General features: G+C 63.9%; 1 protein-coding gene and 1 long non-coding RNA gene across 4 annotated transcripts in view; both read right to left on the bottom strand.

The window, feature by feature from the left end:
• The window catches only part of LOC135362726 (uncharacterized), an 11,127-nt gene extending 2,040 nt beyond the window's left edge, over positions 1-9,087 (bottom strand). The window contains exons 1-2 of the long non-coding RNA XR_010407779.1: positions 7,297-9,087; positions 1-4,356 (exon numbers count right to left, since the gene is read on the bottom strand). The exon at positions 1-4,356 is cut by the window's left edge and continues 1,139 nt beyond it. This is a non-coding gene — a long non-coding RNA (uncharacterized LOC135362726). The remainder of the gene's footprint in view (positions 4,357-7,296) is intronic.
• A 10,611-nt stretch (positions 9,088-19,698) lies between these two features.
• On the bottom strand, positions 19,699-118,923 carry RXRA (retinoid X receptor alpha). 3 transcript variants are annotated; one of them, XM_064579606.1, is made up of 10 exons: positions 118,768-118,923; positions 47,995-48,260; positions 42,579-42,729; positions 42,192-42,371; positions 33,234-33,403; positions 30,352-30,481; positions 28,496-28,628; positions 26,673-26,764; positions 24,867-24,972; positions 19,699-23,274 (listed from the first exon to the last, which is right to left on the bottom strand). In XM_064579606.1, the coding sequence occupies exons 1-10, from the start codon at positions 118,793-118,795 to the stop codon at positions 23,127-23,129; spliced, it is 1,404 nt and encodes a 467-aa protein (XP_064435676.1). In that variant the 5' UTR covers positions 118,796-118,923; the 3' UTR covers positions 19,699-23,126. The 3 variants fall into 3 exon arrangements, with proteins under 3 accessions (XP_064435676.1, XP_064435674.1, XP_064435675.1); XM_064579604.1 differs by lacking the exon at positions 118,768-118,923 and adding an exon at positions 76,192-76,404; XM_064579605.1 differs by lacking the exons at positions 19,699-23,274; positions 118,768-118,923 and adding exons at positions 23,560-23,641; positions 76,192-76,404.
• Between the last annotated feature and the right edge of the window lie 20,532 nt (positions 118,924-139,455).

Raw genomic sequence — 139,455 nt, 5'->3', positions numbered from 1 at the left:
CCCCAGGATGCCTCGGGCCCCGCCGGCCCACCAGCTGTGGTGTCCTCTCGCCTCCTCCCGAGGGGCACAGAGGGGCATAGAGGGTCACCAGCTAGCCTCAGCTTCACCCCACGTCCCCCCGCCTCCCCCGGAGGACGCAAACTTCCAACTCGGGTTGGGCGCTCTGCCGACGGGACTCTCCAGGGGCTGAGGCCGCCAGCCCAGAGCTCACGGGCCACGTAGGCCCCACGTGGGCCAGGCCAAGACCACGGGGAGAGGCCATCCGCTCATCAGCGTAGACTCTGGGTGGGCCTGGATCGCGGAAGTCAGCCCCGACTTATTTCCCCTCACACGTCTGAGCTGAGGGACCCCCAAAACCCACCTGAGCTGCGGACACGGCCAGGGCTCAGACGACCCATGCACACCTACACCAGTCAAGCCTGGGGACCAAGGCTAGAAGTGGACATTGTCATGGTGGCTCTGAGGGGGGGCAGGGCATTGGGGGTGCAAAGGGGGGTGTGGAGGCTCGGGGCACCTGCCCCTTCCAAAGTGGAAGTCAGGTGACAAACAGGCTTTGAGCACAAACCTTCTGCTCTCCTTTCGAAACTTCTTTTACTATTTTGTCATGAACAGAGGCGTCGAGTAACCAGGAGTGAAAGTTATAACTATGGAAACGTGTGGGAGAGACTCTCACCAGGGACCTGCACAAATATGGAACCTTCTGGAGCGCGGGGTGGGGCTGGGGCCCCACGCCCCTGGACGGCCGCCAGACGGCCCAGGACAGGACCAGCGAGGCCACCCTGTCTCAGCCGCCAGCATCCCCCTTCATTTCAGCGACTCCACAAACCTGCCGCCAGGCTGGGCATTCTGCTGGCAGGGACTTTTATCGTTGAGTTGTTTTAAAGGTTTGTTTTTTTCCCCTTGCTGCACAAAACTGATGCCCTCGCTCATCAGACTGCCGTCTGTCTTCAGGCAGAAGAATGCAACAGGGGAGCCCCAGGGCTGTCTGGTTTGTCTCCGGGAGGGGGGAGCGCCAGCCCGGCTGCCATAAAGAGGCAGAAAATGCACCAGCCACGAGCTCCGTGTGCTCACAGACCATCCGCCCCCGGAGTGCGGAGCTGGCCGGGGTTCCAGGCGTGGCTGATGCCCTGGCCCTGCCCCATTGCAGAGGTGCCAGCCTCGCTCTCTCCCTCCCCCCTCGCTGGGCGCCGACCTGCCACCCGAGCGCCCCTGCAGTGGGCCTGTGTCCCGACTTTCCCCGGCCATGGCCACTGACCGTGGCCAGTAGCTGGGAAGTGAGCGCCCTTCTCTGCCTCCGTCCTCCTGCCGGGGTCCCTCCAGGTCGTGCTACTGCGGCGAGGCCCCGCGCAGCCCGCCGGCCCCTGGCTGGGGGCAAGCTGCAGCTCTAGCAATGCCCATGTGGGGGCTCCAGGCCAGGGGCTGCGCCGGGCCTCTGCATGCCTTCTCAGTGGCCGGAGGAGGGGGTTCCATTAGGATCCCCATTTTACAGACGAAGCAACCGAGGCCCAGGGGAGCTCAGTCACGTGCCTGAAGCCACACGGCCACGGTCGGAAAGCGTGTCCCTCTTGACGGACACCACATTGCAACTCCCGTCCCGAGCCCAAAGATGGCCCCCCAGGCCCTCCAGGATCCAGCTAGCCCTGACACTGACCGAACCCACCCGGCCTGTCAGAAACCGGCGTCCCGTGGCAGAGAGGAGCCGGCGTGTGAGAAAACAGGCCACGGGAAGGTGCCACGAGAGCCCTCAGGAGAATGGCCACAGCCGGCACCTGGCTGAGCCGGAATGGGCCAGCGCAGCACAAGAGATCGTGTGCAAGTCGCGGTGTGTGGGGTGACTCACGGGGCGACTCACGGGGCACCGCCGCTCCACCCCGGCCGGCCGCTGGGGGGAGGCCGCCGAGCAGCCAGGGGGCCCGCGTGGAGGGAGCCAGCAGGGGCCTGGAGGCGGCTCTCCCTGCCCCGGTGTGATGCTCTGACCACACGGTGACATCGGACTGAGGCCTCGTGAGAACCAAGTCCTGGCGCATGGGGGCTGTGACAGCCGACCGCTGGTCACGTCGCCTCCGGCCACCAGGTTGCGGGTGGGTCCTTACGCAGGCCCCTCTTTCCTCCCTAGAGAAAGAAGGTGGAAGGTCCTCCCCCGGGGCCCCACCCCTCGGCGAGCTGCAAGGCACCTGCCACGAGGCTTTTCCTCCCATTCGGCCCCCAGTGGGCACCCGGCGGGTCCCCGCCCTCCCTGAGTGGGGTCAGGGAGGCAACAGGCACCTCCTCTGGCAGAGCATGATGAGGACGCGTGGAGAAGGGGAGCTGGCTCCCTGGAGGAGGCCACACCCGCGCGGGTCGTGCTCCCACCTCACTCGGGGGAAGGACTCATTTCTTTAGGCCACGGGTTCTTAACAGGGGGCGGGTCTGTCCCCCAGGGGACACTTGGCAACGGCTGGAGACGGTTGTGGTTGTCGCTACCAGGGTGGGGAACGCCTGCTGGCGTCTGGCGGTAGAGGCCAGATGCTCGGGACGCCCCCCGGCGCGCCGGACGGCGAGGGGCGAGGGTACCTCCCAGGCCAGCAAGACACTGCCCGCACGTGAGGAAGTGGCCGGGGCCCCGGGCAGCCCGAAGGCAGATGTTTGTTTAGGGGAGGCGGTCGCCCTGACTCCTGGGGCCCAGTGCTGGCCTGCCACCCACGCAGAGGGGCTTCTCACTTTGGACTCAGGAAGCCAAGGGGGGGGCCACAGCTAACTCCGGCACTACCTGAATCTCGTGAAGTGAGTTCTCAAAAATGGAACGTTTGCTGTTTGTGGAAGTCCTGCCTTTGGTGACCCAGGTGTCTCCTCTGGACCCACTGTGTGCGTCCTGCACCCTGCTCTGTGCCCCAGGGGCCCGGCTGCCCTCCCGCAGGGTCACCCAGCCCTTCCGTGCCCCCCTGCCGGGCCCCACCCTGCCCTTGGCTCCGGCTGGTGACAGCGCCCCACTGCTCCCGGCCCGGGCCTGCACTAGGCCTTGAGACGTCCCTACACCAACACGGTGACCTCATTAAACTTGCTTCCAATCACCCCAGCGTCGTGGAGGGTCCCTTTCCTGCAGGGACTCTATCATCTCCAGGTCCCCAAGGCCCCTACTCAGAAGGTGACAAGCCAGCCACCGTGAGGAGGATGGATTCGCCGGCTGCAACTTCTGTAGGCCTCGGTTTCCCCAGGCTGCAGAGTGAGAGCTTATTCTGGGGGATTCTTTTTTGTTTGTTTTTAAAGATTTTATTTATTTATTTGAGAGAGAGCGAGTACACAAGCAGGGGGAGCAGCAGAGGGAGAGGGAGAAGCAGACTCCCCGCTGAGCAGGGAGCCCGACACGGGGCTCGATCCCACGACCCCAGGATCATGATCTGAGCTGAAGGCAGACACTTAACAACTGAGCCAGCCAGGCTCCCCTATTCGGGGGGATCCTGAAGGACTCTCCCCGCAAGCCCTCGTGGCCTTGGGGAAAGAGTAAAAGGGAGGTGGCCACAGTCAGAAGTCCTCACAGCCCAGAGAAGCAGGGCAGGTGGACGGGCAAGAGCACCCCGGCCGCCGCCGGCCGCCCCTTCCCGGGCATCTCATGGCCTGGCCCTGAGCTCGTTCACAGACAGCAGGACTCCTCACCAGAACCCTCTGAGGTGGGCACTGGCCCCAGGGCACAGACGGGAAAACCGAGGCTCAGGAAGGGTCCGTCATTGCCCAAGGTCAGAGAGCTGAGGATGGCACGGCTGGGTTCTTCCGGTCCAGGCCCAGAACCCTTGTCCGCCTGTCCTGCTGCCTTGTGACAAACAGGGCCGCTGCCCCTGGGAGCTACCCAGGAACTCCGCAGGAGGACAAAACAGACCCAGCCCGAAGCCCACCGTTAGCTATCGATGTGTGCAGGAGCCCCCTGGATGCTAACATTGGGCAAAAGCTCAAGAACAAACAGGATACTTGCGTTCCCAGGACACGGGTGAAGGGCGGAGGGCTGCATGGTGACGGAGGGCCTTCTGGGGGAAGCTGGGACCTGGACAGTCTGCGGGGCCAGGAGATCCATCACCGTTAAGTCCTTCCAGTGACCCAGTGAGGCCAGTGCCGCTATGATCCCATCTCACAGAAGGGGAAACTGAGGCTTGGAGCAATGGGCAACTTGCTCAAGTCTGTACAGGCTGTGCGTGGCATCTGCGTGCAAGGCCCAGCACCCTCTACAGGCCCACACGCCTGGTACCTGCTCGCCCCTCAGTCAGCACAACCGGGGCTCATGGGGAGCCCTGCAGGAGCCGAGATCTCCAGGCAGACAAGACTTCTGTTCACAGAACCCGAGAACACATGAAGGTCAGACGGGCAGACATGGTTCAGGAGGGCTTCCTGGAGGAAGGAGCAGGTCAGGGATCATCACAGAGCTTCCCCTAATGGAGCCCTGGGGCCACGTTGTCAAGACCCCTTGGGATAACCCACTTTGGGTCTTCCTGAGGCTGCATCCACGTCCAGCCAGGAGGCCCCCCGCCCCCCCTAAGCTGGAGACCTGCAGCCTGTCCCCCTGTCCTCCCGCCCGTGCTACGGAGAAGACGGAGAAGGTGAGGCTCCCAAGCTCAGCCACAAACCACTGCTCTTAGGTGACACCGAGCCACGGATCATCACTGCTGACCCACTGCCCCCTAGCTTGAGCCCCTCTGGCACGGAAAGTTCTGGGGCTCCTGGGGATGCCTGCATTTCCCGTGGTGGGAGGAGGCCCTCGAGGGGCTTGAGGAGGGATTTCTGACTCACAGGTTTATGGCCAAGGCCCCCAGTGGAGAAGTAGCCGGGGGCATCACACAAAGCAGGTAGGTGTCTCTCCACCAGGGCCGCGGCGGGCAGGTTTCGGGGTGGCCGCCCTTAAATTCAGCCACCGTCTTCATGCCCCCAACCCTCTGTCTTGGGACAGTCCACCTCCTGCCGCTCCCTGCCCCAACCTGTCGCCCCTTGACGCGCCAACCAAAGAGTCAGGTCTGTCCCCTCCCAGCCAGACCCCTGATATTCATTGACCCACCTCGCCCCAAAGCGAGATGCAAACAGAAAGCAAACCAAAGGCTCAGAGGGCAGGCGCCAGCTGGGGGCTGACCCAGGTCCAGAACCTGCCCGTCTGACCCCTGCCTGGCGCTCCCACCCCACCCCGGGCCCGTGGAAAGTCCAACAAAGAGGATCAGTGTGAGGACAGCCATAGCCCATGGCCAAGGCTCCCACAGGCGGGGGGAGGGGGACCGAGAGCTCCCTGCTTAGCACAGAGCCAGCGGCTACTTTCCATGGAAAAAATGTCTTCAGGCCCCCCCAGAGGCCAGGAGGCCCCAGCCCATGACTCAAGACTCTGCTGCAGGCACCGCTGAATCGTGACCCAGACAGACGGCGCCCCCTGCGCCCCACGCCCCGTGTCCCGAGCCAGGCTCTGCCCCCCGCCCGGCCGGGCCCCCTCCAGGCCGAGCCCCACAGCCCCACGCGGGCCCGGAGCCCTCTGCCCACACCCCACCGGCGACCCTCTGCCGCGCACCCCGTGTCCTCCAAGGCCTCGGCCTCCCACCTGTCGAGTGGAAAGAGAGGTGGGGGCAGTTTCCAGTTGGGCCTGAAGAGCCTGCGGGGCTTGGCTCAGGGGGCGCCCTGCTGGGTGGGCTCCCAGGGCAGGGCCTTGCTTCCAGGCCTGACGAGGGTCAGCTGGTCCCCTTGAACCTGAGTCGCCTCAGGCAGACACCCGCCTGTCCTTGCTACATCACTGGGCTTCTCTGTGGGGTTTTACTTCAAGGAACCTTCCTGACAAGACATGGAGACGGCACTAAGCTGGCCCCCCACTCCCCCGGGCGTGAGGTCTTCAGGGATCACAGGCCTGTCTGGGAGGGGTCTGCAGGTGGAGCTGTGGTCACCTTGGTCAGAGGCCTGGGCCTCCATCGGGGGGGGCTGGGCGGAGGCATCTACAGAGAAGCCCTAGAATCTCAAGGATGGGCAGTTGGCACCCTCTCCGTGCAGCTCCCGTCATGTTCCCGGACCCCTGGCTCTGGGCCCTGGCCCTCCCGAGACCCGTCGAGTGGTGCTGGGACAGGCACGTCCTGACCCAGGGGCTGGAACTGCCCCAGGGCAGGAGGTACAGAGGCTGGCTGCCACCCTGCCTCCAGCTCCAAGGCAGAGGTGCCAGGACCTGGGCACCATGTGAGGGTCAGCAACCCTTGGCCCCCACCCTAGGACATGCTCGGAAAGCACTGGAGCAGGGGGTACACTGAACCGGGGAGCCCTGAGCCCCGCAGTCCCAGGGCACCCTGCCGGGCCCGGGAGCCCTCGACACCAAAGGCGTGGCGGGGAGAACAGAGCCGGCTCAGCCATGCTGGGTTCTGGGGCCGGGGGGCTCGCGGTGGGCCTGACGGAAACTGAACTTCGGCGGGGAGCCCGGTGGAGTGCTCCTCCTCTGTCCTCCCTCCCGCAGTGGGGCAGCCCGGCCCAGCAGGGCCTGGCCGCGAGTTTGAGACCAGACACCCCCGTAAGCCCAGGGTGAGGGCCCCTGTTCTGCTTCTCTCACTTCTGGAAAAGACCCCGCGTTTCATCAACTGTCCTGATTCGAAAGCCAGGAGCCGGCCTGGGACCCATTCTGTGTGGTGTGTGTCACAAAAGCATCTCGAGCTTCATAGTTTCCCCCTGACGTCAGCGGCATGGTTTGAATCCGAGGTGGCTGTGAGGCCCTCCGAGCATAATTGCAGTTGTCTTTGCAAAGTGAAATCAGATGGTTTTTCCAAACCTCCCCCAACCCCTGCCTCCTCCGCTCTCTCTCTCTCTCTCTCTTTTTTTCATTATGTTCCTTGGACCATGTCCAGATGTTTCCTGCAACAACAACCCTCCAAAAATTCACAAAAAGAGAGCAAGAGCGCGCGGCTTCCTGCCGGCCGGGTGGAAGTGCGGACGTGGCGGGGCGGGGGCGGCCGGCCACGTCTGCAGGCCGGGGAGGCGGCGGGCCCCGGTCCGGTCCGAGTCCTCCACCGCCTCCACGCCCCGGGGCTGGACCCTGGGAGGACACGGGCCTGGGGCCACGAGGCCTTAAGGACGGCCCCTCTCCCCGGATGCCAGGGTCCTGGCCACATGGGGGGGGGGGGGGGACCAGGGGAGGCCGTGGCCCGGGAAAGAGCAGGGCAGAGCTTCAGGACCAGGCTTGGGGCTCAGACTGGCCTGCTGGGACTCCCAGCCCCGCGGCTGAGGCGTGCAGCCACGGGAAGCCACGTCTCCACGCAGAGCCTCATTAAGGGCGGCCTCTGTCCCGTGCTGGCACCAGGGAGCACCTCATCGAGACCGACTCACCTGGAGGCAGGTGTGGAGCTGAACAGGGAGGGCAGGTTCCAGAGGGCTCAGGGGAGAAGGGGCATCTGTGCCCTGGAGGGAGCCCAGGTTTTCCGCAGGCAGAGATGGGGGAGAGTGGTCGAGGCAGGGGAACCACTTTGAGCAACGGCCCCAAGGCCGGACAGACCCACCGTTGGGGCCTGAGACCCCTCTGGGAGGGCCGGCACAGGAGGGCCTCTGGGGGCGCTGCATGACGGGGCCGGGCCATCCCAGCTCTGCTGGCACTCCCAAAGCCTCAGCGAGGCCAAGCTGGAAGCCTCACCGGAGCCCGAGGAGAAAGATCCAGACGCCGCCTTCGGGAGCCCCCACCAGCCCCCAGCATCCCAGCTTCTGAGAAGACACAAGTCTTCGTGTCCAAAGTTCTGCCACGCAGTGTCCCCTCCACCCTGTCTGCTTCCCCGTGGCCAGGATGGCAGATCTGGGACGGGGCAGGAGGGCGAGCACAGGCCTCCCCAGCCCACGGAGGTTCCCCACACCTGGAGCCCTGTGGTTCTTCCCGGGGACTCGGGGATCCAGGGCGGGGGGTCTGCGGGGCCAGAGCTGGGAATGCGGGCAGCTGGAGAGAGGTGGGTCAAAGGCCCGGGAAGCCTCAGCAAAATGTGCAGGGGTCTGTACTTGGGGGGGTCCTGGGACAGGACTGCTCTCTGTGGCCTGTGATAGAAATGGGCCGGCACCTTCCCCACTCAGCTGCCTGCAGGGCCCACCAGCAGAGATGCAGTTCCGGGGCCCCCCAGACCAACCTTGGGTTCAGGGAGCTCAGCCAAGCAGCAGCATGGTGGCCTCCTGCGTGTGGACGGTGGTCAGCTGTCCCGAAACCCTATGTGACAACACGCGGGGCCAACCAGGGAAGCCATCTGAGTTCGCTGGGTGCCGGTCACACACACGCAGCTGACCTGAGTCTTCTGTCCCTCCAGAGGTCGAGCTGATACTGTGCGACCCAAGGGCCCCCATAGATGCCATCATCAGCAGAGACTCTCTGGTGTGGGCCAAGGCCCCAGGGAAACCAAGGCAGGACGTCCGAAGGGCTCAGAGGTTGCCTCCCAGGAGCTGGGCCCGGGCCAGATCTTTCTTTGGAAAATGTGGGCTATGGGCACATGGGGTGTGCCGAGTTAACCCTTTCCTGCACAGTGATGCACTCACCATGTGCCGGGGGGGGGGGCGGGGGGGCACCAGTCCGAAGGAGCCCAGGCACGGGAGAGTGGGCAAGAGAAGCGTCTGGCAGATGTCCAGCCCGCCTGACACAGGGCCGACCCACGGGGGCCAGGACACCTGCCACCACCTCCACCCTACAGGTGATGCGTGGAGGCCAGACGGGGTCACGGAGCCCGAATGCACGCCCAACCTCACACCGCACACCCACTTGGCCTCCCGAGGGAGGTGGGCCCTCACCGTGAGCGGCTCTGAAACCCTGCGGGGCGGGGCTGTGTGGGTGCGGCCTCCCCCAGTCACCACCCGGCTACTTCCCTCGCCTTCACGTGGAGTTTGGACTTGACAGGAGCGCCCTTCACGGTGGCCGCCCTGCTCGGCCCTGCTCCAACCCGCCCAGGCCCCCAGAGAAGAGCGCGCGGGACCCCTTCCACTGTGGAAGGTGCAGCAAGTGTCTGCAGGGGCCGGGGGGCACTTCATCCCCTGGATGAAACCCCAGTGTGCACACAGCAGAGGAGGGAGGTTTGGGGGAGGGAGAGGCCACCCCGCCACCCGGAACCACAAACCTCAAACCTCAATTCCAGAACAATCCCCTCCCCTTACAGCAGGGAACGTGGACCCCTCCAGAGAGCGGAAGGGACGTGCCTCTGGTCACAAAGAGCTGTCACAGCCCTCAGCCACCCCCACACTGGTCACCTATCCAGAGATGTCCCCGATGCAGGCTGAATCTTTTGATTCTTCGTAGAAACATTTGGAAGATCCGTATCTGATGGTTTTAGATAGGTGGGCCGAATCTGAGCAACCCTGCCAAGCAGTCCGGCGGGGGCCCCAGCAGCAGCAGGAGAGATTTCAGTCAGGCCTCAGGAAGACTAAACAGGCAGTGACTGGAGAATCCTGCCTGGTTACGGACGAGCTTCGGGACTCCCCACCTGTAACACATAAACAGGGGTTCCGGAACGTTCTCAAGCACAGGCACAATGGCCTTGTAAACAGCAATGGGACCAGGCCATACTGTCCAGTGGGCTGGCCAATAGAGCTCGAGATCTACGGGCCACCTGCCAGTAGCTGAGCTCCTGGACCGCGGTGTTTGTGACCGGAAGATGGGAAAACATCAACAGTGGTTCAGGGGCAGAAATCAGAGGATTTAAACCCAGGGTTCCTCCAGGAGCACCTGGTGGGGAGGTCATCGGAGGTCCTTGATTTCTTCACACTCTCCTCGATCTTCATGAGCCCTACCCGGGGTACCAGGGATGAAATTGGAAGATTTTGTGCCCAAAGAACTCCTATTTATCCTTCAGTGCCCACTCAGAGGGGAAGCCTTCCAGCCCCTCCAACGGTTGCTCTCTCCTCTGCGTTCCCACAGCACTCTGAACGTGCCCTCCTCCCGACACAGATCGGCCCACACGTGCTGTCCGCATGCAGCCCCGTGAGAATGTTCTGGACTGTCACTGTCCGATAGGCCAGCTACTCGCCACATGCGATTTCGGAGAGCTGGGAACGTGGCTCGCACAAACGGAGAGGTGCCGCAAGTGTAAATAGATACCAAATCTCAAGGACTCTGTGCCAAAAACCAAATGAAAAATAGCTCATTAGTAACTTTTATATTGCTTGCATATTGAAGTCATAATCATTCACCATACTGGGTTAAATAAAATATATATTATTCAAATTCACGTGGCTCTTGATGTGACCACTAGAACGTTTTTAATCCCATATGTGGCCCACACTGTGTTTCTGCCAGAGAGACTCTGCCAACTGCCGAGCCCGCTCAGGTTCCTGGGCAGTGTTTGCTGAATGAATGAATGAATGAATGGGCGGACGAATGAATGGGTGTGTGGGTGCTCAGGCCTAGCGCCCCGGAGTCCGACTTACCCAGCACAATGGTCCTGTCGTCATGCAGACGATCGGTACCGTTACCGAAGCGCAGCCCCCTCCTCTGGGGTCTACAGCCAACCCGCACATCATGTGCTCAGCCCCACGGGGCGCTGAGCCCTGTGCTGGGGTCTCAGGGCACCCCCAAGAGGAGCCGGGGGCCTGCAACGAGGGAGGAGCCTCACAGGCTGCTTAGCATGCCCCTGACCAAGCCTAGGGGCTCCGAGCGGGCAGAAGCAGGGGGGCATGGGGGGGCCCAGTGCCGGCCTTTCCCCCGGAGCCTGCGAGGCCGAGGAGAAGGGAAGCAGGAGGGGAGACAGGTGGCAGTGGAAGGGACAGAGTGGGCCGAGCCTCCGGGGCAGGAGGGTCATGGAAGGCTGGGAAGCGGCAGAGCCGTTTGGAAGGGGACTGAGAGGAGGCCAGTGGGGCTGTGAGGTGTCAGGCTGATGCCACCCAGCCCCGTACCTGACCTGCCCCGGGACCCCACGCATCGGCTGCTCCTCTCCCCTGCTCTCACCTCTGAGCTGCTCTTGAATGCCCGGCCCACTCCTGCCTCTGAGCCCTCACCCCTGCTGTTCCCCTGCTGGGATGTCTTCCCCTGGATCTCTGCGGGGTTGGCTCCTCAGGAGGCCTGCACCATGGACGGCTTCCCACCTGCCGCACACCTTGACTCCTCAGGGTGCTTGGCTGGGACGCATGGCCCGGCCCCCAGTGCAGCCTCGAGATGCCCAGTGCAGGCTCCCGGCATGCCCCACCTTTCCTGGAAGGGTGCACTCCTGGGGGCTTTCTGCAGGCTCTGGGGACAGGCTGGGGTGTCCCACTGGGGTCCAAGGTGGTCCACATTCATAGTCACTTCACACCTGCCGAGGCCTGGCCACGGAGGCGGCCCCCCCTGGGCCTCCCCTAGGGCTGGCGCAGGCCCCAGATCCCCTGCGACCTGCATCCCTCTCCCCCAGCCGCAGGTGCACCCGCCCCACCCACTCCCCACCCTCCAGCTGGGAGAAGACCAGCTGGGAGGGGCACGCAGGGGCTCTGCGGGACGAGGCAGGTCCCAGCGTTTCCTCCGCCTTCCCGCCCGGCTCGGAAAGCTCCCTCCCTGTTTTCCGCCCTGTGCTTTCAGGGTAGGACGTGGGAAGGACACGCGTTTGAGGAAAGGAGGACCCCTCAGACGAGATGGAACCGGAGATGCTGGCATGGGGCCCCTCGGCGCTTCCACGCGTGGGGACACGGTGCGGACCTCCGGCGCGCCCGACCGGCTGGCAGCGCGGGGCGCGTGGGTGCGGGCAGGGGGCAGGCCGGAGACGCCAATGAGCAGGGACCCCGCGGGGCGACGGGGAGCGCTCAGCGGGGCGACGCTGCCCTCTGGTGGCGGCGGCGGTGCTGACAGCCCGGGCGGTCGCGTCCCCCCCGGGCGGGGACACCTGGGGAGGCCCGCCTCATTCCGCGTGCACCACAGCGGTCCGGGCGGGCGGGGGCTTCTCCAGTTGTGGCGAGTTTGCCCACCACCCTGTACTCCAGGGACGTTACATTTTGCCGAGTCGGCCTCACCTGCCGCCCCACGCGGCGAGGAAAGCGGTTTGCAGGGAATAAGAAGAGCTCAAGAAACGTCCCTTTCCTTGACTCTGCCTCAGTCCGCGTTGTAATCCGCAGAGCTCCGTGTGCAGTGACAGGCTTTATTGAACCCGCTCGTTCCTGAGCCTATTTTGGTTTTATAAACCCTAAAGTTGCGAAATTGAGGGACTCTCAGCTTGGAAGCATTAGATAGCGCCACCCGCTGTCCACCCGGAGACTTGCAACCCAGCTTTACAAGCGGCTGCAACTCTCCCCGCACGGGAGCCTCCACCGGGGGGTAGGGCAGGGCGTCCAGGGCCCCGGGGAATTTCCAGAGCCCTGGGAGGAGCTGATCACAGTCACGGGGGTGACAGCTCCAGGCCTCTAAGCAGGCGGCCCACTCCCGCCCTCACCCCCCGCCAGCCCCCCGGGAGCGCAGGGCTGCGGCCGCTCTGTCCCGCTGTCCAGCGCACCGGCCCCCGACTCCCGGAGCCCCCCAGACCCAGCCAAGCTGGCCTCTGTCTCCTGCACCGGGCGAGACCTCAGAACCCTTCTCAACGCAGCGCCCCAGGCAGCCCCGCTGTCCGGTGGGACGGGAGAGGCCGGCCCCTCCTCCACCCACATTGCATTTCCCCTAGCTCATTCTTTTTTTTTGGAAGTTGCTTTTTTTCCTAAGTAAAGTTATCACTTGTCACATCCAACATTCATTGACTCCAACCTGTCCCCGCCACGGCCCTCTGAGACCCCATGGCCCTCCCGCAACCCCGTTGTCCTGGTCCTCGGCGCCCTGGGCAGTCTCCGCTTTGCCCGCCCAGGGACCCTGCGGCCCAGGTGAGCCCCGCTTCCACTCCCGCGTCGGGCGGGGACACTGCCCCGCCACCGGGAAAGCCCGACACGGGTCTGGGTGTCCCCCACGGGCGCACGTCACAGCACGGTGGTTCTAGACGGACACACGCGTCGAGGATTCCTGGACGCCCCCCTGTCCTTGGTCAGGCACCGCTGCCCTCGCCATCCGCTCCTCTGGAGCCGGACGGAGCTAAGGCCTGCAAGCACCGAGCTCAGCCTGGCTCAGCACCATGAGGAGGTGCAAGGACTGGCCCGTTGCACGGATGCAGAAACTAAGGCTCGCCTGGAGAGCTGAGTGGGGGAGTTCACCCGTGTGACTCCGGACCCCTGGGGCAGCGGGAGAGGTCCTGGGCCTCCCAGTCCCCCAGCCACTACTTGAGGCCCAGCCACGAAGCTCTGCAGAGCCCACGTCTTCTGCTCCACGTGGATGCCCTGCTCTCCCCTCCCACACCCACAGCCACCAACCCCGGACAAAGGAGAAACCTCGCCTCTCTAGTGGGATGCTCCCTTCGGACCCCTGGCTCTGGGGCCTCTCCCCCCAGGTCTGGTGTTTTATGGGAGAGCTACAGTCTGAGGCACAGAGGGGTGGCAGGGTATGGCCCGGGCACCAAGCCAGGGTCCCTGCCCCCTGAGGTCCCTGGTGTGTCCACGAGCCTGGGCCTGGGAGCCAGGCCACGGCCGCCAGGTGGGCCCCGAGTGAGAGGGCGGCTTCCCCCTGCAGCCCGGCCAGCGGTCCCCAAAGCACCCAGGCTGCTCCTGGGCTGGCTGACCTCGGGGCTTTTCCGATTGCAGCGTCAGAGCTGCTCAGGGCGGTTGTGCTGTGATTAGGCTCGTACCTGTTCCCGCAGAGGTTCGCTCCTGGAGAAACTGGGGCTCGGGCCCAAGCTGTGATGTCACTGTAGTGACCTAGTTAGTGACCCTAACCTTAGGGGGTAGGAGGGAGCGAAAGAGGGCAGAGGGAGAGGGGGGAGGAAGAGCCCATCAGCCTGGCAGCTGACTTCAAACCCTTCTATCACCAGCCCCCCATGTTCCCCCACCTCCCTCCCTCCTGCTACCACTCTTCCCTCCCCTGCCTCTCCCCCTCCCTCCCCTTTCTCCCCTCCCCCACCTCTGTCCCTCCCTCCCTCCCTCCCTCCCTCCCTCCCTCCCTCCTTCCTCCCTCTTACCCTTCTCCCCTCCCCTCCCCTGCCTCTCTCCCCTTTCTCCCCTCCCCCACCTCCGTCCCTCTCTGCTCTCCTCCCTCCCTCCCTGCTCTCCTCCCTCCCTCCCTCCCTCCCTGCTCTCCTCCCTCCCTCCTTTCTCTCCTCCCTCCCTCCTTTCTCTCCTCCCTCCCTCCTGCTTCTTTCCCTCCACCTCTCCCTCTCTCCCCCCACCTCCCTCTCTCTTCCCTAACTATGAGATATTATTAATAAAGGCTTGATGTGGAATCTTCTCGGAAAAGCCAAGGCCTTATTTACAACAGCTGAAGTATCTCACAAGTGAACATGTGGGTTTCCATGAGTAAGCACTCAGGTAACAGCTTGTGACGTTTTGTATGCATACCCGCTGCTTTAATTTCTAAATAAACTTTTTTATTTTAGAAAGGCATCACACTTACCGAAGGGCACAGAGGTAGCCCTGTGCTCCTGCCCCCACACCCAGCATTCCCTCGCCAGCCTCTGGTGCCCGCGGGCACGTCTGTCCTGGCGAAGGAGCCGAACCGGGGTGTCATGCCCACGCTTCACGTGGGCTGTCTTTGTGTCTTTGTTGTCCCCCTAATGCCCCTTCCCTGGCCCAGGGGCCCATCCAAGACCCCACAGGACCTTGAGCCACCACATCTCCTTGGGCCCCTCTGGACGGATTTCCCTTCTGATGACCCTGACGGTTTCGAGGGGGACTGGCTTCCGGGGAATGTCCCTGAGCGGGCATCTGCCTGTGCGCCCGGTGCTTGGGCGGGTGGTGGGGCTGGGAGGGAGACCGCAAGGTGGGGGGGCCGTCCTCATCACGTGGCTGTCACCTGCCATGGTGGCCCCAGTCACTGGCTGAGGTCGTGCTGCCAGGGTCCTCCACCGCGGACTCACTCTTGTTCTCCCCTTCGACACTGTCCCCTTGATCAGGACGTCCCCCTGCACAGCCCGCACTCCAGAGTGGGCTCAGCCACCACCTCTCAGGGGTGCGGCGTCTACGCAAATATCGGGTGCCCGGACCGACTCCGCATCACTTGCTCGCGTGCGGATCCGTGTCAGGCGGGCAGCGGTCCTCCAGCGCGACCTCATCCTGGCCAGCCTGGGCCCCGGGGAGCTGTCCTGTGTCCTGGCGTGCCCCAGGCCTGCGCTCTCGCCACTCTCGCTGACTCGCTCCCTTTCCCTCTCCGGCATCACCAGAGGCTCCGGCCCCTGGATTCGGCCATGGGCCCCAGAAGCATGAGTCAGAGACTGGGGTCTGGGAGTGCAGGGGGGCTTCTGGTCTCGCTCCGCTGGCAGAGCAGGGCGGCCCTGTGGGCGCACTCCCCCGTGCCGTGTGCGCAGGTCCCTCGCGTGGCCACACGTGGCCACCTGTAGGAAGCGGGCGGGGGTGCGCACGGAGGTCTCCGGCTCCGCCCCCGCCAGCCCGGCACCCCACTCCTCTGACAGGGCCAGGCCCTCGGCCTGCCGGGGAGCAGCTTTGTGGGCCGAGTACTGCCTCTCCCACGCACGCTCCCTCGGCCTTGGCGTCCACAAACCCCGCTCCTCTCCCTCCACCCCTTCAGGGTGGTCCAGCCGAGCTACACACGGGCGACTGGCACCTCCCCGGGCATCTACCCTGGCCTTCTCCAGACCCGCCCGGAGCTACTCAGTTTGCTCACAACCAGGCTCCGTGTCGCCCCCGTCTAGGGCTCCCGTCACTCAGCGACACGCATTTATGACATGCCCGTGTCTCTCTGCCACTCCACCGTTTACCCCCTTGTGCGGCTGAGCTCCAGGTCTGCTCACCCGTCACCTCCTGGGGGCCTTGCGGGGGCTCCGCCTTCAGGGGCGAGGTGCAAGCCTGCTACCCGCGCTCGTGCGCAGGTTTGGGGTGGACGTGCTGCCAAGGCAGTCGCGTGAACACCTAGCAGAGTGACCGCTGGACGGCCTGTGCCCGTCAGAGCCGTGTGTCGTCCCCACCCCGCCCCCCGCGGGGATCTAGAGGCTTCAGCAGCCGGGCTGGGCAGCAGATGGGCCGGGGAGGTGGGCGGGCGTCGGGCCCGCCCTTCTCCTGGGGGCTGCCTGCAGGCTGAGGCCCGGGTTCCACTGAGTCCTGACCCGGAGCTGTCACCTGCCCTCCCGGCCTCAATTTCTGACCTGAGCAGTGGCGAGATGACTCTCTGAGCCTTCACGGGGCACGCTCTCGACCATGTCCACTCAGCCCAGGAGACTGAGGCCTGGGAAGAAGTGTTGTGCCCAACAGATCCCCAGCTGGGGTGGGACCCAGGGCCTCATGTCTCCCCGGATGGCCCAGGCCAGGCCGGGCGGCTACCGGCACCAAACAGGAGGAAGTGGGCCCCGCTCCCTTGGCTGCCCAGAGACTGGAGCAGACCTTTACAAGCTGCACCCCAGCCCTGCTGCATCGGGACACCCTTGAGGGACAGGGCGGCCAAGAAAGGCGCCATCAGACTGGTCCATTCCAACCCCCGCCCCACAGCCCTCTCTGGGCAGGGGCCGGACTGGCCCGGAAGCTCCCAACCGACTTCTGCCCATATAAACACTGGAGCCAACCCCATCTGTCCGTCCGCCTGTCCGTCCGTGGACGCAGGCTTTCCCAGCCCCAGTGTGTGCAGAGTGCCAGCTTCATGGGCTCTGGTCATAGATTGCACAGCCCTGCCAGGTCAGGATAGGGCCTGAGGTTCAGGGTCAGGGACAGCCGTGCCCAGGCCACCCTGCGGAGGCCGGGGCTGTGGGGTGCTATCCCGTGATGAATGAATGAAGTCCTCACCCTCCAGACTTCCCCAGGCAGCTCCAACCTGCCCTTGGGTTTGCACCTTCAAGGGCACAATGATGCCCCACCTTCTGGGCCCACAGCCCTGGCCTCCTCGGGAAGGGGACCCCCTGGCTGCCCTCTAAGGGCTCCAGCCCCCACCCCTGTCCGGGTCCTCGCCCTGTGTTAGAGCTTCTTCGGAGCAAAATAAAACAGGAAGTGGTGGCTCGGGAGCAGTTTTCTGGATCCAGGCCCAGGCGGCACACACAGGGGCTTTGCCACCCACCCCCCCCCCCCCCCCGATACCTCCACAAGACGGGCAGACGCCAGCCCCACCCCAGGCCTCCTAAGCTAATGGGCTGGGGGATGGCTCCAGGCTCCCAGTGACTCTAAGGCACAGAGAACTAGGACAGGGAGGGACCAACGGAGCAGGGTGGGCTGTGCCCCAGCGCCTCCAGCAGAGGGCAGCGCTGCTCCACGCCTCGCCGCCCCGGCGCTCGGGGACCCTCCACACGGGGGAGCCGGGCTGAGCTGGTCCCCACTGGGGACTCCCCAGGGGCTCTGCGTGCGGCGGGGAGGCTGACCTGGGCCCTCCGGGTTCTGCGGCTGGAAACGCTCGCTGGAATGGCCGACACTCTGACACTCGGAGAACACAAGGCCACCAGCAGCCCCCGAGTTTAGGGGCTGGGGACTGAGCTCTTTACATGGCCCCGTTCCCTGACACCCCCCGCTCCAGCCCTTCTCCCCACGACTCCCCGACCCCCTCCAGGGGTTCCTGTCACTCGGGGTGTTGCTGCCCTCAAGCCCAGCAGTGGCACTAGCTCTGCAGTCCTGTGTGTCCGAGGCAGGGTGCCAGGGCCTCTCCCCAGGAGCCCCCCGCCCCCCGTCTCCCGAGCGCGCCCATGCTCCCAGCACACTGCCCGCTTGCTTGCTGACGGCGGGACCTCCCTGTCGCTGGGCTCCCGGCAGCCGGGACAGGACCTGCTGCGTAGTTGGTGCTCGGCACGGTCCCGTCCCAAATCCCCCTGCTCCCACCCTCGCCTCTGGGGTTACAAACCCCAGCCCTGCTGGGCGGGCCTGTCACCACCTGATCGTGCTGGCGACAAAGCTCTCGAGCCCAGCATCTCTGGTCCAGGGGCACCACCCTGGGCAGGGGTCGCCATAGCAACTGGAGGCAGCAGGGAGGCCCAAGGCCAGATTACCATGCAGTGTTGTGTGCGCCCATGTGCCACCTGGGTCCCCTTCCTGGGGGGTCACCAGGGGCTCCACTCACGGCAGGAAGTTGGGGTTGGAGTCCCGCCCAGCTGGACGCCCTTGCCTCTTGCACACGGGCCCCTCTGCCCCCCTCGCCGAGGTTAGCACACCGCCCCAGCTGTGCTCCCTGGGGCCTGCATCCTGGAGCACGTTTGGAGGACCCTGGGTTTGGGCAGGCGTGGCCCCCATGGAGGTCATCTCAGTCACTGGCCTGTTCCAGTCAGGGCCGCCCCTGACTGACTGAGACCGACAGGGTCAAGAGGCTCAGCACCGCCCAGGGCCCCCCACATGGCTCATTAGGAAAACGGGGATCAGCCCTCCCAGGCCCAAGGGCAGGGCCACATCCTGAAAACCTGTGAGGAACACTCCTTTCCTGGTCTCCCCTCCTGGCTTGGCAGCTGTCCGAGCCTGCTCTCTGAAGGGGACGCGGACACCTTGCGCCCTCCCAGCCCCCCGGGACCGCCTGGCACGTCCTGAAGGCCCCGCCCAGAGCTGGGGCTGGTGCCTGCGCAGGGAAGCGGGCCACCGGGCAACTGGCGGCCCCACACAGCGCGCTCAGCGGTGGCTTTGGTCATGTGGAAGGCAGGACAAGGAGCCCTCCACAGGGAGGCCACCCTCCCAATTCCCCAGGCCCCCCACGCCTGATCCTCTTTGCAGACCCGGGAAGGAGCCCCCGCGGCTGGTAGTGCGTGCTTCCGACCGGGAAGCAGAGCAGGCCAGTCGTAGCCAGGCCCAGCGGCAGGTGGGGGGCTTGCTGGGGGGAGAGGTGGGGCTCCCTGTGCCCACCCCCTTCCAGGGAGTCCAGGCTGAGCTCCCACGGGCAAGGACAAGGCCTTGACCCGGGCGGGGGGCGCACAGCCCACAAGCACCAGCAGCAGCAGGCTGGTCCGGCCACGGCCGGGGCCCCCGGAGCCACGCAAGGCCTCAGGCCCGCCAAGGGGGAGGCCGTGGGGGGGCGCCGACTCCCCCGGGGGAGGCCGCCTCTGTCCTGCCTCTCACTTCCCGAGGCCCCAGGAGGTCCTTGCGCGCCGGAGTGCAGAGCGGGACCTGTGCACGTGTGCTGTGTGCAGTGTGAACACGGAGTGAGGGCCGTGTGCGCACGTGTGTTGCGTGGACGTGGACGTTGTGGGCAATCGCCACCTATGAGCAGGCCTGTCGTGCGCTGTGCATAAGTGCTGTGTGCGTGCGGCCTGTGCGTGCACATGCGTGGCCACACGTCGTGGGAGCACATTCTGGGGAGGAGAGCGCGAGGGGAGCCACGGGCCTACGACCGTGGGGTTCAGCCACTCTGCTGGGAGCGGCCCTGGGGCCACAGGGCAGGACCGCAGCTCCAGGGCGCCCGCCGGACCAAGAGCACCAGAGGATAGACACCATCGCCCAACTGCGGCCGTGCCTGGCCCAGCCCCCGGAGGGCGTGGCGACGAAGAGCGTCCATCACACGGGACGGAGCAGATGCGGTGTCATTATCTCGTTAGCAACGGGGCAGCCGGATGACATCACTCACTCTGTGGCCCAGTGTGTGAGCCGCTCGCCCACTCGGGCTCGGGCAGCCTGGGGCAGGGCGGGTGGCCGGTGCCCTAGGACGCGGAGGGTCCTGCACGGGCCGCGGAGCAGAGCAGGCCAGGGAAGGAGCACGGCCGCGCGGGGGGCGGGGGGCGATGACCCGAGTCTGGGGCCTCACTGCCCTGGACCGGCCCCCGCCGGTCGGGCAGCAGCCCGGACGCCCGCCAGCCCCAGACAGGAAAGCCCCCGGCAGAACAAACGAGAACAGCGTGGTGATCTATTTTTAAACGCTCGTATTTTGTTTCTCCTCTCACGTTTTTCTGTGTTTTCCTTTCCACGTTCTAACACCGCTGTTGGTCCGTGGCCTGCACCCACGGCGGTGTTCAGAGAACACGCAGGGAAGTGAGTTCACAGTCAAACAGGGTCTCGGGAAGGCCGGCTGGCAATGGGGGCAGAACAGAGCAAGGCTTCAAGAGTCACTCAGAAGGGGAAGAAACCCCTGACCGTCTGGGCCCCACCCCTGCCCGAAGGGAAACGTCCACGCAGCGGTTCGTACAAAGCCCATGCGCTCGTCCGCGTCCGAACGCTCCACTGAGAAAGCTCTCCTCCATCTCTAGAAGCAGAAACAAAACAAGTCCCACCCCCCCATCATCCAAGTATACATGAGGGATAAAATTACATTTGTACAAAAATAGATTTTTTTTTTTTTTACCTTTCCCGATGCTTTAGACATTTTCTCTCTACTCTCTGTATGTACTTGTCACCCTCTGAAGTGTCCGCGGCGCGTCCCGGCTAAGGCATTGCTGAGGATGGGGCCCGATAAGGCTGCTTGCTCCAAAGCATCTTAAAATAGATGCGCTCCTTGCCTTGGGATACTCACTCGAACCCGGATTTCACCAAAGGAGGGGTCCTTATGTACTTGCTTACGTGAAGCAAATTTATAGGAAAACGGGGGGAAAGTCTTGATTAAAAATAAAGACAGAACGTTGGTAACTGCCCCGCGGCTGCTGTCGGCGGCCTCGGCCCCCCGCGGTCTCTGTACAGCAGACGTGTCACATAGCACACCTGCGTGGACGGGGAGCGGGCCACGCGCCCCAATTCCGTGATGGGGACAACATCAGCTGATTACCCACTGGCCGTGCGTCCGCCCGGGCCCTGCTGGCGGCCCCCGCAGGTGAGGGGCCTCCGGCATGGTGTCCGCGCTTGTCACCGGCCCGAGTCCTCTAGAAGCCAGGGGCGCGGGGCCGTCTCTGCCTGGAGACCGCGTGCTTCCAGGTGCCGAGTGCAGGCCCGCTTCCAACGAGAGGCCCCCTGCAGACGCGGGCGTGGTCATCTTCGCTCCCCTGCGGCGGGAGCCCCGTCCCCGGTGTCCCCGCGGGGAAGTGAGTCCACGGCGCCGGAGGCACCCCGGGCTGGGCCGAGGCGGGGATGGGCAGAGGTGGCTAATGAGCTGATGTTAGTGCTATCTTTAGAAAATTAAAGATTGTCCCACCAAAATAATAATAATAATAAAAATAATTACAAAAATCACCGTAATTGAACCAGATTAATAACACTACTAACGGTCTGGTTAAATAAAACTCCTACCTCTCTACTGAGCCATGTGCATCTCCCCACTTAACCCCCTCCCCCAACAGCACTGAATGCATGACAAGGACAGCAGATGGATGAAGAGAGGACGGCCCCGCGTGCCCTCGGTGCTGGGCTGCGGGCTGGAGGGGCTGGGGGCTTCTGGCTTTCTATGCTGTAGCCTGGGGGCCTCGGCTTTCCGGCGAGCAGCCGGCGGGGGACGTTCTTAGGAAGAAGCTGACGCTCCAACAGACGCAGTCCTGGGCTTTCTCCGCTCGAGGCCCCCACATTCCCAAGGACCCCCAGGGAAGTGGGAGAGGGCAGGGCGTGGATGACGGGGTGCGTCTGGCTGCAGAAGGCACCGGGGGTGTCGGGTGTGGGGCAGTCTACCGTTCCCACAGCTGGGGGGACCCCGAGAGGGAGCCCCCAAGGGTGCCACATCACTGCCACAACGGAGCCTCCAAAGGCTGCCGAGTCTGGGAGCTGGGCGGGCCCTACACGCCCCGCCCCTACCGCCCACGTGGCAGGGGACACCTCCCCACGTCACAAGCGGGCGGGTGACAGAGGAAGGCGGCTTTTCTGCGGTCTTCTGGAGCCTCTGCCTGGTGCCTCGCCTTCAGCTTGGCTGGGGACCCTGGAAGGCAAAGCAGGGACACCTCCTTCCCCACGGGGCCTGGAGACCCCTCCCTGCCTTGCCCCAGCTGGGGAACCAGACTCTGGGGAAGGCATCCCCCTCCACCCCGGGCTGCTCATGGGGGCCACAGGAGGGAAGCCAGGCTACAGAGCAACCCCTCAGGAGCTGCCTGCATCACCCCCACCAGTGATGAACGCTGGGTTCCTGGAGTAGGAGGCGTAGGACTGGAAAGTACTCAGACCAAAGGGAGGGCATTACAGTGCAAAAGAAGCGGATTCAACCTGAGAGAGCCCCTGCACGCCCAGAGCCCAGAGCGCCCCAGCCCAGGAGGCTGCGCCCCTGCCCAGCTCGGTGGAGACGCTACAGAAGCAGGCACGGCCTGGCCTGGGGAGCCGTCAGCCAGGGCACGTGTTTGAAGGGGCCCCACATCCGGCTGTCCCCGAGGGGCAACCAGCTGCAGGCCCAAGGACGCTGGCACGCCACAGTCCCCGATTCCAAGAGGCTCCCACACAGGACAGGCCGCCAGCAGAGAGGGCCTCTCTGCCAATAGCTCTAGGAAGCAACGCCACCTGCCCCTTCCCGCTGGGCTTACGTGCCCCCAAGTCCCTCCCCTCTGCACACCCGCCGTGGGTCCCCGGCTCCCTCCAAGTGTGCACAGCTGCTGAACACCCCCTGGGGAACGCACCCTCCTTCCTCCCATCCCTGTGGGTCTCCCAGGCCCAACCTCTGCCCATGACAGATCAGCACGGCCCAGGACTTCAGGGAAGGCCAGGAAGCGGGCTACCCTGCAGAGACCGGGGGCGGGGCGCTGCCCCTCCGCACAGATAGCAGACAGAACCGAGGGCGGGCCGTACACGGGGTCTGCCTACCCCGGCTTGTGTGAGGCTGTGCGGGGGGAGAAGTGGAAGCCAGGGTGACGCGAAGAGAAAAGCAAGGTGGGGAGGTGGGTGACCCCAGTCCCTGCAGCCTTGAGGGGGGCCCAGAACCCTGCACGGAGGTCGGCTCATGTCCTGCTTGGCTCGGGGGCGACACTGCAAGTCATCTTTGGAAAAGGGGCTTCTCGCCCTTCACTGTGAGGGAAGGGAAGCCTACTCGCCCCAGAGCCCCCCTCGTCCTCCCGGGGGGCAGGGCGGGTCTTCTGCACTCTGCTCCTGAGCCTGGGTAGGGCGCCTGACAAGAGGCGACGGGGGTCACTCCAAACACAGGAGGGGAGCACAGGATGTTCCCAACGCCGAGGGTGGCTCGGGGGCAGGGCCTGCAACCCGGAGAGCCGCCCCCACTGCCCAGGGAAGCGTGCGGGCCTGGCCGGGCTCACAGCAGTTCCGGCCCCAGGAAAGCCACGGCCCGGCTTTGCGGGCGAGGAGCACTGAAAACAGTGAGGTGGCCACGCTCGGAGACTTAGCAGGCTGCGCCCCCACATCCGCAGAGGCCAGGCAGAGAAGGGGCGGGGACGGGGCTCAGCTGAGAAGAGCGGCCAGGCGGGGCGGCCGGGCCGGCGGGCCTAAGTCATTTGGTGGGGGGCTTCTAGCATTTCCATGAGGAAGGTGTCGATGGGCGTGTCCCCGATGAGCTTGAAGAAGAAGAGATGTTCCAGGCACTTGAGGCCGATGGAGCGCAGAGCCGGCAGGCGGAGCAGCAGCTTGGCGAACCTGTGGGAGGGCCGGGTGAGGGCAAGCTGGGCCGTCCTCCCACCCTCCACCCAGCGCCTGGCGACCTCCTGGGGACAGAGCTGGTCCCGAAGCCACAGCAGCAGGGCCCGGCCTGCGCGGAGCCTGGGGGGGGCCAGCCCCTCAGGCAGCAGAGAGAGCAGGCCAGGGCCTGGGAGCAGGAGTGTGCTGGGTGGACACGAAGACCCCGAAGAAGGCCTATGGAGTAGAGACCTGGGGTGAAGAACCAGAGGCAAGACGGTGGCTGAGCTGGTGCAGGCTCAGTAGGGCTTCATGGGAAAGTTAAAATACGTGGGTCTTCTCCAAGGGCAACAGGGAGCCACGGCAGGATTTTAAGCAGGGGAGAGAGCTACAAAAACGGATCTGAGTATCAGCAATGCCTCTGGCTGCAGTGGGGAGACCAAGGTGGAGTGGCTCCTGGGCCAGGGGAGCAGGTCTGTGCTCAAGCAAGCCTCCGCTCATAAAGCATCGGCATCCCGTGTGTCCCAGGCCAGCGCCCACCCCTTCCCCAGAAATGGCTCTGCTGGAGCTGAGCCAGAGGCCCGATCCCAGGCCCTGCCCGGCCCGGTCGGGGGGGGGGGGGAGGGAGGGGGGCGGAGAGACCGAATTGGGGAGGGCAGCGGGAGGTGCTGGGGCTCTGGGAGGAGGGACGCCAGGCTCAGCTTCTCGGCTGCCAAGGACAGTGCCCTGTCCCCTCCAGGGATGTCCACAACCGTCCCCCACAACGGCATGGACCCTCATTAATTATTCACAACGTCTGTATTTCAGGGGAGAAAGCCCTGTGGTTGGCGGCCACACAACCCACGTTTTAAAGGCAAAAACGCAGTGTAGAGGCTGGACCGGGGCCAGGGAAAGCTGTTTTCTGCTGAGCTGGCGAGATGGGCTGTGGCGGGGAGCCAGGAAAAACAAGCAGGCCGGCCCTCCGTCCTCCCCGGCAAGTCTCCCTTTAAACCAAACCAGATGGGGGCTGCGAGGGGCCGGGCACAGTCACCCGTGTGTACGGCTGAGTGGGCGCCAGGCCGGGGCGGGGGGGGGGGAGCGCGGGGGCGGGGCAGAGGGAGGCCTGGCGCCCAAGGGTGGGGGGCACGCGCCCTCCGAGGGACACCTTATTGGAGGGAGGGGCACGAATCAGGACAAGACTTGCGAGAGCACCAAGCCATAAACAGTTCACCGTCCCCGCAACCGTGCGCCCGGCACTGCAGGCCCGGGAATGAGACCCCAGCCCTTCCGGCGCCCACACAGCCCTGCACACGTGTACAAAGCACCCACTGTGTGCCAGTGTCCATCCCGGCTGGGGGTAAGCACGCCAAGGCCCTGCCTCCAGGGATTCCCTTGAGGGGCAGAAGTGCCCCGGCTTCAACCTCGTGCTCTGCAAGGACAGGCCCTTGCTGCACGCGGACCGGTGTTCTGGGTGGGCGGCAGGAGCGCGAGAGCATGCACTCACTCGGGGGCGCGGGGGCACACCGCCTTCTAATTCACACAAGGTGCCAGAAGGGCTGGGGGCTGTCTTGCTGGGGCAGGGGGTCATGAGACCCTGAGGCCCCCCAAAAGCAGGGGCCGGGCGGGGGGCTCACCTTCCCGGCTGCTCGGGGTACTTGTGTTTGCAGTAGGCCTCCAGGGACGCGTAGACCTTCTCCCGCAGCGCCTCCACCTCCGCTGGGTTCGAGAGCCCCTTGGAGTCTGCAGGGGGAGGGGCCGCAGGTCAGAGGCCTCGGCCCAGAAGGCTGCGCGGGGCACCGGGGCACTCAGGCCCGCTCCCTCACGTCCCTGCTCGGCTGGGGCCAGCAGCGGCGGGGCAGGCTCTGCCCCTGAGGAGGCCGCCCCGGGCTTGAGTCCCGGCTTGCCACTCGCTGGCCACATGTGGCCCATCCCTGGACTTCCCTGCACTCAGCTTGCCCATCGGGGGTCAAGTGCAACCAGCTGCCCTCACCTTCTCCTGGTTACCACGGCAACCAGGCTGAAGCCGGACCCTGGCTGCCTTCAGGACTCAGTTCCTTTGAGAGGGAGGAAAGCTCAGAACTGTCACCCCCAACAGCCAGCCCCACACAGGGCAGTGGGGGGAGAGGCCGACAGCCAGCCTGAGCCCTGGGACCCTGGAGGCAGGAGCCCAGTCTGGAAGGCGCTCTGCCCGTGGACAGAGATGCCTGGGACCTCAGCCACCAAAGCCTCCAGGGCCCAGGGGTGGGATCTAAGGAGGATGGGACAGACGTTCCAGGGCTTAAGCGGGTGAGCCGTCACGGGCCTTCCTGACCCAGTCAGAGCCCACCCATACCAGGCACTCCTCTCAGCTTCCCTGTCTCCTGGGGTTTCCCACGACCCGACAAGCCAATGGAGATGAACCCCTCTCTCTCCATAGCGGCCACCACGTGGTGTCATGCTAGGGCTCACAGGCCCTGGGTCTGGCCCCAGCCAAGTGTGGCCCATCCTGATGGCAGAGGGGACAGAGGCTGGAGACCACAACTGCCCGCCTGGAGCCATCTGAAGCCGCTGGCCCCAAGTGGCTCCGCGGTGGGACAGACCTGCTGTCAGGTCGCCTGAGCCACAGACTGGGGGGCTCATGCCAGCACGGCCCCTGGCAGCCTGACACCCCAGCAGGCGCACCGGGGTCCAGCGTGAAAGCCGCAGGTAGTCTGGGGCCCTGGGCACCTTGGGAATGTGCCAGGCTTCTCCGTAGCTCAGCACCCCAAGGCCCTGGGGGGGGCCCTCAGCGCCAGCCATGTCCTTCCAACAGCCTTACACCCTGGGGGACAGGGAAGCCGTGCCAGCAGCCAAGCCACACACAACTGGATGGAACGGGGACTCCACCCGGCAGGGCTAAGATGCGCGGCCCCGCCTCCCATGCTGGCAGGACCACAGGCTCGGAGCATAAACCCGGGGACAAAATACCCCCGGAAACGGGCTCTCCCCACGAGAAGACACTCCTCTCCCACAGCCAGACCCCTCCGTGCTGGAGCTCATGGAAGGCAGGAGGTCAGGGCCCACCACCCCTGGCGCCATCCCGGCTTCCCCGCTGGCTGGCCAGCGCCCCCAGCTCTCCCCAGAAGCCCGCAGCAGCCCCGAGGGACACCGCCCCTCCACGCCCCCACCCACCGTCCGGGCTCCCGGACTTGGCCACGAGAAGCTCATGAAGAGGCTGCCTCCTCTGGAGCCCAGGATTCCGGGCAAAGTGGGGCCACACTTTGGATGCAGCGCCCAAACCACGAAGGGTGAGCACAGCTCCCCGAGCCACGCCGCATGGAGCGTTCACAGGAGCCACGAGAAGGTGGCATGGCCAGTCCACCCTCGCGAGGAGACGGGCGACCGGCCCCACAGCACAGCACCAGCGAGCGCTCGGGGCCCGAGGCCGGACAGCAGGCCGCGCACCAGGGAGGAGGCCGTACCGGGGTTGAAGAGGACAATGGCACGCAGGCAGCCCAGCTCCGTCTTGTCCATCTGCATGTCCCGCATCTTGGACACGAGCTCCGTCAACACCCTGCAGAGGAAGCAGGCCAACACCGCCGCCCCGGTCAGACTGTGCCCCCGCCTGGACCACCCCTGCCCCAAGAAAGACCCCATGGACTGGCTCGGGATGCTGGGCGTGGACCTGGAGAGCCGATGGAAGGGCGAGGCCACACGGGGATGCTGCCGGCTCCCACGCCCGGCCTGTCCCCTCCCACCCGGAGAGGCGCTTGCTCTCCTGCCCTCAGGACGGTCTGCATGTGGGATCTACCAGGAAGGGGCCCCGCGACCACTGCACGGAGGGGAGCCAGGGACCCAGACACGTAGGGCTAGTCCACTGCCGCGGCTCCCCACAGCCTGAGGCCGCTCCCTGGGGTCCACAGGAAAGCTGTTCTCCCCAGGATGTGGCCCTCCTTTATCCTCCCTAGCTGCCAGTGGGGGTTCTGCTTCTTGTCACCAGGCATTCACGGCCAAAGGCAGAGAGCAGAACTCTGAGCCACCCTCGGCTGGCCCAGCCCCTACAGGCAGTGGTGTCCTGCCTCCGTGGCCTGAGCTCCCCGACCTCCTCCACCTACTCACTGGCCCCCAAAACTCGACGGCCGTGCCCAGGGAGTGCTAAGTGCTCAGTGAGGCTGGACCACAGGGGAACAAAGGATGGTGGCCTGGGGAGGGCCTGGATGGTCACCCCGAGGAGTCGGGGAGTCCCCGAGGGTCTGCAGGCTGCAGAGGAACAGATCCCCAGGAGCCTGGAGGACAGACGGGGAGGGGACGGGCGCTCCAGAGGGTGCCCCGAAGCCGGGGTCCCCCGCTCTATTCACTCGGGAGGGCAAAGGGGAGCTGGTTCTCTCTGATGTTGCTCGCTGGGGTCTAACCCCGCACCTCCGTCACCATCACCTCTCTAGCAGCTGGACGCAGAACCGGCAGCTCGGAGTGTGGCAGGGGCTGCATTTCTAAACCAAAGCAGACCTCAGGAGGCTGTACTCTCTAAAACGGCTTCTGTGGACAATAAAACGCTGCACTCGCTAACCGCCTTTGGTGGCACCCCATACATTAGCTTGTTCAAGGCCCTGAAAAGTCCTGCAGCGAAGACACATCTATCCACTGTTCAGACCAGCACTTGCCAGGAGACGTGGCCACAACCCCCGTCTGCGCTCGGCACGTCCCAGGAAGCTCACGGCCTACTTCTCGGTTCTACCAACGGCCCCGCGGGGCAGCACGCTTCCTGAGTTTACGTTCCCGGGGTGACGGCGGGGGCTCTGCTCGCCTCTCACTGCGGAGCTCCCCCACTCGGGGGCTCCCTGGGAGCTGGCCACCACCTCCCCTCCCCTTGGCTGAGGCGCACGCCACCCAGGGCCCCGGAGCCGGAGCAAGGCGGACTGCGTGTCTGGAGAGCGACCAGAATGGAGAGGCGGGGCCGCCGCCCAGCCCAGCCCTGCCCGGCCCCTCCACGGGGGTGCCGGGGAGCGCAGGGGTGCGGGGAGGGGCAGGCGTGGCAGCACACACAGGGCTGGGGGCTCGCGGGCTCCCGTGCTGCGGTCATGGCTCGGGACACGGCAGCCGCTGCGTGACGGTAACTACGCTGGAATCGCCTCCTGTCGGAAGGTGTAGGTTCCTTCCCGGGCGGGATGTCAAAGAAAAGAGCCCGAGAAACCAATCCGCACGTTCCGCCCGTTCCCAGCGCACGGGCTTGCAGAGACGCGAACCTCCACCCTCGCACTACTTCCACATGGAACAGAACGCGTGCGGAGCGGGCCGCGGACCCCACCTGTCGAAGATGGCGCCCACCCCTGCGCTGTGGGCGCTGTTCCGGTGGACGTGCAGCCCGGTGGCCAGGAGGATCCCGTCCTTCACGGCGATGGACCGGTGGGAGAAGGAGGCGATGAGCAGCTCATTCCAGCCTGAGGGGAGGAGGGTGCACGGTCACACGGCTCTGTCCCCCCCCCGATGGGGCTGCTGCTGAGCCCCACAGGCCGCGGGCTGTCGCACAACATCCCACAGCGGGCTCTGTGGGCCCCACCCCCATGAGTGTGCCACAGAAATGAGGGTCCCGAGCACCGATGTTCGGGCAAGGCCTCTTTCTTCCATGGTGCAAGCTCGGGCAATAAAGGTCCTGAGAAGTCCCGCACAGAGCATCTTCTTGGGCTCTGTGTCACCCAGCTGCTCCCAAACCCATGTGCCCAGGGAGGTCTCTTCCCACAAAAGCAGGATGCTCGTGCCACGGAGGATGTGGGGGATTCTCTGTGGGGCGGCCAGAGAGCAGCTGCCCACCCGGTCCCAAGCAGCAAACTCTCCAGTTACCACGTGCTGCACGAGGCACCAGGAGACAGTAAATCCTTCAACTGAAATAAGGCGTGTCAGAGCCTCAGGCAAACGACACTCTCTCTACGTAAGCTCCTGGCTCAGACAAACTGGTGTAGGCGTCAGTTAAGAAAAAGCCTGGAAGCAAAACTTGAGATAGAAATGATTTCTGCGCTGGGTTCTCAATGACTCCTGTGGACGGAAGCCCCAAGCCAATTCCACAGAGCCTGCCCTGTCCACAGCCACGCTGCCCACGCCTAGAAGGCTCTGGGCTCCGTGGCACACAACGTCGCACGGGCTAGCCCACTTCGCACTGACTACAATCCTACAGAACAAGGGACAGCCCCGTCTTCCAGAAGGGGAAACTGAAGCCCGGGGCAGGGTAGGGCTTACCCCATCACACAGTGAGTCCGGCCCCCCGGCCCCCGTCGCCTTCCCCTGGTGGCTCTGGGTGTTGGTGTTATGCCCCAGCTGGAGTGAAAGCTCTTCCAGAAGGTGCTCCCGGCCCCCTCCCAGGCCCACAACGCCGGGGATGAGAGTTCTGTTGGGGGCAGAGCCGGCCCCAAGTGCATCTGTTCCCCCCATGGTCCCCCCCAGGGCAGGATCACTCTGCAGTCACTCTGCCTCTCTCTGTCATTGCCCCCCACCCTACGGCCTGCCCAGCCTCCCCCTACCTCTGGGCTGGCTGCCACCTCTCCCGCTGCCCCAAGCACACCCAGAGCCTGGCAGGCACGGGGCCAGGCTGCCCTCTGACGTTCCCGCAGCGCCCAGCACGTGCAGATGGCCCGGCAGGACAGGGGGTGCTCCCTACCGGCCCCCCCGAAAGGCCCAGCCCCAGCAGAGCTGGTGCACCCGTCCCTCTGGCAGGAACCTGCACCAAAGACCCTAGTCTCCGCGGAAACTCGGTCTCCACTTGGCATGCCGGGCACACGTTGGGAACCGGGCCTGACCCGAACCCCAAAGCCTGTGCTCCCACCCCACTTGCCAGCACTGCAACCCCACGCAGAGGAGAAGCGGAGGCCTCAGTGCGGCGAGAGGGCAGAGCCCAAACCCTCCAGGGCAGCCCGTATTGGGCACACCACCCCTGCCCTCCCCAGAGGTCCCCAGACAGCCCTCGACCCCTCCGAAGGCCACTTAGAGACCCGAAACCAATGACCTCCTTATGGGTGGGGGCAGCAAGGCCAGAGGGGGGCAGGGCCCAGGTGGGAGCCCCACACCGCGGAAGAAAGGGGTGTCCCAGGGTCCCACCCTTCCATGGGTGTCCGGGGACCCTGCCCTCTCCCTCCTGTATCTTCCCCGGCCCGGGCCAGCCAAGCCACTTACCTGCTCTCAGCAGGATGACCTGGTCGTCCAGCGGTAGCTCAGAGAAGTGCGGGATCCGCTTGGCCCACTCGACCAGCGTGAAGAGCTGTTTGTCTGCTGCCTGGCAGATGTTGGTGACGGGGTCGTTGGGCTGGGCAGGGGGAGAGGCACGCAGTGAGCGCCCGGCTGGGAACATGGCCCAGACCGGACCCCCCACCCCACGTGCTGTACCTGCCCTGGGCTGAAGAAGGGCCCCAGGGACCGTGTCCTAATCCCCTGAGCCTGCGGGTGGTGAGCCTGTGGCTGGTGCCACTCCATGCTTCCCTTTGCAGGCATGATCGAGGAAGGGGTTTTGAGGTGGGAGGGCCTCCGGATGACGGGTGGGCCCAGTGTCAGCACAGGGTCCCCGTAGAGGGAGGCAGGGGTCAGAGACGGGAACCCGTGAGCAGGAGAGAAGCCGCTGGCTTGATGCTGGAGGAGGGCCTGGGCCGAGGATGCGGAGCCTCCAGCACCGGGAAAGGCAAGGGGACGTCCTCCCCAGAAGGAACCAGCCCTGGGGACACCGCGACTCTCGTCCTGTGCCGCTGACAGTGGACTTCGGACCTCCAGGACCGTAAGAGACTAAAATTGGTGCTGTTGGAAGCCCTCAGTGTGGGGGCCGAGTGACCCCAGGGCACAGTCGCGGAAACCTAGGTGCAGCCGTGAGTGCCGAGCTGGGGTGGGACTCTGAGGGGAGTAGACAGTGCCAGCCCCTCCGGGCCACTTCTTCCTACTGGGTGTGGAGACTGCACACAGATGGGGGCATCAGAGGCCTTTCCAGAAAGTTCTGGCCAGAAGGGAACTCTCCCCTCATTGTCACAGATGAGGAAACCAGGCAGGCCTCAGTGGGGCCCCTCCCTGGCTCCTGGCTGGTGGACCCTCTGGGCCCTGAGCGAGGGGGAGGACAACAACCACACACGACGGCCGGGGGGTCCTCTGAAGAGCTCCCACCAACAGAAACCATCTGCCCTAAAGAGAGGTGCGGTCTGAACTCCCGGGGCCCGCGGGAAGGGCCCACCGAGGGCGCGCGTGGGACGCCTGGTGACAAACTGGCAGAGGCCACCGGGTCAGAAGGGGCTGGCGTGTGCCGATGGGGACATGGAGCTGCAGGGACAGGCATCAGCCACGGCTTCTGGGGCACACGGGATCCCCAGCCCAGGGTGCCAGCACCCAGAAGCCCCCCACACTGGCCCTCACCCCAAGTCCCTCCTCTGTCCCCTCAGCAGATTCTGTGCAATGGGGCCACGTGCCCCAGCCCAGCACCCCCAGGGGCACTCCTCACCCTGTGATTCACGCGGGCACAGAGGCTGGCCTGCGCGGGGTCCCCAGCTCACGCGGCGACACGCCCAACAGCTAGCACACCAGAGGCCAGGGTCAGGTTCTAGCAGGCGCCACCCTGGCCAGGCTCTGCTCTTACGAGGCTCGGGGCGGCCCCGTGAGGGGAGAGCCCAGGCCCAGGCAGGTGGAGAGGGGCCCAGGGAAGCCACGCCGGGGGGAGGCGGGGGGATGCGGGGGACACCTGGGAGGAGCCTAGAGCTCTGCCACAGGCTGAAGCCCAGGGAACCAGCCTCCCTGGCCACTGGCTGTTGGCCCCCAGGAGCCCTCGAGGGGCCCAGAGCTGTCCCCAAGCCACTCCCGGGCAGGCTAGTGCCCTGACAGACGATGGCGGGACCCCCCAGCAGAGGCCCGAGGCTCCCCCAGGGCTCGAGAGCCGGCAGGTACCCTCCCGATGCGCTGCACTGCTAACAAGATGTCCCCGAAGGGGAACCCAGGCCAACCCAGAGGAAGCCGCGGCAAGGTCAGACGCAGGAAGGCAGGCACGTGCTGCCCCCGAGATGACAGGTACTCCCGCCCAGCCAGCCCCTCTGTGCGGCCCAAACCACGGGACGCCACGGCTTTTCCTAATAACGTCCTTACGTGACAAAACAAAAAGCTGACAGCCCTTTGTCCCTCGCCCAATGTTTTCTGGAGTTTCTGTTCAGTCGTGCAAGCCTCGGAGCTGGCCACCCCTCCCCTCACTGGGACGGGGAGGGGTCGAGCCCTGTGTGCACCTTCTCCCTGACGGGGCCCAGGGCAGAGTTCTGAGCAGGGCGCTGGTGTGCAGGAAGTGCAGGGAAGCAGGGACGGCCCACCACCCGGCCACAGTGGCCTCTCAGAGCACGTGGACCCTCCCGGCCTGGGATGAGGGTTGCGTGAGAGCACCCACGGGACGAGCGGGCAGGGCACCGGCCGGAGCTGGGCCGTGAACAGCTGCTCATACGCCACCCCCAGCCACATGGCGGGGAGGGACAGTTACCACACCACACACCCCACTACTCACTGCCGTGCGCTAGGGGACGGAAAGGAACCTCTGTGCCATGTCACAGGGCCAGGCCTATCTTCGCAGGGCCATGAAGGCAGGCCAGGGGGAAAGGGGCCCCCGGGAAAAGCGACACCTCAGGCCAGACAGAGCCTGAGGAGGAACAGAGGGAGCCACACGTGCAAAGGCCCTGGAGTTGCAGGAGCACAAGCGGGGTATGTCCAGCACGGCAGGGGCCACTCTGGGCCAGGCGGAGGACAGAGGAAGAGAGGCCGGTGTGACTTTAGGGCCGGCCACAGGGCTCTGATCCCAGCCCCGACCCCACATGAAGGCACAGTGAAACCTCCCCACGTCCTGCACACCTGGGGCAGGTGCAGGACGCCCAAAACCCAGCTGAGCAGTGGCCCCAGGCCACACGGAGCAGGAGAGTAGGTGCTGGCCCTCAGCATGGCCCGTGACAGCTGGAGCCTCCCATCCAGCAACACCCACCAGGGGCCAACAGTCCCCGAGCAATGCTGGCCCTTGCCGCCCCGGGGGAGGCCGTGTGGGCAGGGGAGGCGCTCACCGAGTTGGGGTTCAGCCCCATGTTCGCGTCCACATATGTCTCGGTCTTGGGCTCGACAGCCAGCTCTGCCTCCAGAATCTTCTCCACTGGCATGTCCTCATTGGCGCTGCTCGTGGACTCCACCTCGTTCTCGTTCCTGTCCTTGCCCCGCTGCCGTTCCTCCTGTACGGCTGTAGGGGGGAGGGGGACGGTCAGCCTGCAGCTCCCTCGGCAGTCCCCCTGCCATCGGGGTCCGAGCAGCCCAGCCCCGCCGAGCCAGTGTGCCCGCCAGGGCCGCCGAGGGAGGCGCTGCTCAGAGCTGGCCGAACCCCCGCCCCGTCCCTGCCCCAGGTCTGGCCTCCAGCAGCCACGCACACCCAGAACACAGAGCACATCCACCCCTCGTTAACTCACACCCAACTAATGCCCACACCAGCACCCGCCCGGGGCCCGGTGTCCATCGGCCAGAGCACACAAGGCCCGGGTCTCACGCAGCTGACCGACAGCCCAGCAGAGGTCCCGAGGTGCAGTAAGGGCTTCAGTGGACTACGGAGTCAGACAAAGCCAGGAAGGCTTCCCAGAGGCGGCACGAGAAGACAAGGGGGATCGCTCAGGCAGAGAAGGCAGCGTACGCAGAGCCAGAGCAGGGCCGCTCCTGCCGGCTGGGGAGCCACCGCAAAGGGCACCAGCCGGGGCGAGGGCCGAGTTCCCGGACAGGGTCTGGCGTGCCACAGCAGAGAGACAGGATGGCACACACGTCTCCCGCCGCAGAAAGACGAGGGGGGCCCGGGGAGACCAGAAGCTGGAGCCAATCCCGAGCGTGAGCCAGGATGGCCTGGGCTGGCCCAGGGGGGGTGGGGGCAGCACTGGGGCTAGAGGGCTGAGCACAGGGGTGGTCAGAAGCCGATGGAAGGAGGCAGAGGGAGGCATTCACTGCCGCACGGAGACCCACGTGGACAGAAGGGAGGAGGCCAGGGCACCCCTGCGGCTGCGTGTTTGCAGAGCTCAGACTGCAGAGCCCATGCAGCTCAAGCTGCCTCTCCCAAGAGGGACCAGGCTGTGCACCCCACCCAGAGCCCCACGAGCACCTGACATGGCTCCTGAGGCTGCTGCAGCCTCCCAGGCTGACCCCCACCTCCAGCCCCTCTGCTCTGCTAGGAGCACCGAGGGCCCTGGACCGGGGAAAATGAGTCAGCAGCGGGGAGAAGTCACAGCCTGCGGCATGCTGAGGGGCTGGGAAGGGCTGTCTACGCGGCCCTGATACAGCCTGAGCCCACTAGGTATGCCGGGTGCACCTAGAGGCCATCACAGCTGCACCAGGGGGGGGCCTCCGCCGAGCCCACCCAAGCCCACCTTCTGTGGTCCTGCCCTCCTGAGCCAGACATGTTCAGACATCCCCCTCCACCAGAGCCCTGGGGTGGCCATGGCCTCCGCAAGGCCGGCTCCTCAGTCCCTACCCCAGTCAAGGCCCTCAGATTCTTGGGGCCCCTGGAGATCCGACCACGGAGTGGGAGCTTGGTGAGGTGACTTCAGAGTGTAGCCTTGAGACCTCTGTCCACATGGCCATCCAAACCGAGAGGAAGGGCCTGGAAATGGCCCCGTGCTGCAGAGCCCAGGGGCCAGAGACCCCTGGGGAGTACCCGGGCACTGACGGGGCTGGGCCCACACCGGGTCCAGAAGGCTCCTCGTAAGAGGTGGAAGATTATCCACATGGCAGGCCTGGGTCCCTCATAACATGCCGAGTGGCACAGGCCGCTCACTCCCTTACCAGGAACCCCAGGGCTTTGAGAGCTGGGCAGGTTCTGGCAGCAGCTGGTCCTCAGGAGACAGCCCCAGGCAGCCCCCTACCCCAAAGACCCAGCAGGCCATTCTGCTGAGCCAAGCACCCCACAGACCTCATGGGCCCCGCAGAACCTTTACCTGGACAGACGCCCAGACCACCCGGACCCTCACCACCCCACTCCCTGGTTGCACCCTGAGCTGCGCCTTGGAGAGGGCCTGGAACACAGCCCGCTGCTGGGGGACCCAAGAGCAGAGCAAGAAGATCACGTACAGTGACGTCTGTGGGAAGCAGAACCTGCCCAGGGCACGCTCCCGCACAGGAGCCAGCTCAGGTCAGCTGACTCCGAGAGCTGCAGGACCTCTGGCCCACGGCCCAGCTTCTGGCCGGCCTGGAGGTGCGGGCTCAGCCAAGGGGCCTGGAGGCCCTCCCAAGGCTGCCGGCCAGATGCTGGTACCTCTCTCCCTCCACCAGGCCTTCCTTAAGCCATCTCCCACTCCTTGCTTCTGACCCATCCCAGACGGACATCCCCAAAGCCAGATCGGAGCCCCAGGCCCTCCAGAGCCTCAGCCTGGCACCCTATCCTCACCCCCTCACACTTTCCTGGGACTCCGCGCTCAGCACCCTCTTTCCTGGTCCAATGTCTTGGGGCAGTGCCTTCTGGAGTGTGGATGGTGTGGCCCCTCCCGGGGCTTCCTGAGCACTGTGGCCCCTGGGCCTCAGATGGGGCTCAGCCTCCTCTCTAGGGAGTGACACACAGTTCCCGGTTCTCGCAGATACCCACTGTCACGGAACCCCCGCCTTGAACTCCCAGGCCCACCCCCCTGCTCTGGCTTGGAGGGCCCGAACTCAGGCTGCCTGACCAGTCCCTCTCCCTTGTGGCTCCCTGCTGGGTTTGGCAAACGCTGAGGGACCGGCAGGAGGGAGGAGGGCGGGAGGATCTCAGCTGCCACCTCCTCCTAAGCCCACAGCTCCTGAGGAGCAGCCTTCTCCTGGGGTCCGCAAGCCCTCACTCCCCTCACTCCTCCAGCCCGGGGCTGGGAGGGCTGCCCGATGGTGCTGGCCCCAGGGGTCCCCCAGGCCTGCCTGGTTCCCACAACACGGCCCACGGCTCCCTCACAGTTCACAGGAACACCTCTCGACCACCCGGGGGGCCCCAAGGGCAGGCCCCAGTCCCCCGTGCACTGACGAGTGGCCGTTTAGAGACAACCCCGTACCACAGGCTACACTCTCCGAGACCCAGAGCACTGACTCAAGCGGGGGACCTGCCGTCCACGTAGCAAGTCCAAGGACGGGCCAGCTAACACCTTCCCACCACACCGGCTGGGCCAAGGAGCCCGGCAGGAGGCCCTCAGAGTTCTTGCAAGCCTGGCTCTTCCAGAAACTCTGACAGCAGGGGGGGTCTGCAGAGGGCACTCGACCTGGCAGGCAGGTGGCAGGGCTGCAGCCGGCACGCTGATCTCCGGCCCCTCTCCAGCCAGGCTTCCAGACCCCAACATGGGCGGGGCCCGGGCGGGGGCTGGGCACCTCCTCTGTCACCCCCAAGGCCACAGTGCATGGGATGACAGGCCAGGAGAGCCACCCCAGCAATGTGGCCAGCAGCCAGGTGACGGACCCCGCATCCAGGCAGGCCCATGTCCCTGAGGCCCTGAGGATGGGGCGGTCCCCAGGGTCTGTGCTCTGGGCAGAATCCTAAGCTGTCAGAGCCAGGACACGGCTGAGAGGCGCCTCGCCTTACCAGCTGGGGAAACGGGCCCAGAGCAGCAGAGGGGCACGGCTGAGCTCACAGGACAGTGGGCGGCTCAGACAGCCGTGTGGCCCCGCTTCCTCAGGCCTGGAGGGGGGAACCACAGCGCTGGCCCCAGGCCGGACCCGTGACACACTCACGCCTCTATGCCTCCCGCCCCCACACTCTTCACGCGGAGCCAGGGGGATCTGCTCCCACGGCACAGACGGGACTGACCGGGTGGCCCTGAGTGTGGGGGCAGCGCCCAGAGCAGCGGTGGGTGGGGGTCCCCAGCACCTGCCTCCTCCGTGGGGGCGGCGCGAATTAATTAGCCAATGCTCCGTGAAGCACTTTGAAGCCGTGGAGGGCCGGCAGCTCTGAGCAGCATCATTATAAATATTATGGTTTTATTTATAGACGGCGGAGTGGGCAGGAGGGAGCCCGGGGATTTATGTTTTGCCAGCTCAATCACCTTTTAGATGTAGTCATGTTTGACTTACGTTCTGCTGGCGCCGGGAAGCCTCAGGCAAGAGGCGTCTGCGAACACAGGGCCTCATTATCCCCCCAGGCCTGAGCGCTGTGGGACCCCGGGAAGACTGGAGAGGCACAGGCTGGGGGGGGTCTACACCCAACGAGACCAGGGCCCCTGGCATCAGGGGAGATGCTGCTCCTCTCGGCCAGAGCAGGCCACCCCCGACCTGCCGTGCCCGCTGTCACCCCTCTAGGCTGCTGGGCAGGCAGGAAGCCAGGAGATGGGAAGGGGGCATCTCCAGGAGGAAGCGCCCCAGCCTGCTGCTTCCTCTGCTTTGGGCACTGCCAGCCGGCTGGGCCCTTCCTCTGTCCTTTGTGCAGCTCCCGGGGAAGGCAGGGCTGACGGTCACCAAAAGACCCTGGCCCAGCTCCCCTTCTTCAGACCCAGAGAAGGGATGCCCTGCAGACCGGGCTCTCTAGCTCAGAGAACAGATCCCTCCTGCCCTCAGGGCACTCAATCCAGGACAAGGAGTCGGTACGTGAGAGTGACCACACGCCCACTCACACACACACGCTCTCCACTCTCCCACCCCACACCACCAGGCACAGGGCGGCCACTGCCCCGTTCGTCCCAACGAGCCCGCGGGGAGCCGGCTGCCTCCCCCACTGTCACATGCGGAAGCAGAGGCTCAGAGAGGCAGTCACTTGCTCGATGTTGACAGGGCAGCGCCGGAACCCAGCTGGGCTCTTTCTCCACAGTAGAAATGTGTGGGGCGATCGTGCACGCACACGCACACACACGCGGTCAGGCGACAGAGCTCAGAAAGCAAAGCCAGGCAGGAAGGAAGCAGGGAGAGGCCTTCCTGGAGGAGAAAGAAGGAAGCAGAGAGGCGGGCAGCCGGGCGACCCTCAGCCTGGGTCAGCGTCACCCCACGTGAGGGTCAGGTCCCCCCATCAGACAGGGGCACCAGCAGCCTCCCCCCAAGCCCTGCCACCCTGCGCTGCACCAGACAGGCCCGGGCTCAGCCTGGCGGACGGCTGGCATTTCCCACATGGGCCTCGGCCCCCACCTCCCCGGGGAATGCTGCAGAGCGAGTCCCGGGTAGTGCTTGTGTGCACAGGCCCCTGCATTGCCCAACAGAGATGCTATCTGCCCACAGCATCCCTCATTAGCCGGCACCGAGGAGGGGTCCCCATCAGCTCTGAGCCAGAGCGAGCCCCGCCCCCAAGCTCTCCCTGCGGTCAGCCGGTCCAGGTGCCAACCCCGAGCTGCTCCCTCCCGCACTGCACCGGGTGACGCCGTCTGGGTGCGAGCCTGCTTCCTCGCGTGTACCAGGGGTGTGACCACAAGCCTCCCTGAGGGGCCATGCAGCCCAGGCCAGCCCACGGAAGCCAACACCTCACATCCTACATGCTCTAGGCCAAGACCGCTGGGCACGCCCAGCCCCAGCCCCCGGGCTGCCATGCTGTCTTGTTGCTGCCAGGGGCCCCACCTCGGCTCCAAGACAACAGAAGGAAAGGAGCGGTTTCAGGACCGGCTCCGGGGGCCACGGCGGCTAGTTCCCAGCACCCTGCCACAGGCCTCCAGGCCTGGGAGACCCGTGGAGCTCCCTGCGGGGCCGGCACCAAAGTCCCACCGGGGCCGCTGGTCGCTCCGGCCAAGACAGGCTGTGCGCTGGGCCCCGCGCACCGGGAAACACGCCGCAGAGCCACACGCCAGGCAAGCACGGGTAAGAGGCCCGGCTTTATGCTGTCGTCTTTGAGGCACGAGAGAGCTGCACGTTCGTGACTTATAAATCCCGGACGAGGCAAAGGGGGGGTGGGTCCTGACGGGATCAGGTATTTATCTAACGGCCCATAAATCAGGCCTCGAGGGCCGTGTGCTGCCTTGGGAATGTGCCCAAAGCACCTGAGTTATCCATCTGACAAGAGAGCAAGGCCAGAGAAACACACAGGCTGGCGTGATTCTGGACCAAGCTGACGAGGGCAGCCCGGGCCTCCGGCCCCCAAGTGCCCACCTCTGCAGCCCATCTGTCTGTCTGGGAATGTAGGGCAGCAATCCCACAGCACGGGCGAGGGAACCAGAGGGAGTGCGGCAATGGGGCGGGGTGCCCAGTGAGGCCCCACACACGGCAGGTGCTTCCAACAGCCGCTCCCGACAAGACCCTGTCACTGTGGGCGCTGGGGCAGGGGCCGGACCAGGCCTCCCAGCCCTGGGCCTCTGTGGCTCCACTGGGACAGAACAGGACCATCACCCACTCTCTCCCAGGCCTGGCAGGGAGGGGGTCAGGCAGCTAGAGTCTGATGATGCCTAAGCTCCAAGCGGCCAGGCCGAGGGGGCCTGAGGAAGAGATCGGCATTTACTGGACCGTCCAGGGACCCACGGGGGGGGGGGGGGTCACTGTCTGAGGCTGGGAACAGCATCCAGGCCCCGCAGTGTGCTGTATCTGCTGATGTTCTCGGGCTTTGCGCACACCATGCCCTCCGGCTGGGCTCATACTCTCCCTGATATCCTTCCATTCTTAAGGCATCAGGCCGGACATCTGCCCGCAGCTGGGTTCCCCAATTGACACTGACTGCACCTGGGGGCCCTGCCTGGTAATGTGACAATCACTTTCAGTGGACACATGCCCACAGCTCACTGCCGCATGCCCAACACCCAGCATGGCGCCTGGCACCAGGAGCGCTGAGCTTGGCAAGCGAGTGGTCTCAGGCACTAACCCAAGCTCGCCCTGTGCTAGGGTGTCCTCGAGGGAGCCTGAGCCTCCCCCAGCATGCTGGCACCCGGCCTTCTGCCCAGGCCCCATGCCTGGGCACACACCAGTCCGCTGCCCACCACGCGCTCACCCTGCCTGAGTTCCCATCCCAGCAACAACACTGCACAGACCACCCTCAGCAAGCCCTCCCTGATTATGGGGGCATCCAGAGGAACCAGGACCAGGTTCACCCCTCCTCTGGCTGGGCACGTGCTTACTCTGCCCCGTGATGGCCTAAAGGAATGGGAACAGACACCGGGAGCCAGAGGCCTAAGTCCCACCTGGCATGTGATCTCAGACAAGCCCTGGACGCTCTGGGCTTCAGTTTCTCGGCCTGTACAAGGACAAGTGGGTGGACCAAGCACTACAGGAAACAGGCCCCCTGATCAGAAAGACCTGGGGGCTCACACTCCGCATAGCCCGGGCCAGCCCCTGCAGCTCAGCGCCGGAGCCCCTGAGGCTCCCCTTGCCAGGAGTGGTGCCAACTGCAGGACGTCCCATGTCCTGCTTGCCCTTGTAGCCTCGAGCAAGAAATCCTGCAGGACTGTGTGGCCCAGCTGGGGTCTCAGTTTCTCCACAAGAATAACCGGGGCTAAAACAGGAAATGAGATGAGAACTGCAGGCACCGCAGGTGACAGTCCTTGGTGGACTGGAGGCACCAGCCCGGGGACCCCGTCAGGAGCAGTGGTGGACAGATGGGGACAGACACACAGCCCCTGATCCCAGACAGCACCTCCCCAGGCCCACGGGGCCCCAGGCACGAAACCCAGCGAGATGAGCAGGGGCAGACTGTAACCCAGCGAATCCACCCAGGATGCAGGAGTCACCAAGCCGATAGATGGGGAAACTGAGGCCCACAGACAGCGAGGGGCTGGGCGGAGATCACACGGCCAAGTTGGGGCCAAGGGCTCAGACCCAGGTCTGGCTGAATCACCTGACAAGTTCAACGACCTCAGGGGAGTGTCCCTCCACGGTGTCCCTAACAAACGCTGTCGGTAAAACGGGCACCCAATCCAAGCCCGAGTCCGGCTACGCTGAGGACCTGGGTGCTGCTCGGCACCTCCTCCAGGTGGGCAGGAGGAGGCAAGGCTCAGGGTGACCCCGGGGCCACCCGCATGGCCTTGGGAGCTCCCTGCTCCACTCCGCGCCCTCTCCAGTGCTGCCCTGCCCTGGCCTCCTCGACCAGCCCCCCTCCAGACAGCCGGAACACGGCCCCTGGGCGCCTCCTGCCCGTCCCTCACCTCCAGCCTCTGCCCTCACTGTGCTTCCGCCCTCGCCCGGGCCCCGGGGGCCATGCTCTGGGCCGCCAGGACCTTGAGGCGGGGGCTGTGAGCAATGCGGGCCCGCCCTTTCCAAAGGGCTGGGAGGACGCTCGCAGGCCCCTCTGTGATCCCGGGGCCTGGCAGCAGGGGCTCTGCAGGGAGCGGGCGCCGGGGCAGGCGGGACACGGGGGGCCGGCCCCCGCGCCCCGCGCCCCCCGCGGGCACCCACCTTCCCGCTTCATGCCCATGGCCAGGCACTTCTGGCAGGCCCCTCTGTGATCCCGGGGCCTGGCAGCAGGGGCTCTGCAGGGAGCGGGCGCCGGGGCAGGCGGGACACGGGGGGCCGGCCCCCGCGCCCCGCGCCCCCCGCGGGCACCCACCTTCCCGCTTCATGCCCATGGCCAGGCACTTCTGGCAGGCCCCTCTGTGATCCCGGGGCCTGGCAGCAGGGGCTCTGCAGGGAGCGGGCGCCGGGGCAGGCGGGACACGGGGGGCCGGCCCCCGCGCCCCGCGCCCCCCGCGGGCACCCACCTTCCCGCTTCATGCCCATGGCCAGGCACTTCTGGCAGGCCCCTCTGTGATCCCGGGGCCTGGCAGCAGGGGCTCTGCAGGGAGCGGGCGCCGGGGCAGGCGGGACACGGGGGGCCGGCCCCCGCGCCCCGCGCCCCCCGCGGGCACCCACCTTCCCGCTTCATGCCCATGGCCAGGCACTTCTGGCAGGCCCCTCTGTGATCCCGGGGCCTGGCAGCAGGGGCTCTGCAGGGAGCGGGCGCCGGGGCAGGCGGGACACGGGGGGCCGGCCCCCGCGCCCCGCGCCCCCCGCGGGCACCCACCTTCCCGCTTCATGCCCATGGCCAGGCACTTCTGGCAGGCCCCTCTGTGATCCCGGGGCCTGGCAGCAGGGGCTCTGCAGGGAGCGGGCGCCGGGGCAGGCGGGACACGGGGGGCCGGCCCCCGCGCCCCGCGCCCCCCGCGGGCACCCACCTTCCCGCTTCATGCCCATGGCCAGGCACTTCTGGTAGCGGCAGTACTGGCAGCGATTGCGCTGGCGTTTGTCGATCAGGCAGTCCTTGTTGTCCCGGCAGGTGTAGGTCAGGTCCTTGCGCACCGTGCGCTTGAAGAAGCCCTTGCAGCCCTCGCAGCTGTACACCCCGTAGTGCTTGCCTGCGGGGAGGGGGCCGGTGGGCGCGCCGCCCCGCCCCCGCCCCGCCCCCGCCCCCCGCCCCGCCCCCCGCCCCGCCCCCCCGCAGCCCTGCTCCCTGCCTGCGGGGTTCCCTGCCTGCGGGGTTCCCTGCCTGCGGGGTTCCCTGCCTGCGGGGTTCCCTGCCTGCGGGGTTCCCTGCCTGCGGGGCCCCGGGCCCGGCGGCCTACCTGACGAGCGGTCCCCGCAGATGGCACAGATGTGCTTGGTGAAGGACGCCATGTTCCCGGAGGGGTGGGCCGGGACTTTGAGGACACCATTGAGGCCCAGCGGGGGCTTGATGTCCTCGCTGCTGCTGACGGGGTTCATGGGTGAGCTGAGCTGAGGAGGGAACGCCGGGGGTGTCCAGGGGGCACGCGCCACCGTCCCCCCCGCGCCGGCCCCATGGTGAGGAAGGTGCCGACGTACCCCCACCGTCCAGAGCGGGAAACCGAGGCCCACGGAGGGGCCCTGCCCGCCACAGGCCACACAGCTCAGGAGGGGCAGGGCCCAGCTGCTGGAGGCTGCTCTGCCTCCCATGGCCGAGCCCCGGCCTCAGGGGAGTCAGGGGAGGCCCCCCAGGCCCTGCTCGCACCCCCTGCCCTCGCTGGGCTAAGTAAGAACGGCCGCCCATGACTGAGCATGCCCCGGACAGGACCGCGTGAGCCGGCGCCCCCCCGGGAGGCAGGCACTTTGGGGATCCCCACGCCACAGACGGGCACGGAGGCCCGGCCGCAGCAAGGAAAGGGAGTGGGGGCCACGCCGCCCCCCGCCGGGGCCTCGGGGGCGGGGCGGGGCCCTCGGGTCACGTGGGCCCGGCGCGCAGGGCATGGCCCGCAGCCCCTCCGCTCGCCGCGCCGCCCCGCCCCGCCCGCAGCCCGGCCGCTGCCCGGGAGCAGGCGTGGGAAACTCACCAGTCGCCCTGGCAACAGCTGCGCGCCGCGGTGACACAGCAGTTTTGGTTCTGCTGCGTCCAGCCCCGCGCTCCTGTCAGCGCCGGGGCCCAGAGGTGCTTCCCGCGGCAACCCGCAGGCCGCCCCGAGTGCACGGGCGCCGGGACCCGGCCGCGCGGCCCCCCGCACCCCCACTTCTGCAAACCCCTGAGAGAGGCGGAAACCGGGTGGTGCGGACGTCCCCGGGGAAGGCCGGCAGGCGCCACGCTGCCCCCTGGTAGCCCCGGGCCCCTCCTGCCAGCGGGAACCTCGCCTCCTTCCTTCCCCACGGCCCCCACCCCCCGCCGGTTTTCTCACGGGGCAGGAAGAACTCGGTGCTCAAAGCACACGAAGCAGAAACCACCCAAAGCCTCCTCGCAGGCTGGCCTCTGGGCGCCCCGGCCCGTCCTCGGTCCCTCCTCCACCCAGGTGGGCCGTGTGGCTGTGAGGACACTTCACCCCCGTGCGCCCGCTGCACCCCGTCCCCGAGGCACCAGCAGCACCCCCGGGGGGACACAGGGAACGGAGAAGGGGCACGGGCGGCTAAGTGCTCCCGCGCCCGGGCTTGGCTCCGTGTGCGCGCCCCTCCCCGTTTCCCAGGTACAGATGCGGAGGCTCAGGAGGGTCAGGGGACTGGCGGAGCAGCATGTTAAGCTCGGGGCTCTGAGTAGCAGGCGGTGAGCTCCGAGGGGCTCCATGCACGCTGCAGAAGGGGAAATCGAGGCCCCAAGAGGCCAGCTTGCCCAGAGCCACTCGGTGACCCCATCCATCAGACACGGTTCACTGGGTGCCCAGCCGGGTGCTCAGAGACAGTGCTGCAGAGCTTGTGGGCCGGGTGGGGACGACAGCAGGGCAGTGGCAGGGCCTCCGGATCACACCTCGTCCATTCACTGTGTGACTTCGGGGAAATTACTCAGTCACTCTGCGCTGGAGGTCCCCGGGGCCGTGTGCAGGACCGAGGGCTGCCATCAGGACAATGGGGCGGAGGCGCTGCGCCAGGGCTAGGCCTCCAGGAGGAGGCGCCCCCAGTTGGTCCCAGGCAGAGGGGCCGCCGAGCCGCCCTGTGCACGTGGGGAAGCCGAAGGACTGTTGGAAAAGGGCACCAGAGGGGTGCAGCTGGGGGCGGGGGCGGGTCCCCACAGGCTCAACTGCGGGGAGCCACCCAAGACACGGGAGCAGGAGGCCTGTCCCCATACTGTGGGAGTCTGGCCACGACTCCACGTGGCTGGATCCACTTGGAAGCACCAGGGAGAGGAACCTGGGTATTTCCTCTTTCATGCTTGCCCACATCATGCTGGGCAGCTAGCGGGCCACCTGCCCTCCCGCCTCCCGTATGTGTGCAGGCCCTTGGGACTGCTGCCTGCTCTAGGTAAACTGAGGCAGGGCCACAGCAGTGAGGAGGGCTGGCCGGGGCCCCACAGGGGAAGGAGCCACAGGCAGGATGGACGGTCAGTGCTGCTCTCCCGGGCCCAGGCTTCCCATGAGCAGAGTAGTCACGCTGGGGAGCCCTAGGACACCCTGCACGTGCGGGGAGACAAAGACTGGGCTGGGAACCCCACTCACTGCAGGCCTGGGGCCACCCACCAGGGCAAGGCTGCTAGGGTCAGGGGTCGCTCTTCCCCCTCCCCAGTTCTGAGCTGATGGGCCTTGGGCTGGGTCCACAGCTCCCAGAACAGAGCATGGAGCGACTCCTGGGGCCTCGTTCTGCCTTGCACATACCCTTCCCCAGCAGGCTCTGCAGCCCCCCACCTGTGGGGGACTGCTCTCCTCCTGTACCCCACCCCACTCCACTCTGGGGAGACCCCCAGCACCAGCAGCCCCTCGCTGGAGCCTGACGGCCACGCGGTGGGGCCAGGGTGGAGGCCTGGTCCCGTTTCCCCTTTCATATCCTTGGCATTCATCTCAGTTCCCGCTGGAGCCTACGGCACTTACTAAAATAGCCACCTGCCTCTTCGATGCCCCGCCAGGGCCTCCTGCCGCCTCACGAGGCCCCTCTCTTCCGCACCCACCACGCCCTTCCTCCTGAGCCCACAGCAGGCCCCCTCCATCACCCACGGCCAGAACTGGCGTTGAAGACTCAGGCTGGCCACACGCAAGAGCAGGTCCTCAGCCTCGCCAGCCTCACACTGCCATCGAGGCAGGGGCAAACCCTGTGACGTGCACTCGCTTCACCTGGATGCCCTGTCCCCGAGGCCTCATAGCCGCAGGACCCCCAAAAAAGAGTAGGCAGCGCCGGCCACCCCACTGGCCTGAGCGCATCCCGCACCAGGGAAGCTTTGCTGGGCTGGGGAGGCCTGGATGCTGTGCTACTCACGGCAGGCCAGGTGTGGCGAGCAGGCTCTGGGACAAGCTGGGGATGCCCCTGGGCCCAGTGCAGACGGAGCCCCCAGATCAGGAAAAGACATGGGGCCGTTTGCGCACTTGGCCCAGCCCAGACCCCCAGGCAACCACTTCTGGGCAGGGTCAAGTGGGGTGGACTCAGGTGTTGACAGCGCTCCCTGGCTGTGTGGGGGGTTCGAGCAGGCAGCGCTCGGCAGAGCACCAGGCCTTCCCCAACAACAGTAGAAGTCGGAGAACCTCACTTGTTCCGGCAACCATGACTTCGCGGTTGTGGTTTTGGGGCAGGGGGTGGGGCATGCCCCCCTTTGAACTCCACCCACACTCCCGTGAATATGGGGAACCCCAGGTTTCCAAGACAAGCTGCTGAAGCTCAGAAGCTGCACTCACTCCAGGAAGGAGCTATGGGGGCGTAGGGGTGGTGGCAGCATTCAGGGGAGACTGAGGCCTACCCGGGAAGGGCAGCCAGAGGAGAGGCCGAGCACGGGGCAGAGGGGCGGAAGGAGGTGGGCTCAAACTGTGGCAAAACTCACTGTGGCCCAACTGACTGATGGACACATAGACGGGCGGCCGACCACAGGACAGTAATGACCATCTGGGACACACCGGGTTTGCTCCCCGCCAGGCCCAACTTTTGCCCTGACCTCCTCACCAGCTTCAAGGGGCCTGGGGCCCCTTTTCACACACAACCTGGGTTCAACCAGCACCCACTAAGTGCCAGGAACCAGGCTGTGTGCAGAAAATGACAGAAAACAGGACAGACATGGTCCCGAAAACCCCTCACTCCCCAGTACCGCCCCGCCCCTGCCCCCAGATGGGTGACCGGTACCAAGGGGCAGGCGCCCCCGAGGTTTAAGGAGTGTCACTGCCACGCCCAGGCTCCTGCTATGCACGAGCCCTCAGGGTGTCAGGGACAGGTGGCAGGCCCAAGACCAGTACGGAGCCTAGTGGGCCTGAGGGTCGACAGGTGCCTGCCTCTGTCACAGTCCCCAGGAGGCAGGTGCGGGCTCAGTCTTCAGGTGCCCTCTCGCGCCCTGCATGGCACAGTGCTGCCAGCAAGAATGGGGGTGGGGTGGCTATGCTAAAAATAACCTGGCCAGGCCCAGGAAGGCAGCCGAGTCTACCCCATGCCAGCACCTCAGGCCCCCTGCCTCCTCTGGGGCCCAGATGACATGACGGGGACACGGGAGCTCTGCACTGATGCCCGAGGCCCCAGCCACCAAAGGCTGACAAGGTCACTCTGGAAAAGCCAGCAAGATCCTCCACCAAGGCCAGCTCTAAGGGCCCAGCCAGACGGCCAGCGGGCTGGCTCCAGCTCAGTGGTACCCCAGTCCTCCTGCGCCAGGAGCAGGGAGGGCTGCCCCACAGGTGGCGTGGCAGCAGGGGGCTTGGGAGCCCATGGGACGTGGCTGACACAATTAGATGTGTGGCTCTGGGCAGGGACGCCTGCACTTCAAGTCTCTCCCCAGCAGGCTATCCTGAGGCTCTGCGGAGATGGTGCCCCAAAGGTCTCCATCCGGGGGGCCTCATCCACCGGGGAAAGAATGGCTGAACCCAGACTTGGACTCGGACCAGTAACGGAGCCCTGCCAATTTCAGGAAGGACAACCCCAGAGAGAGGAAAGGCCTGCTAGGATTCAGGCAGGTCTCCTGGCCACCCAGCAAGAAATCCACCGGGAACCACACGGAGCTGGGAGAGGGGAGACCCAGCTGGGCCCTGGGGCCCCTTCACAACGTAGGGATCTCTGGAAGAGCCCAGGACAACTCTGCAGGGGTGTGGACAAGAGGCGCCCAGGAGAAGGTGGACTGAGCCTCCAGGATCCCCACCGCAAGAACTGGACCAAGCCAGGCCCTGCCAGGCACCAGTTGCTTCCCGATTCAGAGACAACCCCGAAAGCCAGACTCTTCCAAACACAGGACTGTGGAAGAGACCACCCGGCCTGAGGAGGGTGCATCTGCACAGAGCCTGGACACATTCCCCCTGGGATCTGAAACCACCTGGCATGGGCTGAGCAGAGGCCAGGAGGGAAGGGCCAAGAAGGGGCAGGGGCTCCAGGGAGGTGGGTTTAAACCTGAGAAACACAGAGCCCCCCCCTTACACAGCCAGGCCACAGGAGCGGAGAGCCCCCAGACAGGAGGGGCCCCAGTGGGGTAGATGACCAGCTGCAGGGAACTTGGCTGATAACCCCTGAGAGTCCAGGGCTGGGGAGTCAACCAGAGTTGGCCTCAAACTCAGGCTTAAGCCGCCTCTCTGAGGCTCTGGTTCCCAGAGATAAAGGTTGGAAATGACGGCACCTGCCCCCCAGGGTCCACAGGAGGGGCCCCACCTCTGCACTTACCTGGGGGCTGCTGGTGCCAAAGCCCAGGGTCGGCGTGGTGGGCACTGACATGGAGTGGGGGCCCATGGGGGAGCTGATGACCGAGAAGGGTGGGCCCATGCCATTGATGGGGGAGCTCAGGGTGCTGATGGGCGAGTGCAGCTGTCCAGGAGAGCCGAGCGAGGAGCCGATGCCAGGCCCCAGAGAGGGGTGCAGCGAGGGGGCAGCCATGGCGCCACGCCCCGTGGGGGAGTTGAGGGACGAGGAGTTCACCTGGGTGGAGAAGTCTGCAAGACAAGAACCCAGAGGAGGGCAGTCAGGAACCCACACTGCCCGGCCTGCTCCCCCAGGGCACGGAGACCACAGCGAGGCCAGGCCCCGGCGCCCCCACGGTGATCCTAATGGCTCATGCCACAAAGTCCCACCAACATGAGGCCAGAGCGCAGGGAGTGCCCCCTCCCAGATGGCACCCCCGACACCCACCGGCCCAGCAGTGGGGCTCAGGCTGGGCCGGAGGAGGCAGGTGCAGGACCAGCAGGCTGACAGCAGGCTCTCCGATGCCCGTCCAGGCAGGGAGGCCAGACAGCCGCCTGTCCACCTGGAATGCCTGCTCACCACGAGCTGCCAGTCCCTCTGCCCGTGTGCTCAAGGGGCGGGGGTAAAGGCGTGGGAGTAACAGTAAAAACCACGCGGTTGATGTTTTCCGAGTGCCCACCATGTCCTCGGGGTAGACTCGGGCACAGAGCTGAGAGCTACGTGTCCAGTACTCTTCCTGCCCCGGGGAACCGAGGCCCTGTGTTCCTACAGCTGCCCGGGGCACAGCACGTCTGCCACCAGGAGGCTGACCCTCTCTCTGAGTTCTGTGGCCTCAACCCAACAGACCACCCTGCCCAAGACTGCTCAGGCGCCCGGTGGCCACAGCCCTCCAACCTGTGAGACCCCAGAGAGATGCCCGCTTCCGAGTGGGCCTCGTGGACAGGGCCGGGGTGCGTGCCAGCCCATAGAGGCTGTGGGGAGAGGCCGGGACCTCCCACACACAGGCTTTCATCTCAGGGATTTCAAAGCCCCAACAAGAGCTAATGAGGCCTCCCCACCCCACCCTGAGGGCTCAGCAGGAAGAAGCCTCCCGAGGAGGAAGGCTCTCAGGTGGTGGTGAATCCACTGCCCTCGGCGGGTGGAACACACCAGCGGGAACTAGAGGGGCCCAGAGGCCGCAGAGCGCCACCCCCACTGGGTGGAATGCCCCGGGCCCCTCCTTGGGCCTCAGCCTTCCCATCTGCAAACTGCTCTCTCCCACAGGGGACTGGCCTCCGACCGCAGACACCCCAGATCAGGGGGCCCACCCCAGCTGCACCCCTCGAGGCCCCGGGACCACTTGCCTCCCTGAACCTTGGAACGGCTGTGTTCAGAAGGCCCCCGTGAGTCTCGGGGAACAGACACCATCACGCGGGGGACACCACTCAAGCGGCCCAGTCAGGACTCAGCACACGTGACTCTGGCGAAAACCCTGATCCAGGGATTTAGGAACATGTCCCTGGAGATGCTGGGGGTGGCCAGCCCGGAGGGTGGGGTGGTCCTGGCGAGAACACAGGAGGCTCTGCCACCCTGCCAGATGCCCTCCCCTGGGAGCTTTTACCCACTTCGCTCTCGCAGCCCCCGGCCCACTGGGCACTTCCTCCTTCTCCCCACTCTGTGGGACCAGGGGCGCAGGAAGTCAGCCCAGAAGCCCACAGTCCAGCCAGGGGTGGCTGAGCCTGCCTGCACCCTAACTCCACTGGCAAGCAGCCTCATCCGATTCATCTGAAACTAGCCATTCACAAAATTGGGGATCAACCATTTCACTGAACTTGGAAATGAACCCTAGAGGAATTCCAGCAACACTGGAGGGTAGCAGCGCCTGTTGGCAAGGGTAAGTACTGCAGATCCGCCCTGTTAGTCATGAAGTGCCCTGAACACCATGTGCCCAGAGGTCCGTAGCCCCTTAACTTCCCCAGGAAGCCTGGGGGGAGCAGCAGGGCTGACAAGAGAGGACAGGCAGGGGGAGGTGTCCGAGCACAGCAGACCCAGGCCCGGCTGCAGGCCCTTGGTCCACGGAATTCCTATGGACCTGTCCACTCATCGGAGACAGACAGGGAGACTGAGGCACAGAGCGCCGGTGTGAGACTCGCCCAAAGGCATGAGCGCAGAAATCCGCAGCTGCCCTGCACCAGGCAAGCAGGGACCCATCGTGGCCTGACTCTCCGGCCCACAGCCAGCCCTGGACGAGGGCCTGGCGCCGGCTTCACCCCTGCCCAAGCCTGGGCTTTCGGATGCGCAGGAGCCAGCCACAGCCTGGACCAGGGCTGCCCCCTCCACGCGGTCAGAGAAGCGCCTCTCCAACTTCGGGGTGGAAGCGAAGGGGCAGCAAGATGGACTGTGCGAGAAAGCTTCAGCGGACCCTCTGCAGGAGAGCACAGAGACGGGCGGGGGGGGGGAGGGGGGCTGGCGACAGTCAGGGGCATCCGGGGCTCCCAGGCTGGGGAGGGTGTCCCTGCACCCCCACGCACCTTTCTTCCCAGAAATGGGAAGGAGACCAGGAAGCCAGGGCCAAGCCAAGAAGGCGCTCCTAGACTCCAGCCCTGCCCAGGTAGTCCTGGGGGCCCAGGGGGCCCTGAATCAGAGCAGGGCACTGCAGGCTTCTCAGGGGCTGCTCGCCTCAAGGGGCAGGTGCAGTCGGCAGCCACAGCTGCTGGGAGGGGCCCCCCGGCTGCCGCCACGGCTCACATCTGCAGGGGCCGGTGCCCACTGCGCTCCGCTCCACTCCACTCCACGGGGGCCCTGGGCCGCCGCTTGCTTGTGTGTTTGCTGCTCCCCCCAGGAAGGGGAGGGAGAGGCAGGAGAAAGCTTGGCCGGAAGGAAGGAGGGAGGGAGGGAGGGAGGGAGGGAGGAGGTCTGTTTGACTGCCAGCTGCCAGGCTGCACCCCAAAGCTCCCAGCCCCCCAAGGCACTGCCTGCACCCAGCCCGAGTGTGAGAACCAGGAGGAAGGGGCGACAACAGGGACGGAGCACCCACCCCCACCTGGCCGAGGAGCGCGCGTTCAAGTGTCCAGCGACTACTCCAAACTGGTGTGAGCCCCTGGGGCTGCTGAATCCGGAGGGGGGGGCCACACATCCCCCCCCAGTGCGTGCCTCCTTGGGACCCCTGCTGTCCCCAGGCCCCCGCTCTGGGTGCTTCCTGTTTACCCAGAACATCTACAGCAGACACTTTCCCGGAGCCTGGGTGACAATGGGCTGGGTGTGTTTTCTGGAGTCTTCTGGAGAGAGACACTCTGGCCAGGAAGGGAACATTAGAAAGAAAAGGCAAAAAAAAGCCCAACATCCTCCGCCTGCAGAGGCCCTGCCCCCCCCCCACGTGCATGCTTGCTGTTGCCAAGCCATTTATCTGCCCCCACCCACTGATAAGCAGAGGCAGTGATCAGGCCTTATTCTTTTTAAAGTCATACTTTGGACTTGCTGGGGCCTTGTCACGGGCTGGTCACCACACACTTATCTGATCCTTGCTGGGGGGGGGGGGGGGGGGCGGGCGCTGGCCGGGCGGGGCTGCAGGACGGCAGGCTCCCCGCCCAAGGGGTGCAGAGGGGCTTGCGAGGGAGGGGACAAAGCCCGAATGGGGAACCTCACACCCTCAGCACTCCAGCACCCCACGTCCCTTACGTAGTGCATGCACACATGAACGCACACACGCGCACACGCATGCACATGCATGCAAACACACGCACACACACATGCGTGAACACGTACATGGACGCACACGCACACACCCCTTTGGGACTCCGAGCCATCAGTGAGACCTGGGAAGGAGGCCGTGGCCCAGGAGCTCACAGGGACCTCGAAGCAGAGACAGGCCCCTGTCCAGAGGGGAGGCCCAGCAGCCCCAGCACGGGCAAAGAGACCTGGAAGAACTGCCAGATTCAGTCCAGGAAGACTACATGGAAGAAGTGGTGGACAGATCTCTCTTTGGCACAAAAAGCACTTCAGGCCACAAAACTGCCTCTAAAATGCCAATACCTGGAGGCCAGCATCAGCCACGGAGCAGAGATGGGTTGCCCTGGGATCTCAGCCCAGCACCTCCCTGAGCCCCAGAGCCTGAGGGTGAAGAGCTACATTTGGTGAAGTTTAAAGTAAAGAATGCACTCCTAATGCAGGGGCTGCTTCTTGGGGTGGTAAGCTCCCTGTCGCCACTGCATACAAGCAGAAACTACATCCACCACTCAGGAATGGCTGAGCAGGTGGCCCCTGAGGTCCCTTTGAGAGAGGGACTCTCTCCACCGCTCTCCAAAATTCCTGAGCTACATGGGCTCCCTCTGGAATGGGGTTTTGGAGGGACCCCATAGCAGGAAGCTGGGAAACCCCCACCAACTCCTTTCCGGTCCCCACATGGCAGACAGGGGCAGGTGGCAGGAAATGCCAGCCCAACTGCGGTGGGGTGGGGGTGCACCCCCAGACTCCACCCCCTCCTGGGCAGCTCAGGGCTCCTCCAAGGCCCTACTTTGCAGGACCAACTGGGGCAGGGTCCAAGCAGGCCACAGGCTGGGGCCACACGTCCAGTGGGAAAGAAGAGGACACTGGGCCAGCCAAGCAGGAAGCTCAGAGGTGGGGAGGGAAGGGAGGTCCAAGTGAAGGAGCGTGGGGAGGGGTCCCATGGGCTGGCGTAGGCTAGAAGCTTCAAGGGGGGCCAGAAGGACTGCACAGGGGTAGGAGAGGAGGTGCCCAGGAGGAAGAGGAGCACAAAGGGTAAGGAAGAACCCCGTAAGAACAAGACTAGGTTCTGAGCACAAGCTCCCCACACCCCTGCAATTCTGTGCCCCTGCCTGGGGACCCCCCCCGGAACCGAAACCCCATGTCAAGGAGCTGGCAGGCCTCAGGAGCTTCCTGGGACACCCACTTTCAGCCCCCACCTTCCAGAAGGACTGCTTCCCCTGCCGCCGCCGCTGGGGGAGAAGTGGCCGCCTGGTAGAGACTGTGGTGGGGACCACGGCGCGTCTGGGTCTGGGGGAAGCTGAGGGTGGCTGGAACAGAAGGAGGGGGAGACAGGAAGCTTCCACTGGCCCCACAGGGTGAGAGGCCTTCAGGAGCTGGGGCTGGGCAGGCACAGGGGGAGGTGCCAGCCCTGTAAGAGCAGACTCCTGCCTGCCCCAGGGGCCAATGGGCCCAGAACCACCTGGCCTGTCTCCTCTTCTGTAAACTGAATGCACCCAAGGCAAGAGGCTACCGTGGTGGCCCCTGGGCCCTGTACCTGCTCTCCACCCTGCAAAGGGTGGGCTGAGACCCAGGGGCCTGCCACCTCCAACCCCAGGGAGCCCAGCCCCCCATGGCCGCCCTGCCCAGTGTCAGCTGATGGCTCAGGTGACTGGGGCTGAAATTTCAGCTCCGCTGGGGTCACCCTGCCCTCTCCCAAACCAATGGTCCCAGCCCCAAATCTCAGCCCCGGCTGAGGAGGACACAGGTCAGCTGGGCCTTCCCAGGGGGTCAAGAGAAGCCCTGGCCTGTTCCTGCCCTGCCCCAAGCACCGGGGGCCTCGAAGCAGGGTGGGTGGGGAGCGCACCAGGCAGGCAGCCTTAGGAATCCACCTCTGCCAGGCTCAACAAGCCCACGGGCCCCCAGGGGCCAGAACTCGGGACCTGCACAGCTCTACACAGAGCCCACGGTGGCCCAGATCCATCCAGACCCCAGAGGAGAGGGAGAGAGAAGGGGCCCAGGGAGCCAAGACATGCATTCCTCCACCTGCCCCCACCTGTGCACAGGAAGCGGCTCCAGGGGCTTTTGGCCCTGGGCACCCAACAGGGACTTCACCCCCCACAGGTCCCATGGAGACCACCAGCTAGCCTCCCCAAAGTACTGATTCCTGGCACTGCCCCACCTGGCCCTCTGCAACAGACAGGGATACCCAGGGGCCCGGGAGCAAAGGGGTGAGGAGGGGGCAGGCAGGGTGGGCACTAAAGGCCAAGGGACAGGCAGGACACTCTGCTAGGCAAGGGACAGACACCAAGACCCTCCCCCAAGGCCCTGTGGGGGCCCTGAATGACCAGAGACTGTGGATCTAGCAGGCAGGGGCTCCACCCAAAACTCAGGAAGGGTCTTGGGCTTCCCCGGGAGCCTCAGGCGTCCATGCCTTGGAGTGACCCCAGGTGGGCTGGGCCAGCTCAGGCCCCTGGACTCTGGTCTGTCCACTGCCTCTGTGAGCTCAGGGCCCTTGGGAACCAGCTGCGCAGGAGACGTCAAGGACTTGGAAATGCCAAACCCACCTCTGTGGTCACTAACCCCCAACCCAGATCAGGGAAACCAGGGGCTCGGCTCCTGTTCCCCCCCCCAGAAGCAGCCATGCAGCCGGGCTCTTGCTCCTGGAACTCATGGCTCAGCCCTCTGCCTGACCTTGTCCCGCTCCCCCTGGAGCCACCCTGGCCCCCCAATACATGATCAGGGGCTGGCTCAGAGTGGGAGCATGGGAAACAAGGGGAAGTGAGGAGCTACAGGTTGAAGGCAAGGGGGCCTGGGCCCTGACACAGGAGGGCACACAGCATGAAACACAACTGGTCAGGCGCCTGGACCCACCCCTACCCGCCCCCCCTGGGGAAACGGATACAAAGGCAGGGACAGGACTGGCAACCCAGATCTATCGGGCCCCAGTCAGGCCCCTCCCCTAGAGTCCCCCATGGCCTCCCAGGGTGTGAGGACAGGAACAGTAACACAAGTAACCTCTGGGTCCCAGCCAGGATACAGCAACCTAAAGCTCTCAGTCCTGACCAACTTCAAACTCCCCAGGGCAGAGGAAACACCCCTTGCAATGCCCCTCATGGGCACAGGCCCCATCAAGGCCCAAAGGATCTAATAGGGGAAACCACTCTCCATAATAAAGCTCAGGGTAGGACTTTTGTGCTGTTATCCAGCAAGCACTCGATGACAAATATATCTATATCATCACTAGCAGCAGCATCATCACCACCATCATCATCATCACCAACATCATCACCAACATCACCATCACCATCGCCACCATCGCCACCAAAACCATCGCCATCATCACATCATCACCATCACCATCATCATCATCACCGCCACCACCATCATCACCAACATCATCATCACCAACATCACCACCACCATCATCGCCACCATCATCATCGCCAACATCATCACCAACATCATCGCCAACATCACCACCATCATCATCACCATCATCACTGTAATCATTACCATCACTATCAACATCACCACCACCACCACCATTATCACCACCATCACCATCATCACCAACATCACCATCACCATCGCCACCATCACCATCGCCATCATCACATCATCATCATCACCAACATCATCATCATCACCAACATCATCATCACCAACATCACCATCACCATCGCCACCAGCACCATCGCCATCATCACCAACATCATCACCACCATCATCGCCACCATCATCATCGCCAACATCATCACCAACATCATCACCATCGCCACCACCATCATTGTCATGATCACTACCACCATCATCACCACCATCACCATCATCATCACCACCATTATCACCAACATCACCATCACCAACATCACCATCGCCACCAGCACCATCGCCATCATCACCACCACCATCACCACCACCATCATCACTGTAATCATTACCATCACTATCAACATCCCCACCACCACCACCATCATCATCACCACCATCATCGTCATGATCACTACCACCATCATCACCACCATTACCATCATCACCAACATCACCATCACCATCGCCACCATCACCATCGCCATCATCACATCATCACCATCATCATCATCATCATCATCACCATCATCGTCCCCACCATCATCACCAACATCATCACCACCACCACCATCACCACCACCATCATCACTGTCATGATCACCACCATCATCACCATGATCACCATCATCATCATCACCACCATCACCACCACCACCATCATCACCATCATCATCGTCATGATCACTACCACCATCATCACCCTCACTACCTGAGCAAACCCCTGCCCTGCCCCACTGCACCGTGTTTCAGGGTGCTGCTGGTCATACTCAGCAGGACGGGGCTGGTGAGGTGCAGGGGAAGAACAGCGGGGGTGCAGCCATCCTCACCCAGCCCACTCGTACAGAAGGGGTACTGCAGTTAGGCCCAGTGGCAGCAGGTACAGCTGGAGTCCAGCCACTGTGGGGGAAATGGGGAGCACAGACAGGAGAAGGGGGTAGCCAGGAGCGGGTCCCTATGAGCAGCCAGCCAGCTCCCAGGCCTGGAAGGTGCTCAAAAAAGATCTGGGGAGTGAGAGCACTGATGCCCGGGGGGCATGAGGGCCAGGGTCTTTGCTGGAGGCTGCCCTCTGTGCCCCTGGTCCCCGTGGCCACAGCCCCCACGCCAGGCCAGCTACAGAGTCAACCAAATGCATCTGCACCCTTCCCCTCAACTCCCATGGCAGGCGCTCTCATCACGCACCAGGCTGGCAGCACTCTGATGGAGGCCTGTGGTGGGCACTCTCTGGGGTACCTGGGGGCTGAGCTGCATGCTCAACCTGGGGGAGCACTATTCAAACCATCACAGCGCGGAGGGGGAATGCGAGTTGCAGTGCAGCACGCGCCCCCTAAGTCTTCGCAGCTCAGAGACACACACAAGGAGAGGGGCACAGTGGGGGCATGCGGCACACCTTGGCCTGGCACCCGGGTGGTGGGGCCGGACTCCCCCCCAGAGCCCTGCATCTCTGGCCTACCCCATCCTCACCAGGCCACCCTGGGCGCCTGGGTCTGCGGAGAGAAGATCCCAGAGGCTGCTCACGGCTTCGGGGTAATGGGTAACATGGCCTCTACATGGCCTCTCGCACAGACACCTCCCTCCTGGCTCCAACCTGCACACCACACAGACTGCCCCCAAGCACTGGCTCAGGAAATGCCAGCTCCGCACCTTCCCTTCCCTCCCCTCTTCCCTGTGACTGCAGGGTCTTCCCAGAGCTCTGGGCAGGGCCAGTTTTCCTAGAAGTTATGTGACCACAGGCAGGGTGGGCACCCAGTGAGAACCAGTAGGCAGGCCTGGCCCGAGGCCTGGGGCTGTGGAGAGGCAGTGATCAGGACTGGTGGTGTTGGGTCAGCGGCTGTAGGATAGGAGTCCCATCCCGAGTGCTCCACTGGGTTCCTGTTCTGGGTGCTATTTCTCCATCCATCCAACAGGCAGAAACCTCAAAGGATGCCAGCCCCAGAGTGCAAGCCACACAGCAGCCCCTAGGGCCCCCACATCTTGAGACCAGTCCTTTTAGGAGAGCTCTAGGGCATCTGATTTTACCAAGAGGTACGCACCTCCTTCATCCTTCTACCCCAGAGATGGTTTGTGGGGGTGGGGGGGAGGGTAACAAGGCTTCAGATGGCCTCACTGATGGGGCTCGCCACCCATCCCAGGGACCCCGAGGTGAGGACAGCCCGGCCAACACCGAGGAGGGAGTCAGGACAGCACAGTGACTGGCAGTACCCGGCTTGGGCCCCAACCAACAACACTGTGTTCCCTGCCCGGAAAGATGCCAAGGGGTCCCGGAGAGTCCCCAGAGCTGGTTTCCAGCCCTGTGGCCGGCGAGCCCTCAGCAGGCTGGCTGGGGTACCCCTGTGTCCCTGGGCACAGCAGGCAGACCGCCCCATGCTGCTGCCCGACAGCTGGGCCACACCTCCTGCTCGGGGGCCGAACGTGGGCTGAGCACCGGAGAGGCCAAGAAATCCCCAGACCTGCTGGGAGCCCGGGGGAGGGGGGAGGCACCGGCACAGAAAGGGGGTGACAAAAGGAACACAGAGGAGCTGGCAGCCAGCTGTGACCGACCTGCAGGAATACTGTCACCACCCAGGCCACTGCAAAATGGAGCTCCCCGCACTCTCGAGCCTGCCACACGCACCACGGGGGCTCTGAAGCCTCCCTGAAGACAGACGCCCCATATCGCACACACGGAACCTAGGCAGAGCCTGCAGGGCACACCCACCCCACGCAAGCGGCACCCCAGGAGCTCTCGGGGCACCCCTCTGCCATCCTGCGGGCAGGGAGAGGGCTTGGGGGGTGAGGGTCTTCCCAAGCCTGAGCGAGAGCCAGCCAGGACCCTCCACCCTCACGAAGACCCCCTGTGGCCAGTGGCGTGGCCGGGCACCAAGCTGCAGGTGCCATAGGACCCGGTGGCCAGCAGCGATGCCCACCGTGGGGCCGGAGCGCCGGGAGCAGGAAGCGCGCTCACCTCTCCAAGGCCAGGCAGGGACTCCTGCGTGCCGCGGCCTCCCCTCCAGGCTGTCCCCTCAACTGTCCCCAACCCCTGCAGGGAGTGGCCCAGACGGCGGAGGAAGGTGGGTGGGAAGGGGGAATTCCTGATGAGAGCCCGCCTGCAGCATGGCATCTCGAGGCGGGGGGGCCCTCGAGCCCACTGGCTGCCGGAGCCGGTTTCTCTTCAACAGGAAAAGAGACGATCCTTGTTTCGTTTTGAGCTGTGTTGCCCCGGCTGGCTCGGAGGCCCTGCTCTGTCGTGGAACGCCCGTGCTCTCTACCCGCTCCAGCGGTTTTCTAATTTTCGTCTGCATCCCCACTGGCTTCTGGGACACACTTGCCCAGATGCCCAGGGCCCAGCCTGCCCACACCCCTCTCAGCTGCGGTGGAGGGTAGGGGCCTCCGGGCAGGCGGCCAGCAAGTCAGAGCTTTCTGGGATGGTTCGGGATTGGGGATGCTCCGCGTGAGACTCCTCCGGGCCCGGGGTGCACGGGTCTCACCTGAGGGTGACCCCCAAGGACCTCTCTGCTGACGCAGCACCCCCCTTTTCCGGACGGGGGCATGAATGCTCAAAGCCCCCAGGACATGGTTGCCCGGGGTCACACGGCAGGCAGGGCCGGGCCAAGCCAGGAGTCCCTGGAGAACAGGGCGTCTGCTCAGTTCCTGAGGGGTTCGTGGAGGGCTTCCCAAGAACCCCACCGCCACGTGCCGTGAGCCCTGGCCACACAGCATCCTCCCCTTGGCAGAGGCTCACCCACGCCATACTGACTCAGCCGGCGGCCCCAGGCTGGTGCCAGTCATGTGTGGGGGCCCAGCTGGCTGAGTGGTGCAGCCCGGAGACAGGGCCTCACCCGTGAGACAGACCGAGAACAGGACGTCTGCCTGCCGGAGCGGGGCTTCCCCGTGTCAGCTGCCGCAGGGGCGCCTCCCCTCCACGGGGGTGGGGGCCTCCACGGGCACTCACCTGGACAGCACAGCCTCCCAGCCCCACCCCCCCACCGGGCCCCACCAAACCCAGAGCAGCCTCTACACAGTTCAGCCTCGGCTCAGCACCCCCGCCCCACCCCGGCCAAAACCCCGCCAGCTCTTCACGGCTCTGGGCAAGAAACCCCCTGCGGGGCCCCCTCCGGGCTGGCACGGGCTGACATGTGAACCCCTCACTGCCGCATCCCTGGCTGCACAGGCTCGGTCTGTGATGCCGACGGGCTGGGCTGGATCCCAAGCTGAGATCCAACTGCCCGCCCAGCCACCCACCGGGGACCTGCCATGTGCCAGGCTCTACCCTCGACTTCCTCCCTGGGCCACCAGCCAGCGCAGGGAGAGGGGAGACAGAGGCCCAGAGGGGGCCGTGCAAGCACGGGGCTGGGCCCAGCTGAGCCTAGAACTTCTGCCCTCTCCTCACAAACATCAAACCATGTTGCCAGGATGCCAACTGCTGACATCCCTGGGGGGTAGGGGTGTGGCCATGGAGGGAGACAGGTGGCCTCCATCCCCTGCAGCCCCCTGCCCCAAGAACCCAGGACAGGACTGCAGGGAGCACCCTCGCTTGCACCCAGCCCACAGGGTCTCCAGGCAGAACGGGGGATGGATGGATGGATGGACAGACAGACAGCCCAAGAGAGCCTCTCTCTGGGCTCTGGATGATCACGGTCTCCATCTGCACCACACTGCCCCCCGCGAATGCCCGAGCAGCCCCCTTGGTACAGAGGAGAGCTGCAAGTAGCCACGCTCAGATCTGGGTGCCTCCGCGTGCCCTGACTGTGGCCATCCCTGCTGATCACTCGGCAGGACTGGCCATGGTCCACTGTCACTGCCAGCCCCTGCCATGGCTCCCCATTATACACCCCCCAAACTCCAAAGCCCCTGGCCCATTGTGGAGGCCCGAGCGAGGCTCCCTGGAGCCCCAGCACTCCTGCCTCCTCCACGCTGGCCAAGTGGGGCCGGGGCCTCTGCCCTTGCCGTCCCTGCCCCCAGGCCCCTTCCTGGCCCTCTCTAGCTCGCTAAGGTCCACCTCTCTGAGTCTCACGAGCAACCCCCAGAGTCAATGTGGGGGAGGGGATCTGGGGAAAGTATGTTTCCGCTGTTCGGTGCTGTCCTTGTCCTAGCTTCCGTGAACTACAAATAACATGCAGTTTTGAATGCCCAGGGTGGGGGGGTAGGGGTGGAGGGCAACAGGCCTGAGGGCCAGCCACCACAGGACCAGTCAGGTGAACAACGTGTGTGCCCAGTGGCAGGGCCATGCTGAGAGGCCCAGGCGACCGGACCCCTGCTCTAAGGAGCTGGAGCTCAGTGAGGCCCAGCCTCGGGGGTGGGGGCAGCCAGCGGGTAAGGCCGTGTGCAGAGGCCCGGGGGAGGCCAGCCCAACAGACAGCAGCGTCAGGCTCTCGCTCCATCCAGAGAGTGGAGACAGCCCCTCAACATCTGAGAGAGAAAAGTAGGGGCCCAGAAACGTGCCTTCTGAGACTTCAGACCCACCCCAAGTCCCAAAACCCACACACTGTCCACGGAGCTGTAGCCCCTGCCAGGTGGGAAGAAAGCGCCTGGATCCCCCGACCAAAAACACACAGCTTGCCGGATGCCTGGGGAGCCCTCACCACCTGGCCCCAAGGGCACCCAGCTGTGTCACCCGAACTACCTCCCTCCATCGGAGGCCTCCAGCACAACACTCTCTCCTACCCAGATGCCAGAAGACCACAGGCCCGGGTGCAGAAAGACCCCAGAAGCAAGTACAAAAGCCTGCTGTGCTCCCAGAGGCCGCAGACTCCAGAGGCTACGAGCTTCGTGCATCTGACTCACAGAAGCCAGCCCTGCTCAGAGCCCACTGACTCAACGTCACACACAACGCTAGCACACCACCTGGGATGACTTCCCAGGGAACGAAGAATCAGAAAGAGCTAAACGTGGTAGCGAGGGATGACAAGTAGGGGACAGTGGGAGAAGTCTAAAAATCAGACAAAACGCCCAGCAGCCAGGTCCACGTTCCAGGCAGCCCCGCACTCATCTGCAAGTGGCCAGAGCAACGTGCCCATGCCATCCGCAGGGAAGACAGTCAGCATGCCCTACGGGACACTCAGAAAGCCTGGCCCAGTCACCAAATGCCCAAGATGACCGCCTGCCACACACAACCACATTACTCCGCTCACACATCTCACACCCCACCACCACTTCCAGCGGAGAGCCGCCCAGCAAGATGGAACGGGTTCCCCATCCTCTGTTCAGGAGCCCAGAAAGGGGCCTCACAGCTCTGGACATTTTCTGTATAAAAGTCATCTTGTATGCTTTTAAACATCCGTCACAACAAGAAATAACCTGACCTAGGAAATGCTCTATCTGCGTCCATCTTACAGATAAGAAACCAGAGCCAAGAACTGAAGGGGCTTGGCCGGGGTCAAGCCTGGAGGCAGACAAGAGACGCAGACGCAGTTCTTACCCTCAAGGAACAGCCGCCAGAGGGACGTGAACCCCAACCCCCACTGACACCTCAAAGCGGGGAAGACCGAGCCCCTGGTTCCAAGACACATGCCAGAAGGTTCTTTGCCACAGGAGGACAGGGCCTACCTCGAGAGGGTCTTCACAGTCACTCGGCCAGGACAGTCCAGCACAGAGGGCAAAGCTGGGCACAGAGATGCCCAGAGTGGGCTCTGGGTCACCAGCATGCCAGGGCCGGCCCCAGGACGAGGGTGCAGGGCGAGCGCGCGCCAGGCCCGTCCCTCAGTTCCTGATACCACAGAGCACAGGAGAGGCTTGTCAAGGGAATGTTAGGGGCAAGCGGCCCCCAGTCAGGATAGCAAGGTGCCCAGCTGTGCTTTCCAGGACCAGAACCCCATGGTTCCCTGCACTGTCCACACGGTACGCAACAGGCCAGGCGATGGCTCCTGACACAGAGACGCAAGCAGGAGCCCGAGACATTAAGGGTCACACATCCACCAATTGCCAGAGGACTTTAAAAGGCCCGCGGGAGCGAGGTGGTCCGAGCTCCACCCCAGCTGGCCAGGTCTGTTTGAGTCCCTCCGCTGAGCGTCTGTGGCCCTGGGGAAGCCCCTGCACACCTGGGCCTCAGTTTTCCCCGAACCTGGGCACAGAAGACCGTGTGCCCCCAGGGACGTCTATGAAGGCAAGTCAGTCGCCTACACGGCCCCTGGCACAGGCAGGCGTGGACCACACGGGCAGCCTTGCTCCAAAATGAAAGTGCCAAGAGCTGGGGCAGGCGGGGGTGCGCCCCCCATCAGCACGAGGGGCTACTCCAGCCTCTCTCCGTTCAGCAGAGCGGGCACCAGCCACCCCCCACCCCCTGCCAGCCTCCTCCCTGTCCACGGCCCCCCTCCAGTTAGACTAGTCCCACGGTCCCCACCTCAGGTTTGCCCGTGTGAAAGGGGAGTGAGCAAGACCCCGAGAGGCCCTCCCCAGAGCTGGCCACCCTCCCCACCCCACCCCAGAATCCGGTGCCCACACACCCAGGCTGGGCTGCCCCCAGACCCGCCAATCCCAGGCCTCACCTGCCAGCCACCTGTGGTCCCCTGCCCGCCAGGCCAGGCCCCCTCCCGAAAGAGAGGCCAGGAGGTGCAGCCTCATGGCCAGCGTGGGTGACAGGTCCCACCATGGGGGCGGCCCCATCAGCCCCGGGCCTGCCGGCTCGGGGTCCCACAGCCTCCAGCGACGCAGTGTGGCGGGACACGAGCAGCCGGGGACCGGGAGGGGAAGGAGGCGCAGGAGGACCGGTGTCTCGGTGGGGCAGCCGCCAGCGTCGGGAGCAAGTGGTGCTCACACTGGCCCAGCGGGCGAGTTCCCCTTTCCCAGAGCCCGCCCGGCCCACCACCCTCACCCAGACACCTGTGACCACAGGCAGCTCCCATTGGCTGAAACCAGCACTTCTTGGAAGAGGACAGGGACCCCGGCCTTATTTCCTCAATCTGAGACACAACGGTCCAGGCCTGCAGCTGGTGCAGCAGATGGGCACACTGCCCGAAGAACAGGGCAAGCAGACCTGAGTTCAAGCCACGCCCCTGCCAGCCAGCTGCCGGGCTGCAGGCGGCTCAGGTGACCCGGCCAGCCCCTTTCCCCAGCTGCACACTGCTGTGCAGACGGGGCACGCCCCCCACACGCTGCCAGCCAGCACGCCCTCCAGCGAGGGCGCCTTCGTCCAGACACGCGGCGCTTGTCCTGGCCCGGCCTGCGATGCTGCGTCCTCTCTCGTCCCTAGCAGCAGGCACAGCACGGAGCCCTGCACGGCAAGGGTCCCTCAGGAGGAGGGGGCAGAAAGGTGCAGGCTCAGAGGCCGAGAGTCCCAGAGAGGACAGACAGAGGGAGGCTGGGGTGAAGCCTGACTGCGGGAGGAGCCCCACAGCCAGGGAAGCAGGGACTCAGCGTCTCAGGGGAGAGGGTCTTCAGGAAGCAGGAGGGAAGGAAGCTTCACGGCCCCAGCCGCTCTTCAGCCACACAGCGGGTCATTCTTCTAGGGCACAGAATGCCTTTTGTGGCCCATCAGCCAACGGCTCCGGGCGGGCGGTGGGCATGGGGGCACGGGGACCACAGCATGAGCGCTCAGCCCCACCGGTCCCTGCAGGACAAGGAGCCCGAGGCCCGACCAGGTCTCTCTACGCTGGGCCGCGCTGCCCAGGACGCCGGGGCCGAGGCTACGCGGGCAGCTCTGAGCAGCACACAGCCCTCTTTCACGGGCGCTGGGGACGGGCCGCCAAGACGTGGCCGGGGCTGGAGGGCCACGAGCACTCTCCGGCGGCCGCCCCACACACAGGCCCACACCATCCGGAAGCCCTCTGCAGGTCGTACTTGGAGGCACCGTCAGTTATCCTAGAGACAGGACAGGTGGGCAGCCTCACTTGAGCACGTGGAAACCCCGGGCACCTGCCGTTCCTCCCTCAGGACTCTTACAGATGGGCCAAAGTCCTCCAGCCCAGGCCCAGCCGGCCCCCTGCCCCCAGGCCACTCCAGCGCACCACACGCCTGTCCACCCAACCGCTCATGCCGCCCTCCACCTGAACCCCAGCCAGCTGCGGGACTGCAGCAGTCCCTTCCCTCTGCCCACGGAGGTCCACGCTCACGGGGAGCCCACTGAATTCCTGATTCCTGGCCTCCCCCCACAACAGGCTCTCCTGGTGCTCATGTCCCCATAGCCTGTCACATCCCCCAACTCAATCCTGTCATCAGGGACCCATGTCACATCTCAGCCCCCTCTGCACCCCAGCCAGAAGGGGCAGGCACCCCAAAAACATCTGCCCAGTCTGGGGTTCCAGGATCATGAGGGAAGGCCCAGGAGTCATACTGCGGGGTGGAGGGGCTAGGGACTCACAGGTCTGGGGTGAGAGACGGCACTTCCTGCATCTTTATTTGGTGTGGGTTTTACGGCGTATGCACACGTTGTTTTCAGGATAATGACACAGACCACCTCTGACAACCTGATTTTAGCAAATCCTCTCATCCTCCGTGTGGGCCGCAATCCCTCATTCACTCCTCTTCACGCCTCCCAGCGCCTGCCCATCTGGTTCGGGGCCGGGACCAGACCCAGATAAGCTCACCTATGGACACGTGGGGCGAGGTCCTGCCTGCAACAGGCAAGGCAGCCCAGCCCTTGGGAGGCTTTCCGCCCAAGAGGCAACACGCCAGCTCAGCTGTGGCTTGTGGTCAACAGTGCCCCCCAGCTCCTCCTCAGCTGCCTCCCAGGGCAGGGCAGGGAGGTGTGGTCCCTGTGAGACCCCTGGCCCCCATCCCACTGGGCCAGTTCACTTTTGCACAGCGTCTCCTCACCAGAAAGCCGGGGAGGAAAAGGTGCTCAGTGCCACCCTCAGGTCGCCCTCAGCGCCACAGGTGACAAGTGGGGTCTAGGACTGCAGGGCCACCCCCCAGAGCCAACACAGATTTATTCCTGCCTCTGCCTCTGCAGGACAAGGAGCAAGCCCAGCCAACCAGGCACCGGGCCTGTCCCGCCGGCCGGTGGCCTCGGGTGGTGCAGCCTGGGCACCAGTCCCCACCACAGCCCACCTGTGTGCTGACCTCCCCCCACCCTGTCACACATGCACACGGGCCACATGCATGTCGGTCACAGGGTCTGAGAGTCCTACCAGCACAGGGCTGGGCCTGGGCACGGGGGTCTCACCAACAGGCCCCGCCCTGAGCGGGCCCATCCAAAGAATCTCAAACACGTCGCAAGTGCCAAGACTGTGCCAGGCGCGAAGCAGAACGGGGAGCAGCAGTGTGTGTGCCACCTCTGGGTGGGCAGAAACGCGGCAGGGGCGGGGGGCATCACCCAGGGGGTGCTGCACCTGCTCGGCGGGCTGGCTCGCACGAATCCCTTTGCGATCGGCCCTGAACGACATCGTCGGTAGCCGGAGGTTGGCCGCGGCCAGAGCGTTCATAGCGCGGAAACCGGGAACCCCCACCGCTCGGCGCTCCCCCGCCACACCCACCCGGGGCCACGGGGATGCCCCCTCCTGGCCTCAGCTTCCCCATCTACAACCGAAGGGGGCTGGCGGGACCGGAAAGGCCCCTCCCTCCCCGCCGACACCCCCGAAGCCCGCAGACCCACTGCTCCTTCCAAGTCAGTCCCCTGCCTCTGGTCCGCCCGGCCGCTCCGGCCACGTCCAAGATGGCGGCCCGGGGCCTGGGGGCGCGGGAGGCCTTCCGCCCCCTCAGCCTGCCGCCGCCGGCCTCCCCCTCCCACCCGCGCCGACCCGCCCTGGCACCCAGCTCCGGGCCCCTGCGGCCCCCCCACTGCACCCCGGCCTCCCCTCCCAGCCGAGGCGCCGGAGCCCGGGCCCTGGCCAGCGCGCCCCGAGCCCCGTGAGGAGCAGACACACACCCCACCCAGACCTCAGCTTCCTTCCTCCCCGCACGCGGCAGCAGCCAGGGGGCGGCGAACGGGGCCAGGGGTGGGCAGGAGGCGCCGGCGTGGAAGCCAGCCGGCCTCTGCCACCCTCCTGGGTCCGGGGTCGGCCCCCCAACAGCCTCACCTGAGCAGCCCCCGCTGAGGACCCCCGTGAGCCCGGGGGCTAATGGGGGGGGAGGCTGTCCTCCGAGCCCTGACCAAGGCCCTTGAAGACCGATAACCATGAGCTTGGGAAACCTCAAATTTAGCCAGGGCTCTCCGTCCACGCTCCCACCAAGGCCAGCCCACCTCCCCCTCTCAGAGGGGCCCTGTGGCCACAGGGCGCTCACCTGCCCCCACACCGGCCCCAGCGTCCAGCCCTGCCCAGCCCCCCAGCCCCCTCCAGTCGGTATCCCCATCCTCCCCTCTTAGCCCCAGCCCCGGCCCTCAGAGCAGGCAGTCATTCACTCTAGGTCTTCCGGCCAGCAATTCCTCCTCCAGAAGAACCCCCTGCCCCTGCCAGACAGAACCCCAGCCCCAAAAGCCCCTCTCGAAGCACTCAACCCCGGCCCTGTAGTTGCTAGTCTGAGCCCACCAGCCCAGACTACAGGCTCTGATGGCCAACAGGGTCATCCCTAGGCCCCAGCCCCCAGCCCAAGCTAGGCCCTCTGGTCACCGCTCCCAGCCCTGTGACCTCTTCAAAGCCTCTGGGCCTCAGACCTGCTCCAGCTGCCCCCGTCTCCCCCAAGCTCCACCAACCCAGCCCCTGGGTGTCCTTTTTCACAGTGGTACCCAGATGGCCCCCCGAAGGTCTGGGGCTTTGCCCTGGAAAGCTGTGCTCAGGTCACAGCTGGCAAGAGGCTCTGCCGGGCTCACACCCTGGCTCTGCGCCTGCCCGCACCAGCCTATACCACTCCCCACAGCGGGGAGCACCAGCCCCCTCCACCCCCTCCTGGGGCTCTGCTGTCTCTGCAGCCAAGCAGGCCTTCAGGAGGAGGTGTGGCTACCGTCTACCTCAGGACACCTGCAGCTCTAAGCCCCCTGATCCCGAGACTGGTGGCCCCCGAGCCCTGCAGAGGCCCTTCCTCTGGCCTCTGGTGAGGCTCGGTGGCCAGTTCTATGCCCGCCAGGCACAGGGACAGGGGTGGGCCAGCGCCGGGCTGGCGGCTATGGGGGCAGGAGCATAGGAGGCTCCATCTTCAGGCCCACCACACTGCCACACCTGCCCCCTGGCCATGCAGGGGCCGGACTCCGTGTCCACCTGCCTTCCTGCCTTGCCTCCTCCCTTCCCCGTGGGTTTGCTATCCACTTGTAAGGTGGGCACTGAGGCAGCATCTGCTCCTTGGGGAGCACTGACCTGGGGAGGCACCAGCTTCTCACAGCCACCCAGCCTCCCCAGCCCGCTCCACAGGGCTGGGCCCCAACGAGAGAGCCCCCCAGCCCAGGCTGGTAGGAGGCTGGGCCTCTGAGATCCGGCCCATGTCCCAGCTTCTCCAGGAGGCCACGAGCAGGCCCCCACCCACCCCGCTCCCCCTACTCCCCACTACCAGGCCAGTGGCATGTCCGGGCACGCCACCCCACAGCCAGGCCCCTGCCACCCCCACTCCTAGGATCAGCGTGACTCACGGGGCTGGAATGCTGCTCGGCCCCCACCACAGGCGGCCGCCCTGAACACATACACCTGTCCAGACTTGATGCTGGTGATCGTCAGGAGGGCCTGGGAACTGAGTGTCCCCACGACTGTGGGGCCAGCCAAGCACCGTGCCACGGAGGGGCTCCCACGAGGGATCCAGGAAGGTCATGCTCAGGCAGATGGCTCAGGAAATGCAACCCCTACAGGGCTGCAGCCCCGATCCCAAAGGCCCCAAGGGCCCAGAGAAGCACCTCGTGAAAGGGCCTCAGAACTTGAATGGGGCCGCTGCTTCCTTGACTCAACATGCCCCAGAGGCCAGGATGCCGACCGACCAGGGAGGGTCCTAGACCCACCAAATCCAGGTGCAGGGGCCGCTGCCTCTCCCCATGAGGCAGAGCTTCACCCTGGGGCTGGGCAGGTCAACAGGCCCCAGTCCCTGCACGGGCCTTCTGCTCGGGCCAGGCCAAGGTCTCAGCTGTCCACCAGGAGTGTCTTGTCACCTCCCAGGAACAAGGGGTGCTGAAAAGGGCGAAAGAGACAGGAGAGTAAGGCCCTGCCAGCCGTCAGGGGAGCGTGGGAAACACCTCCAAGGGGGCAGCCCCATCTTGGCTCAAAGGGCCAGAGCTGGCCTCTAACACAGAACAGCCTCTGGCAGTGACGTCCACTGTCCCAACTCACCACCCCAAGGGCGGGGGCCTCCTCAGACATCCCCACTAGGGCCCCTCCTGACCACAGTTCCCAGAGGCCATCCCCACAGATGGCCAGAGACCAAGGGAGTCCCCGTCCCAGGATGCCTCTGGGAGCACAGAGTGCTGGGCACCCATGTCTCCCATGCATGGGTCATGAAGGTGCCCCGAGATGGCCAGGGCTTCGCCCTCGGGGAGCCCACGGGAAGTGGGCAGAGATGTTGAAGGAAAGGGGCCTCCCTTAGTGCAAGTGAACAGGGGCAGAGCCTGAAGGAGAAATGAAGGAAAAGGTCTGGGAAAGGGTACTGCAAGGACAAGCAGGTAGGACAGGGAACAGAATGACGTCCAGTTCCGCCGCAGAGGTGTGCGGGTAGGGCCAATGAAGTAGGAGGGGCCCAGGAGTCTGGCCCCAGGTCCCAGGAGCTGTGTCAGCAGGAGATGGCAGCACAGCGCCCCCCCACCCCCAGGGAGGGAAGGCGAGGGGCTCGCGGTCCGGCCCAAAGACAGAGGCAGGCCTCTCTTCTGGGCACGGGATGGAGTAGGACAATCTGACCCGAGGAAACAAAGCAAAGTCACAGCCAAGGGCAACCCGGCTCCCACCCTGAGCTCCACTTGAGGGGCTCACACGGACTGCATGGGCTGGGCGCCAGGAGGGTCGCCTGTGTGCAGGGCCTCCAGCAACTCCAGACGGACACACGATCAGGTTGGGGCACCTCTGGGACCCCGAGCCCTCCGTGTACAGAGAACCGACCTCCCTCAGCAAACCCCAACTCTGCGCGGAGCAGCTGGGCAGGGCAAGCACCTGGGGGTCAGAGGCCCCCGCTCCCTGGCTGTGACGGAGCTGTCCGCCGAACTTGGTGAACCACAGCCCGGAGCTGGAGGGGCGGCGGACAGAGCATCTACCGCACTCCCAGAAGACGGCTCCATGGGGACAGGGAAGGCGCCCTGAGCCTGGCTCCGAGCAAACAAACCAGCAAGGATCCTCATTTCCCTCGGGGCCACAGAGCCCCCAAGGGCAGGCTCCCTCTTCCTCCTCCACCTTGAGGAGATAGGACAGTGCCATCTGCCTGGGGGGGCTCTCCCCCTGCCCGGCCCTGCTCGCTTCCAGCTGAGTGTGCCCCTGATGCCCAAAGGCAGTAGCACAACACACCGGCCCGGCCCCCGGGGGCCGTGCTCGGTGCCCTGTCGCCTCCCCAGATGTGAGGCTGTGACCGACACAACACACCATACGGGAGCAGAAAGGAGAAAGCTGCGCCCCAAACAGAAACTCTGAATCCTCAGAACAGGGCACTGCCCGCTCCCCCAAATCCAACAGAGGGGGAGACCGGGCCATGTGAGACCCTGCTTCATCTCGTGGTGATGACCTTGGGGGCAGGCTCCCCACCACCCCACGCTCCCGCGGACACCCATGCTGGAGAAGGCGGTGGCACCTGGACCCCGGGTGACCAGGCCAGCACCCCGTGGGCCTCACCAGGCATGGGCCTGCTTCATCACCAAAACACTCATGCACTACGCAGGCAAGGCTTCGAGAAGGCCAGGCCACTCGAGTGACCCTTGACATGAGGCCCAAGAAGAGCCAGAGAGACAGAGTGACAGACGTCAAGACAGAAGTGAGGGGGTTGATGGAGCCACATGGGGTCCCGGAACCAAGGTCCACAGAGCTGCACACGAGCGGAAGACACCATTTATGGCCAGCCCATTCTGCCTCGAAGCATGGGGCAGTTCCATGTAGGGGCCTCCCGCCAAGGGGGCTGCACAATGGGGACCCTGCTCAGCTGGCCCCGCCCCCACCGGACGGACAGCCCCGGAGCAAGAGGGCTCCTTGGTCAGGTGGTCAGGAACTTGGGCCACCACCCCTGCACTAGGAGATGGCACAGGGTGACTGGGGGGTACCCAGCCCAGCCCATGGTACTGGACGAGAGCAGTGACCGCCCACACTGCCTAGGGGCCCCGGGAACAGAGGGAAGGCTCCCCCAGCCCCACAGCTCGGAAGCAACAAGCCTGGAGTTCTGTCTCCCACGAGGTCCCAGATGCTAAGCAAGCCTGGCCAGGCTCCCTGCTCCCAGTGCCGGCCCCTCACTAGGCTCACCCCCCAGCCAGGGGTCTCAGGGCTTCCAGGGGTTGCTGCTGGCCCGTCAGGAACGGCAGCAGAGTGTGACTGGGAGGAAGAGAGGGTGTGGGGCCAGGACACACAGACCAGGCGCGGCCTGGAGGTGAGCGCAGCCCAGCCCACAAGCCCGGCCAGCCACGGGGAAGTGCGTGCATCCTGCGCCCACCCACTGCAGCCTTCCGCGGGCTCCCAAAATCCAGTGCCCTTGGCCCTCACTGTGGCTTCCTGCCTCCTCAAACCCCGGTCTCCGGTGCAGGAAGCTCGGCAGGTCCCTCCCCAAAGCCTCTGCATCTACAGATGGCAGAAGGCCCCCGCCAGGTGCCCCAACGGCCACTGTAAATGCCAGCCGGGGAAGGGCGCTGCCAGGGTCCGCTGATAGCCCCGACGCATGGGACCCAGCACAGGGCATTCAGGACACGCATCTCGTTGAGGCCTTTCAAAAAAACTCTACAAGCATCACTGTCTTTTTACAGACAGGGAAAGTGAGGCTCCGTCACACACCGTTCAACCTGCCCAAGGCCACACAGCTGGTCACCAACAGGCCAGTTGGCAAGACCAAGGCTGCCTGGGCACAAGGTACGGGGGGAGTGGGGAGGAGGCAGCCGCAGAAGGAGAGGCAGCAGAGCGGGGCAGCAGGGGCACCGACGTCAGGGGCCCTGGAGGGAACCTGCGCCCCACAGGGGGTGGAGACCACTCAGGCCGGGGAGTGACGGACACCAGCATGCACAGCACACGCCCGCACGCAAGCCCTGCGGGGGCCCAGCAGCCGCTACCACCCACCCCCCGGCCCCGGGCAATGTCCTCAGGGTAGCAGGAGGGCACTGACCAGCACAGGACCCCTGGGGTCCTGGGTCCTCTCCCAGAGTGCTCTGGTCCCGTCCTCCGCTGGCCATGAGAAGGCCTGGCCAGTCCCAAAAGGCCAAGCCTCCTCCTTCCTCCCCAAGAGGGCAGGTCCCTTCCTGCAGGAGATCCCGATTTTGACAGAAACCAAAAATCGGTATTCCATTTTTGTTTAAAACGTAAACAGCGAGATACCTATCCACACTCGAGAAAAAGGCCACCCCAGAGCAAGATGACAGGAGGACCAACCTGCGTTGGGTGGGACACGGCGGCTGGCTTTCACTTTCTTTGGCTTTGATACAGAGCTACAGGGTGGTTGGTTTGGGGTGGGTTTTTTGGGGGGGGGTTACAGAATCTCAGCATCTGCCTGTCAGCCCCTTGTAAAAACTCCCCCACCTAAAAAGCCCCCTCCACACCAATGCAGATTTGATTTTCTCCAAAACTCCGCCCACCCCCAGAGCCCCTCCAACCTTGCCCCCAAGTAAGCTGGAAGGAGCCCGGCGGAGGGGGGGCAGGCAGGAGCTCCCTGCCCAGTACCCCCACCCATCCACCCATCTGCTTGGCTATAAGCTGAGAGGCCTGACCTCGACGAGAGGCCACTTGGCGAACTGGAACGTCGGTCCCCCCGAATGGTCCCTGGGCTGACCCGGACATGAACCAGGGTTTACCCAGGCCGGGGCCTGTGGGAGCCTCCACCAGCTGCCCAGAACCAACATCCCCAGCACGCCCCAGAGCTCCAGAAAGGGCCAAAGCCCCCCAGGGGACCCCCTCCCAGTCTCCCTCCAAGAAGATCCCCCATCTCCCAGACCCGGACTATGCCAGCCAAGTGAGCACCCAGGGGCCACGGCGATTCTGGAGGCAGGAAGGTTTCCTGTGGTGCCTGGGGCCAAACACATCCACAGCGGCCACCTCCCACCCTCCTCTTGCCCATGTTCTCTGGGCTGGCCCACTCCCCCCCCAGCCTTGGGAACCAGGTCATTTCCAGGAACACACCAGCTCTCAGGCCTCTAGGCTTGGACAGGCTGTTCCGTGGGCCGAAACTTCCCCTACGTGTCTCCTGGCTCACTGCAACCCAATTTAAACACCTCCTCCAGGATGCCCTCCTGATCCTCCCAGCCAGAGGAGGGTCCTCTTCTACCACATACCCCCGAGAGGGCCCCAAGCTGGCTTCTCTGAGGCTGCTAAAGTCTGGGGGCTCCTGAAGGTAGGAGCCCCAACTGGTTCGTCAGGCATCCCTGGGGCCTGGCCTGGATAGCCTAGCCTAGGACCTGGCATACAGAGGTCCCACGTAAAGACTTACTAAATACATGGATAGGGTGCAGGTGGGAAAGGCAGGAATGAGCCGGGATAGACCTCAGGATTCGCCGTGGTCCTTAAAAACCAACCGAGCGAGCACCAAGTTTTAAAGAGATCCCAAGGCACCAACAAGCTGTGCAAGCCCAGCAGTTAAACCACCTCTCTGAGCAGAGATGCCATCACATATGAAGAAAGTGGCCAGGAGGAGGCAGGGGAAGTGGACGAGGGACAATGACACTGGCCTTCCCTCATCTGTCCCCACAGGTGGTGAGTAGCAGGTGGCCCACGGCCAGCAGGCCCGGGCTGCATGCCTGGCCATAGGACCCCAGCTCCGACTCCAGGCCGGGCAGGGCCGCAGGCACCTGACTCAGCCCTGCTGGGCCTGAGTGCCCCTGTCCTCAGAAGGGCTTCAGCTCCCTTCATGTGTCACAGCGCTCACCAAGAGAACACTGCCCCTCCACAGGCCCCCTGCTAGGAACAGGCAGATCAACAGGGCTGGGCCCTGCCCAGGGACGTGCTGTCCAGAGTGAGACAGACTTTTCCGGGAGCCCATGGAGCTGTCAGTCACTGATGCAGAGCAGGAGGAAAGGCAGGCTGTCTGGGAGCAGACATCAGGGAGGGCTTCCTGTAAGAGGCACCACTCACCTTCCTCCAGATACAACACAGTAGCTTCCTGCTGCATCCCCCCTTCCCCCCAAAATGATCCCCGCACTCTGTGAGGACGGGACCGACACCCCCGCCACCACCGCAGGGAGGGCGGCAGACAGATGCAGGGGACCCCTGGCAGCAGGAGGCGGGGAGACCAGGGACCAAGTCCAGCCCCGCCCTCTTGTGGCCCAAGGCCACAGGAGACGGTATCACCTCTCCGGGCTCCGATGTTCTCTTCTGGAAGATGGGCTGATGAAGCCTCCAGACGCAGCTGCGTGAGGACGCACGTGGGGCGGGCTGAGCACGGTGCCGGGCCCCGCAGCAGCTGGGGCACCCGGGCACACAGCAGGTCCTCGATAACCAAGAGCCCCCGGGGGGCCTTCCGGCTATGTCACGCCCAGCCCGGGAGTAACCCACAGCACCCTCCCCACCCCGACCACGGACACTCCCACCTCACCAGAGCGCGGGTCTCCCGATGCCCCCTTCTCCACGGCCCTGGCTTGGCGGCTGCCTCGCTGTGTGGCCCAGGCCTGGCCCCTCATCCTTTCTGGGTACCTGCTTCCTCCTCCGTTAGAGACGGTCTCCAGCGCCCCTCCCCTGCTGACGAGCGACAGGCAGACGCCACAGCCAGGGCGAAGCCTGACCACAGGTTCCTAGAAGCCCAGCCCCCCACCCCGGCCCCCGCAGCAGGGGGCCTCGCTGTCCTGTGGGCCCCTGTCCTGCTCCCCTTCACCCACAGAACCAGGTACCAGAAGCGTTCTCAGCCAGCTCCAGGCCCAGGCTGGCAGAGTTCCCTTGGGGATCCTGGCCTGCTTGTGCAAGGTGGCCCCGTTCAGAACAGCAGAGCTGGGATGCACCCCCAAGAGCGCACTCTCCTGCCATACCACGTCCCCCCCAGTCTGACCCGGAAGAATCCCAGGGACAGCGGCCTTCACCGTCCAGCCACCCACTGGCTATGTGACCCCAGCAGGTCAGTCGGCTCTCTGACCTGCTTCCCCCTCTGAACACCAAGCATCAGGACGCAAACCCGAGGAGTTACAGGAAGACTCCTCGCGCCACCCGAGGTCGGGTGCCTAGAGCACAGTGGAAGATCGGTGGCTGCAGCCTTGGTGGCCGTCTGTCCTCTTGCAGGGTGGTCCAGGCACCAGGCCCTGCTCCAGGCAAAGGGAGAGGAACGCCCCCCGGTGCTGCCTCAGGTTCCCCACTTCCCATGGTCTCCTCGCCAGGGGGTCAGCCCAGAAAGGGGCCCACGCCCGGCCAGGGCATCCGTCAGAGGGCGCAGGGGCTGGGCCCTTGGCTGCACCATCTGCCACCAGACTGATACACGCTCACGGCGCCGTGTCCCTGGCCTGCCTGTGCTCCTCCTTTCCCCTCCCTGCTCCTTCTTGCCCTGAGGGCAGCGACGGCACAGACTCCAAGCCCTGGGTTCGAATCCTGCCCCCCCCTACACCACAGCCTAGTGATCTACGTAAGATGGGCAGGTCACAAGGACTACGTGGGCCCAGGGTCATGTCACCCTGTCCTAATGCCACGACCACCGCCGCCAGCCTGGACAGCAGTCGGGGGAGAGTGACCTCTCCTCATCTCCCCAGGGAGGAAGCGGGGAGCTGGGCACCCAGACAGGGAGGCCTAGGCTGGGCCTGGCACCCCGGCTCCTAACACTGGGTCCTATGACGGGCTGGCAGGATGTTGGGAAACCCATGAGCACTTGGATTTCAACACCGCTGGCCGCGTCAGCGACTGGTTTCGACACGCTGCAGCACCCGGGAAAGGGCCACGGCCCTCCCGTCGGCCCGCCCACCCGCCACGCCATGCCACACCATGCCACGCAGCAGGGGAACGCTGGCCTCGGACACAGCGCTCTCAGCTCCCCTTGCCGTCCCCCAATTTGGGTGACGTCCCCTGTTCTCAGGGACACGCAGAGACAGGGGTCGGATCATTCCAAAGGTGCAAAGGCCACCCCCAAAACCTGTTACCCACACCCCTGGGCTGGGCTGCGGGCCCAGTGAGCCAGGGGGTACCGGGCCTAAAATCAGCCACCCAGCTCTGCTCCAGGCCTGTGCGCCACGGCCATGAATCAGGGACAAGATTCTCTGTGGACCTCGCCCGCAGCCTGGCGGCCTGGGGCACCCTGGAGGCGTGTGCTCACCCCACCGTTTACACGGCGGCCACTCAAACTGAGTGCACACGCACCCGACCGCACCGCCCGGAGAGCCCGGAGCCAGCCTGCGGCCAACATGCCTTTGTTCAACTTGAAGCAAAAACAAGAGCGGGGCCGAGGGCAGCTCGAGGGGACCCCATGCTCCGGGAACAGGGTCCCACTGCACTCTCAGCGCAGTCCCACCCCACAGAAGGGGAAACGGAGGCCTCATGAGGACAAGGGATTCAGCCAAGGCCTCACCTGAAGGAGCAGGGCAGCTGGGACCCCACTCGGACCCACACCCCACTGCCTCCATGGGGCCAGCAGTGAGGAAGAGTTCCAGCTGGGGTGGGGGTCTGGTCGGGTGGCAGGTCAACGTTAAAGGCAAATCCTTGGGAATAGGGACTGTCTGCCTACCCGTCCAGGGCCCTACCACGTGCCGACCCCAGAGCCCGCCCGGCAGCCCCAGCGCTAACCACCCCCCACCCGGCTCCTGGGGCCAAGGTTCCCAGCATGGGCACCCCCCAGTCCACATGACGCAGCCTCACCCCAGGCCCTTGGGAGTCATCCCAAATGAGCTAGCAGAGGCACACTGCACTGGCCACTGCCTCCCTCCGGGACTATGGCCCCCCTCGGCCAGCCACCCAGCCTCCACCTCCCCTAGCACGTGTGGCCCAGGGGCATCAGGGCCCCTCCGGGCCCACCCCTCCGTGCTCCGAGCTCCATTGCTGCGCTCCAGGCCCCCAGGCCCCAGCCACCCCGCAGCCTCACCTGGGGCTCTACCACACCGCGGGCTCTCAGGGGCCACCCTCCTGTCCAGGCACCCCCCCACGGGAGTCCAGCACAACGCCCAGCCGACTGCTGGGGACAGCTCGGGGTGACGGAGGAGGAGGACTCGGCCATCACACTGCAACTGGTGCTCTGAAATCCCAAAAGGCTCCGCACAGCCAGGCCACACCAACAGAGACACTAAATTTCGAAGGAGGCGTGACCACATGCCCTTCATCAGACACAGGCTGGCCTGCCTTCTCACACCAGATGTGGGGACACGGCAGAGAGCCCACTGGGGGAGACAGAGGGTGAACCCATATGCAAATAAGGAAGGGAATGAGGAGGGGTGGAGAGGCAGGGAGGCCCAGGGTGGTTCTGGGGGCCCAGAGAGGCCTCATGGAGAACCGGGCGCAAGAGGAGCCGGCCAGGGCGCAGGGGGCCCAGTGCTCCAGGCAGTGGGAGCAGCCGGCCACAGGGGAGCCTGCAGGGGACAGAGCGGGCTCCGTCAGGCGGCAGTGAAGCCAGGGTTCAAGCTCAGGTGTGAGGACATCCAAACCCGTCACCCCACATGGCCCTCTGAGGCTCCTGAAGACATCCCCTGCTGAGGACAGGCGGTCCTCCTTCCTGTCCCCTCGTCAGGAGACCAAGGGCCGACCCAGGCTGTCGCAGGGAGTCCAGCCACGAGGTGCCCCCCACCACGTGCCCAGCACCCCACCACATCTTCAGCCCAGGGAGGCTCCAACACTTGAGAGGGAAAAGGACCCTGCCTGGCACATGCACACAGCTGACTCCCAGCTTATCCACCTGTCAGGGGTCTGGCACGATTTACATGCACACGTGTATGTGTGTGGCTGAGTGCAGGTGACGAAGGCAAGGCTTCCGGTGCTGGGAGGAGGGGCCTCCCGACTCAGCCTCCCCCCTGGCCCCCTCCTGCCTCTGAACCATGAGGCTGCAGGAGACGGTGGGGCAGCTGGGGGACAGATGTCCACCTGGCCCACGAGGGGAAGGGACTTTCCTGAGGTCACCCAGCCACCCCAGGTGGAACCCTGAACCAGGCCTAGGACTCCCGAACCCGGGCAGCACCTGGGGGGCAAGGAGGCCCAGGACAGGGCTGGGGTTGTGGGGAGCTCTCAGGGACGATGGGGCCCAGACAGCCCTCACACTCAACACACACACGTGTGCACCACCCACAGAACGGCACACCTGATCTCTCACTCAGAGCAGGACAGCCAGCTCTCCAGAAACGTCCGCTGCCCAGGCCTCTTCACTCCACAGGGAGCATCTCTCCCACATGGCCGGGGCTGTCTGGCCCTGGGAGGGAAACCCCAGGCCCTCAGGGGCATCCTCACCGGAGCCTGGGGACAGCCAGAGCGAGGGTAGCTGCTATCCCTTCTGGAAGGGGCCTCAGCTGCTCATGGAGGCCTGGTCACACCCCGTCCAGCCCTGACCAGCCATCTGCTGATCCTGTGGGGACACCGGGCACTGAGGGACCCCAAGCTGGGGGCAGGCAGGGCCCCGTACCTCCGCTGGGAGGAGGCCCATCCAGGGACCCGGGCTAGCTCAGACAGGGCCCCGGAAGACATGGAGCTTTAATGTAACCGTCCCCGTGCCGACTTTCTTCTGCAGGCTGTTATTCCCCAGGATGAGGGCCTGGGGCTCCTTCAAGCCCAGGACCCCCAGGCTCAGGCTGGGGAAGCCCCCGGCTGCAGCCCTCAGACAGTGGGAGGGACCCCCAGGCCCAGGGAGGCCCCAGATCCATCCTGCAGCAGCCAGGCTTCCCGGGTCGGCGGGGCAGCCCAGGCCTGGGGCAAAGGGCGGCCCCTCCAGGAGGGCAGAGATGGCTGCATAACGAACGGAGCAGTGTTTGTTTAGTAACAATTACACGGAGCAGGCAGAGCGTCTTATCGCTGAGTCTCTCCAGCAAGGCTGATCCCCTCAACCCATGTCAGGGAGCTCTGGGAACTTTTAGCTTAATTAGCAGCTCCTGCAGGGTCAGCAAAAATGGCCGGCTGGGCCAGGGCCCCGGAACCAGCGTGGCTGCCAGGGAAGGCGGGGCGGGGCCTCTGGTGCACCTGGTGAGGGGGAGGGCAGCACGGCCGGCCCCTCGCCGCCCTCCACCCGCGCGAGTGCCAAGGACGGCTCTGTGCCCCTCGGCGGGCGCATCTGCCCCACGCACTCATTGCACTGCTGGGCAAGTGAAGGCCTGAAGGTGGCATTCAGGGCAAACTCAATGCCCAGGACACCCTGCAAACGCCCCAGGGAGAGAAGCCCACCACACGCTCCCCGCGTGACCTAACAGCTTGGCCAAGGGAGGAGAGCCTGCCTGGGTTCACGTCCCATCTCCAGGGGGCTGGCTCCTGGACCACTCCGTGCCACCTGCCCACCGAGGCCCAAGACCACTGCCCTGGCCACCCCTCTGAGGCGCACAGTCTCCTTGGCCCTGCAGGAGCCGGCATCTAGGAGGCGGGGGTCAGTCCTCGGTCCCAGGGCACTGCACGGCCTCAGGCAAGGGACCCACCTCTCTGGCCCTCGGGTCCCCACACGCTGGGGACAGTCCCTCCGGGCCCTTCAGACCCCGACACGGAATTTCCAGGTGCTGCTTCTGGACGCTGGAAGACCAGGCCAGACAGAGACATTCTCCGGCCCCACCCGGCTCCTCACGGGGCGGCCCACGCCCACTGGGGAGGGACACTTCTCCCCACCCTTGCACGGCCACGCTGGCCCCAGGCCGGCCTCTCCTGGCCTCTCCTGTCCGAGGGGGCCGGGGCAGGGAGCAGCCGCGGCTGGGGCCGGGGAGAGTGCGGCTTCCACGGCCCCGGGAGCCCGCCGCAGCCGGCTATTCTGCCGCCGACACCCCGAGGTAATGGGTTCCAGATGTGGCCGGTGCGGGAGGGGGGCAGCCCCGCGCCCTGCTGAGGAAGCTGGAAGCGGCCTGAGATAATGTGGGATTCCTGAGCCTGTGCCAAGGCTCATGGCCCCGGGAGGGGCGGCGAGCCGAGCAGTGGGAGAGGAGAGGCCGCTCCCCTCCCCACATGTCGGAGACCACCCAGGCAGCACCGATGCCCGAGACACCCCCCACCCCAGGACCACGGCCCCTCCACTGGGGGGGGCCCAGCATCTCCGAGCCTCAACCTCCCCTCCGGGACTAGCAAGACACCTCTCCCGAGGCTACTGCTGAAGCTCTCGGGGGCTGGCCTGAGATGCTGAAGAGGTGTCAAGCCCGACCCCTCCAGAGAGGAAGGGGTGCAAGCAGGCTCCAGACAAAAACCCTTAAGGCTCCAGCCAAGGCAGACAGTGCTCCCAGAGATCACTCGCCTGGCCCCGACTCCGACCCTCCAACTCACAGAGGGCCCAGCTTCATTGCTGGGCATCTGTATGCACCACCACCGCTGGCCAAGTCCCCCACCCCACGTGGGACCCTTCTCCCAAATCGGGCCTGAGCTGGGCAGGACAATGGCGGGGGCGGGGATGCTTTCTGCCCGACACATCTTCCCTTCCTTCTATGGAGCATGCCAAGTGCCCCTCCTTGAGCCTGCCTGGCCTCTCGGGGCCACCCCTGGCCAGGGTTTGCAACCACCAAGGACAGACATAAAACTGGCCCAACTGGCCCACTGAGGGACAGGGAGGGCCCAGTCCACGCACAGCACAAGCCACTGGGCCTGGCACCCCGCCTCGGCCAGCTAGCAATGGCTAAGGCTGGGGGCCTGGCCGCACACTGCACCAGAACCCACTGTCCACACTGAGGCCCATGCACGCAAAGCCACGGATAAGCCAAGAACACTTAGGTCTCACGGGGGAACACGTGGGGCAGCTGCTTTTTTAGGAGCAGGCATACCTGCCAAATTCTGTCCACAAGGGGAGGGTTGGGCCACACTCCGGGTGCACCCAGGGCCCAGATGCCTCCTTGGCTCACCCACCTGTACCAACGCCCCCAAAGGAAACAGAAGACAGGCAGAGGGGCTTTGGCCAGGGGCTGGCGGGCTGCTGGGGTGTGGCCCTGAGTCTCCATCTCTTCATCTTTAAAGGGGGCTCTTGAGAGGACCCCGCGAGCCAGCACACATGGATGCTTTCCCGAGGCCTGGTGCGCAACCAGCACCCTGACCCCGGCTACGTTCCCCACCCAAACCTGCACAGCCTTCACCGTAGGAAATGTCCCCAGACACTGCAGGACTGGCCCCCTCACACACAGGGTGACAGGGACAGGGCACAGCCCTCTCCAGCCTGTCTCCTCCTCTGTAAGAGGCAGGGTACACAGAGGGGAAGGGATGGACACCCGCATCTATAATGTTCAAAAGGCCAGGACCACCAGCCAGGGCCAAGGGGCCAGCCCCGCCTCGGGCACTCGGAGCCCACACACCCAGCTCCTCTCCCCTGACCGGCCAATACCAGGGGCCCGGCTGGGTCCCAGGCAGCTCCAAGGTCACCACAGGCAGAACTGGGCAAAGCACGGTCCCACAGATGGTCTTCCCCAAACTCCCAGAGCACCCTACGGCCACCACATCCCTGCCCCTGCCCGGCAGACCCCAGCTCAGGTCACCTCTAGCAAGAAGGTGGGTCCAGAGGGTCCAGAAGAGGCCAAGGCCAGGCGGGGCTCAGCTTCTAAGCTGTAAACTGCCCCATTAGGCTGCTGGGACCCATGATATAGGGACCCAAAAGGCGCTGCCGTCATTACTGTCAACAAAGACACCAACCCCAGGCCTTTCCTGGAGCCTCTTAGCAGATCAGCTGGGGCTCCCGGTGCCCACACGTCGGACGCTCACCCTACCTTCTGCCCTGCCCATTCCAGGGCTTCTGCACCCTGTCCTTGAACACCTGGACCTCACCAACAAGACTCTGTGGACCTCAGAAGCTCAGCCCAATGAGATGTCTTAATTCAGCCTGAGATTTAGAAGGAAAACAAGATCAGTCCCGTCACCACCGTGGAGAGTCTAGAAGAGCAGGCGGGAGGAGGAGCATGGGAAGAGGAGAAAACCACTGTCTCTCAGGATGAGTTGGGGCTTTTCTAGCTGGAAAGTTAAGGGAGGCTTTTCCCCACGCTGCTACAGCAAGTGCAGATGACAAAGTAGAGGACTCAAGGTCCACTCACAAGTCACAGGGCCGCACCTGCCCGAAAGCCGCCCCCTGCCCCCAGCCATTGGCACCAGAGAGGGGCGCTGCCCTGGATGTGGGGGTGCTCTGGGTGTCAGAAAGGGGCAGCGCCGACCTTGCTGGGGCCGCACTACTCTACCGGCCGAGCGCAGACGTGCACGGAGTACCTGGCACGGCCCGGACGCAGCGCTCCCGGTGGCGTCCTCACCACCACGTCCCCTCTGGCCACGTGACCCACCGGGGGCCCTCCCAGAAGTGCTGCCGGCAAGTCCTAGAAGCCAGACAGCAGCAAAGAGCCACAGAGACACGGGAGCCCCTGCAGGGGTGAGGGGTGAGAAGCAGGCCCACCAGGGATGGACGCTCAGATGGGAAACCAGTGAGGTGTGAAATTAGTTGATCCTCTAAATGGACGCCTTCCTCCCATTCCCTCCTGGCAGGGAAGGGGTGGGTGCGCAGCCCGTGGGCTCTGCAGGGGAGGGGCCTCCAAAGCAGCCCTGCCCTGGCTGGATGTGTGGAGACAGAGAGCAATGCGGTCCCGCTGCCCACAGGCCCGTAGCCATCGCTCGGGGTCCATCCATCAGCAGACACGGTGACCCCCAGGAGGGTCTGTGTCCCCGGGCAGAGCACTGCAGAAATGAGCACCCAGCACCCCCAGGAGGGGAAGGGGTGGGAGGGAGGGGCGCCAGCTTCACCAGCGGAGTTCCAGCAGAAAGAGAGTAGGCTGGGAGGGAGGCAGGGCGAGGGCTCAGGCATGCAGTGAAGTGAGGCGAGCCCCGCCAGCCTGGCTCGGCCACAGCCGACAAGGGACACACGGAAAGCGGTGGTGGGCGCGGCTCCAGTGCAGACCCTGAGTCTCACTCCGGCGGGGCCCCCGGTCTCTCCTGCTCCGAAGAACTGGCTGCAGGTGCGTCCGTGCCCAGCCCAGCACCTGGCTCAGGGTAGACACTCAGGAAGCTCCGGAGGCAGCTCGGCCACCTCGGAATACATCATGCATTCACTCGGCGTGCCCCGTGGAGGCTGCCGGGTACACGGTGGCCACAAGGCCAGCTCCGCTCCTACCCTCTCCAGGCTCACAGTCAGGCAGGGACAAGCCACCCAAGTCATGGAGCTTGGGGCACAAGGGAGAAACACTGGGGCTGCAGGAGCATCCAGTGGGGACCCCAACTTGGGCGAGGGGTCCAGGAGAGGTCCCCATCCCAGGCAGAGACCTCTGCCCGAGACATGAGGAGGAGCAAGAGACCCTGTGGGGTGGGCTGGGCTGGGGGACGCCTACACCTGCGCTGAGGCCCCAGGCTGGGCAGGGGCTGAGGGACGCAGGGTTAGCCCAGGAGTGATGGGGACCCACTGAAGGCATGGGGGGGCAGTGCCACCACAACACAGACAAGCACAGCTCACCCTTCGGAGCCGTGTCCCCTCCCAACCCAACTGACAGGGGAAGTGGGACGAAGACCAGGAGAGGCGGTGCAAGCCAGGGGGCGAGCTCAGGGCTGGGAGGGGGCCACAGCTGGCGCTCCTCCCACCAGTGGGGCGCCGGGCCAAGTTCAATGGCCACACCGTAGGGGCTGTCCCCATAGGAGCTGAGCCGCCAGCCCAGCAAGGCAGGGGGAACATCCCGGCTCCCAAGGGTGCTCACTGCAGGGGACAGACACTGTTGTCCCCCGTCTGCAGACTGACAAGGGAATCTCTGACCCAGGTCAGACCTGGAGGACACCCAAGGCACCCAGGCTCTGAGCTCTTGTTCTGGAACCTTCCACCACCACCTGGTCACTCAGGCAGATGGAGGGCAGTCCTGAGAGCCACAGGCCTGTCCCTAAACAAGGAACCTCCAGAGTCCCTCTGATTTTAATCAGAACCATTAGGCGCTTGCCTGGCAGTCAGAAAACACACATTGTAGTTCGACAAAGCTTGTCACCAATAACTGATGGTACCACCACCGAGGACGCGGAGTCTCGGAGGAAGCCTTTAGTCCCCAGGAGCCCCAACACCTCCATGTCCTCCGCCCTAGGTGTCACCTGCACCCACCCGCCCCCCCATCGGACAGACTGGGGCTGGACGGGGCAGGGAGAGGAGGACAGGGTGGGAAGCACAGGACAGTGGGGCAGGGCCTCAAACGGGCCTCTGCACACCGTAGGCCCTCAGCTCGAGCTGGTCATGGGACCCAGGGCAGTGTCCAGAGGAGGGGATGGGAACAGCAGAGAACTAGTCACCTGCCTGGAGGGAGGCCTCAGTTTCCCCATCTGTGAAATGAGAACATTCAATAGGATCTCCAAGTTCCCCTCCAGCACTGGCACTAGGTGCCTGACCCAGAGAAAGTTCCAGAATCATTAGCTGATAAACAAATCAGCAAAATGGTTACTACATAAATTTGATAAGTCAGATGGCAGGGCACGTGGGAAAGTCAAGTCTGACACCAAAAGGCCCACTCTACGCCATCAGATAAGATCCAAGCGGAGCCGGGGAGAGGAGGTGCTTACCAAAGGGAGCTGTGGGCCCAAGCCCGGCACAGTGGGGGCTCCTCTGGAAGGAGGCACCCCAGAAATCTTGCCAGGCTTCCTGGATTCCAAGACCACCCAGAGGGGGCTCCTGGACCCCAGACCAGGAAGACAGGGCTCAGCTGGGGCTCTGACAGCCACCGGGGAAGGAACCCCCTCTCCACAGCCTTCCCTGCCACAGAGAGCAGTCTGGGGGGGACCTGCCTTCCTGAGAGCCCAGCGCCCCTGATGTGTGCCCTGCTTCAGCCCCGTGGCTACCCTCTGGCACAGGCGGAGGCCCCAGGCCACCTGCTGGGGGCAGCCCAAACTCACAGGGCCCCAGGGCCTGGATGGGGCCATCCCCCCTGGAGATTCGGGCGAGCACTCCTCCCTCAGCGGCCCCAGATCCCAGGCTTAGCCCCACACTAGGCAGGCCCAGGGTCTGAAGCACCTCCTTCCCTGCCCAAGACCTGTGGCTAGAGAACCTCCGGCAGCCCTGGGCACCGCCATGAGCCATAGTGGCAGCAGCATCCGGAGAGGCACCCAGGAGTCCTTCAGAAAAGGAGGCGGGCTCGGAGGGGCCACCCTGGCATCTGGGGCTGGTGCAGGGCCACGGGGCACGATCCTGTGATCAGCAGGGGCGGGAGCAGGGACGGCACAGCTGCTTCCTGTCGGCTCAGCCCCTAGCCCTGGAGACCAGAGAATGCGCAGTGTGTCACAGCTCAGGAGGCAGCCAGGCGCCGTCCCAGGACCCCGCGGCCCAGCTGGGGCAGACCACAGCTCCCCACAGTGACCCGCAGCTCCCCGCAGTAACCAGCAGCTCCCCACAGTGACCAGCAGCTCCCCGCAGCTCCCCGCAGTGACCAGCAGCTCCCCACAGTGACCAGCAGCTCCCCGCAGTGACCAGCAGCTCCCCACAGTGACCAGCAGCTCCCAGCCCAGCCCAAGGACCCTGGGACAAGACACAGAGAAAGCAGGGCCTTAGGGAAAGGCCTCCTCGGAGAGGGGCCGAGAGGAAACCAGCCCCAGGGAGGACATCACTGCTCCACTGTCCTGCCTGGCTCCCTGTCCCCTTGCCGGCCCTGGGACCCCGGCGGCTCCAGAACCTTCCCCTGCCCTTCGGTGGGGTGACGAGGAGCCTCAGCTGCCCTGCCCAAGAGGGAAACAGACAGGGGGCAGCCTGGGGCTGGGGCCAGGGCGCGAAGGCTGTCACGGGACCTTCCAAGCCCCAGTGGGAGTGGGGGTACAACCTAGGCTCAACCCTAGCTTGTTCTGGACCCCAGGGCCACCGAGACCCTGCCCTCTCCTGGGACTCGGGCCACAAATGACTCCTAGGCTTTTGACTGTGTTATTAGCAATGTGAGTGAGGGGTCTTTGTCAATCTTCAGGAAAAATCAATCCAGGCCCGCTGATGGGGAAAGGGGCATTAGCCACCTCCCCGGGGTCCCACCCTCCGCAGCCCAGCACCTCCGGCAGACAAAGCCATGCTCTGTGTCCCCTGAGAGGGGGATGAGGGACTGGGGGGCTGGGAGGAGGGCGGGCGCCCGGGCAGGAGCACTGGAGAGAGGGTAGAGGCAGGAGGAAGGAGACGTGAAGGCAGGAGAGGAAAGTGTCCAGCGGGGGGACAGGGGAGGGGGAAGGGGGACAACCACAGCGACTAACTCATTACTACTGGATAATTATGTCAGGGCATGCTCCAAAACATAAGAGGCCCCGGGGCCGCCCTGTTAAAGCCACTGAGCCCTGCACGCCCTCACCAGGCTCTGCACACCCTTGGGTGTCCACTGCTGGGCCTCAGTCTCCCCCAGGGGCAGAGTGAGATCAGTGGCTTTCAAATCTGGCCCTAAGGCACCCTCAGATGAAGCAGGGACCCCCAGAGCCCAACCCAAAAGGCACAATCACCCCCTCACTCTCACCCCAGATGGCCAAGGACAGCTCTCCAAGGCCCATTTCTGTACCCCAGTCCTCGCCCGGCCTCCGCCCAACCCCCAATCACTGGCTACAGACCTGGTCTCCTCCTGGGCCTCATCCCAAGCTTCTCCTGTGCCCAGGAGTGCTCAATAAATGCTCCCTGAACTGAATGGGCCCCTGTCCCGTGGCGGGGGCGAGAGGGAGGCTAGGCCCATGAGGGCACCACCTGCACCTCTTCCTTCCTTCCGTCCTGGGACCCCCACCCCTTCCCTGAGCTCACCATGGCCAATCACAGGGCTCCTGGCCCTCCACCCGCCTGCACAGTATGCTTTCACACACAGGCCACACTCAGACCTGCCAACACTCCCAAGGTGGCCGTTGCCATCTCCCGGAGACCCCAGCCCCGGCCCAGGCCCGCCCCAGGAACGGCCTGTCTCTGGCAGGGCTGAGCGCCCTGCCTGGTCCTGCTGACAACCTGGGCCAGGAGGGAGGCGGGGGACAGCCTGCCTGACTGCTCTGCTGGAACCACACCCAAACAGAAGCCTGGAAAGGCGGATTCCTGGATTCCTGGAGAATTCTCTGGAACCGGACCTTTTGGTTCCCGCACACAATGCTCCCACGATTCTCCAGACCTCGGACAGGGTCTCTGAGACCTGCCTGGCCCCAGCTCTTGACCTCCCCACACAAACCCAGAATTCCTCTCTCACCTTTGGGCCTTTGTATATGATGTTCCCTTGTCTGAACCTGCAGGCTGTTGCTTCTTCCAGGAAGCCTTCCCGAAAGCTCCACCCCAGCCCAGGTTAATGAGGGCCTTTTCCCAGGACGGCCACTGCCCATGTCCTGCCCCTCGCCCCAGCTCTACCCTGCACCCTCACCTACCTCCTGCCCAAATGCGGCCACTGACTGACTGGCCTCCTGCCCAGCTCATGGCTCATCAGGGCAGGATCCTCATGAGGCAAGGACACCCAGGCTGGGCTGGGCAAGGCCTGCCGTTTCAGCTCTGACCAGGGAAAGAGCTCACACCTGGCCGGGGGCCAGTGCACTGGGACAGCCCTCACAGCAGTGACGTGGGGCCTCCCATGGGGACCGCTGTGAAGGAGATGACAACCAGGGTCTGTCCATGAAAACACAAGGGAGCATCACACCTCATTCCAGCCATGCCCCAGTGTCAAAAAGATCCCGGGGCCACCCGCAATCGGTTTCCCTGCCACTTCCCCGTGTTCCCCGGGGCACCGTGGACAGTTGAGGCATCCCCAGCTTTCCACTGGGTGGCCCAGGTCACAGCTGATATTTTCTGCCTCCTCCTTGGCTGACACTTGTCCCTGCTGATCTGGGGTTTGCTACAAACTGTCTCCAAGGTCTTGTCCTATGATAAGGTAAGTCAAAGGTCACCAAGGCAAAACTGATAACCTTATGAAAAAACCATGATTTACATACAAGTTTCTAAAAACATAGGCTCTGAGCTGATGGAAGCCCTTTTTGCCTCCTTCTGGCCCGTGTCTGTGTTCCAGAAGGTTCTGGCTCACAGAAATCTGACTTCTGGTGAGGTGGGGCATTTTCTACCTAAAATCTGCTCTTGATGATGTCCACCACAACCAGTCCCCTGGACACCAGGGCCAGCTTGGGGGGGGGGGGGGACGGTCACTGGGGCCTCGGAAGCTGCCACCCTGCCCGCGGACACAGCCATCCCAGGCCTGCGCTCACTGCGAACAATCCTAGCAGACGGGCAGAGCCTTTCACCCTCCACCCCCACCCCTCTGGGGAAGCACCTGACATCACAGCTACAGGAGCGGGGCCAAGGCGGGACCCAGCTCCGTGCAAAGCCCCCTTTCCCGGGACCTGCCGGAGCCCCGCTGAGCAGGCAGGAGGCGGCTGCCCCCGCCTAGGCAGTGACCTCCGGCCAGGTTCTCCCCTCCACCTGGGGCAGGAACCAAACCCGTCCAACTGGCCCAGACACTCTGTGCCTGGCCACTATCTGTTCCATCGCATTTCTCCACAGCACCAAGCAAGCGACTGCACCGGGCTATGGGACAGATAAGGAGATGCAGGGTGTGGGCTGGGGGTGGCTTCTTGCTTTGTTTTGTTTTGTTTTGTTTCCGTGTGCTCCTTGTGCCTCCATGGCTCCCCAGCCCGGTGCAGGGCCCGAGGCTTCCCGGGGGCACCCAGGGGCCTGGGCGCCGGCGCTCAGGGTCGTCTGCCTGCTGGGTGCTGGGCTGGGAGGAGGCAGGCCAGCGGGGCCCCAGGGAGATGCCCTCTATCACAGGGTGGGGGCTGGGCCATCCCTGGGGCAGGGTGAGGCTGGGGCGGGGTAGCCAGTACTCCCCGACAAAGCCACTCTTTCCCACCTGCCCGACAAACCTGCCACCAGCCAGGCTGTGACCTTCCCTTCCAGCAGGGCCGTGATGAGAGAGTCCACCCTTCCAAGTCCTCGGCTCAAGGGTGTCCCAGTCCGAGAACCACTAACCAGGACTGTCACCAGCACGTGCCTGGCACCCAGGGCTCTCAGGCCCTTCAGTGGGGGAGAGGGACACACGCCCTGGGGTGAGGCACTAACTGTCCCCAGCCTTCCCTGGGTAGAGGGTGGTCTGGCCCAGCCGCCCCCACGTACATGGTTGGAGCACACAGTGGGGTCCCTCAGCCCCCACAGGCCTGGCCATCCATCAGGAATCTTTCTCATGAGCCCGGCCTGACTGCCACATCCTACGTGTGTTCCACGTGTGAGCTAGACAATTCTTTTCCACATCACAAAAACCCAAGGTAGGACTTTTTCTCCCCATTTCACTATGGAGGAAAGCCAGGCTCAGAGGGGCTGAGTAACTTGCCTGGGGTCCCCTGCTCCCCGGTGGGGGTCACCCACAGCAGCCTGACACACAGTCCATAGGGTTGGGGGCCGGGAAGTCGGGTGGGGGCGCGGCCACTTCCCAAGAAGGCCCCATCTGCCCTAGCCCCCCAGGGTGGGAGGGAAGAAAAACCAAGCCCAGCAGGGTTCATGCTCTCCCAGCCAGCTCCCCGCGGGCGGCACAGCCCTGTCTCTCTGGGGGGGACATTGAGGCCCAGCAGCCATCCCAGAGGGCAGGAGGCTGCCCCCAAACCCAGCCATGGTCAACCCTCCCCGACCCAGGGCTTGTCTGCCACCAGCGAGCAGGCCAACCTCAAAACCCCCACTCCCCTGGGACCTGGGTGCCACAGGCCTTTCCAGAACATGTGGACTCCAGGGCAGGCAGAGCCCAGGGCCCTGGGAGAAAATCCCCAGCAGCACTGCAGGCCTTGTGACGGATGGGTCCCTACCTGCCTCTGTGGTGTTGCCAGGACCCGGCGGCCTTCCAGGCTGGAGAGCACAGAGGGCAAAAGCTGGGTACCTCCCCAACCCTTAGCAGCCCTCACTGGGCCCTGGCCACAGACACGTGCTGTCTTCTCTCTCCTTTTGGGCTCCACCACCCCCCTCAATCTCGGCCTGTGCCTCTCCTTCCCCACCCCACCTGAGATGTGAAGCCCCAGTGAGAAGCTGACAAGCAGGCCTGGCTGAGCCCTGAGCGCCGCTCACCAGTCCAGCCCTCCTGGGGGCAAACCAGGAGGCTGCGGCCAGGAGGGGGTGGGGACGGGAGTGTTGCCGGACACCTCCAGGACCCACACTGAGGGCGGGGCTGGTTCGGCTAATAGTGCTGGCCGGCCAGGACCCGCTGGACAAGGGCTCCCACCCCCTCCAAGGTGGACTAGGAGCTCAGACCACCCGGTCGACCCAGCACGGCTCACACCGACCCGGGAAGCCCACAGATCCCGGGGCCTGGGCCCGCACCTCTCCCAGGTAAGGATGGACCCCAGGGGAGAAAAGAGTCAGACGCAAGCAGCCGAGGACCTGCTCCCCTTGCCCTGGGGTGGTGGCCAAGCACTGTGCAGACAAAGGGGAGCCAGACACAGAGAAGGGCTCACAGATGCCCAGCCACAGCCCCATCTGGACCCCAAAGGCCAACTTGGGCAGATGAGAGAGGAATGCACATTCTTCCTGGAATTATATGTCCCGGTCCTTTCTACAACGGAGACCCCACTCATGCAGCCTCCTGCGAGCAGAGGAGCCAGTCTGGGGGGGTCCCTCTGGTCCAAACACCCCAGAACTCTGGGGCAGGCTCCCAAACTCCCAGTGAGACTCCCTGTGGCCCCTGAGGCTGTCCAAGGCCTGGAAGGCCCATGGGAGCCAGCAGGGAAAGTCAGAGTGCACAGGTCTACCGAGGAAAGCCACTGCTGGAGAATTCAGATGATCGTCGCCTGAGGCATACGAAGGGCCTGGGCACAGGAGGGAGGTCTGACCCAGATCGGAGACTTAGAGCGACAACAGAGCTCCTGAAGATTTAAACCTCACGCGATGCCCAACCACACGTGCACATGCATGGAGCCGTGGGGAGGGCCCCCCCCGGATGGGGCCCCCATGCGCTGAGCCCGTGGGCCTCCACCTGATCACACATGAGGATCACCAGGGAGCCAAGAAAAGGCCCCAGCACCCAGGCACTGCCCTCAGGGCTGCTGATCTAGTTGGTCTAGGGTGTAGCCCAGGCGCCAGGAGCTTCACAAACTCCTGTGTTGGCCCTGATGGGCAGCCGGGCCAGTGCAAGGCTACAGTTAATGGGGTCGATGCGTTCACCCCAGTGCTCCACAGACCCCATGGGCCTTCTACACCAGGCTGCTCCCGGAGAGAGGATGCAGAGTAACCCTGGCAGCACGCGGTGCAAAATTCCGCACAAGTTTCGACACAGACACAGCGCCATTATTTGGCTCTCGCTGGAGAAACCCAAGTGCAGGAGCGGTGGGAGGCGGCAGACCCAGGCCAGCCCCACACAGCACGTGCGTCTTCCAGTCCCGTCCTCCCTGGCTGATGTCCCCCACGCACCATAGCACACCACGCTCAGGGTGCAGACTCCTCGCCGCTGAGCCCCGTTCAGTGCACCAGTCGGAGCAGGAATGCCGGCTGCACGCGCCTCTGCCTTCCCCGGCAGGGGTGGGGGGGAGGTCTTTACGGAGACGAGGGTGGTCCCCCTTTCTCCGGGGCCTGGCGAGCGCTGTTCTCAGAGGCAGCACCTCTCATTCACCCTGTCTCCATCTGAACCAGGACCTCCGGCACTTTCCCCCAACTGCAGACAAAGCTTCTGCACTCACCCTCAGCACGGCTTGCGGATATGTTCGGAGCTGTCCCGGGGTCTTGCCAACATCACCCTGACCAACAGAGATCAGGAATCACAGATCACAGGTGGCCTGACTTCCCAAAAAGGTACACCCAGCCCTGTAAATGAATCACACTCCAAAGGCACCCCCTTCCCTTCCCAAGGCCTGGCATCCCCACACAGAGGACACCTCAAGCCTCCTGCCCAGAGATGGACAAGGAGGGGGCAGACTACCTGCTGACTCGGGGGAGGGGTATGCCCAGGCACCACCTTCAGGAGGACAGGAAGGCTCGGTGCGCAGTGGAGACACAAAGACTCCAAGAAGCTGACAGTGAATCACGGGGCAAAGTCAGGACTCTTGAAAGCCAGTGAAGTCTGCCTGAAGCCAGGAATGCCTGTGGCTAGGCCTCGAGGAGGGAGACCAGCCCAACGTGCACAGGTGTGAGCACATCTGCATGCCGACAGATGCATTCACACACGGGCACATGTGCAAGCACACGGCCCGGGCCACCGGGGCCCCGGGGCCCCGGGGCCCCCACAGCCAAGGGCCACCAGAAACTCCACCTTCGGGGGATATGTGAGAAAACGCCTCCGGAAGCCCTCTACTCCTTTAAGAAAACGAGCTCGCCTGCCCCCCAGCTGAGCCAGTTCAGTGGGTCCCTGGCCTCCAGCTCTGGGCCTGCCCCTCCCAGCCCGCACAACACGGCCAGAAGCACCGTACTTGGCAACCCATATGGCAGGACCAAGCCAGGAGTGCACTGCCCCGTGATGGTCACCACAGGGAGCGCGGGGAGCCCGGGGGAGAGACAAAAAGGCAGGGCAAAGATGGACTGCAGACTCATGGGAAGACGGGGAGAAAGAACAAATGGGCCCCCAACACTTCGGAGAGGCCTCACCTCAGCGTCCCCAGAGGCGGTGGGGCACCCCTGCCCTGGCAGCTGACTGTGCCCTCTCTGCACCCCTGCAGGACAGGCTTGGGACAGGAAGAGCTGAGCGTGGAGCCGCCCCCACCCCGCTCGTGCTGCATGCTGGCCCCCCAGCCAACCCTGCGCCCCCACACCTGGGCGAAGGGACGCCCCGAGTCCAGCCAGCCTGCCAAGGAGCTGCTGCGGCACCTGTCAGCGGCTGGGATCAGCTCCGATCCGCCGAAGGAAAACAAGAGAGGCCCAGCGGGAGAGTGGCTGGAGGCTGGGTGGTCCAGACACTCAGCCTTGGGCAGTCTGCTGCCTGGCAAGTGGCCACTTCTGCCCGCTGCCGGGCAGGAGCGAGGTAGGGAGGGGCAGGGCGGCAGTACCAAGCCCTGCGCTGCGTGCCTGGGGGCCTGAGCGGGGCCCCTGCACCCTCCCCCTGGTGGCTGAGATGCACCCAGGGGCCCTGATGCGGCCTCCCGGACCCCGGAGGGCCCTGGCAAGCAGCCACCAGGCCTGGCTGGATGAGCCAGGGATTCCAACACGCCCACCTGGAGTGGTGCTGTCCGTCCGAGCCCAGGCTCCCGCAGGCCTGGGGCCCGGTGTCAGCTGGCCTGCCCGTCTTGTCTTGCCAGCCACCCACCCAGCCATCCGCCTGGGCAGCCCTGGGAAAGGGCCCTCTCTTCCTCAGCCCCAGGGCCCAGAACACTGTCCCCTTGCTGCACCCAAGGCCTGCCTACCCTTCACACAGCACTCCTGGGACCCTCGCTAGCCCCAGGCTGCCTGTGTGACCTCAGGGCTCCACCTGTCCAGCCACCAGGCAGTGCAAGGACAGCAGGTCTCCTGGTGAGCGGAGAGCCAGACCTCAGCCACCCCGGCCCTGCCCAGCCCCGCACGTGCACACGCGCACATGCGCACAGAGACCAGACTCCTCCCCACAACCCTACACATACGCAGACCAGAATGCCCACTGCACCCCCCAGGCCCAGCCACAGCCTCTGCGTGGCCCCCGCCAATGTCTCCAAGGCCTGCTGCACACGGCTGACAAGCCCTGCTGTGCCCCGATCACCTCTCATTCTGATGGTCAAAGTTCATTCACGGCACCGATGGGTGATTACGTCTCGGCCTTAATTAAAGAAGGCCACAGATCGGCATTTTAAACCGCAGTGCCATTTCTAATTGATGTGGCTCCGTCATCAAGAAAAATACTCAAAACAGCACCCCTCCTCCACCCTCCCCGAGCAGTGGACGGTTCAGCTTCAATTTTTAATCTGTTGATGAAATATTCACAGGCCGGGGAGGGGATCACGTTTCCCGAGGTGTAGGATCCCTGCCCTCTCCAGGGGCTCCCCAAGCCAGGAGGACACCGAGTTTGGGGTGACAAAGTCAGGGCAGGCTGGAGGAGCAGAGCCCACGGGGCAGGGGCCGGACACCTGCCTGCCCCATGGCCAGCATCCTGCGTGTCCTGGGGGCCACGGGCTCCCCCCTTCCCTGTGTCCTCGCCCTGGGTGCATCGCAAACCCTGCTGCTAGTCGGGGGCCTCCGGTGGGTGAGTCCCGGCAGAAGGACGCTGTGGCCCAAGGTCACTAGCCACGACCCCCTGGTCCAACGCAGGTCCAACCCTCCAGAAGGACCAGCCCTGTCCCCAGCACTCCGTTTCCTAAGCACAATGTCCGGGCGCCCGGCCCCTAATGCCAGGACCGCCTCACGGAGGCAGGGACACCTCAAGGCTACAGAGTCTTCTCTCGAAGGCTGAGTGGGCTGCCCCTGTGTCCCAGGAGGGGACGCTGAGGCAGGAGAGGAGGAGCTCTGCCCACCCTCGCCGAGGAGCAGGAGCACGGCCAGCTGAGAAGGCGTGTGACACCTGGCCTCTGACGAGGGCTCCCTCGTCCTGTCACGGAGCCCCCGCGCACGGCCAGCAGTGCTGGCAGCAGTGGAAGTCCAGACGGGGACGCAGAGCCGGCGAGGGGAGGCGCTGCAACTTCCAGCGGGGGCCCAGGCCCCCCAGCTCCCTGGGAAGCGGCCCCACGTGCAGCAGGGTGAGGACACCTGGCCCACCTCCCTCCCACCTCCGCCTCTCAACAGACAAGAAAACCATCCCGAAGGAGCAGCCGCCGAGGGTGGCCAGGAGACCCCCGCCCCGAGGAGGAGGAGGGAAGGACAGGTGGAGCAAGGCCCCGGCCTCGGCCCCGGTCGGGCACCAAGAGCAGGGCTCCGCACCCGGCAAGTGCCTTCCATTTCCCGTGCGGGTCCGCAGCCAGCCGGGGCCGGAGGCCACGGTCCTTCCGGTGCCATGGCCGGTGCCCACTGCAGGGCAGCAACCACAGGCCTCTAAGAGGGAGCACCAGCCCCTCTGCAGGCAGCCCCCAGGGGGTCCCCAGCCACCCACGTGCTGTCCGCACGCTTCTGCGCCCTTCTTTACACACGAGGGAACTGAGGGGCAGAGGGCCGCCCGGAGCCCCAGCTGGTAAGTGGGGGCCAGGGTGTGGGCTCAGGGCTCTGCCCCGCAGCACTGTCCCCGGGGACTCCCCAAGGCCCGTCCATCCCTCACCAGCCTCGCTCCCTCCCCGCGGAGCGCTGGGCGGCTTCCATGCATCCTGCTGTGAGCCTGACACTGACCAGCTGCCCAGTCACCCGGGACAGGTTGTTCAATCAAAGCGCGTGGTGGGCAGGACGCCTCCGGTATCTTTGGGCCGAGAAGCCCGCCCTGCCATCTGCTGGGCCTGCTCTTCCTGACCCCGGGCCTGCACCTACTCCAGACAGAGGGCTGAGTTAGGGTCCAGGGCATGGCAAAGGGGGCGCGGCAGGGCCAGGGACCTCCAGGCAGGCCTGGCCAGGAGGAGAGGGAAGCGCTGAAGGCAGAACGTGATGGCGTGTGCTGTCCACGTAGCTCCGTCCCGGGCAGCCTGCCCGCCTGCCTGCCCCCCTGCACAGCCCCCCTTGGAGTAGTCTTCCCCAGCGGGCAATACCCACGGGCTCGGTCCCGTAACTCCCAGCCCAATCCCTCTGGTCACCACCGCCAGGGGCAGGGACTGTGCCCCCAGGGGCACAGCTCACTCAGTCCCACGGAACCTTAGAGACATCAAACCTCACCAGAACACTGGCACCCCCTCGGCCCCAGGGGCAGGTCCCAGCCCACCAGCTGAGGTCCACCCCCACACAGCCCGCCCAAGCAGTCTGCTTTCCTTCACTCACGCCCAGAGCCCCCCAGAGGCCCTGTCCACACCCTACTGCTCCATCTAGGGATGCCCTCCCTCCCCACGCACCAAACCTCGCCACGCCCTGCACCCTGGCCGAGGCGCCCCCGCCCAGGGCCGGCCTAAACAGGACCACCAGCAGTACACAGGTGACCAAGCACAAAGCCCAGGGCCGCTGGGGGAGAAAGGCTCCCACATCACCAGCGTAGGGGATGGTGGCTCCAGGCCCAGCTAGGGCAGGGAACTGGGGTCTGCAAGTCTGGCCAGACCCCCCCCCCCGGAAAAGTCTCCACAAGGGCGCTCGTGAGGCAGGGGCAGTGCTCAGGGACACCCCACCCCACCCCCGCCGCCCACCGTGAGCCCAGAGGCAGTGCAGGCCCCTGCCGGGGCGGCGGAGCCGGGCTAGGCGCCACCCACCCTCCACGTATGGGCCCCCCTTCACTGGGTGACGAGCCCGCCCCGACCCCGGAGCCTCTCAGTGGTGAGACACCAGCGCTCACGCTCGGCAAAGCTGCTGTCAGGGGAGAGTTCCACTCTCCCTGGGGACCGCGAACCCCCCAGGGCGCAGCTGCCCCCCTCCGTGTCCAGGGCCCAGGAGGTGTCCTAGTGAGCTTCCACGGCCTGACAGCGGAGGGACGGGCACGACCGAGCCCCGGGACCCCGGGACCGGGTGCGGGTCTCACACATGGGAGTGCGCTGTCTCAGGAAGGGAGGGGACCACCTGAGGAAGAGTCCCCACGGCCTCTGAACTCCGCTGAGCCCGGGTCCACAATGTGCGGCTCCCAGGGCCGTGACCCACAGCAACCTGCAGCAGGATGTCCCTCCGACCGTCCTGAGCTCCGAGAGCAGCCCTGCCACCCTCGCCCTCCCTGAGCTACGGCCGCATCCCCATCCCCCAACGGCCACCGTGCTCACCACACGAGCAAAAGCCACTGCGACCCCCGCCGCCACTTGTCCTCACCCTCGAGCCCCAGTCAGCTGACAAAATGCTGCCCTGGGTCAGGGCCTTTGCACACGCCGCGCCTCAGCCCGGAACGCTCTTCCTCCACGGCTCTGCCTGCTACCTCTCCCCGTCCTGCAAGCTCACCTCAAACGTCACCCCCACGTACCCAGGACTTGACCATGGTCACCACAGGCCCCAGGCCATCCTAGCCTAGCCCTGGAGCTCCTCTGGACACGGGAGTGCAGGAGTCAGAGGGGAGCCTCCTCCGGGCCTTCCTCCTCAGCAGATGCCCTGACACTCCCGCGGCGGCAGCCCCCGGCACTCCGGCTCCCCGTGCATCCACGCAGAGGGCGCGGCGTCCGCCCCGGGCTCTCTGGCCTCCTGGGCCACCAGAGGCACAGGCTCAGGGCCGTGGAGACAGAAGCAGGCTGACCACCAGGAGCCCGCAGTTACTCTAGGTCAACACCACGGTGAGGTGGGTCGTCCTCCACCCCAAGATCTACATTTTTATTAAATCACAACGGAAAATTAGAAACATTATTACTTCCCTCAATCTGTAACCCTTTGTCTGCCAGGCTCCGCACTCAACTGCCTTTGCCATCGGCCCCAGGGTGATTTCTAGGCTCCCACCTCACCCCTGCCTATCCCCTCCACAGTGACCACCCAGGGCCCTCCCCACGGCCCAGGGTCCACCCCCACAGCCCAGGGCCCTCCCCACCAAGGCCCGGGGTCCTCCCCCAAGGACCCAGTACCCTCCCCCAAGGCCCGGGGTCTGCCCCCACAGCCCAGGCCCTCCCCCCCAAGGCCCGGGGTCCTCCCCCAAGGACCCAGTACCCTGCCCCCCAAGGCCTAGGGTCCTCCCCCAAGGACCCAATACCCTCCCCCAGGCCCGGGGTCCGCCCCCACAGCTCAGGGCCCTCCCCCCCAAGGCCCGGGGTCCTCCCCCAAGGACCCAGTACCCTCCCCCAGGCCCGGGGTCCGCCCCCACAGCCCAGGGCCCTCCCCCCCAAGGCCCGGGGTCCTCCCCCAAAGATCCAGTACCCTCCCCCAAGGCCCGGGGTCTGCCCCCACAGCCCAGGCCCTCCCCCCCAAGGCCTAGGGTCCTCCCCCAAGGACCCAGTACCCTGCCCCCCAAGGCCTAGGGTCCTTCCCCAAGGACCCAGTACCCTCCCCCAGGCCTGGGGTCCGCCCCCACAGCCCAGGGCCCTCCCCCCCAAGGCCTAGAGTCCTCCCCCAAGGGCCCAGTACCCTCCCCCAAGGCCCGGGGTCCTCCTCTCGAACCTTCCCTAGTGGCCTCGAGTCAGACAGAACACCTGCCCTCAGACCTGTTTTCCCCTTCTGTAAGATGAGAAGAGTCAGGAGGTGGCAGAGTCTTGGCCAGGCCCCCCACTGTCGCCCCTCTACCCAGACACTGCCCCAAGCACCCAGGCCCCCCCACCCCGAGAGCTCTCACTATGCAGAGCCCAGCAATGCTGCAAGGACCGTCCCCCAGGGGCAGCGCCTTCCCTTCACCCCTCCCTAAGAGTACCCTACTGTCTCGGCAAGGTTATCAATGGGAGGGGGCAGAGGACAGGCAGCTGCAGACCCCAGAAATAGGGGCTCGGCCACGTTCTTCCTGCACCCACTGTACTGAAAACGTGGGGATGCCAGACTGTGGGATGCCCCCACAGTCCCAGAGCTCACCCCCCCCCCAGTCAGGGGAACAGACGGGAGCCCCATCAGCAAACCCTCAGAGGGAAACAAGCAGGCTGAGGTGGCTGAGGGTGACCGTGGGGGAGAGGCCACAGCAGTTATGGGGGTGACACCCAAGTGAGATCAGAAGGAAGAAAATGGGGGCCATGGGGTGACATGAGGAAGGGCATTCAGGAGGCACAGCACGTGCAAAAGCTGTGAGCAGGAAGAGGGCTGGGAACATTCTAGCAACAGGAAGCAGATCGGCACAGCTGGTCTGCCTCCCCAGCAGGGACCAGTGCCAGGACCAGAGTTGGGACTTCACCCCAAGGACCATGCCAGCGTGGGAGAGATCTAAAAAGGACGGCACGATTGGGGTCAAGCGTTTCGGAACAAGTGAGCACTTCGAGCAGGCCCTGTGTGGCCCCTGACAGCAGATCACGCTGGGCTGTCGCCCACGCCCCCACGTGCCCCACCCCAAAAGCTGCTGCCAGCCCCCAACACGGTCCCTACAGGGAAGGCGAGGAAAAGACACCATCAGACGCAGAAGACACTGGGCCTCAGGCGTGGGAAAGAGCCTCCAAGGGGGGAGGGCATCTAGGAGGGCTTCCTGTAGGAGGGGGCATCTGGGCATGACATGCAAAGCAGGTGCAGTAACACTGTCACCGTCCCGCCGCGCGGCGCCCACTCGCACTCATCTGTGCCAGGCGCTGACCCAGATTTAGTCATGAATGAAGCGGGTGAGTCGAGACTCTAATTACTTTTCACTTTCCCTGGTCATGCATTATGCATTGACGGTGAGTGGGGGGCAAGAGGAAAACCGCGCAGCACAATTAATTTCAGCTTCAATTGTTCTCCCCCTCCTTGTGCTCCCCCCCACCCCCTGGGGAAGAACCTTTTTTAGCTCGTGTTTCACAAATGCCTTTAAGGATCAAGGAGGTAGCGGGCACCGCAGGACTGGGGGGCACCCAGGCTGCCATCAGACGCTGAACTAAGACCCAGGAGGAGGAGCCGGGCCAGGAACGCGAGGTCCGAGTGACAACAACGTGTACCCCACAGTGGTGGGGGGTGCGGGATGGCGGTCCCTGCTGGCCCGAGGCCACCCGGACCCCGACGGAAGCCTCTCAACCCCAGGCTCCTCACCGCAGCCCGGCTGCCTGCACACTGGCCCTGGGGCGGCCACGGAGGGCCACACACCCACCACATGTGCCCACCGCTGGCGGCCGAGGGGACGCGAAACCCCACCTCTGCGTTCGGCCCAAACTTTCATCCTCCTCCCCAGCACCTCCACCCCAAGGAGCAGGGGCAGCCTCAGGCAGTGCAGACATCTCCCCGAGACACCCTGGTGGGGGCCGGTCTCGCCACCCGACCTTGCGGAAACCAAGGCCCTTGCCCCAAACCGCCCCCTACCAGGTGCTCGCTGTGGCCTCTGGGGCGCAGCCCCTTCCATCTCCACAGACACTCTGCACTGGGGCAGCTGGAGCTTCGGGGGGCTGGAGGTGCCTTGCCCAAGGAACAGAGGCCCTGTGAGTGCCAGCCCCAGCTCCCCACCAGGCAGCCCCCCCCCCCCAGAGGAGGGCTTCAGTGCTCCCTTTCAGGACCACGTCCACCTGTCGGGCTCACAGTGACACGAAGGGGGGCCCCCGAGCCCCATCCTGCCGCCGCCAGGGTGCTGGGACACCAGGCACTGCCGCCTAGGGGTGGCGGGGACCCGAGCCAGGGGAGCCCTGGAGGAGGCTGCATGCGTGGAGAGTGGCCAGAGCAGGAAGCTGGCAGGTGAAGAGGCAGTGCGGGTGGGAACCAGAGGCAGAAGCCACCCTGGCTCCTGAGGACCGAGGGGTGTCCCGTGTGGCGGCAGGAGGAGCAGGGCGGACAGAAGGAAAGCCAAGCCAGGAGGCAGTGAGGACTTCATCCTGCAGCACTGGGGAACCACAGAAGGTGGTGCACTGGGGGAGTGCAGACTGGGGTAGGGGGTGGGGAGACACCCCCAGGCTGAGCCCAGAGCCCCGGATCCAGCCCCACCCCCAATGTCCTGCTGGGAACCCAGAGGCAGGAAGCCAAGGGCTCTACTTCCCACCTTGGAGAGAAATCTGGGCCCTGTGGCGGATGCCCAGGGTTGGGGTTTTTGTGGAGAAACCTCCGGTTTCCCCCACCCTGCGGCTGCTGAGTCAGGAGCACAGGGGTGGGACCCGAATCACAGACCCTTCCAGCAGCATGGGCAGGGAGCCAAGTCCGCTGGCCCCAAGCCTTGCCAAGCGCCTACTGCACACCAGCTGGATCCTAGCTGAGTGAACCAGCTCCTGGCCCCTTGCCACGGCAGCAGCCCCTCCCAGGACCATAAGCCACACCATCCTCACTCCTCAGCGCTGGGAGGGACCCACTTGGAGCTGGGGAAACTAGGGCCCAGGGCACACGAAGGTGGACTTGTCCCCGTTTGGCCCAATCCCTGCCTGGGGTATGGAGCAGATGGGGGGATGTCAGGGACCCTCTGAGGACAGGGACACCCAGCTCAGGCCTGGGGATCAGCTTCAAGGGGACGGAGTCCCAGTGGAATCAGACTCTAGGGACAAGAGGGCAGAGGCCAGGTGGGCACACCAGGCAGAGGGCACCTGCACAAAGGCTCAGAGGTGGGAACGCACAGGGCACGGCCCTGCCGGGAACCCCTAGAGGCTCCGCTCTGCCCGTGGGGACCCCCAAAGGAGACTGGTAGGCCTGGGGTGAGAGCTGCTTGGGCATGCCCAGCCCACCCCACCCTGGTGGGGCCAGGAGGCCCGGCAAAGGGCCGGAGGGCACTGCAGGCAGGAGGGCAGAGGGCAAGAGGGCGGGGGGACGTCACATCTGCTGACCAAGCCCCCGCCCCCACCGCCTTCGGGGAGAAATGCTCTTTCCCACAGTTACGAAAGATCCTCTTTGCTTGAAGAAGAAGGGGAACCCAGAATCATTCTAGTCCAGGGCTCAGTGTTCACTCACTTAAGTGGGGGGCTGGTCCCCAGAGAGCCAGGGGTCCCTCCCTGACAGAGCCCACCCACCTGGACACCCACCCCTACCCAGGACCCAGGGAGAGGCCCGTGGGGACTGGACGGGAAAACGTAACCCCCCAGTCCATGCCAAGGCCACACGTGGCAACAGGTCTCAGTTCCTGACCCTGGAGATTCCTGGTTCCCAGGACGGTTCTGGAGCCAGCTGCCCTGAAACCACCCCTCCCAGGGGAGCAGAACTTTCACATCCTCCCCACACCACCCCGCCCAACAGAGCACTCCCACCTCCAGGCGCCTCTGGGTGCTGACGGGCAATCCCTCTCGTGTCCCAGCACCAGAGCAAGAAACCGGGCAGATGAGGACACTGAGGTTCAGAGGGGCCCCCAGCCACCACCCTCCCTGCTCCCAGGCAAGAACTGAAGGTCTGGCTCTACTTAGGTTCACCTCCACTTCCACCCCCAAGCAAGTGTCATCACCCCACTTCCCAGACAACAAAGTCCAGGCTCCAAGAGGGAGGTTGGCCCAGGCCACACAGCTGTGAAGGCCTGAGTACGAGCCCAGCCGCCCCAGCACCCCCGAGCCCCCCAGCCCACACGGCTTCCTAGGCTACGAAGAGGAGCCCCTCCGCCCTGTGATAACAAGCAGCCCCACCGGCCAGATGCCCCCCCCCATACGCCACCTCCCAAGGGCGGGGTGGGGAGAAATCCCGTAAGCTCTGGGCCTCTCCAGGGAGGAGGTGGCCCCCACCCACCTCAGCTGCGGGATTCGGTTTCCTGGCCTGTAATCAAGGGATTACCCACAGTCCCGGGGCCCACACGTGCACACATGCACCACCCACATCACTCACACTGCGGGATTCGGGCAGGACTACGGCGGCCTGCTGTGCTCCCCGAGCCAGCCAGGGCAGGAAGGGCCAGGAGGGAGGCCGGGCAGGTTCGTCCCCCAGTGCTGTCCACTACCTCCTAGGGCCCGAAGCCCCATTCTCACCAGGCTGGCCTGAGCGCGGCTGAGGCCGCCCGTGTCAGCCCGGGAGACCACACCTGGCGTCCTGCAGGAAACGGGGGCCCGCAGCCTGTACCTGGAGCCCACCCAGCACCTCCAGGATGGCAGAGGGTCCCAGGTACCAGTGGGGCTCGGCAGGATGGGTTCAGGATCAATGGGTGCTTGGCCTCTGCCATTACCACCAATGACGGACAAACGGACACAAAGCGGGCCCCGCCAGTGCAGAGGGGGGCGGGCCAGGCCCAGACGCCCTCACCAAGTCTGCGTCCTTCCTCAGTCCTTGGGAGCCCTCCTGACCCGCTGAGCCCGGAGCTGCCATCCAGACCCACCTGTCCACGCTCCAGCCATCGGCCATCCAGCATGCAGCAGGCACTGTAAGTCCTGGCAGGGTGGGCCTGTCCGTATCCCATGTCCCCATCCAGGTAAGCAGCTCCCCGACATCCAAGCCACCTGGGCCTTCCATCCTGACCCTGTGTACAGCCCACGGCGGGTCCTGGATAAACCCTGCCCCCACCCCATTCTGCCCAGCCCCTCCCCACTGAAGGCCTGGAACGGGCAGCACAGGGCAAAGTCCCATGCTGCCACCTGTGGGAACTTGGCAGCAGTATTCCGGCTTTCTGTGCCTCAGTTTCCTCATCTATGAAAGACAGGGAGAGGGCGTGGCACTGGCCACCCCGCACCCCAAGCTGTGTGACCTTGAAGAGCTGCCTGGCCTCCCTGAGCCCAAGCCTCGTCTGTACACGGAGTGCCGTGGTTTTGGCACAGGCCGCAGTGGGCACCTGGTGGACTGCAGCAAGCTCGTCCCGCACCCGACACCACCCGAGCCTGGGAGCACCAGGCGTCTGGTGCTTTCTCCAGCCTGCTCTCACAGTTCGGGACCCCAATCCACCAAATGCTGGCATGCTGCCTAGCTCTGCTCACACAGGCAAAGTCCCCAAGACCCCTCACCCTGGGCTGGGCCAGGAGCCCTTAGGGAGTCGTCCCCTAACCTGGGGTCTCCACGTGCCCCACAGCCAGCAGCACCCATCACGGGAAGACCCCAGCTGGCCAGCCGCTCCAACGACCCCCGCCCTGGGGGTGGGCTTTGCTGACCCCACAGCACGGCCCGTCTCTCAGGGGGTTGGCCCAGGGCCCTTGGTGCACGTGGTCTGAACAAGACCAAGTCCAGCCCTGCTCTCGACACACCCTGTCCAGCAGGTCCAAGGCAGGAACACTGCACATTTATCTACCCACATGGCCACAGCCCACCCCACCTGGCACATACACCTATACCAGTCACCCTTTCTTCTCTGTCACGCCACCCCAAGCCTCAGCCTCCAGCTGAGAACCAGGGAGGGGTGTGAGGAAACCGAGTCATGCACCAAGACGCACCCACTACCAACACCCCCTCCCCCACCGTGGCTGGTCCCAGAGGATGAAAAGGGGCCACTGCAGAACTATATGGTGAGAGGGTGAGTTCCCTGTGACCAAGTGAGTGCAAGCCAAGCTGCCGAATCCCCCCTAGAGTCACATATACTCATCTTCTCTGAGGCCCCAGGCCTGGTCCAGGAAGCCGGGTGGAGACTGGAGGGCGGGGGCCTATCTGACCCAGAGTTACTAAAAAGAGCCAACGGGGAAGTAAAAATAGGAAATAAAAATAAAATTGCTCCAGCCAGCCCTGGTTGTTTGTGTAGGAAACAAGGCATCTACCGCCCCACAAGGCGGGCTCAGCACCGGGCCCCTCCCAGATGAGGAATGTCTCCCCCAGCCTCCAGCTGCCAAGACCTCAACTACACACCCAAGCCTCAAAGAGGAATCCTGAGGATCTGGTTCAAATCCGAGCTCTGCCATCAACCAGCCAGGTGACCCTGGGCGAGGAGCTGAGCCTCCCCCCATCAATGGGGTACAAACCCAGCCCCTGGGTACAGAGGGAGGGAGGGAGGGGTGCCACACCACGGTCCACACAAGGCTCCTGGTACCCCCACATGCCTCTCTGGCAGGTTCCCCCAGACATGTTCCCCTCTGCCAGTGCCCCATCTGCACGCTCGCTCTGCTACCCAAGGTGGGCAATCAGAAAATAAAAGCACCAGACTAGAGTGAGAGACAGGATCTGGCTCCTGGCTTGCCCCAGCTCACCATGCGGCAATCAGACCTGAACTTCCTCATGGAACAATCAGAGGAAGCCTTCCTTCCTATCCTTTCCTGTTGGGCCTGTCCAGGATTGGCACTAGGCTCATTCATACTAAAGTGTGCATGACTGACCCTGGCTTCAGGTCTGGCTCGTTCTCCAGGGTGTAGAACTGCGCAGAAGAGTGAGCTGATCCTGGAGCTGAGACACCCAGCCAGAGAGCAAGGAAGGCCCATGTGGGCCCAAGCATGTATGCCATCCCCTCCTACCCTCTGCCGCATGAGGACCCTCCACTGCTGGCCCCGTTCCGTAAGGCACCTGCTGGGTCAGCATTCAACCTGGGCCTGGAGCAGTGGGCGGGTTGTGGGCGGGCCCCAGCAGCCCCCTGTGCTAGTTCAGAGTGCCCCTGTCACCCCAAGAGCCCTCACAGGCCACCCCTCGATCTGACACAGCCCCCTCCCGGGGGAACTCAAGTGGGCTAGGGGGGTTGGCCAGGGAAGTCTGGGGGTGACATAACCAGCCTGACCCAGCACCAGTTGGCCCCAAACCACCCTCCCCATAACAGCCCACTGTCTCCCTAGAACACACATCGGCTCCCAGCCCTCTCCATCCTCTGGCCCTCACGAGAAAACCCCAGTTCCTCATGTAACTCACCTACCCACTAGCCCCTGCTGCTTTCTTAGCACTGCCTGGTTCAGACCCGCCCAGGCCCCCCGCGGCACACCCGTCTGCATGGCCCGCCCCCGGCGCACGCCCGTCTGCACAGCCCCCCACTGCGCACGCCCGCCTGAACGGCCCCCAGCGCACGCCCGTCTTTACGCCCCCCCCAACACACGCCCGTCTGCACGGCTCCCCCCCGGCGCACGCCCGTCTGCACGGCCCCCCCTGTGCACACCCGTCTGCACGCCCCCCCAGCGCACACCCATCTGCACGGCCCCCCCGGCACACGCCCGTCTGCATGCCCCCCCCCCACGCACACCCGTCCGCACGGCCCCCCAGCGCACCCGTCTGCACGGTCCGCTCCGCCCTCACTGAGAAAGGCAGCCCATGAGAGGGCAGGACCATCTGCACCCTGGACATGACTATGCTGGCCAGCAAGAGTGGGGGACCGAGGACACACAGAACACACACTCGTGCACACACACACCCAGGCTTGCACGCTCACACAGGCTCACACACACACCCACTCACACACTCATACAGTGCACCCTGGCCCCAGACAGGAGGGAGGCCGCCAGGTCCCTCTGCCCCGTGTGCATCTGGCTCCAAGTCCCTGGGGAGAGTCAGGGGAGGGCAGGAGTGGGGGAGCGCATGGAGCAGTGGGCCACAGGCCCAGCACCCTCCAGCCGACAGACCCTCAGAACCTGCCAGAAAGCATGAGGTGGGGCTCCCCGTGGCCGGGAGCCAAGGACAAGAGGTAGGCCCTGGGCCCCTTGACCTCCAGGTCCTGGGGCCAAGCTTGACGTCAGAGACCCGAGCAGCCCACCTGCCACAGGCACAGAGGCCGCCGACCCGGGTCACAGGGTGCAGTCCCGGGTTCCGGCAGGTGGGGGCCACCACGCACCAGGCGGCCAGGGGGATGACAGTGATGACCACAGTCCCCTGGTTCTGTGAAACTGGGGGGTGGGAGAAGGGGACACCAAGAGGTGAGAGTCAGCAGGGCAGGGAGGCCCAGGTCCAGGGCAGGCCATCTCCTCACTGGGGGTCCCTGAGACACCCCCACAAGGCCTGATCACTACCCCGAGGCCATGATCTGCCTGCCCCCCACATCTTCCCCCACCGGGCTGGACAGAGCACAGGGCCTGGCCTCGGGGCTGGACTGGAGTGGTGGCCGAGGGGGTGAGGGGCACTGGCTGCCCCTCTGATAACAAGCTCTGCAGCTTATCAGCCGCGTCCAGGCCCCTCCCCCGTCCCATCGCTACCCAGTGCAGGAGACACAGTGCCCACAGGCAGATAAGGCTCAGGACTGGGCTGCAGGCCGGGAGGCTGGGCTCGCTGCTGCGGGCAGACGCACGCGGGGAGCACGCCTCTCCCAAGACCTGCAGCCAGCAAAGGCACCGGGAGACGTGACCTTGCCCAGTGACCCTGGGCCTGGCCAGAGGGACTAGGCATCCCTAGTCCCTGAGTGGGGGGGGGCAGTCAACCTGGAAGCAGAGCTGCCACGGGCCTGCAGCTGGGAGGACTCAGATCACGCCCTGACGCCAGGCGGCCCTCTGAATGCCGCAGCATGCTCTCTTTGTGAACTGCATCCCACCGCAGCCAGAAAGAAGTCGGCAGGAATCGAGTGCCTGGGGGGGGGCAGGGGGGGGGGTTCCAGGCCGAGGGCCATGCCTGCACACTTGCCCACCCTCCTAGGCCAAGGAGGGAGGCCCAGAGAGGCCCTACACATCCCAGGCCGCTCCCCATGTCCCGCAATCCGCAGGCACCCCAGAGCCACTATGAACCCTGTTTGCAGGTGTGGACACTGAGCTGGGACCCAGACCAGCCCGTTCGGCCAAGGCACATGCTCGGCACCACCCGGCTGCCTGGGCACAGGTGGCAGGAGCCCAGCACAGGCCTCCCGTGTCTCAGGTGCCTGGGGCCGGCCCTCCCAGCATGCACCAGACAGGTGCCCAGCGAGGAGCGTACTGGGCGCAGGGGGTGGGGGGAGCCGGTCTCCAGCCTGACGATCTAGGACAGGCCACACCCCAGCTGTGTCCCCCAGTGCAGGGCCAGGGGTGGAAGGAACTTCTTCCAACGGCTGCCAAACACATCTTCCCACAGACCGTCCAAGAGCTGGGGGCAGAGGGCACAGGGGGATGAAGCCACAGGAGCCCGGCCAGAGCCGAAGGATGTCCCGCACTCCCCCGCGCCCCACGGCAGGGATGGGGTCCCCCTCCTCCTCAGGGTGCGGGGGGCTGCCACCTGCCGCAGCCCTGCAGCCACAGCCGCATCAGGCCGAGGGGCACCGCTCTCCCCCCAGGGAGCCCCAGGCCGGCAGTCCCCACCACAAAGAGCAGTGCCGAGAAATGAAGGGGGGGTCCTGCCTCCAAAGTCCGGCTCCAACACCACCCCATCTGCACAGCCTAGAAGGATCCCACTGACGGGGCGGGGGCCCTGACCTGCTTCCACCTCTGCTCTCCGTGGGGCCGGAGGGGTGACCTCCTCCCGCTGCCAGGCTTTCCTGCCTCCCCCGCCGCCCGGTACCGCACATCCCAGCCCTGACCTCTCCCTGCACTCCAGCCCCGCACAGCTGCCAGACCTCTCCCGGGGGGTGTCAGAACGCATCCCACACTGAAGTCCCGATCACCCCCAGACCTGCCCCTCTACAGCGCTCTGCGTTGGGTAAAAGGCTCACCATTCTTCCAGGCACTGAGGCCACAAGCCACGTCCACCTGGCTACCACCCCCCACCCTGCCCTCCGGCCCCGCTTCTGACACAGCAGCAATAACAGCTCCAAGCTCCTGGAGACAGAAGACCCAGGGCCTCCTCCAGGCCCCCTGATTCCAGCTCTCCCCTCAGCGGCTCGGCTCTCCCACATAGGCAGATTCGAGGAGCTCTGCTCTGGGGTGGCCCCTGACAAAACAAAACTAACACACAGGTCTGAACGTACAGACACTGACTCCTCCCAGACAAACTCCTATGCATCCCTCAGGACCCAATTCGGAGGGCCCAACCCACCAAACACCAGGGCAAGCTGATAACACTCCTACGCCCTGCCTGCCTTCAGTACGCCTTCCTACCACCACACTCACACCGTCTCCCACCGCCGGAGTGAGAGCAGGGATGACATCAGACCAGCCAACCTCAGCTCCACACTCACTACGTGTGACCTGCCCCGAAATGCCATCAGCGCCACTTTGCACATAAGAAACCCGAGGCCCAGAAAGGTTTTAAAGATCTGGCCCAAGGTGACCCACTCAATTGGCAGCACTGAGTCCATCTCTGTTCTCTGACCCCAAACCCCTCTCACCCCCTTGGGGGGTGGGCCTCACTCAACTCTGCCACCCCAGCAGAGCCAGATGCCAGTCAGACAGACGGATGGATGAACAACAAACAGGCAGGCGAGATGTTTGCTCTGGACCTCTTGGTCAGGCCTTGATCCCCGCCACCCCCTGCCGACCCAGTTTCAACAAGACATGCTTAGCGGCAGAAGAAGGAACCAGGCCCTGACACGGGTGGTCCTTTGGGGCTGAGCGTCCTTCCCCATATGCATCTGGGCATCTGGGTCCAAGGGCAAGCCAGCATCTCTCCAGCACCAGGGGGCAGCTGCAGCTAAGGTAAGCAGAGCGGGGGTGGGCAGGGGGCCTGCCCCGTGGGCAGGAATGCATGGCGCTGCAGGCTCCCTCGAGGGCACCAGGGGACCCTCCAGGTCAGGATCCTGGCCCATCGTCCCAGACTCTCCCTGCTCTCCCTGCTGCACTTCCAGGAATCAGCACCAGGCTGCACACCACAAGACTCCCTTCCCTTGGAAGGCCGGCAGACCCCCAGGAGAGTGATTCTGCACAGGGGTAATAGTTTTAAAAGCCAACTTGGCGAGGGGTAGGCTCCCCCCTACGGGCCCTCTGAAGTGCAGAGAGCAGGGGAGGCATCTGCAGGGCGCACTAATTCAATCAACAAACATTTCGCAAGCCGGGGCAGCGCCTGGCACCGTGGCTTCAGCTGCAAACAAGACCTAGGAGCCACCCCACGGCGGAGGAGGGGTGGCCTGCAGCCTCAGGGACCCGAGGGGGACAGAGCCACCCCCTGGCAGCCACGCCTGCCAGGGGTCCTGGCTGGGAGCAGCCTCACGGCCGCACTTCCACCTCACCCCCCAGCTCCTCCAACCTCCTTCCTTCCACTTCACCAACGCAGAAACCGAGATAAAGAGGGAGGAAGTAACATGCTCCAAGGCGCAGAGTTCCCGTGGCAGAGCCGCAATGGGACAGTCAGGGGGCCCGAAGCGGGCCACCGCTCCCCCAGGCCCGTAGTCTGGAGGGGAAGGCTCCCTGGGGTCCCAGCCTCGGGGCCAGGCGGGCCCAGCCAGCCAGGAGGGCTGGAGCCCTGACCTTGTGCCCCCGCAGACAGAAAAAGGAAGAGGGAGGCCCCAGCTGCCCTCCCCGCAGTCCCTGCCCCTCCATGTGGGCCCAGGAAGGCCAAAGCCGGCACTGCCCTGCCCCAGGGGTCACGGCCTAGCACCCAATGCCTACGGTCCCCACCTCCCAGCCCTCCTCCTGACCTTGGTCCTGGGCAGAAAGTCCAGCAGCAGGGGTGGGGTGGGGACGGTTCCCCCACCTCCCGTGGACTCTGGCCTCATCAGTTTTTTCCTCAGTGCAGGGAGGGGACAGCCCAGGGCTCACAAAGGAGGCCCCTGGGCAAATGACACCTAGCTGCCACCAAGAAAGGGGCAGGGGCCGCAGCAGGGGGCACCGTAGGGATGGATGGAGGATATGGGGACAGAGAGGCAGGGTGAAGAAAGGACCCCCCGGCTGCTCCACCCAGAGAGGGACCCAGCAATGGCCACTCACCCCAGGAACCCGAGTTCTAAGCGAGTCTAACAGGTGGTGGGCCAGTATGGATCATACTCCAGACCAGCACGTGTCAGGGCCTAGGAAATAGAAGGGACATCAGGCCACCAGCTCAGAGCAGCTGCCAACAGCCAGAATAGGGTCTGCCAGGTCAGAGCCAGGCCCACCGCTACCCTTAACCCCTCACAGGGTTAATCATTCCCAGACCAGCTGACTACACACATCACCACCACCACCACCCGCCGATGCTCACATGCTTCCTCACCAGCACAGACCTATTAACCGAGCCAGCAAGGGGCAAGCCACGGTAGCCTGGCCACGCAGTTAGATTCTTCTACAATCCTCCAGGGAGGACCCCTACCAATTTCCACATGGGCATTCCCCTCCATATCCTTGGCTGGGGCCAGAAATCCCTGGGGAGGGTCCACCCATTCTCTCTACCTTGATTCCCTTTCCACAGCCCACCCAACAAACTCCTATTCATGCCTCAAAACCTAACTGCAACAACACCTCTCCTGTGAAGCCTCCCCAGGCAGCTTACAGGGGAGGAAACTGAAGGCCAGACAAGTGAGTCTGCCAACCCAGGGCCACACTGATTCCAACTCAGAGCCGGCCCTCAGTCCTCACTCCGGGCAGCCGCTCAGCAACAAGCTGTGAACACTGGAAGGCAAGGAAGAACAAGTGGTGTTTGATGAAGCAGGAGAGGCTCCAGGGCCACGTGACATGGAGCAGAGGCCTGGCCTCCACGCTAGGGGCAATGGAAAACCATGGAGAATTCCAGGCAGGGGAGGTCAGAGCCCAAGGAGAGAGGAAGCTGGCTTGACCTTGGGTGGTCAAGGTCCCCACTGCCGCCTACAATGCCCGGCCCCCATTCATAAGGTTCATGATTTCCCCATTACAAGCTACTTGCCCCGAAATGTTTTACCCTAACACTCCCAGTTCAGACCCAGAGCTAGGCCCAGCCAGAGTGACCCCATGCCCCAGCCCGGCCAGCTCAGAGCCTGTGGCCTCCTAGCACATAGGCACCTCACCCCCAGCCCAGGGCCTGTCCCCCTCAACCCAGGGAGGGCACAGAGCCATTTCCTGAGAAGCTGGTCCCCAGCTGTGACACCCCAATCAGACAGCCACCAGCTTACAGGAACCAGGCCAAGGTACCAGGAGGGAAGGGCAGAGACCTCTGGCAGCCAGAGAACCTCAGGGAAACCGAGCCCAGGAAAGCAGGTGCCTGCCCAGGCATGCAGTGAGCTGGTCAGAGAGCACACCTGGGCCGCCCACCCCCCCCACCCTGGGCTGCACGTCCACACGGAAGCGGCTCTTCTGCCCCGCACCCAAGCAGGGCAAGACAAGGGGGCCCCAGAGACGCCCCCCACCCAGAGCTCAACTGTCCAAACCTCTCCCAAGAGCAGCAACAACAGTCTCTGCTGAGAGCACCCCAAAGCCGCTCTGCACAAAACCAAGCCCCAGGGGAGGGCACAGTATGCATCACCTGTCTCCAGGAAGGACCCCCACCTCGGCCTGGACCCCAGGGCTCGCCTTCTGGGCCTTCACCAGTCAGAGCACCTTAGGCATGTCTTTCGACCTCCCTGAGCCTGAAGCCTTCATCCCAAAACTGTGGCCCAAACAGCCGCGCTCGTGGGCCTGTGCACATAGCGAGCTCAGCCTGGGGACAGCTCAGTACATGGCTCCCGCTGTGGCCAACACAGTCACCTTGAAGTCACTGACCAGTGCCACCCAATGCCCGGCCCCGCCTCTGAGGGGCAAACGACGAGCCAAGGGGGTCCTCTGGACACAAGGCCTGGGTTCACTGCAGAGCGGGGACTGGGCCACCCCTGCAGCCCCTTGCTGGGGCACTGGGTGCATCCTCCACAGGGTGGGTATCCAGCTGCCACTGACAGCCAGTCGTGGGGTCTCCTCCGTCCCAGTCCCCAATCAGCCAAGCACGGCCTGGAGCTGGGCGCTGCACGACCACACACCCTTGAAATGCGCCCTGCCCCCAGGAAACCCCGGAACCGAGGGAGGCAGGAGGGCGGCCCGCACACGAGGAGCGCACCAGGGCCGAACACCTGCTCCACCAGGATGGCTCACAGCCCCCCAGCCCCACATGTGCCAAAGCCGCACGGGTCCCCACAGGGCAGCCCAATTACCCCGTGGGAGGCACGAGGACACAGCAAGGCGAAGGGCCAGTGGATCTGGCAGCGTGCCTTCAGCCCCGGCCCCTGGCACCGAGCCCAAGCTGCACCCACCGCCCCGAACCGCACACTAGACACAAACCAGCTCTGGCTGGGGAAAACAAGCAGGCCCCCAGAAGGACACGGCTAAGGACACCACCTTAGAGCCGATGCCACAGACAGTGAAGAGGGGAGAGAGGGGGTCGCAGGCCCCCCGGGCGCCTCCTCCAGAGAGCTCTGGACAGGCGGTCGTCCATCGGGAGCCCGTGAGCGTGGCGACTCTGGCCACCTGGGCTGTCACTGCCTGACCTCTGCCCGGGGCCGGTGGACACTTAAGCTAAATTGGTCAATTATGGGATACTTAGATCCCTCCCCGGGGCTTCCCAGCCTCCCTCGGTTCTGGGCCGCAGCACCAGGAAGCCTGTTGAATCAGTAACCTCATTACAGCCGGGAGGCCACACCCGGGGCCGGCTTTGAACTCCACAGGGTTTATCCACTGCGCCGGAGGATTTACACACCGCCTGGCTCAGGCCCAACTCACACTCCCCTTCCCTCCCCTCCCCTCCCCTCCACACTGGAGGCTCCCTCTCCTGAGACCCATCACCACCGGCCCTGTGCCCCAAACACAGCAGGGAAACTGAGACATGGAGGGAAACTGCTGCTCAGATGGGTCCACGGAGGTGCAGGGAGGCCAGGCTCTGGGTCACCCCAGAAGCAGGGTCTCAGACCAAGAGTTCCCCTTTTTGTCCCCAGCCCCAGCTAGCAGAGCTTGGAGACACCTATCTCAGGAACTCGGAGCCTAGGGCCAACTGAGAATGTCTCAGGGGGGACGACCCCAAGTTAATGCTTCACACCGAAGCCCTGTGGTTCCAGCCCCAAGGCCAGTCCCAACATGGCCCTGGGGTCCCTGCCCCGACCCCAGGACGCCCAGCCTCCCTGCCCACCATGGACAGCCTGCCCCCCCAACTTGATCGGGTGCCCTGGGTCTAGGACCCATCTTCCTAGACCTGGGCTTGAGCCCCTTTGATACTCTTTTGTCATCTTTCCCAGAGCCCCGCTAGCACCCCAGGCCCTGGAATATCTCAGCTAACGTGGGGACAGGCGCAGAGGCTGGACAGCATCTCCCCCCAAGGACAGGCCAAGGGCTCGAGGGCCAGGAAGGGAGAAGGGGACAGGAGGAGAGCCAGGGGTGCGGCAGGAAAGGACTCCTCTCCCAGCCCCATGATCAGGGATGGTAGAGACCCGCAGTCTGGCCCCGGGGCCTGGCCTGACCGCCCCCCCCACCAACCCCACGGAGGTCGCTGCACTGAGTGGCCCAGCCAGGGCAAGGTCAGCAGCCCACACAGCAACACCTACCAAGTTGGGTTCCAGGCCCACCTGGGACCCCTCCTCCCTCCAGCTCCTGCCTGCCTCCAGCCCACCCACTGCAAAGAGCTGGCGGCCTAATCGCCACTACGACGCCACCCCACCCACGGCCCCCCAGGGCCCCAGGCCCCCACACCCCTGACCTGCACCCCAGGCTCTCACCTGGACATACGGTACCCTGCCTCACATCCTGCCTCCTTTCACACGCACCACCTCTCCCAACGACAGCCACGCGGGCCTGGGGGCCGGGTCTCTGGGCCCCTGGGCCTCTGTCTCTGCCGTCCCTGCCCCCGGAGGACCCCTCCCCCCACCACCTGTGGCAACCCTGCCTCCCCTCCAGAGCCTACGACAGAACCAGCTCCAACTGGAAGGTTCGCCAGCCCTCCCCTCCTCAGACCCAAATCCGTGGGGTGGCAGGACCAGGCCAGCACCCAGCAGCTATATACCACAGTCCAGCCAGCAGGCCTGGGTCCTCCTAAGGAAGAGCTCGTCAAGGCTGGGAAGGCCAGGCATGTGCACCTGTGCCTACACTCGCGAGAGTGTGTGCAGATGTGCACGTGTGTGTACACATGGGTTTGTGCGTGTTAACGTGCGTGGACATGTGGGTTCGTGTGTGCACATGCGCACGTGTGTGTGTGTGTGTGTGTTGGGAATGATGATCACAGAGACAAGCCCCGCCCTGCCCTGGGGACCTGGCGTAGCCATTCTAGCCCAGCCACCTGCCCCCTAGTTACCTCAGGAATTTGCTGCCAGACAGCTCAGTCCTGGCTGGGGGGAGGAGGTGCGCACCAGGCCGCAGGGGTCCTCGGGCTGTGCCTCTGACTCCTGACCCAACCCATGGCTTTCCAGCCCATCAGCAGCCCCCCGCCCCCACCAAAGACAACCCTGGATGAGGATCAGGGGTCTCCACTCCCCGGAGGGCCTTCAGTGGGTAAAAGCGGACCTTTTGCAGAAGGGACATAGTGAAGCTTCAACCCTCCACCGAGTCCTACAGAACAGAACACTCATTTACCCACGGGCCCAAGATCCATAACAGAGCTCCTAAGGAGCCAGGACAGGGCACAGATCCAGGCCCCGGGAGGCAAGTGGCTTCTGACAATGCCACCTGAGAGTCAAGAGGCCTGGGGGAAACAGCACTCCCATCCTGGGGGACAGTTCTGACCCACAGGCTCAGCAAAGGCCGTGACGGGCCTCACAGAAGGGCTCACTGAGCCTGCCTCCGTGAAGCCTCCATGAGGTCTTCAAAATCAAGTCCCAAGTCCACAGCAGGTGCCCAAAGACTGCAGCCATCAGCATCCTCCAAAGGGGCAGAGCAGAGCCTGGAACAAGTTGGGAGGGACAAAGGGGTGGGCCAGGGCCACAAGGGTCCGTCTGGATTCCGAAGACGAGGAAATCAGGCCCCCGGAGGCCACCCAGGGGCACAGAGACATGGAGACACAGGGACGCGGGTCTCGGGGACAAGAGGACACACAGACCCAGGGATGCGTAACCAGCACCTCCGGGTAGGGCACCAGGCAGGGCCCGACGGCAGGGGCCAGAGCTTGGTGTGGCCAGCGCTGTCTGAGAGGGAGAGAGTGAGTGGGCACGCACCCACCCTTCCCCTGCATCAGCCACGCCGATTTCATTTAGCAGCTTTCTGCCCCATTTCGCGCTCACTCAGCTGCCAAGCACCACAGCTGCTTTGTAAGTCCAGGGGGCAACGCCCCTGTCTGTGAGGCGCGGGGGCACGACTGCGGAAGGGGGTGCAAGCGAGTCCCTTGCCCCACCCGCCTGCCCTGGGCCTCAAGGAGAGGCCTTGCAGAGTACAGGCTGGGCAGGGGTGGGGGCACCCAGCCGAGGGGCCACATCAGTGCTCGCTCAACTCAGAGGCTGGGGGCACCCTCCCTTCCGCGTCTGCGGCTCGCACTTGAGAGCCCAGGCCACCCGCTCCACTTCGGGGTCCGGGGCGGTCCTGCACATCAGACCTGGGCCGCGCCCTGACCCGGGCAGGAGGAACAGGGAGGCCTCGGCCACAGGCCTCACCTTCGAAGAGGGGCCATCAGAACAAACGGGCTGCCTTCCCCAGCACCCAGCAGGAGCCAACACCAGCGTCCATTCTATGAGACACGCAGGCAGGCCACACGCCTGGGCAGCAAGAAGAGAACTGGGCGCCCAGCATGGGACCACCAGCCCAGCAAGAGAACACAGCCCTCCACGCAGGTGCTGCTCCTCGTGCTCACCCCAGGGGTGGCTGGGTCGTTCCAGAGAGAGCGGGTGGGGGGGGAGAGCAAGTGACAAAGGGGCTTGACTGGGAGGGGAGGGAGGGGAGGGAGGAGGCTGGAACGGAGTCTCCCAGAACATAAATGTTGCCGGCAGGGCAGTGCAGGGGAGGGGCTGGACGGGAGTGACTAGCCCTCTCCCCCACCCTTCCACAGCATCCCTCAAATCAATCCGCTCAATGAGCATGAGGACAAAGGTCTCGAAGGTGATTCCCCAAATGGGTACCAGCAGCACCAGCCACCCAGGCTCTGAGTCCGTACACCCAGAGTCCCGAGGGCCTGGACCCCTGCCCCACCCCTAGAGCCACCAATGGCCAGTTCCCACGGGAATGGACACCCCAAAGCCCTGGCCACCAAGGCCCACTACAAAACACAAAAAAGCCAAACTTCGACAAACTTGAAGCCAGTGGAGAAGGGATGGAGGAGCAGGTCTTGGCTTACAAAGCCTCAGCCGGATGACAGGGCCCGGCCTGGGCCAGCTCTGCAGCCCCGGCTCCGTGTCCAGTGGAGAGCAGCTGAGCTGGCCCAGGAGCCTCTTCTCCCAGAGGATGGGCCTCACTCGCCACTCGAGCCCACAGCCCTGAAACACACCAATGGTGCAAAGAGCCCACGCCACCCAAGAAAATGGAACTGTGCAGGTGGCTCCCGTGGGCGCTGGGCATTTAAGGCTTTCGCCACGCCACCCTCTGTGAGCCAAAGTCTGTGCCACCTGGAATCACCCCGGAGCCACTCTCCTGATCCCAGGGCCCTGGGCATGCACACGCAGCCCCTCCCGGGCAGGGGACCCACCCCTGATCCCCCATCCTGGGCCTGCACAATTCCACAGCCACCCCCTCCTCCTTTCCCAGGAGAGGACACAGAGGGGGTGAAGTGGAGGCCAGAGAAAGCAGGCAGAGGGCCTCCTGGAGGAGGCGCAGTTCCCGCAGGCCCTGAAGGACAGACACAGCTGGAAGCACCCCGGGAACTCTCCAGCAGCCGCCCCTGGGTGAGCAGGGCTGCCGGCTCAACTCTGCCTAACCCTAGCTCCCAGCCGCCGGCCCTCCCCACACGGCCCTTCCCGGGGCCAGCTCATTCCACCCACGTCTGGGCAGAGGGGTCCGTCTACACGGCGGGCCCAGGCAGGGCAGCTTGAACCAGGCAAGCACACAGGCTGCAAGGCCTCGGCCACGGGCAGGCTGCAGTAAGGGCTGTTTTTCTCGCCCTGACACTTCTCCTGTCAACAAACAGAGCCCCCTCCGGAGTTTACCAAAACAAACGCCCCAACAGTCGGCAGTGCCCAGGCCTAGACAGAACTGCCTCAGCAGGCCGGACTCCAAGCCCAGACTCCAAGCCCGGCCTCCCCAGAGTCATGTGACCCTGTTATTTCGGGAGGCCCCGGAATGCGCTCTATTTTGGGTCCCTCGGGGCTCTGATGTTACCAGAAGCCCCTCACCAGGGATCCAAGCTCACTCAGGTCCCCGAGAGCCCCCCAAAGGATGGCCAGTGGGCCTATCACTCTGCTACTGTCCGCCCCTTCCCCCCAGGCCAGTGAGCGACTGCCAGCCCAGCAGGGTCTGGCCAGGCCTGAGACCTTTGGGCCTCCCTTGCAGGCCCGGCCTTCTAGCCCCACCACCCAGGTGGGTTCCAATGCAGGCCTCCCCCACGGGTGTGGAGGGCACTGGGGAGCAGGGGCAGGAAGCAGGGGCTGCCTTGGGCCACCTACTCAGCCCCCAGATCGATATCTTGGGCTCGTCCCTGCCCCTCACCAGGTAGTTCAGTGGGCAGCAGCCAGGAGACTCCCAGGTGGGTGAGGGCAAGTGCCCAGACCCACCAAGCCCTAAGGCAGTGGGTGCTGGGGGAGGAGGCCCTCTCTCTGCCCAAGGCCCCGCGAGTGCAAGAGGCGGGCGGTGAGGCCTTCCCAGCAGTGCCAGGGCTGGCCTGGGTTGCCAGCCGGGCCCTGGACAAGTGAGCGGGCCTTCCAACACTCACCCCCATGAGGGATTAGGCTGTGTTTACAAAAGAGCTTGGGCAAGTAGCTGCTTAATCGGACCTTCAACTCCACTGCACTTCAGAGCTCGTCACAAGCTCAGAAAAAAATAAAATGTCATCAGAGCCCAGGACTCTCCACTCAAGCCACCAGCCTGGGGGAGGAAAAGCCTCTGAGTCTCTGAGGGACCCATCCGGGATCCTGGGGCACTGGCTCAGAGGCAGGACCTCTCCTTTCCATGGGGCCTCCAGCACCGCCAACCTGCAGCCCGGGCCCTTCCTGTGCCAGTAGTCCTGCCCCCAGTACCCAGCCAGGGCCCTGCCATGTCGGGGGTGGGGAGCAAAGACAGAGCGGAGCATTCTTGATCCAGAAGGCATCCTCTGGGAGAGCCTAGCTCTGTGTGCCTGTGTGCATATGAGTGTGCAAAGCCTCAGTGGGGGAAAAGGAGAAACAACTTAGCTTTCTTTTCTCTTCCACACACACTGGCACCCACAGACTGGGGGCTCAAATCCACAATCTACCACTTTGCATCCTGATACCTCAGCTTCTCCTAGCCAGTTTTCTCATCTGCAAAATGGGCGTGAGTGCCCACCCGTGGAGGCTTTGGGGAGGACCAGACTCCTGCAAGGAGGGCACTCAGCTTGGCACCTTTGGAAGTCTTCATCTTACAAAATCAGAGAGGGGGTCTTCCTAGATCACACAAACCTAAGAAACCTTGTTCTCAGTCTCCCTGCAGCACCCTGGTTTGTGAGTGGGCTGCCGGGTGTCTGAGGGTGCTCAGATCCTCACCCTGACCCCTGGGGGGGTGGAAGGCAGCTCCACGCTGGCTCACCTCCACCTCCCAATCTCGGCAAACGTCCCTGCAGCTGTGCTGGGTTCTGACCGCCAACCTGGCCGCCAAACTGCACCCTAGGCTGCAGGGGGGTGGGCAGGCAGGAGAGGAGACTGACCTAGGGGTTTCATTCATAATCAGCTGTTTTAATTTCCATTCAGCACAGATCCTTCACCCAGCCTGACAGCCTGGCTGCCGGCCCCACCACCAAATTAATATCCTTCCCGGCGCTCCTTCATAAAGTCTCCTCACCCCCGCCCCCCTCCCCTGCCTCTCACTGGCTCCCAAACCCTAGGGAGGGCAGCGGCTGGGGGCGCCTGGCCAAGCCCCTTCCTCCTCCTACGTGGGTCGGGGCCTGGAGTCGGGGGGCAGTCTGGGGCAGGGAAGCTCCTGGGCAGGATGGCACTAGGAGGACCGGAAAACTGAGCCTCCGCGCCTCTGGGTGTCCTTCCCCCAAGCGCAGGGCCAGCCCCCCCCCCCGAGAACGCCCCGCACAACACACGGGTGCGCCGGAGTGAGGGGCCCCGTTTCTGGGATGGGGCCTTCCTGGGTCTGATGTTCCCGGTGTCACGGCCCCGGGGCGACCCTAACCACCCGCGCCCGGGCTGCTCTGGGGGAGGAGGGGTCCCGCGCGTTGCAGGGCCGGCGGCCTGCTGGCCTCGGCAGCCCGGGCGGCGGCGCACAGGCCGTCTTGGGGCCAGGGCGGCCGCAGGCTGGGAGCGCACAAGTTGCTCCGCCCGCCCCGGCCCGGCCCCTGCGCAGCCCGGCGGGAGCTGCGCGCCCGGGGCCGCAGGCGGACCGGCGTAGCCGAGGAGGGGGTGGGGAGCCGGGGGGGACCCCCGTCCGCAGCCGACCGCCGCCCCCGCCCCCGCCCCGCCGGCCGCTCCCGCCCCGCGCCCGCGCCCCCCGCCCCGGCCGGCCCGGGAAAAGTTGCCCGGCCGCCCGCCCCGGGCCGGCGCCCCAACTCGGCGAGGGCCGCGCGGGGGGCCCGGGGCCGACCGAGCCGGGCCGGGCGCCCCGCGCGCCGGGAACGCGCCCCGCCGCCCCGCCGGCCCGGCCCGCGAGCACTCACCGAGCGGCAGGAAATGTTTGGTGTCCATGTCGGCGGCGACCGCGGCCGGCGGCGGGACGGCGGGGCGAGCGCGGCGGCCCCCGGCGCGGCCGGCCGGGCCCGGGCGGCGGGAGCCGGCGGCGGCGGGGCGGCGGCGGCGCGCGGAGGCCGCGGCGCGGCGAGTTGTTGCAAAAGTCGCCCAACAATGTAAACTACTTGCGCTGCGCGCCGCCGCCGCGCGCCCGCGCCCGCGCCGCCGCCGCGCGCGCCCGCGCCCGCGCCGCTCCGACCGCGGCGGCGCCGGCGGGGGGGCGGCGGGGGGCCCGCGACGGGCGCGGACTCGGCGCAGCGCCGCCGCCGCCGCCCGCTCGGCCCGGCCGCCCCGCCCGGCGCGCGCCCCCCCCGCCCCCGCGCGAGCGCGCGCCGGAGCGCGAGCGCGGAACGGGCGCCGCGCAAACTTGCGAGTTGGCCTCGGCCGCGCTTCCCGGGAGCCGCGCGGGGGCGGCGGGGGAGGGGCGGGCGCGGGGTTCCCTCCCCGCTCTCCCCAGCCCCCCGCGCGGAGGGGGAGGCGGGCGGGCGGCGGCGTCCTGCGAGGCCGGGCCATTGTCTGGGCGGCCACACAAAGCGGCCGGCCGCGCCGCGCGCCGCCCCCGCCCGCCGCCACGTGGGGAAACTGAGGCCCGCGGTGGCCTGGGCTCGCGCGGCGGGCACGGGCTAGACCTCCGCCAGCGAGCCCTCTAGTTTCTGGACACGTCCCCCGGCCGCCCCCCACTTTCACGCCCAGGGGAAGCCGCTGTCGCCGGGCACCCTCTGCCCTGCCCCGCGGCCGGCCCCATCGGTCAGCCCAGAGGGGCGAGCTAGGGCGGGGGCGAGGGGGCGGGTCTCGAGCTCCCAGCACGCTGGCCCCGCCGACTCGGGACCTCTCTTTAGCAGCATCGGGCTGGGGAGGAGCTGCCGTGAGTTGGGTGCTGACTTTGGGGGCCGGTGGCTACTTCTCTGCCCTGACTTTTAAATTCCTGATTTGTTTGTTTAAAAACAAAGGGAAGCAGCTGGCCCCGGGACCACTGGGCCGCAGGAGTTGGGGTTCATGAGTTACCTGCGTGGGGAGAGCCTCGCTGAGCACATGTAGCCCGGGGGCGCCCCCTCCCCACCAGCCCCCATGAACCTGGTGCTCTGCTGCACCCATCTTTAGCGCGGAGACCCAGGCTCCAGGTGGTGGAGGGGCTTAGCAAAGTCACACTGGCTGCACATGGTGCTCCTGGGGCAGAGGGGCGCTGATGTAGAGGGAGGTGAAGACTGAATGTGGATGGCCTTAATGCCCAGAGACCAAGGCCCTTGACAAGGAAGGGAGTCCTACTGCCTGGCTGCCACCTGTGTGACCCTGGGTAAGCCTTGCCCCCCATGTGGGCTTCACTTTCCCCTCTGAGAAATGGGGAATAGCAGGACCCACCTCCCACCTGATAGCCAGGAGCTAGATCTCAGGAGGGCCACTGTGACCTGTCCTGGGGGATGCTGTCATTCCACTTGGGGCAGGACCATGGGTGTGCGGGGGGCGGCAGGAACAAGCCCTGGTTGGAGAGCTACCCTCACGCCACCCCCAGCCAGCACGACCACGAGCCATGGCCCCAGCTCGTACTGCCCCCCCCCCATCTTCTGCTTGATCCACCGTCCCCTCCCCTGCTGCAGACTGCCTCCCTTTTGCTGGCTCTTGGGCCCCCTGCCGTGTGTCCCCCCCCCACCCCATGCAGCTCCCCTCCTTCCCTCCAGCCCAGCCTGTTTAACTGCGGCCCTCATCCACTGTCATCACCCCCTTCCTCGTCCCCCTGGGGCACAGCTTCGAAAACTGATTTCCGCCTGCCAGGGCTGGGGCAGGGAAGCACCCAGGGAAAGCTCTGAGAAGGAGCAGACACGGGCAGTGACATGTATGTATGGGGAGCGTGCCGAGTGCCAGCCCCAGCTCTCGGGCCTGCCTCCGTCGCCCCTGGCGTGCCCGGGGCTGTGGTAGCCGTCAGTACCCCTTCTGGACCCTGACCTACTGGCCGGCATCATCAGACCTTGCCCCTCCAGCTGCAGAAGAGGCCAGATGCCCTTTTCGTGCAAGAACCCGATTGGGCACAACTGACTGGGAAGAGGAGCGCCCCCCCCAGGGCCACAGTGCCCACTCCTTAGCTTGATAGAGTCACCCAACAACCCATGGGCCGTGGACTCTACAAGCCACCTGCCTGGGGAGGACACACAGGCTGAGAGGTGACATACAGGAACATATCACACAGCAGTGAGGGGGTAGCTAGGATTTGAACCCAGGGCCTGTCCTTAGATCTTCTTGGCCACCAAGGGTGCCAGAGTACAAGCCTGCACAGACCCCACGGGCCCCGGTGGCCATCGCTGAAGCTGCCTTCCTACCATGTCCTGTAAGGACAGCCTATCCACAATCCAAGGCCCTGGGTCTCAGGACAGAGAGGATGAGGGTGAGAGTGGGTGGGGAGCAGCAGGCGAGAGAGGTGAGTGATCTTTGTGGATCATTCAGTCATTCAACAAACATCTGTGGAGCCCTTACTCGGGGCGGGAGGTGTGATCCCAGGTGGACAGGCATGAGCCAGATCCCAGCTCTGCCCCTCCCCAGCCAAGTAGCCAGGCCAGGTTGCTCCCCTCCCTCCGGGCCTCAGTTTCCTCATTTGCAAAGTGGGGATGACACGCCCTCCTCCCTGAGTCACTGTGCGTATGGAATGAGATAACACGAGGAAAGTCTGGCACCGAGTGGGAGGACCTCGGTGAGCCCAGCTACTACTTCTACCGCTGCGACTATTACTACAAGATGATGACTTAGGCCCTCCGGGAGCCCCTGCCCCGACCAGAGACAGGACATGCCTATAGGGGCCTCTCGTGGGAGGCGCAGGGCCTTGGGCACACGGGAAGTGGTGCGGACACCAGGCCGCAGGCAGCCAGGGGCCCCAGGCACTTCCGGGTACCACTGGTCCTCCAGTTGGGTTTTGAAGGAGGGAGGTTCTCATTGGGTGGAGGCAGGGGTGAGGGCAGTGCAGGCAGCAGGACCGGTGTGAGAACCGGCTGGGAGGTGGGAGGTACTCAGCTCCTGGAAGGAACAACAGGCAGCCCTCTTGGAGGGCAGGTCGGAACTCGCTCGGCGCTTGTGGGAAAGCCGGTCCTGGAGGCCTGGAGGCCTGGAGGCCTGGAGGCCTGGAAGGCTGGGCTCACGCATCTGAAGTCACCTCTGACAGTGGGCAGCCTGGCACCGGGGGCGCCCAGCCCCTCCCCAGCCCCACCCCTGCCAAGGAAAACTCTGGAATCATCGGGACCTGGAGACAGGGAGCCACATGCAGGCCAATTTCCACATGGGCTCCCCACCCCCAGGGAAGGCACAGAGGCAAGGAGGCGAGGGGGTGAAGGGCCCCGTGTTCCTAAGATCCAAGGAGGGGTCACTAGCCGCCAACCTCTCTCAGGGCTCCTGCCATCACGGGGACAGCAGAGCGAATGCGGGGTCCGAGACCACAAACCCGCTTAAAATCCAGCTCCAGGGCGCACAGATGCCGGACTGACCACAGGTGCCCACAGCCTTGCCTTCAGGCCAGGAGTGCGGGGCTCAGGGCGCCCCGCAGCCAGTGCCTGTGGCCGGAGGGGGGGCCTCAGCAAACCCGGCTCCTTGATGGAAAATGCCCGTGCTACTTGTTATTTCTATTTTTTGCTCTCCCCTGAAGCCGGGGCTCTTTGTGGAAATGCTCCCACAAGACACCGCCCGGGACGGTGGCTGCCCGTTTGGAGTGGCCAGGTCCCAGCTAACCATGGAAAAAACCGCCCCCAGCCTTCCTTCCATGTGCTTCTGCAGCCAAAAATGTTTTTATAGTAATATTCATCTATTTACAACCCGAGATCTAAGAGGGTTTTGTTTTTTGTTTGGGGCGCTTTTTTTTTCTTTTAAACCGTCCCTGAAGGATGCTTTTTTAGGTACTTTGGCCTATTTCATGTGCCTGTCTCGGCACAGTCTTGTAAACACTCTCTGGAATCACTCGGTGAATAATGTTTTTAAAGGCCCATGTCTGCCGGGCAGGGGCCCCTGAGGCTGGTGTCTGGGTGGACGGCTCCCAGCAGTTCCTGGGACACCAAGGGCACCTCGGCTGCTTCTGGTTCCTTCCCCTAAAGAGGGTCCATGTGATCCTGAGTAGGTGACCCACAGGACCCCACAGGGGCTCGGTGGCCCTTGGCCCCCAGCAAGCGGAGCACGGGCTTGGGCACTCACGCCTATCCTCATGGGTGGGTGGCCTGCCTCTGTCCCCAAACACCCAGCCCAGAGGGCCCTCTCTCATTGACTCTATGGCTCCTCTGGAGGTGACACTTTCAGTCTGTAGTGACAGATGACCCAAGCTGGGAGGTGAGGATGAAGCCCAGAGAGGCGAGGTCTGGCCCCAAATCCCAGTGAGGCCTGATGGAGCTACCCCCTGTCACATTCTGTCTCTCCATCAGTCTGGAGAACACGGGAAAGCTGCTTGTCCACACCCGGCCTCCAGCGGGTTCTGCTTAGTGGAGGGAAGGAGTAAGGATGGAAGAAAAGGGGAGAGAGGAGGGGACAGCAGAGGAGAAGAGGGGAGGGGAGAGGAGGGGAGATGAAAGAAAGGGAAGGAAGGGTAGGAGGGAGGGGGACGGAGGGGAGGGGAGAGGAGGGGGCATGGCAGAGGAGAGGAGAGAGGGGAGGGAAAGGGAAGGGAGGGGAGGGAAGGGGGAGTGCCTTCTGAGGCTGGCTCTGGCCCTCTGTGAAATGCCTGCAGCCCGCACCTGTCAGTAGCTCCTGGCCCCAAGGGTCAGCTGGCCCTGAGCACCCAGACGCGCAGGCAACAGAAAAGTCAGGTACTGCGTGAATCAGGTGCTCTGAAGGCGGCCACTTATTTCCATCATGGTGGGAGCCCAGTTCCAGACCTCCAGGAAGCTCAGGGCAGTTTGGGCAAAGCCATTCAAGTGAGCCTAAGACCTAAGGGGATAGGGGCCGACTGGTGGAGAAGGACCAGGATTTCAGAGAACAGGTGGGTCCCCTCTAGGGCCCTCCAAAGAGATGCTCCCGGAAGGAGTCCCAGCTGCCTGGGGGGTAGGGGGGGCAGCCAGGAGGCTGGAGAGGGCCTGTGCGTCCAAGAGTTCCAAGTCAGGAGAGGACACGGATGCTTCCTAGTTGCCTCTTGGGGCCAGGTCTGCACACACTGCCAGGCACTGTCCCCTCCAACCACCCGGCCCAGCAGACCAAGACTCCCATTTCCCCATTTCACAGATGGAGACACTGAGGCTGAGAGGAGCAGTGACTGGCTCTGGGGCCCCAGACTCACAGGGGAAGCCTCAGGACAGCCACTGGCCTTGGACCCCGCCTTGAGCAAACTCCTCCAGGGCCCTGCTCCTCACAGTGTGGGGGGTTCACTGGGTAGGGGCAGGGCCAGGCAAGACCAGACTCCAGAGCAAAGGGCCAGGCAGCAAAATGGGAGGACTGGCTGCTGGCATGGGGACCGGGAGGGGAGGCCACCACCTGGCTCTTGGCCACCAGCCCTCACGTGGCCCTCTCTGATCTGTGGTCTCCGATAAAGTGGAAGAGAAGAGCCACCAGCCACGGACCCTTCGTGGCACAAGAGGAGAACCTGTGCACAGCGAAATCAATCATGGGAGCCACGGGAGTCTACCACAGAGCCGAGGAGGGGCCTGTGCCCAGAATCCCAGCCTGGCGTCAGCCCGGACCTCGCTGGCTCTGCCGCTCTGTGCCCTCTCCAGACGCCGCCCATCCAGCAAGAAGGCAGTGTGTTTTATCGGGGGTATTTATTATCAACAATTGCTCCATGAATCTCCCTCTATACACATACATATACATAAGAGGTGGATAAATATTCAGGGAAGAGCCACCGTGCCCAATCTCACTGATGGAGTCAACTTGCCCCCATAAAGATAACGGGAAATGATTCATAATATTTATTTGACAGACATGATATGAACCGTAATAGCCTGTTGGGATTAAAAATATCCGTACGTCTCTGTCATCCACCAATGTGGTTTAAATATTATATATGTGGCCACTGCAGCAACAGGGAGCCGGAAGGCTTATTGATAGTGGCCATAAAAAGGAGTCGTTTTGCACTGAAGAATGGGAAAAGTAACCAAGGAGTTTGCCCTAATGCTCCTGGGTGCTCACGTCGAAACCGCCGAGAGCCGAGGCTCTCCGCCCGCAGGCTGCCAGCACGCGGAGGCAAAGACCGGCCCTCGGCTCGTGGAGTCCGTCTGGGGGGGTGGGGGGCTGGCCTGGCTCCAGGCTGAGGCTCAGGGTCCCCACGGAGGAGGCCGCCCCAGGCCCAGGCCCCACCCTCTCTGGCTGGAGACCCCGACTGGCCAGCCTGTCCCCAGCCTCCACCCAGCAGAGAGCAGCACCCTCCGCCCGCCGCCCCCCAAGCCGGTCACTCCCTGCTTCAAAACTCCTTCTGTGCCACTGCCAGAGGGATAAAGTCCAAACTCCTAAGAAAACCGGCCAGGCCCTCCCCTCCTCCCTGCGGCCAGCACCCAGCCCTTCCCACGAGCCACACCTCCCCGGCCAGCAGGGCAGGACTGCTCTTCTGGACCACGGCCCACAGCTGGCCACCCCTAGGACACTTGAAGGCCCAACTCCGAGGGGCCCCTCTGGGCAGTTTGCCGACCACCCTCCCCCAGCACGCCCCCCCCCCAAGTCTGGCTGGGGCTTCTCTGTGCCCCACGGCAACCTGTACCCCATGCGCCTCCGTGCGGTCTATTTTTCTGAAAGTCCCAAGGCCAGGGACCCAGAGTCACCCGCTGTCTATTCCCCCCATGGGAGCTGGAAATGGTCACGGAGGGAGGGAGGAAAGGAGGCCCCCCTCCAAACCTGGGGCTGGGCTCTCAGGATCCCCATCTCCGTCTCCAGGCTCGGTCCTTCTAGACTTAGAGAAGCATCCTTTCCTCCCTGGACCTCAGCTTATCTACCTGCGCCTTCAGCATGGCAGGGGTGCGGGGAGGGGGGTGTCAAGGCCTCTTGAATACCCAGGGGCATTTACTCACAGGAAGCTTTTAAGGGTTTGCTTTGGGAAGTGCCCAAAACAGTTGGCACTGAGACAATCTCAGGGAGGGTTACCCCCCCACCGTCACCACCCTACCTCACCCCTCCCGACCTGGTCCCACCCACCAGCCCCCAGCCCCACCCACCAGCCCCCAGCCCCGTCAGGGAGCCCCGTCCCCGGGCTGATGAATTACCGGCTCATGGTGACAATTGGCCTTTGTCCCACTAATGAGGGTCGCAGGTCCCCAAAGGAGCAACTTCGGAGCTGAGACACTGGCGGGAGGGGCGGGGCTGTCCTGGAAATGAGGTCGCCTGGGAGGAGGGGCCCAGAACCAACTGCTTGCACGCAGTGCCTGGGGTCTGCACCCTGGCCTCAGCACTCCGCCACCCTGGGAGAGGAGGCTGGACTGAAGACGGGACAGTTGAGCACCAGGCCCGAGCATCGCTGATGAGCCAAAGGACACCTAGCACGTGCTTCCCCCGCTGCCGGCACAGACCCTCACTTTACCCCTTTCGGGGAGACCTGGCTCCTGCTAAGGCCCCCCTGCCCCTGATGTTCCCAGCCCCCTGCTTTGTAGGCGGTGCTGGTCACTTGTGGGGCTCCCACCTCCACCAGTAAGTACCGGGACTGGACAGGAGCTCCTGCTGTCCATGTGGGGAGTCCCCAGGACCTCTCTCAAGCTGCAGACCCCTGTACTTGGGGCTCCTTCCACTTCACCCACAGACCCTGCCGGAGCCCCGCACCCAGTGGCCACTCGTGGAATGGGCTGGCTGCCCTCCCTTGGCGCCGCCCCGGCCCCCTTTCCTCACCCTCTTCCCCGGGATGTGAGCATCAGGGTCCCCACCTGCCATGGGGCAGTGGAATCTCAGAAGGGGGAAATGGAGCCCCAGGGGGTCACCGGTCCCATGCACAGCCTGGACAGCTGCCCGGGACCAGTGGGCTTCAGATGCACTGAACGACATTTGACTATTTTTTTCCCTTAAAAAGATTTTCTTTACTGTCATAAAATATTTTCACGGAAAAGTGAGCTAGCAAACACACTTCGACGTGCCTCTGGACAAGACCGTCTCCTCGCCCTCACCCCCCACTCCCACTCGTGGAGACTGGAGAAATGAACACAGCAGCTAGAACAGAGGGAAACCCGCAGAAAGGATGGAGTCTAACATTTTGCTTGGTTACATTTCCTCAACCCACAGACCTTGGGGTGGGAGGGCAGGTGGAAGTCAGGGGAGGGGCCACGCCCCCGGTGGGGCCAGCAGGGCCCCCCCCCCGAGCCTGCCCACTACCCCCTACTGATGAGGGGCTGCCCAGTCACAGACATCCGAATCAGGAGGGAACCCCAACGGAGGGGGCTGATAGGACTGACCCTGTGGGGTTCAAGTGTGGATCAAAGGCGATAATGTCTGGAAAGCCGCCAGCCCAGGCCTGCCCCGAGCTAGCGCTGAATAAACGGCCCGGCTAATAGGATTATCGGGCCTGGCTGGGGTACAGCTCCCCACACACCTTCCGTCAGGGCACCTCTCAGCCAAGAGCCCAGCAGTTGCCTGGAAAGACAGCGTGCCCAAGGCCCGGCTCCAGCAATGCCAAGTGGAAGCCACGTAGCAGAAATTTCCAGATTGTGCCGTTTATATGCTGGTCCCTGGTCTTCCAGGTTCATTCTAGTGGAGTCCGCCCATGCGTGGGGCTCGGGCCTATGGGAGCTGAGCTGGTTCAGGGCTTTTCCCCACCAGCTGTGCCTTGCTGGGTGGGCCCCTGGGTCTCAGCTCTAGAGAAGCCTGACTCCTGGGAAGGCAGGAGGGGATGGACAGACGGGCCTCCCCACGGGCCCTTGGGGCCATTCCAAGCTGGCTGGAGGGCACACGGACAGCAGCGGAGAGGCGAGCTCTTGCCGACTGCACACCGCATCGCCCGTGGGCAGAGAGCATGGCTGAAAGCTCCTGGGGGAGCCGGCTGTCCCTGCACAACATGGCCCACGCCCGGGACCGCCGGTCCCAGGTTGCCGGCTGGCACGTCACAACCCAGCTGCTGGTCCTCTCAGCTCACTGATCAGAGAAACATGAGCTGACGGGAAAGCTATCACCCTGATAGTCTGACTGGTGTCACTTCCTGGGGTTCGGACTCAGTGAGGTGTCCCATCGTTCCACTCCCCCAACCTCACTGGTGTGGGGTTCCAGACTCTCTCCTGGGGATGCCCCGGTCATCAGCACCTGGGCAGGACCTGGAGCAGAGCGGAACCTTGCCCGAGTCTGAGCCCCGTGTCCCCCAGGCCATGCTGGGTCCTAAGGATGCAGTCTCAGAGGAAGGCCCGGGGGCCAAGGGGAGGTGGCCTCCTGCCTCACAGCCTTGGGGTTGGCCTGCTAATTACACACGTGTGCTAAAAGGAACGTATTGCCAAGTGAAAAAACAGCAGTTTAAAGTTACCTACGGACGGACTCCAGTTATAAACGCAAACACAGAGGTCTGGAAAGAACCCCCCACCCTACACCACTGCTTGCTCACAGTTCTGGGTTCTAGCAACGGAGCTAGGGAGCATTCAGATGCTCCTTTGTACTTTTCCCCCTGTTCTGCAATGAGCCTTTATTTCTCTACGATCAGAAAAAAGTAGGGTCAACAAAGGCCTGGCTGAAATGTGTCTGAAACCCCAGCGTGGGCCCTGTGTCCCCTCTCAGAGCCCCCAGCCCGCCCCCACACCCGTGGCCCATGTGACAGCTCCACGGCCTCATCCATGTCGACTTTGTACAGATAAGAACGCTCTCACCCTCCCCTTGATTGGCTGCGAGGATATTTATCTGATCTGCCCACCTGTCACTGGGCCAGGCGGGATTAATAATACACTTAATTTCACAAGCACGGAAGGTTGTGTCTAAATGGCCCAAATAATTTGGACCACAGAACGACAAGTGAGAGCATCTCAGTGGTTTTCAAAGCTGACACAGAAGCCACTTGGCTTTTGTTCCCAGCTGTCTGTTGCCAGCACAGTGAATGGTTGGGCTCGGCCAAAAGGTTCTGAGCTGCAGGACGGTGCCCTGGACCCCAGCACCCCGCAAATGCCACCCTCCCTCAGCAGGGCCTCCTGCGATGTGGGGGGGGGGGCAATGAGGAGGGAGAACACAGTCCAGGCCCCTCTCCCCTCCAGCTCCAGGTGACACTCGGGTGTGACACACGTCCCATAGGCCAGATCCCACCGTGCCAGCCCATGGCCACCCACAGAGGGGGCAGGACACAAGACCAGGGAGAAAGAGATGAGGGTCAGAGACACCCAGGGGGCATTCTCCGGCTCTCTGGCCGGGTGTCCAGGCGCAGCGCTCCAAGGGCCTGGAGGTAGACCAGGTCTGGCCAGGGGACATGGGAGGGCAAAGCCTCCGGGTGGGGAGGTCAGACCGCCCTTGGGTGGGTGGGGTGGGGACAACTGCCAGGGGTGGTGGCACCAGGTGCTCCGTAGGGAGCAATGGGATGGCTCAGGTTTGGAAGGGCTTTGCACACCCAGGCAAAGTGCTGTGGAAAGGGCCCAGGGAGGCCGGTGAGTCGGAGCCCAGGGGGACCGACCCTCAGGCTGCCGCCACTCTCGCAGAAATATATGCCACCGTTGGCCCCATTTTGCAAGGAGGAGCCAGGCTTCAAGATGCCAGGGGCCTTGCCTTACACCATAGCTCGGCTAGGGCGCTGTCGGGAGCCTGGTGCCCAGAGGCAGAGCCGGGCTGAGCGGGCCGGTGCAGGAGGTTGGGGACTGGTGCACGCCCCCATCCCCAGCTCCATGCCAGGGCCACTCAGGGGCTGGGCCCCCACTGCCTGGAGCCCCAAGAAGAGCCTGTGGCCTCACCTTGCCCAGACCGCCTTCCAGAGAACTAGTGAGCAAGAGGCCCCCCAGACCACTGAGAGTAGAACTTGAGGCCCAGAAGAAAGGAGGGGCTTGCCCAAGGCCAGAAGCTTCCAGCAGACGCCGGAGTTGAATGAGGCTGCACACACACACCCCCCCCCCCCGCCTTGGACTGCCCTTCCTGCACACTTGCAGAGGATTAGTGCCTCTTGGGGTCCAAGCTACCTGCCTTCCCTGAATGCCTGAGCTCTTCATCACACTGCTGCCCCAGGAGTGCCTTTGTCTGGGAGCCACTCCAGACGAAGGAGCTAAGCAAAGGACTAACAGGATTTCTCGGCCGTGTCACTCCTGCCATTACCCTCCTCGGCCCCCTGAAGAGGAATTAGTGCTGGCTCTCCTCCCTCCGGCCAGACCACCAGCCCTGAGCGGCTCCCGGACATCAGCACTTACAGCCAAGCTCACAGTTAAGCCGGCTTTCAGGCCTCTCTGACCGGGGGGCAGGCAAAGGTGCCTGGACGGACCGAAGCTCTCCTGTGGGTCAGGCAGCCCTCCGTCCTGTTGTTGGGGGGCCCCGGTGGGGGGCACAGAGAAAGTTGGGCCTTCCAAGCAGCCTGTAGTTGAATCCTGTTCTGCCCAGCTCACAGGCCGCTGGGGCTCAGGTGAGCACCTTGGCCGCTCTGACCCTGTTTTGTTTCCTCCCCTTGAAATCTCTGGGAGGCAGTCGTAAGCTCAGAGCCGCAGAGCTTGGCCTCAGGCGCACTGTAGGTGCACAAGGGTGCAAACTCTGAGCCTCGTGTCTCGTTAAAGCGTCCCCTGCAGTGGGCACTGGGTGTTCTGGGTCCCGTGATGAAAGGTGCCGGAAAGTACGGTAGCTGCCCCCGCAGGGGTGTTCTAGGGTCTTTGTCCGGGGCTGCCGAGAAGCCCTGGGCTGGCAGCCATGTTGGTGTCCCCACAAGGCTGCGGTCAGCCTCCACTGGCCCAGGACGACACCCTGCAGGTCCCTTTTGGCTTTTTCCCTCCAACATGGAACCCAAAGGGCAACACCTCTGTTGCCTTAGTTACTCACGTTCTCCGGGGCACTCCAGGGCAGGCTGGAGGGAGCTGTGGCTCAGCCTGAGGGGCCTGGCAGGCCTGGCTGTGCATCCTGGCTCTGAGCCTCGGTCTCCTCGCCTGAGAAGGGGGGTAGCGGTACCCCTCCAGGGCAGTCGTCGTGCCAAAGATCATGACATGGTGCACATACCGAACAAACACTTCATACATCTCGCTCTAAAAAAAATAAAACTTGATGTTGGAAGAGGACACAGGAACTCCCGGGGACCCCCCAAATCATCTGTGTGGGAGGCAGGAGGCTGGCTCTTCCCCCATGAAGCGTGCGCCCACACTTCTCAGCCAGCTCAGCGGCTGGCTCGCAGCCTTTGTTGGGGACTTTTCTGGAGGAGGCATCCCCTCTGATGCAGAGGGCCCGTGCCTGCCCCCCACCAGCATCCCCAGCTGGAACGAGAGAACATGCACCATTTCTACGTCCTCCTCAAGCCAGCGGCGCAGATGGTCACCTTCTGCCCCGTAGATGAGCCCTGTGCCTGGGAGGCTGGACAAGACCCCCGCACGTCTGAGCCTCCACTCCTCATCTGCGAAATGGGGCAATAGGGCCTCTGCAAAGCTGGCTCTGAAGAGAAGATGAGAATATTTTCCTGATTATCAGGCTGCAGGAATGACCCACAGCCTAGGTGAGGAGGCAAGACAGACTTCTAAGGTCAAAGAAGGACAGACTGATGGCAACCAGGAAGGCCAAGACATTGTCTCGACCCACGAGGAGACAGGTCCAGAGAGAGGAACAGATTCAGGCACGAGGCGGTGTGACCAGTGGCCTGAAGCAATGACATGAACGGGGTCACACGGCCGGTGGTGACAGTGGCCACAGCAGAGGTGGCAGGACGGCTTCTGAGGAGGAGGATGGCGAGGTCTGAGATGGGTGGGGTGGGTGGAGAAAGGCACACACGAGAGACACCTAGCAGGTGACCCCGCCCTCTCCATGGCGGCCCAAGGAACTCACGGCATCACAGCCGACTTCTTTCTCAGTGCCTGGACCTAGGATCACGGGTGGGACTCCCGGGTCCAGACTGCACTCCCCAAATACAGGCAATACATTTGCAATCCAAAAATGACCCCACGCATCAAAATTCATGAATGCAGCTAAAGCAGTACAGGGAGGGAAACTTATGGTTTTAAATGTTTATATTGGAAAAAAAGAAAGGTCTAAAATCAGCGACCAAAGGTTTCACCTTAAGATGGTAAAAAAAAAAAAAAGCAAACTAAATCCAAAGTAAGTAAAAGCAAGGAAATAAAGAGCAGAAGTCAATGACATAGAAACAGACCACAGAGAAAATGAACAAAGCCAAAAACTGGGTCTTTGAGAATATCAAGGAAATTGACAGACCCCTGGCTAGGAGGATCAGGAAAAAAAGAAAAAGCACAGAAATTACCAGTATCAGGAATAAAGGGAGGTTATCAGCACAGACCCTACAAATACTAATGAGAGAATGCTGTAGACAGCATTATGCCAAGAAATAGGACAATGTGGACAAAATCAACACATTTCTTGAAAGAGAGACCTTATGAAATTGACACAAGAAGGAATAGAAAATCTGATCAGCCCTATAGCTATAAAAGAAATTGAATTTACTATAAAATATCTTCTCAAAACACCAGGCCAGATGATTTCATAGACGAATTCCATCAGTCATTCAAGTCTTTTATCAAAGATTTTTTTTTTTTAAAGATTTTATTTATTTATTCATGAGAGACAGAGAGAGAGAGGCAGAGGGAGAAGCAGGCTCCCAAGGAGCAGGGAGCCCAATGCGGGACTTGATCCCAGGACCCTGGGATCATGACCTGAGCCGAAGGCAGACGCTTAACCATCTGAGCCACCCAGGCGCCCTATCAAAGATTTTATCAAAAATGTTTCTTCAAAGATTTTATATAAATCCTTATCAAATTTTTAACAAATTAAATCCAACAATATAGAAAAGGGATAGCCAATGATCAACTGAAATGTATCTCAGGGACACAATGTTGGTTTAACATTTCAGAGGCAACCAACAGAATTCACCCTATTAACAGATGAAAAGAGAAAATTCATATAAAAATATGATTATTTCAAAAGATTCGGAAAAGCATTTAACAAAATTCACCATCCATTCATGATAGAAACTCTCAGAAAACTAGGCAGGAAATTATAGAAGCAAAGTTTCTCAAATTGCAAAAGAGAATCTGTAAAAAATAAGCAACATACGGGGACCTTGGCTGGCTCAGTTCACGAAGCACTCGGCTCTTGATCTCAGGGCCATGAGTTCAAGTCCCACCTTGGGCGTAGAACTTACTTAAAAAAAACAAACAGAAAAAATAAGCAATGTATAGCCAACATCACCCTTAACAGTGAAGACAGACTTGTTTACTCCTGAGGTCAGGAACAAGCAGGGGGTTGTATGTGTTAAAAAGATGCCCCTCATCCCCAAGTAGCAAGCCATGGGCTCCGGCCACCTAGCACTTGGCTGCATTTTCTCACCAAGCCCCAAAATAAAATACCGTTACTGATACATACTGGGCCTGTCTGATCAGAGGACTCTGAACTTCACCTAAGGGGTAGGATTTGGTTATTTCCCCGCTGTGGCCCAAACCTGGGGGCTCCCACGGAAGAAAAGCTCAGAAAGGCTTCCCTCACCCTTAAAGTGTAAGCCCTTGGGACTTGTTGTAAGGTAGCCCTGGGAAGGCGCAGGGGACGTGGGCTGGGGGTCAGGCAGACCCAGCTCAAATCCTGGCCCAGGACTGTGACTTTGGTCCAGCCCCTGAAACTCTCATCTATAAACCTGGCGGGAAAGGAAGTCGCCTCCCCCATGCCGGTTCTGAGGCTCTGTGAGCACAGGGCTGACCACGGTTTGTGCTCGTGGGTGTTGGCACCTCCTCGCCTCTGGCCTGGCACATAGTCCTGCTCCTCCTCACTAGCCAACTCCCCTTTTCCTCCCAGGCAGCAAACCTAGGACCCCCCAGGGGCTCCCTCTTTCACAGGAGAAAGTGCCATGCCGTGGTCAGCATGGAGACCACCAGGGGCTATTGGGGTGGCACCCTTCAGCATGTCCTGTCCTCCAGGGCTGCCCTGCCCTTGAGTGGGCCTGCTTGGGGTCACTGGTGGTGCCCCGTGGGGCCTGGGGACTGTTCCTGTTTCACACTGAGCTGAGCTGTTTCCAGGACCGTATGTGGCCTTCCTTCTGTGACATTTTACAGCGCTGTGACCACCAGCTTCAAAACACACCTACCTTCTCCCATGCTGAGACGTCAGAGGGCTACACTGCTCTTTGTCTAAAGTGGACCCCATATCAGGGCAAGGCCCGGGCAGGAGACCTAGGTCTGTGACACCTGTAGACACATGCTCCTCTGGGATGTGACTGACACCAGAACCATCCAGATCCTTTGCTCCAGTTGGCTATTGCTGCACTTACCCCCGAAAGTAGGGTCTCATGATCTTTCACAATGCCTGGGTCAGGTAGCCCATCAGGGGTCCCACTCTTCTGCTCCACGTGGCATTGGCCGGGTTCACTTGGTGGCGATCAGCTGGCAGCCAAGCTGGTCTGGAGAGTCTAAGATGGCTTTACTCCCACATGTGGGTTTTGGCAGCATAACTAAAAGGCTGGGACTGTCACTCAGATTGCCTACAGGTGGCCTCTCCAAGATGGTGCCTCGGGGCAGCTGGACATCTTATGCCACATCTTAGGGTGCTCAGAATGTCCTAAGAGGCCTGTGAGTCAGGAAGGTGGCAAGGCTCCATCTGACCTAGACTTGGAAGTAACATGACATCATTCCCCCTAGGTCTTATTGGTCAAGCAAGCTGTGGAGCCAGCCCAAATTCAAGGGGAGAGGAATCAGACTCCACCTTTCAGTGGGGGAGGGATCGCCTTGGAGGGGCTGTTTGGCAAGGCTGTTTCTTTGGTTGGCCATACAGAGAGCCTACAAGAAAGATGTTTTATCATCTCCATCAACATCATCATCATCATCTTTACCATCATGAGCACCATCATCATGATTGCCAACATCACTGTCATTATCACCATCATCAACCACCATCACCATCACCATCATCATCACCATCACCACCATCACCATCAACAGCACCATCACCACCACCATCACCATCAACAGCACCATCATCACCACCATCACCATCAACAGCACCATCACCACCACCATCACCATCAACAGCACCATCATCACCACCATCACCATCAACAGCACCATCATCACCACCATCACCATCAACAGCACCATCACCACCACCATCACCATCAACAGCACCATCATCACCACCATCACCATCAACAGCACCATCATCACCACCATCACCATCATCATAATTATCACCATCATCATCATCACCATCATCAACCATCACCATCATCAACCATCACCATCATCATCACCATCACCACCATCACCATCAACAGCACCATCATCACCACCATCACCATCAACAGCACCATCATCACCACCATCACCATCATCATAATTATCACCATCATCATCATCACCATCATCACCATCACCATCATCAACCATCACCATCATCAACCATCACCATCATCATCACCATCACCACCATCACCATCAACAGCACCATCATCACCACCATCACCATCATCATAATTATCACAATTATCACCATCATCACCATCACCATCATCATAATTATCACCATCATCATCATCACCATCATCAACACCACCATCATCAACCATCACCATCATCAACCATCACCATCATCAACACCACCATCACCGTCAGCAGCTTCGCTCTGTGCTGTGCATCTCTGAGACCGAGGCTGTTAGAATCCCTATGGAACAGATGAAGACACCGAGGCACAGATGAGTTTGCCCATGCTGACCCTGATGGAAACATCAGGCCCTGGATGCAAGTGGGTCTACCCCACATCCTGCCCGTGTGCCCTCCTTTAAGCACCTGCTCCCCTAGTCTCCGCAGACCTCTCACTGCAGACCTGCCAGGGAGGTTCTATCACCCCCCCCCAACTAGGGAGATCAGGGCACAGAGAGGGGCAGTCAGGGTGTGGCTGGAGGTCAGTGTCTTGTTTCCAACATTCCTTCTCATCCGCTGCAGCTGTCCGAGATCGGGAGACTGACCCGGGGGGTGGGGTATGCAGAGCAGACACCGGCAGTTCTGTCTACGCTCATCAAGTTAATTGGATAATTGCCACTTCATGGTGCTTGGTGTTGCACAACCTTGAACTTGTTTTTTTACAGAAGCTTTCCTCTGAGCCTCCCGGGAGGCTCCCCTGGATGGCAGATCAGGCCTCCTGCTCTCCCAGGACAGGGACAGTGGGGCCCCTTTTCTGGCAGGGGCGCACAGTGGAGGAGAAGGGCTGAATGACCGTCCCAGGTCACCCAGTGACCGACCGTGGACAGGAGGAGCCTCGCGTCTGCCCACTGCCTCTAGCTCTGACAACTAAATCACCCCAAAGAGACGTGTGTGATTTCATTTCTATTCCATCTGCAGGAGGGGGGAAAAATCAATGTTTGCTAAATGAAAAGGAAAAAGATCGGCAGGAGGAAAATGTATTTTCAACTTTTAATAGGGCATTATGGACAATGACAAGTCAAAAGTAAAGCAGCAGGCCTGTCTGGCCGTGAGGCTGGGCTGATTGGGTGCCAGGGACGGTGGAAGACGGTTACCCCTTCTGCCAAGCCTGGGGTGGCCCGCAGCCTCTGGATGAGCTCCAGCTGGGTGCCCCAAATGGGCAGTGAGGGGGAGGCAGGTAGGAGGGCAGAGCAGGCGCTTCTCTGTGCATGGGAAGGAAATCGGAGCCAGGATGGGGCCTTCCTGCAGGGCCCATACCCTACTCTGGCCACGAAGCATGCCACGGAGGGCAAGGAGGCTAGGGCATGAGGATGCCGCCAGCAGGAGGCTCGCTGCCCTGTCAGTCTCCTGTGGCTTGTTTGGGTGACGTGGATTGGCAAGGTTCTGGTTTTATTCGTTTCCTTCACTCTGGTGTCTACTTAGAGAAAAGTTGTTGAACTTCTATGCGGTGGCACAGTAGGGACACGGCAGTGACCAGGGCAGAGGTGCCCTGTCTGCAGGGTTTCTGGTTTGGTAAGTATAGTGATAGATGGTGAGCAGGAGGCCGGGGGCACCAAGGTGGGAGGAGGCCTCACAAGTGAAGGGAATCGCTGAGGAAGCTTGTTTTCAGCTGAAGGAGCTGCAGGAATGGAGCCCCAGAGACCAGGAGGGCTAGTGAGGCTGAGGAACGGGCCGGGCGCCTTGGGGTCCTGCTGCAGGGAGAGGGGCAGGGGGTGAGCCACAGGCTGCAGGGGTCCTGCCCAGGGCCCGCCGCTGCCCTCTCTCAGCCAGGAGTCCTCTTCAGGGGCTCGGACAGATGTCCACATCAGGGCAGGTCCAGGCCTTGCGTGGCAGGGGCATACGCACTTTGCAAACCTCTCAAAGAAAATAAATACAAAATCCCAACTACAGAGTTAGGTTCAGGGCCTGAGCAGGAGCCCCTGCAGGTGAGGGATGTGGCATCACGTTTCGGGGGCTTCCTGGCAAACCCCCATCCACCTGCCTATCATCGTGGCCCCTGCTGCTTCACTTAAGAATCTGTGTCCTCTGCGTGCCGGTCTGTGGCCCTGTTGACCGTGGTAGCACCAGCCTCAGGCCGCCCGTTCGTGTCCGGTCTTGATCCCTTCACCTTGACTCGGCTCTTGGTGACCTGTCAGTGTCCTTCCGTGACTCTCAGTGCTCCCAAGTATAGTTTTCCCGCTGCCCGGGGCCGGCTCAGCTCAGAGCATTCGGGCCCTGCAGACCTTGGCTTCCCTTGCAAGGTGACAGGATTTACAGTGTGCATGGGTGGGGGGACGCATTCCAGCTGAGTCTGAGTGGATAGGTGGTCGAGCCTCGAGAGTTCTCCCGAGGTGACACAGCGAGGCAGGCCAGAGCCAGCTACGACACCAGGGAAAGGCATCAGCAAACTGTAGAGTGCAATGCACATGTGTGCGTTTTCGTAAGACACTCCTCGGCTCATCAAGCCATCTGCCGAGATAGGCCCTCTATAAGCCTTTGATGCTACGTGGCATGGATTTTTAAGTTGTTTCCTTTTTAAAGAACAACAACAACAAAAGGAGTAACTCATTTGAGAAAGTCTGGAAAATTGTACAAAGGTAAAGGATAAGAGACAAAATAAAAATACTAATAATCCCATCATGAAGAAAGAGCCGTTATTAATACTCTGGCTTTTCCACTAGTCTTTTTCTCTGTCATATATTTTATATATGATATTATATGTTTTTTAATCTAGAGATCATACTCTATCTACCATTTGTACCTTATTTTTTTCTATTAAAATTACATCCTGCACATTTTCCTGTCTCATTAAATACTCAAACTATTATTTACGATGGTTACAGCGGGGTCCAGGAGGCAGATTTAGAGTAATTAGCTATGCCCCAGAATTAAGCACCTCGGAGTGTCCTCTGCACCTCTGTGCTTCTCGGGTCATCACTCCCCAGCGCTGGAACAATGGTCAGAGGTGTGCTTTCCGCCGGGCTTGACACCTACTGCCAGATGACCGTGGGTCCAGCCTGTACAGCCTGGTGAGGCCAGGAAGGGGTTGGCCACCCACTTTGACTGTATTTTGGTAAGTGTGTGTGTGTGTGTGTGTGTGTGTGTGTGTGTGTGTGTGAGAGATCTTGAGGTTTCAGTATGCATTTCCCTTATGACCAGGGTATGTGACTATTTCTTCACATTCACGATCGGAACCCAGCTTCCCTTCGGAGAGAGACAGAATTCGCAAGAGCGGGGGCACTTTGTCCACTGTCCTTTGCCCGTTCTCCCCTTGGGATGTGCATCAGTGAGGGCTCCCCACGTCGGCAGGCCCAAGCAGGGTAACTTGAGGAGTGCTCACCAGAATGAGTATTTGCAGGACCCTACCCGGGGCTGGGGACAGGGACGGTCAGCACCCTAGGCTTGAAGGGGCAGGGCGGAGGGCGTGGGACCCAAACCCTGTGGCAGAGAGGCTGGGGGAGGGGCACCTGGCAGGCGCCAACCTCACAGAGGGCGGTGGTCAGCAGGCTGACCGTGACTTACTGCTGCGCCCGGGGCTGGAGGACAAGGCTGTGGACTGCGTCTGCAGGGTAAGCCTCCGAGGGCGCAGAGCCTCATGCTGCTAGGTGTTGGGGGCTAGCCCCCCTGCAGCAATGGATGACAGCCACAGCACTTGACTGCAAACCCAGGGGACAGTTGAAATCCAGCCTTGGCGTCCACACTCTGGGTCTCCAGGTGCACCCATTGGATAGAAGCACCCATCACCCCAGGGGCTGCCTGGGGAAAGAGCTCAGGGCCGAGGGTTGGCCATGCGGTCACTGTCCCACTCTGAGCCTCAGTCCCCTGTCTGTAAAATGAAGGGCAGCTGCCGGTCACCTTGGACAGATGCCATCCCCCCTCCCCAACCCCTGCCTCCCTGCCTCAAGGTGAGCCAGGGCTGTGCCTGCACCCAATGCACAAAGTGCCGGGGACAGGACCTGCTCTGCTATCTGTTTGGCCAGAGAGGGGGCTGTGGCCCCTGGCTGACCACAGCTCCCCTCTATGGCTTTTTTTTTTTTTTTTTGGTATTTTTAAAAATTGAGGTGTAATGAACATATAAACGTCACACTTCTAAAGCGTTAAGTTCAGTGGCTTTTAGTGTATGGACAGAGCCATGCAACCACCATCACTAATTTCAGAACATTTCCGTCACCCTAAAACGAAACCCAGCCCCCCGGCAACCACCCATCTGCTTTTCATCTCTGGGCATTT

The sequence above is a fragment of the Mirounga angustirostris genome, unplaced genomic scaffold (genome assembly GCF_029215605.1).
Source record: "Mirounga angustirostris isolate CCGP_5_RB_7025 unplaced genomic scaffold, mMirAng1.0.hap1 SCAF_15, whole genome shotgun sequence".
Taxonomy (NCBI): domain Eukaryota; kingdom Metazoa; phylum Chordata; class Mammalia; order Carnivora; family Phocidae; genus Mirounga; species Mirounga angustirostris.
The sequence above is the reverse complement of the archived record's forward strand: the minus strand, read 5'-3'. Positions and strand labels throughout refer to the sequence as shown.

Bases quoted from the DNA above. Each gene is read 5' to 3' on its own strand.
- RXRA (XM_064579606.1), bottom strand. From the start codon at position 118,795: ATGGACACCAAACATTTCCTGCCGCTCG. The intron at 42,730-47,994 runs GTAAGTGCAGAG...TTCCCTCCTCAG, and splicing joins TTGGCACCAGCAGCCCCCAG to CTCAGCTCACCCATGAACCC. The intron at 23,275-24,866 runs GTGAGCCCCCCG...GCCCTCCCACAG, and splicing joins TACCCCGAGCAGCCGGGAAG to GTTCGCCAAGCTGCTGCTCC.